General features: G+C 38.8%; 6 protein-coding genes and 1 long non-coding RNA gene across 20 annotated transcripts in view; 2 read left to right on the forward strand and 5 right to left on the reverse strand.

The window, feature by feature from the left end:
• npdc1b (neural proliferation, differentiation and control, 1b) overlaps nucleotides 1-24,123 on the forward strand; it is a 28,235-nt gene extending 4,112 nt beyond the window's left edge. Inside the window, exons 2-9 of one of the 2 annotated variants that reach the window (XM_027162716.2) lie at nucleotides 9,495-9,641; nucleotides 17,393-17,482; nucleotides 18,636-18,866; nucleotides 20,046-20,112; nucleotides 20,284-20,368; nucleotides 20,450-20,526; nucleotides 21,415-21,514; nucleotides 21,837-24,123. In XM_027162716.2, coding sequence (XP_027018517.1) covers nucleotides 9,495-9,641; nucleotides 17,393-17,482; nucleotides 18,636-18,866; nucleotides 20,046-20,112; nucleotides 20,284-20,368; nucleotides 20,450-20,526; nucleotides 21,415-21,514; nucleotides 21,837-21,920 — 881 coding nt within the window. In that variant the 3' untranslated portion in view covers nucleotides 21,921-24,123. Of the gene's footprint in view, nucleotides 1-9,494; nucleotides 9,642-17,389; nucleotides 17,483-18,635; nucleotides 18,867-20,045; nucleotides 20,113-20,283; nucleotides 20,369-20,449; nucleotides 20,527-21,414; nucleotides 21,515-21,836 lie in introns of both variants that reach the window. The other variant, XM_027162714.2, reaches the window with a different exon arrangement.
• LOC125145585 lies at nucleotides 7,185-9,118 on the reverse strand. The gene is made up of 3 exons (XR_007143981.1): nucleotides 8,687-9,118; nucleotides 8,555-8,599; nucleotides 7,185-8,445 (listed from the first exon to the last, which is right to left on the reverse strand). It is a non-coding gene; the product is annotated as an uncharacterized LOC125145585 (long non-coding RNA).
• Nucleotides 24,124-26,328: 2,205 nt separating the features above from the next.
• On the reverse strand, nucleotides 26,329-29,555 carry LOC113653339 (plasma serine protease inhibitor-like). 2 transcript variants are annotated; one of them, XM_027162889.2, is made up of 5 exons: nucleotides 29,401-29,555; nucleotides 27,862-28,491; nucleotides 27,511-27,778; nucleotides 26,883-27,027; nucleotides 26,329-26,740 (listed from the first exon to the last, which is right to left on the reverse strand). In XM_027162889.2, the coding sequence occupies exons 2-5, from the start codon at nucleotides 28,478-28,480 to the stop codon at nucleotides 26,531-26,533; spliced, it is 1,242 nt and encodes a 413-aa protein (XP_027018690.2). In that variant the 5' UTR covers nucleotides 28,481-28,491; nucleotides 29,401-29,555; the 3' UTR covers nucleotides 26,329-26,530. The 2 variants fall into 2 exon arrangements, with proteins under 2 accessions (XP_027018690.2, XP_027018691.2); XM_027162890.2 differs by lacking the exon at nucleotides 29,401-29,555 and adding an exon at nucleotides 28,658-28,799.
• A 2,641-nt stretch (nucleotides 29,556-32,196) lies between these two features.
• On the reverse strand, nucleotides 32,197-37,003 carry LOC113653342 (serine protease inhibitor A3L-like). Of its 2 annotated transcripts, XM_027162895.2 has the most exons (6): nucleotides 36,010-37,003; nucleotides 34,715-34,755; nucleotides 33,991-34,620; nucleotides 33,649-33,907; nucleotides 32,706-32,850; nucleotides 32,197-32,552 (listed from the first exon to the last, which is right to left on the reverse strand). In XM_027162895.2, exons 3-6 carry the CDS (start codon nucleotides 34,607-34,609, stop codon nucleotides 32,340-32,342), a joined length of 1,236 nt encoding a protein of 411 aa, XP_027018696.1. In that variant the 5' UTR covers nucleotides 34,610-34,620; nucleotides 34,715-34,755; nucleotides 36,010-37,003; the 3' UTR covers nucleotides 32,197-32,339. The 2 variants fall into 2 exon arrangements, with proteins under 2 accessions (XP_027018696.1, XP_027018694.1); XM_027162893.2 differs by lacking the exon at nucleotides 34,715-34,755.
• Nucleotides 37,004-37,150: 147 nt separating this feature from the next.
• LOC113653341 (serine protease inhibitor 2.1-like) lies at nucleotides 37,151-41,430 on the reverse strand. The gene is made up of 5 exons (XM_027162892.2): nucleotides 41,276-41,430; nucleotides 40,387-41,022; nucleotides 40,025-40,289; nucleotides 37,872-38,016; nucleotides 37,151-37,772 (listed from the first exon to the last, which is right to left on the reverse strand). Exons 2-5 carry the CDS (start codon nucleotides 41,009-41,011, stop codon nucleotides 37,566-37,568), a joined length of 1,242 nt encoding a protein of 413 aa, XP_027018693.2. The 5' UTR covers nucleotides 41,012-41,022; nucleotides 41,276-41,430; the 3' UTR covers nucleotides 37,151-37,565.
• Nucleotides 41,431-43,819: 2,389 nt separating this feature from the next.
• trafd1 (TRAF-type zinc finger domain containing 1) lies at nucleotides 43,820-52,317 on the reverse strand. 8 transcript variants are annotated; one of them, XM_047818836.1, is made up of 13 exons: nucleotides 52,213-52,233; nucleotides 51,451-51,530; nucleotides 50,939-50,980; nucleotides 50,378-50,423; nucleotides 50,135-50,270; nucleotides 49,511-49,564; nucleotides 48,901-49,318; nucleotides 47,769-48,106; nucleotides 46,200-46,442; nucleotides 45,918-46,053; nucleotides 45,262-45,496; nucleotides 44,746-44,806; nucleotides 43,820-44,422 (listed from the first exon to the last, which is right to left on the reverse strand). In XM_047818836.1, the coding sequence occupies exons 4-13, from the start codon at nucleotides 50,410-50,412 to the stop codon at nucleotides 44,378-44,380; spliced, it is 1,701 nt and encodes a 566-aa protein (XP_047674792.1). In that variant the 5' UTR covers nucleotides 50,413-50,423; nucleotides 50,939-50,980; nucleotides 51,451-51,530; nucleotides 52,213-52,233; the 3' UTR covers nucleotides 43,820-44,377. The 8 variants fall into 8 exon arrangements, with proteins under 8 accessions (XP_047674792.1, XP_047674795.1, XP_047674794.1 ...); XM_047818839.1 differs by lacking the exon at nucleotides 51,451-51,530 and having other exon boundaries at nucleotides 52,213-52,317; XM_047818838.1 differs by lacking the exon at nucleotides 52,213-52,233 and having other exon boundaries at nucleotides 51,462-51,871.
• A 389-nt stretch (nucleotides 52,318-52,706) lies between these two features.
• Nucleotides 52,707-97,025, forward strand: traf2a (Tnf receptor-associated factor 2a). Of its 4 annotated transcripts, XR_007143950.1 has the most exons (11): nucleotides 52,709-53,084; nucleotides 53,482-53,560; nucleotides 55,496-55,594; nucleotides 58,118-58,279; nucleotides 58,406-58,480; nucleotides 58,576-58,650; nucleotides 59,047-59,568; nucleotides 60,880-61,057; nucleotides 61,140-61,288; nucleotides 61,635-62,555; nucleotides 62,635-62,776. XR_007143950.1 is itself a non-coding variant. In XM_047818831.1 (10 exons), exons 1-10 carry the CDS (start codon nucleotides 52,804-52,806, stop codon nucleotides 97,008-97,010), a joined length of 1,860 nt encoding a protein of 619 aa, XP_047674787.1. In that variant the 5' UTR covers nucleotides 52,707-52,803; the 3' UTR covers nucleotides 97,011-97,025. The 4 variants fall into 4 exon arrangements, 3 of the variants coding, with proteins under 3 accessions (XP_047674787.1, XP_047674788.1, XP_027018520.1); XM_047818831.1 differs by lacking the exons at nucleotides 61,635-62,555; nucleotides 62,635-62,776 and adding an exon at nucleotides 96,771-97,025 and having other exon boundaries at nucleotides 52,707-53,084; XM_047818832.1 differs by having other exon boundaries at nucleotides 61,635-66,110.
• The last annotated feature ends 5,475 nt before the right edge of the window (nucleotides 97,026-102,500 follow it).

Raw genomic sequence — 102,500 nt, forward strand, 5'->3', positions numbered from 1 at the left:
TTGCATGATTTCATTCTACTTTGCCAGTTAACCTGAGATACTCTCTGTGACCCTGTGAAGGACAAGCGTTACAGAAAATGTATGGATAAAGGGGTATTCCAAGATGTTTGGAACAGTAAGAATAATTCATTCATTCATTTACTACCGCTTATCCGAACTTCTCGTGTCACGGGGAACCTGTGCCTATCTCAGGTGTCATCGGGCATCAAGGCAGGATACACCCTGGACAGAGTGCCAACCCATCACAGGGCACACACACACTATGGACAATTTTCCAGAGATGCCAGTCAACCTACCATGCATGTCTTTGGACCGGGGGAGGAAACCGGAGTACCCAGAGGAAACCCCCGAGGCACGGGGAGAACATGCAAACTTCACACACACAAGGCGGAGGCGGGAATCGAACCCCCGACCCTGGAGGTGTGAGGCAAACGTGGAGGTGTGAGGTAAACTTTACCTGATAAAAAAAAAAAACTATAACATTAACAATAATAAAACATATCGGTCACAATTGCTATATGAATATTCGATTCTTTTTTCTGTATATGAGGATATGTATATAAAGGAGTCATAATTATTCACCATAACAGCTACGATACAATCAATCCGTACGGTCTGCACTCTGTCACGAGCAGCTCAAATTTCAAAATACACGACTGAATAAGAGTGATGAAGGCAAGCGTATAAGGTCTCATTCAGGAAGCACTTAGGCTTAAGGATTAATTAAACCCTGAAGGAAAGCCTGACAAAAAAATCTGAAGGCATGTCATTCACAACCAGCCAAGCTCACACGCCATGTGGAATGAGGCTATTTTTTGCAACAGCACCCAAAGAAGATCCAAAAAAAAAAAACCAAACAATATCCGTCACGCTGCACTTATGTGGTGAACCTTGTATACGTCTCCTCTGTACTCGGGTGCTGTGTACTGTGTGCGATAATACATCTATAAGCTTCTTTAAAAAGAGATGCTGGCATTTAGTCTGTGCCAAGCCGAGGTGTCAAGGTTAGACGGTAAGCAGCTTTTTTCTCTCTTTCTTTTTTCTTTCTGTTTTCTTCGGGAAACTCCGAATCTGTTTCTAGAGTTTCGGCTAATCCGTAGGCACTCGTATGCTGCTGCGAGTAATCAGACGGGTTGTTATTTATGAAAGGAGAAGGAAACGTTTATTTACCATTTATGGAAGAAGTCCTCAATGTCAGCATTTTGAAATAGTCAATAAGTTACCAGTACAACCACAGGAAAGTCTTTTTGTGTTATTACTTTGAGGCAGGGAATAAAGAGACGCTGGTGACTGAATGTTTATAGCTGCTCTATAAATGTGACTAGAAACAGATAACTATCTGATCTGCCGTTGTGTCGGTCAGCTCTGTGGTCAGATCTTCATCAGTGAGCAGTTGAAATCTTCGTCAGGAAGGAATTAGCGTTACATCTGTAAAGAACTCAGATATCGTGCTACTTAATTCTACTCAAATATAAACTCTTGTAGAAAGGACATTATTTACATTTACATTATTTCCCGCCCAGTGTCACCCAAATGAGGATGAGGTTCGGGTTTCTTCTGAGGAAGTTCTTCCTCACCACCGTCACCTCAGGCTTGCTCATTAGGGATAGACGATAGAGATACATAGTAACTTAATTATAAACTGTACAATTTGTATTCTGTTTGTTGTCTTCTGTAAAGCTGCTTTGATACAACGTCAGTGGTTAAAATCGCTAAACAAATAAACTGGACTTAAATTGAACGACAAGCAGGATGTTCATTAATAAAGTAAAAATCATGGGATAGCACTTGTGGTACAAGACGAAGAGGAAGAACTCTGTAGGACCTTGAAAATAAGGATGCTGCATATCGCGCTATTGGTTATGTTTTTTAAATAACAGTCAATCCCTTTGCGTTTTAATTCCTTACACGGTGTACCTAAGCCGTGCAGATCATTTCACCTATACTGTATATAAAGAGAACTGTTTACTCAGAGAGAAAATGTTGGTCGGTTGATTTCCACTCTAGTCACAATGCTGTTAGTTCTCTATTAAAACAAGACAAAAGTGCGACGCTGACGCTGAGATGCAGTATTTCTGTGAAAAGGTTACAGCTGCCACTCGTATGATGCTTGATGCAAATGAATCATCTCAAACACTCTCAAGTTCTCTCTCTCTCACTCTCTCTCTCTCTCTCTCTCTCTCTCTCTATCTCTCTCTGTTTTCCACCCGTCCTTCTTCTACACGTTATGCAAGTCATTATGATGCTGGCTACAATTTAGCACCATTATTTTTCTGTCACGTCTTTTTTCAAGTAAGTTCAAGTAAAATACTTATGTTGTTTCTTTTTTTTTTGCTGTTGTTTTTTATTTTATTTTTTTATTTTTAGAAGTGAGACTTATTTGTGCAGTAGTTCACCAGCTATTGCATCGCAAATAAACGAGACGCAGAAAGAGACGCAGAACAATAAGAAAATCTACTTAGAAATTTTATATTTTGGTGCCAATACTTCTGCACTGTATATCACAACATATTTAAAAAAAAAAAAAAAAAGATAAAAAAAAAATCTATTTACATTAACACTGAAAAGTGATTACATTGCACAGTATTTTCTGTCTCTGTTGCTTTTTATATGAACATATTATTATTTTACTATGAAATTATGCAGAACAAAACCTCTGTTGTTTATTGGGTGAGGTTTTTGGTGACGTTACTGCATCTATGTTTATATGTAGAGGGATTAAGTAATAGGACTGTGCCTTCAGAATTCAATGATTCATTCATGTAATTTCTCCCTACGAGTTTTAGGAGGATTAAAGTTTCTGCCCAGTTATAATGGGTTGTCATGACTCATCTTTCCATCTTAAGTCCTCAGAATTCTTCATTAGGAGGCGACTCCTTTCTATAAACAATATTATACGATAGTGTGTTATTTCACTGTATTGTGCACATGGCAGCTGGATGAACACACTATGTGTTGTGATTACATTGATTGATTGTTACAAAAGATTCTATCTCATATCGTCTCCGGGAGATTTTCCTTGCCACCGTTGCATCCAGCTTGCTCGTTAGGGATAAATTTTAAAGACAAATAGTAACTTTATTTAAAACTTTCACATTTTATTCTGGTCCTATGCTTCTGTAAAAGCTGCTTCAAGACAATGCTAATGGTAAAAGGTGCTATACAGATCATTTATTCATTCATTCATTCATTTTCTACCGCTTATCTGAACTTCTCGGGTCACGGGGAGCCTGTGCCTATCCCAGGCATCATCGGGCATCAAGGCAGGATACACCCTGGACGGAGTGCCAACCCATCACAGGGCACACACACACGCTCTCATTCACTCACACACTCACACACTACGGACAATTTTCCAGAGATGCCAATCAACCTACCATGCATGTCTTTGGACTGGGGGAGGAAACCGGAGTACCCGGAGGAAACCCCCGAGGCACGGGGAGAACATGCAAACTCCACACACACAAGGCGGAGGCGGGAATCAAACCCCCAACCCTGGAGGTGTGAGACAAACATGCTAACCACTTGAATTGAAAAAAATTAATTGATTCCAAAAAGTTGGTTTTATCTTTTCCCAGTCCTTGTAGATTTGTAGTCTTCTATGCATTACGTATCCTAGAATAATCCAACAATTTGCAGCTCTGCAGTTTAGTCGATCACACAAGCTCTCCCAAACAAATATGTGATTAAAAACAAGACTTCAGTTTATTTTCTGAACATTATACTGAACATTACTGTGTATATATATATATATATGTATATATGCCAATACTTTGCACTCTAATATATATATTATGCTATTACAATATTTACTCTCATATAGGATTTAAATAAGGAACAGTGCCTTTCTGGATGTATTTTGTGTACATGTACATGTACTACTCAGTGCTAGACCAATACACCTTCTGAGATATTAACGTTAGGTGGCAAACGTTATGTCAAATCAGAAGCCCTGATTCCCTTATTTTAAGATCCGTTTCTTTATAAGAAAGCACTTGACGAAGTCAGCTCCTGGCTAAATTGGAACCTGACAGACTATTCACTCCTATAGTGATTAACAAGATAAATGGGTTCGTGCATCGCAAAATACCGAGCAGATCAGGAAGCAGACGCAAATACGAGCGGATGACGAGACTGAAATAGTTAGCCTCACTTCAATTTTTCACGTTGATCGATATTCCTGGTGACAGCCCCTGCTCTGGGCTCGCTATTTTAGGCTCGTGAATTTTTATTAGACGTTCTTTTTATCTTCTCTGGGAGGAATATAGTGGATGGATGTGTACACTCATCCTAAATGAATTTGTAGACTCTGTTTGTAACACAAATACTGACTCGACCGACTCGATGATTACTGGCTTTATTAGAGCAGACTAAAGATAATTAGGTAGCTGACAGGTATTTTACACCAGGGGGATGAGCTTTTATACACTGACCCACATTATGATTCATAGCTCCTTTCCCATTACTGAAAAAGCGGTGATTTATATTGAGCTATGACGTGATGCACTCATTTATTTTTCAGACATAATTTCTTTTAGCATAATTAAGATATTGATTGCAACATCAAAGCACATGGATTCTATTTTATATTAAAAAAAAAGCATTTTAACAACCAATGAATCAGGTTTAAAAAAAAAAATCACTTCTTTTACCACATTTTCCTTTTTTTTTTTTTTTTTTTTAACTTTTTCTCTGTTTATTAAGCACATAAACCATTTGCGTTCAGTCCTATGCAGGAAGACCGAACAGAAAACCATACATTCATCTCTATTACATACCCTTTATTTTGATCAAATTACACATCTTTAGAAAGTGACTCAAAAGATGATGATAAATGTTACTGTTCTTCATGCTTTATTCATGCTTTATTTATTCCACCTCTTTTGCTATGTAGGCATGCTGATCTTCCACTCCTTCACAAAACCTAATGCAGAAAATAAGCTACAAAAATATAAGGCTTTGGATGGAGTCAGCTGTAAAGGAGATCATTCCTTTTCCTTTGATCACAGATAATCCAAGGTTTTATGAGGTCACTTGTCTCTTGTGGAAAATAAGTGCAGGCCTTACAGTATGTGAGTAGATCAGAGTGAATGGGTGGACAAAGTGAAGTAATAATGACTCATGGGAACAAAAAGTCCATTGTTTCTCCTCCTTCTGCTCCTTTAAAGAGAGGTTTATACTTGCTTTGAACTACACAAGATGGTAGCCATGTTTATTCTGTGTTTGTTAGCTATGCTGTTTGTGTAAGTGGTACAAAAGAGCGCACAGTAAAATGTAGCTTTCGAACCCACCAGAAAGCCTGTTTTGTCTATGAATCTTCTGACCAGTTTCTTTTGATTTTGTGATAACAATCACAGTGACACCAGAAGATTTGAAATGGAAACTAACAGACCTCATTGATGTGTTTACAGTATCATCGCCATTTTGCGAAATAACTATGGCATGAAATTGCTACCCTGTCAGACAGAGATGTTTTGGCTCCAGTGTGCCATTTAGAGTACATCACTTTTAACTCAGATGTACATAAGGTACACATCATGGCTAAATGTTTGTGGATGACTGACTATCACACCCATGTGGGTCTTCCTTAAACTGTTGTCACAAATAATTGTATCGGTTGTGTTCAAGTACAACAATGATCCTGTTCATGTGGAAGAACCCGACTCTGACTCAACCCAACTGAACACCTTTGGAATGAACTGGAACAATGACTGAAAACATGTTCTTCCTTAACATCAGTGTCTGATCTCACTAATGCTCTTGTGGCTGAATGAATTCAAACCCCCATAGCCATGCTCCAACATCTAGTGGAAAGCCTTCTCATAAGAGGAGAGTTTATTATTATTATTATTATTATTATTATTATTATTATTATTATTATTATTATTATTATTATTATTATATATGTATAACAGCAAAGAGGAACTAAATCTGGAATGGGTAAGTACATGAGTGTTATGTATGTAAGCAATTGTATGAATAATAGAGCTAGTGTTCCTACACATGGACAGGATATAACAGAATTCAATAATCGAGTGGTCAGATCGGTACAGATGGTAATTGCTAGCCAAGCAGCTTAGCCAAGATGTTTGACCCAATGTAGGGGTTTAATTATGTGACTTTATTCACTTACAGAAAATAAAAAATATGTTTGGACACATACACATACTGAACCTGCCTGTATTTTCCAGCCTTGTTTTCAGGCACATCACTTGTCAGTGGTGTTTTATTAGCACTCAATCTACCGACACTGACTGTGAAACAGGCTAAAAATATCTACCAAATTAACCAACTCAGCCTGAGATCTGGTATCTGATCAGACCAAGTACAGTAGAAAGTTCATACATTCTATTTGTGTGGTTCAGTGAATATCCGAGAAAATCTCACAAATGGTCCTTGGCTCTGACTCAGATGATGTGCATGCTGTGACCACCATTGTTAGGTCACCTTGAGTTTCGACTGAACTTTGGCCAGGCAGAGACCGTTTCTGGCTCATCTGTCCTTTTCTGGAGCTAATGTGTGTGTAGGTGGCTAGCTGCATATGTGGAACAGAGCGTTAGGCTTAGGAACCGTCACCTTCAATCATCTGACCTGTTCTGTCAACAGAAAGTTACATTAGAACCATTATTTAGCATTACAGGTGGTTTGGCATGGATCTTTGGAGTTGTATAAACATCTATAACCTTCCTTTTATTCACTGAAAGAATTTCTGCATTCTTGTGTAAAATGAAAACACTCATCATTCTCAATATGTGCGTTAAGTTTGAAGTATTATTTATACTGCAGATTTTACCTCAGCTTATCTAATGTCAGTTAAATGATGCTAATTATGGATGGCCATATTTATGAACTCATTGCACAGTTACCCATAGCTACTAACTTAATTATTTAGAGTTGTGAAGGAATTCTATGAGGAATTTATATCCCTTAATTAGCTTGAATTCTCATTTTGCTAAGTCTCTGTCAACAGCATTGGTCATTTACTTCAGTTTCACTTAGCAATGATTAAATAAAAATTCTTTTGCTCACAAGCTGAAGTGATGATGTTCGGGTTCTTTGAGGAAAATTACTGACCTTTGGGTATTGTGGAAACTATTTTAATTCATAAAATAGGAAACTACAGCTAGGTGTCAGCAGACCATTAAATAAGCTAGCTAGCATTGAAGCATATTAGCTATGCATAATTATAGGATTTGTAACTGGAGAAGTGAAATAAACAGCTAAATAGCTAGATTGTTAGCTTGTAACACGCTAGCTTATAGCTAATTATCTTGTAACTCTGTAATGCTAATAAACAAGCTAACTAGCTATTTAGCTAGTTATCTTGTAACTCTCTAATTTAGCGTTAACGAAAATAAATTATTAATTACGATGACATTATTTTCAGATAATAAGGAAGTAATTCATTGGTTTTCTTTTCTCCACAGCTCATTTTACAGTATGAATTTATTTATTTATTTTTGGCCAGCCTAAATTTGGTAAAGCACGTAGTTTTTGTGAAAAGAGAACTTTTGTAATTTTGTCTTTTTTTTTTTTTTTATGTTAAGACGTCAGTGCCTGTACATCTGTTTAGCTTGTACATCCTGAATATTTTATTGTGTGCACGGTCACATAATTCATTTTGCTCAGCATGGGCCTTTGTATTAATTCACATATTGAATATAGTATTTAATATAAACATGATTTGTACATGATTTGTATATTATCATCCATAATAATTTGTACATGATTTGTATATTATCATCCATAATAATTATAACCGATTGACTAAACTGTCATATGTAATAAATGCTAAAATAATAATAATAAATTAAAACAGTTTTTCTTCTCCATTACAAACTAAAAAAAAGGGAAGATTTTGTCTTTCGTCCTTGTTTAATGCCAATCTGTCCCAAAAAACATCTGCACCCATAGCACCCTGGTGACTCACACCTGATGATGTCACATGCTCTCAGTTGCCATGGCAGTTGTTATGGCAACTGCAGCCAAGGCACTGGAGGTGAAAGCCATTCACAGGTGCAAGTCAAGGGTTAATATCGACAGATCGGGGTAATGCTAATTATGTGCTTCTCTCTGCATGCAAGCAGCAGTGTTTACTGCATGTTCAACTTTCACACACTCCTCCACACTGCGTGCACCGTCTTGGTTAGATGTTTTGCTCGGTGAAAAAGTGTAAGAAAAACACTCAGCTCGTGGCTCGGAGATCGCACGCCAGCTGGTTGTTGGCAGATCTCTCCCTCCCACTTGCCCAGCGTGGAGACTCTAGCCCTGTTTCTGTCCCTGAGACATGGTATTTCATCAGAGGGTGTTTATTCGCACTGGCCTGCTGTGTTATCTGCACTCCCACCTGTTCACACACGGTGCACGGTGGCGAAGTGACATCACCGTGACCGCTGTTACAGATCGCTGCTTTGATGCTAAGATGACTCAGGGCTTTGGTGTGTCCTTCAGAAAGATGTTAGGATTTGCCGGAAAAATTAGCCATGACTGAAGGACGACCTTGACTTTATAGTAAAAAAATGTGAAAATTAAAAAATATATGTTTTTATCTTACCTTTGGGGTTGGGTCTTCCTCTGATGTGATCAGTCATGAAGTCACCTAGAATTGAATCAGTGATACTGGATAAAAGAAAGTTTTTGAAACCTTTAGTAGATGTGAGCCAATAAAAGAATAATGTTAGCTTACTGTAGCTGGATACATGCTGGGTTGAAACCCTGCATTTGGACCTCAACCTCCTAAATTGGGATATGTGAAGAAATAATTTGCACTATTTTTCTTTTTACCATTTTATGCACCATAAGGACTGTCACTTAATTTTGTTGTACCCTGTGCAATGTCAATAAATAATTGTCGATCTAAATTGGAGCCACTGTAGCTTTAAATGATCTTAAAAGCCGGTCTAAATGAAACCTTTACACAATTCATAGAACATGTTCTAGACAGTTAGTGCAAACAAATTTAATTATTGATGCACTGCACAGCAGTGAAGCACAGCTGGCTTGTTTTCGTGTTTCCATCTGTTCCTGAATTGTGCTGAATTGAAAATAAGCCCCAGCAAAACAGCTGCTCTGCATTGTACCAGCTCAGTCTGATCTAAATGTACTTGTAATATTTTTTATTTTCCTACACTACTAGTGAGCTATCTCACTGCATCATGCATTTGTTCCCTTGGGACTTTTGTATTTCTTCATCTTAATGACGTAAAATGTTCGGTCGTTTACAGTCCATGTTTATTTTATTCAGACTTACGGGAACGATGTTGTGGAAGCTTTAAAAATGTTTTACATCACAGAACAGATGTTGTAAGCTTACATCTACTCAATAAAGTCGATTGATTTTTTTGTCTCTTTTTATTGCGTAATAAATAGGCTGTGTAATCTTATGTGCTTAAGGATACTATGCAGTTTGTCTTGTTGTTTTGCTACATTGATTGACAGCTACAAACTTTACTTATATGGATCTGTGTGTCCGTGTGTGTTTGTGTCTGTATTAGCAATGGGTCAGTGCCCCCGCAGCCTGGACTGTGCCCGTGAAAGACGTCATTTTTGCCAGCCTGGCTCGTCCCACTGCGGCCCCTGTCTGTCTCCGTTCATGGAGAACAAGAGAGGGAGGTGTGTGGTCAGGAGACGGAACCACATCAGTAAGTATCCGTGAAAGTCCACATCAGTGAATTTTCATTCTTCCGGGTCATTTTAAGGCCTTGTGGTTTAATCATGAAGACGTTTCCCATCTTGGGAACTGATGAAGCCACTGGGAGAAGTTTATTTATTTGTATTAACGTGCTACTGTACAACTGTTATCACAAGTAGACATGTCTGAGAGATCGGTGACCAGGAGATTATCTTACAGGAGCAGCTTGTCCAGACTGGATATAACCATAACCTGCTTAGAGTTTAAATGCCTTCAGAACGCAGGCGTAAAAAGAAATACGCTTCTCAAAGTGTTTTAGTCCTCTATAGTGCATCTTATTATATACATAACCATTCACAGTACGACGTGTACCCAAATGCTTTCTGACTGTCTGTGACACAAAAAAATAGAAGAAAAAAAATGTAATAGAATAAAAACAGAACAAAACGGATCGCAATCGAATAAAACTAAAGAAAATACAATAAAGGTAAAATAAAAATTATTTCAATAATAAAAAAAATTTTTTGGAAATGGAAAATAAATAGAATTATCTGTACAAGATTTTAGTGCACTATGTGACATATGCAATATTAATATATTACATTGTAATGTGACATTTCTATTGTATAGAAGGTTCTTCATAGTGGAAAAAGGTTCTTTAGGCTATAAAAATGTTCTTTATATCACTACGGAGACGGGTTCTTTTATTTTTATATTCCTTAAATATACCCATTTATGGAAAAGTTCTTCAAAACTGTTCCTCTATGACATCACTGTCGAAGCCCCTTTTTAGTTCCTTCTGACACCTTTATTTGTAGCGTCAAAGACACAAAATGGATCAAGCCTTCTAACCAATCAGAATCGAGAATTTAAAGCGTCATGGTGTTAAAAGGATGATGAAGACTAATATGCTTTTAGAGTTAATTAATTTTTAGAAAAAAATCAAAACTTTTACAGAAATTTCCTGTAACACGAGTGAGTTTGTCATTACCAGCATCATCATCATCATCTTTATTACCGTCATCCTCCTGATGATCCGTGTTTCAGTCATGTCCAATAGTCACTGTCATTATTGTAACCGCATGCTTTTAGATCTGACTCATTTTTCTGTGGCTTAAACGGCGTATCGAGCTGAGCAGCTGCGCAGACATCCGAGCCTCCACTTTAGGTAAAATTGGGATGTCTCACTAACACCGATTTCATTTCTCGTCCAGTCCGCCTGATTGCGTGTCTGAAGTACACTCTGGTATTAGGGGCAATCTAGCTGCGATTTTGGAGAGGATGCAATGACGAACATTCGACTGAGAGTAGAGATGAGGATTGGGGGGTGGGGGCAATAGTTCTGGGGTCAGTAATTTGCTCTCTATATTTCGAGTGGAGCATCAGCATTGCATCCCACTCTAGTCATGATCCTCGTCATCAACGTTCAAACATAGCAGCGTATTCTCCATATTTCTCATTCCTTCCCTATTCCCCCCTTTTTTTAAGTCTTCCTCGCTCTTGCCTCGTGTCGCATCTTTACCTCCCTCTCGCCTTCTTCCTCCTCCTCCTCCTCCTCCTCCTCCTTCTCCTCTCTCACCCACGCAGCGTTCACGATGCAACAGGAGATGTGAGAGAGGAGGAATAAATCAAACACAGCTCTCTGTGCTCGGCGCTGCAGTGCCGAGCGATTCAGAAGGAAAACGCTTTCATCAAACACGCCTGGTAGTAAAACCCTTGCTCTCTTTCATCATCATAAAAACAAAATAAAATAAATAATAATAATACAATTTACTGATGTGTGGTGTAAATAAATAAAAAAACAGATCTTTGCTCTAATCGAGCTCAGGTAGCGGAGAAGTTCAGGCTGTCCGTAACCGCATGAGTTACAGCACGAGAGATCGTGACGATCAATACGAAGCAGCAGGTGGAGCTAATAAACACTGCAGTAGTAAAGATCCGGTGATCCGTCCGTCTCCACTTCTCAGTCCGTCTCACACGTTCAGTTAAGACGCTCACACGTCGAGGATTGACGGCCAGATCCTCTGACACGTTCTCTGATTGTTCTGCCATGTAAACAGCTGGAGTTCAAGGCTTTCAGTTACGAGCTTGATATAAAATTGTTGATGGTGCAGTTTGGTGTGAAAGAGCACGTGCTCAGGAGGATGCTGAAGAAGAATTTTTTTAATTCTTTGAATGGTGCAATTTAATGTTAAATTCACGCTTCTAACAGCTGAAAAAGATGATCAAATTCTGAGAATCAGTGAGGATCAGCCAGTTGTCAGTTCCGTATGCTTCACTGTGAGAGCTTTCTCTGAATCTTTCTGAAAAATGTCATTTGGAAATAAGAAAAGTCATTTGGGGGAAAAACAGCATTCAGGAACTCATCTTTAAAATAAAGAGTAAATTAAACCTGAAAATAGAAAAATCTTATTTTGGAAGTTTAATTTTTAAATTGACGATTTTTAAAACATTTTCTGTTCTAAACCCATTATATTTTTACTCTTTTATTGTTTGTTCATTGTACAAAGTTATCAAGACACTAATCTCTGTTTCTATGATGTTTGAGCAAAAATACGCTTTACACATAGCAATAGCTGGAACTATAAACCCATTAGCTAGCACACAGTGTAAGTAATAGCACTAATGTGTTGCCCAGTCTTGTTTTGGTTGCCCAGAAACCTAATTGACTTGAGTAAGAAGTCATGGCTAGCGTAATGTAATAAATACATGAGATTCTTGTGGGTGATACCAGTGAGAAACCATTAAGATCGCTTTGGACGCCGATCAGTTTAGCGCTAAAAAAACAAAACAGACTTCATGTTGAAACTAGAATAAATCTCCTGATTGCACAAAAAAATGCACTTTTTGACTACAAAGTACACAGTTATATAAGGGAAATGACTTCTAATCACTATCCAGTGTCTGACGGTCTGCTTTTGAGTCTGGTTCCTCTCAAGGTTTCTTCTACTGTACATTTCTCCTTAGTGAGAATTTTCTTGCGTTACTCGTTAGGGATAAATTTATACATGTAAATTTTATATCTACATTTATTTTTTAATTTTGTAAAGCTGCTTTGTGACAACGTCCATTGTTATTAAAATGGAATTGAATTTAGCTAAGGTATTACAAACACAAACAATCATATAATTGCATACAGGATCAATAGGCCAGTCAGTATCTTGCTTGAGAAACTCAAGCATGTAGAATTTCTTGTCAGATTGTTGAGCAAGACAAGATGAAGTCCACTGGGGTGTCGTCTGATATCTTGTCATTTTTTTCTATGTCATGCGTCATCGCTGGTAGTCCCGGTCCTTCTTCTTCTGCATAAGCAGAGCTGTATAAGTGCACATCTTCTTGCTGGAACATTGAGTGTGAACACACATCACTCACACTGTGTAAACTACACAGCCGTGTAGAATAGAGTGTATAGGTATGTGATTTGGGACGCACCTCAAGACCTTGGGTTTCTCATAGCCTGCATTGATTTACATCTTTCAGTCTGCCTGCTGCGTCACCGGTGTGTATTTATTCCCCTGTCCGTCAGTTGCCATGGCGATGGTTTTCATTCATGACTTTGATGAGGCTCCTCCCACAGTACCAAACTCTCACGTAGACAGACTAGCACTGCGGGGCTGGCATGCTGCCTTATCCACACACACACCCACACACACACACACACACACACACACACAGTGCATACATCAGCACATGACAACACATACACACAGTGCATACATCAGGTCACAACAACACACAAAGACACACAGTGCATACATCAGGTCACAACAACACACAAAGACACACAGTGCATACATCAGGTCACAACAACACACAAAGACACACAGTGCATACATCGGGTTAGGACAACACACACAGACACGCACAAACACACAGTGCATACATCGGGTTAGGACAACACACACAGACACACACACATACACACAGTGCAATCATCACGTCACAACAACACACACAGACACGCACAAACACACAGTGCATACAACGGGTCAGGACAACACACACAGACACACACAGTGCATACATCAGCACACGACAACACACAGACACATACAGTGCATACATCAGCACACGACACACACAGTGCATACATCAGGTCACAACAACACACACAGTGCATACATCAGCACACGACACACACAGTGCATACATCAGCACACGACACACACAGTGCATACATCAGGTCACAACAACACACACAGTGCATACATCAGCACACGACACACACAGTGCATACATCAGCACACGACACACACAGTGCATACATCAGGTCACAACAACACACACAGTGCATACATCAGCACACGACACACACAGTGCATACATCAGCACACGACACACACAGTGCATACATCAGGTCACAACAACACACACAGTGCATACATCAGCACACGACACACACAGTGCATACATCAGCACACGACACACACAGTGCATACATCAGGTCACAACAACACACACAGTGCATACATCAGCACACGACACACACAGTGCATACATCAGGTCACAACAACACACACAGTGCATACATCAGCACACGACACACACAGTGCATACATCAGCACACGACACACACAGTGCATACATCAGCACACGACACACACAGTGCATACATCAGCACACGACACACACAGTGCATACATCAGGTCACAACAACACACACAGTGCATACATCAGCACACGACACACACAGTGCATACATCAGCACATGACAACACATACACACAGTGCATACATCAGCACACGACACACACAGTGCATACATCAGCACACGACACACACAGTGCATACATCAGCACACGACACACACAGTGCATACATCAGCACATGACAACACATACACACAGTGCATACATCAGGTCACAACAACACACACAGACACACAGTGCATACATCAACACACGACAACACACAGACACACACACAGTGCATACATCAGCATACGACACACACACAGTGCATACATCAGCTCACAACAACACACGACAACACATACACACAGTGCATACATCAGCTCACAACAACACACACAGACACACACACAGTGCATACATCAGCTCACAACAACACACACAGACACACACACAGTGCATACATCAGCATACGACACACACACAGTGCATACATCAGCTCACAACAACACACACAGACACATATACACACAGACACACAGTGCATACATCAGCTCACAACAACACACACAGACACACACACAGTGCATACATCAGCATACGACACACACACAGTGCATACATCAGCTCACAACAACACACACAGACACACACACAGTGCATACATCAGCATACGACACACACACAGTGCATACATCAGCTCACAACAACACACACAGACACACACACAGTGCATACATCAGCATACGACACACACACAGTGCATACATCAGCTCACAACAACACACACAGACACACACACAGTGCATACATCAGCATACGACACACACACAGTGCATACATCAGCTCACAACAACACACACAGACACATATACACACAGACACACAGTGCATACATCAGCTCACGACAACACACACAGACACACACAGTGCATACATCAGCACACAACAACACACACAGACACATACACACACACACAGTGCATACATCAGTACACAACACACACAGACACATATACACACACACACAGTGCATACATCAGTACACGACACAGACACATATACACACACACACACAGTGCATACATCAGTACACAACACACACAGACACATATACACACACACACAGTGCATACATCAGCACACGACACACACACAGACACACAGTGCATACATCAGCACACGACACACACACAGACACACACACAGTGCATACATCAGCACACGACACACACACAGACACACAGTGCATACATCAGCACACGACACACACACAGACACACAGTGCATACATCAGCACACGACACACACACAGACACACACACAGTGCATACATCAGCACACGACACACACACAGACACACACACAGTGCATACATCAGCACACGACACACACACAGACACATATACACACAGACACACAGTGCATACATCAGTACACGACACACACACAGACACAGACACACAGTGCATACATCAGTACACAACACACACACACAGACACATATACACACACACACACAGTGCATACATCAGTACACAACACACACACAGACACATATACACACACACACAGTGCATACATCAGTACACAACACACACAGACACATACACACAGACACACAGTGCATACATCAGCACACGACACAGACACATATACACACACACACAGTGCATACATCAGCACACGACACAGACACATACACACAGACACACAGTGCATACATCAGTACACAACACACACAGACACATATACACACAGACACACAGTGCATACATCAGCACACGACACAGACACATACACACACACACAGTGCATACATCAGCACACGACACAGACACATATACACACAGACACACAGTGCATACATCAGCACACGACACAGACACATATACACACACACAGTGCATACATCAGTACACAACACACACACAGACACAGACACACAGTGCATACATCAGCACACGACACAGACACATATACACACACACAGTGCATACATCAGTACACGACACACACACAGACACAGACACACAGTGCATACATCAGCACACGACACAGATACATATACACACACACACAGTGCATACATCAGCACACGACACACACACAGACACAGACACACAGACACACAGTGCATACATCAGCACACGACACAGACACATATACACACACACACACAGTGCATACATCAGCACACGACACACACACAGACACATATACACACAGACACACAGTGCATACATCAGTACACGACACACACACAGACACAGACACACAGACACACAGTGCATACATCAGTACACAACACACACACACACCATTTGATTTATTCCCTCTCTTAAGCTCTAAGCTCTCCACACATTACATTCTGTGTAGCTGGGTTTATTCCATGGCAGTGAAACACTTCATCTAATCATTATTCCTTATAGTGGTGTCTGTAGAGGTGTAACTTAATCCGAGGGCACGTCACGTCCTCACCACATAAAGATATACCCAGATTTGTCCCAGTACATTGTGAAAGTTTGCTCAGTTACACATTTACACTGTATATAAAACGGTTTACACACAACTCTTAAATTGGCCGGCTTTTGTGACGTGTATATATATAAACAAGGATAATTCCTATCAGAACTAAAATCAACAACTTTTTACAATTATTTTCTATGTTTCTGTGTTAAAAATATTTCAGATTGTTTTTGACTTGACGTTTCACTCACTGTATGCATTAAGCTTGCAGAATTTTGTATCCATAATCTGTGATTCCAAAATGCTTGAGAGAAAAATAACAAGAAATAAGAAGACAACAAAAGAGTTTTGGACCCTCGTTAACTCCATGTGGATGCAGCTAACTTTATACAGAACTAAAATAAGCAATATTGTGTTGTTTAGAAATCCTCTGATATATTGAGTAGCATTCAAATAACCTATTTCGAACATATTAGCCTATTTATATATTATATATTATAGAAATAATCCCAGTCTGCATAGAATCCTGGCACTCGTCATGAATAAAATGGCAGCGAGTAGAGAAGGTTGTGAAAGCACTACAACATTTTATACACAAGGCATTCTCTTTTTATTCAACAAAAAGAAAAACAAAACAACTTTTCTCTCATATGTACAGAAGACGTGGAGGTGCGTCCCGAGCTAGACGAAGAGATCGACTTCCTCTCTTCAATCATAACCAAAAACAGAGAGACTGAGCTGAAGCACACAGGTAACACATTCATCATTTCTATTTATTTAAAAAAAAAAAAAGAAGAAAAAAAAAAAAGAAGCACCTGTTCTAATAAATCCCCGATCCTACATAAGCCTGTTCCCAAACGAGAATAAATGTATATAAGTTTTAATGTCTTGAAGGTGGGGGAGTACGATGGCTTAGTGGTTAGCACGTTTGCCTCACACCTCCAGGGTTTGGGGGTTTGATTCCCGCCTCCGCCTTGTGTGTGTGGAGTTTGCATGTTCTCCCCGTGCCTCGGGGGTTTCCTCCGGGTACTCCGGTTTCCTCCCCCGGTCCAAAGACATGCATGGTAGGTTGATTGGCATCTCTGGAAAATTGTCCTTAGTGTGTGAGTGTGTGAGTGACTGAGAGTGTGTGCCCTGTGATGGGTTGGCACTCCGTCCAGGGTGTATCCTGCCTCGATGCCCAATGACGCCTGAGATAGACACAGGCTCCCCGTGACCCGAGGTAGTTCGGATAAGTGGTAGAAAATGAATGAATGAATGTCTCGAAGGTTGACATCAACACGTCCAGGCACCTTTTTAATGGGAGAACAGATTCAAACTCTGTGAAATAATAAATGTACTTTAATATAAAATAGTAAAATAATGTACTTTATAATAAAGTTGCTGTACCCCATGTCTTAAAACGTCATGAACGAGGTTTGCTTGATGCAGTGAATGAATGAATGAATGAATGACAGTCTGACGTTTTCATGTTTGTTAGTCAGTAATAAGATTGCGTCTTTCTGCCAAATGACATGATTCTTGACTACATTTAGTCCATAGACTATTTCAGTAGAGACACCACTTTTTAAATCAGGAACTGTTTTAATACAGATCAGAGTGGCGTAAAGAGAAATCACACACAATTACGCTTGCTTAAGTGATATATGTTAGCTATAATAACTACTTTATATCATTTAAGACAGTGAATGTAACTGAATTCATTCTACAAATCCCTTTAGAACAGGTTTATGTATGGATTATTATTATTTTATAACCCAATCGGTTTAATGCTTCATTCTTAAAATTTGAAATGCTAAGAAGTAAATATAATAACTTTAAAACGATGACGTAACAAAATGACACAATCATGGACTTACTAGACTTTTAATGAGTTGCCTTAACACCTTTGCTTTGCTCTTCAGCGCCCTCTCAGGCTGCCCCACACCTTAAAGATGACTCAGCAAGGCCAAGGAGTCACAACAGAGTGGAAATCTCACCGAGCTATGATGCGGCGCTACAGCCTGTAACACACACACTCACCACATCGTCCACTACCACCAGCTCCAGTCCCAACACCATCAATCCTCTGATATCAGCCATGCAGAGCGCCCCGATTATTGTACCCTTCCCATCTGAGGACCACTCTTATATCGGTATGAATCTGTACACACTTTATTGTACGTTGGTGTGAGGGTAGCCGAACGTTTACAGATTTAGCTTACTGTATATAACACACTTCGGTTGAACTGTTATCTCTATTATTTGATGTTAGTAGTATTTATTAATGCCCTGATAATGCAAATCATGTGACGGCTAAACACCTTCCTCAAGTAAAAGCTGTTCTGTTTTGGTAACAGAAGTGAATTGCAAAAGACAAATATCTTGTCTGTCTTTTCCTCAGCTGAAACTTCATCTGATTTTATTTGTGAGCCTTCTGAAAAGAATCATTTTATACATACTCATGTGCTTGTCTTGGTTAAGTGTAGCCTGCTAAATGCTTTCTTGTCCTTATCACAGCATAACAGTATAAATTAGGGCGTGTTGCAAGTAAATTAGATGTTTATAAGGCTAAAGTTCGGTAGCATAATGTGTATTAGGTGGCAAGATCTAGACCCCGTTCATACTGCAAGTCTTAATGCTCGATTCGAATATTTTGCTCAGATCTGATATTTTTTGTTTGGCTGTTCACATTACCTTTTAAAATGTGGCCTATATCAGATACCAGTGTGAACTGACCCACATGTGCAAACGAACAATAACAATGACGTCACACGCTGCACGCCGTTGCGCTAAAAAGTTGGCGAGGTTATGGAAGAAGTAAGCATTTTCGCTTTTCTTTCTAAATGTTTGTGTAATGGCAGCCGTAACGTTAATGAGCAGGTGCTGAGGACGAGATGAATGAAGAGAAAGAGAGCAAAATTAGCAATTTTGGTCTTTTGTGAGGTTATGGCTGAAAATTCATTACAGAGGTCTGTGGGGATTTGGAGACGAAGCCAGGAGTGGTGGGAATGTGATGTGAATAGCTTCACAGAGACGTTTTGTAGGCGTATTCATGTTTGTGTGCGCACTCGCCGGTGCATAATTGTGACGAATGTCGATGTAGATTGACGTAAAAGTTTGATATGCGGCGGTGTAACGAGTTAGACATGGATTTGTTCCTACTTACATTGTGACGTGCGCTCGGTTCTGTCCTCATTTCTACGCATGTTGAACTAAAATTAGTGCTTACTCTGTCACTAATCATGCATTAAGTTTTTTATTATAAGGATGTTTTTGCATGTAATTAACCAGTGGATGATTTCTGCCTCTCTTGTGCTCTTTCTTTCCCACAGTTACAGCAGGAGTTTGTCTTATGTTGGCTTCGGTGGCACTGGTTTTGGTTGGAGTGTGCTGGGTGAGGTAAGACCTTAATCCTCATGATAATCTCATGTGCAGTGATCACAAACAAACTGAACATCACAAACGGCGTCGCTTGTTTGTCGGAGCCAAGCGTGACTGATTAGATCAGTCGGAACTGTAATTGAACACATCCGACTGAACGGGCGGCTAATGTTGTGTTTCCTGTGACAGGATGCAGAGAGGAACTCGTTTGGCACAGAAAGTGGACTACCCGGCCTTCGGGGTGATGAACCCCCACTCTTACGACAGCGCAGCTGTGAGTGAAACACACACACAAACATATACATGACACATCTGAACATATTTATTGTTTTCTTATTGTCATTTATTGTTTTAGTCTGGAGATAAAAACCTGGCCCAGAGTGCTCAGATGTACCATTATCAGCACCAGAAACAGCAGATGTTGTCACTTAAGTGAGTAGCTCTACATCACCAGACCAGCTGCACTGCCTCATATAGACATTTTCACATCTAATCATAACCTTAATAGTATTTATGGCTGCTACCGTTTATAAATCCTCCATTGTAGATAAACACTCTATAGGTCATGCTGTTATACGGTAATAATACATGTAGAGGTGGTTTGATGCAAAGTGTCTGTCCTTTCCATCTCAGTGTGTGTGTGTTATTTTTGTATTACAGCACGGTCAAAAGTGTGACATGCTACTTATACCACAGTAACGTTCCAAAGATTACATTTTTTTTTTCTTCATGAATAACACGCTGTTCTGTTTAATGATTTATAGTTAATGAATTATGGAATTGTGAGGCAAGTTAGTTCCTGTCCTCACTCAGATACTGAAGAAATAATATGTTATTGCGGGAACTAATGTCCGGTAACGCACAACTTATATATATATATATATATAATAATATAGTATAATAATATAATAAATTTTAAATAATAGAATATAAATATATAATAAATAATACATTTTTATTCTGTCAATTCTTATACTTTTATTATCTGTTAATTCCTTTATCATTAATTATGTTTACCTTCTGCTCTATGTTTATGTTCTGTAAAGCTGCTTTGAGACAATGTCTATTGTAAAACGCGCTATACAAATAAACTTGAATTGAATTGAATTGAATTGAATTGAATTGAACTTCTGTCCAGTCGGATTTGTGAATCCAAACGCTCTGTGGTATAAACAGAAAATTGTTGATTCATCATAGAAGGCACACATTAAACAAAACGCTTTGTGTGAAAGGGTTTTATATTACCTTAATACACAAATTGTAACACACTACTACTACTACTACTACTAATAATAATAACCTGTTGTTCCTTGTATTTAGACAAAGAGATGAACCCAAGATCCCTGAATCAGCAGCTACCTCGGATGAGGAGAATGAAGATGGAGACTTCACTGTGTACGAATGCCCTGGACTCGCCCCAGTAAGCAGCAGTGCTGTCTGTGTGTGTGTGTGTGTGTGTGTGTGTGTGTGTGTGTGTGTGTGTGTGTGTGTGTGTGTGTGTGTGTGTGTGTGTGTGTGTGTGATCTCTCAGAGAGATCTCTCAGGGTGGTCTAAGATAGGGCAATTCCCTGTAGGTCAGAATCAAGGGTATTATCTGCCACATACAGAGTTATATCCAGTGTGTATTAGTGTTGTTTTGTCATGTCTGGTGTTTGAATCTCTCTCTCTCTCTCTCTCTCTCTCTCTCTCTCTCTCTCTCTCTCTCTCTCTCTCTCTCTCTCTCTCTCTCTCTCTCTCTCTAGACTGGTGAGATGGAGGTGAAGAACCCTTTGTTTGACGACTCCACCCTTCATCTTCATCTTGACCTGCAAAAAAGCTACAACTGAACCCGGACTGTAAATGCGCAATCACGTTCAATACACATCCACAGTCTTACACCGAGGTCGAATCCCATCTGTGATCCATCACGAAGACGGCATAAAATAGAGGAAGGCAGCTGGGAAATTGAAAGAGGTGAAGAGGATACGGACTGCATGGAATCGAATTCACAAGGGTCAACAAGGGCAGCTCTGGTGTTCCTAGTCATTTTCCGTTTCCCACATTCCGCTCCCTCCGTTCATCAGTTATTGACTGTTACATTGTGTGTAGAAACTGGAAAGTTAACATATCTGCCTAAACAAATGATTTGCCTTTAAACTTACATGTGTGTACACTCTCCTGCATGGATTGAGCATTTCCTCTAATACTCACAACCCTTCCTTTGGAGGAACAATACATTGGCAACCATGAGCAAAAAGTGTTTTTATTTATTTATTTATTTTTATATTTATTTATCTATTTATTTATTTATTCGATCATTATAATGTATCTCATGTTTAAATCTTTTGCACATGAGTTCCTGCTCTCCCTAGCCTTGCTGAAATTCTCCACTTTCAGAAATAGGCAGTGTACCATGGCCTTTACAGTATATGCACGCATCAGTATAAAACATGTCCGCGGCATGTCAGTTCCTTTCTTTCACGGCAAAACGAAGCTTCTAGTATCCGATCTGACCCGGGATTTTTGAAAAGGAAGCCTAACTTTAGCAGGAAGGCTTTATATTTTGCATGTTCATGATTTGTTAGTGCCCTCCAGGCGCTAGATGGGGTTTATTGGCACCAGCTCTGGGCTCATAAGTTTCTTATATTCAGTTATGCAACAGAAAAGAAAAGAAAAGAAAAGCATAAGCACAGCACAATCAAGCTGATAGTGTTGCTGCTTGATGGTCCTTGGTTCAACCCTGAGCTTTTTTTACCGTGTAGAGTTTCAAATATTCTTCTTGTACATTTCCGACAGTTTCCTCCTACCTCTCAAAAACATCCCATTGGGTGGATTGGATACACTAAATTATCCTTAGGTGTGAATGTATATCATTCTCTGGAAATATTTCCAGTTTGCACCTAGTGTTCCTGGGAAAGGCTCCGGATCCATCACTACCCTAGCCAAGCTGAGTGCATTAATTGGTTAAACTATGGTGGCTCAATGGTCAGGGCTCTGGACTGCTGGGGTTAGAAGGCATATTCTCTCTCTCTCCTGTCACTCAGATCAACACTAGGAAATCGATGGGTATCTTTGTATGATGGGGGGGGGGGGGGTGTATATCAGGACTGGTGGTTCTTCATGCATATGATCCCAGAGCTCAGGTCCAATATCGGGTCACTACTCGGATCACTGCTCAGCCATCGGATCTAACTTTTCATTTGTACAATATTGTGACTACTGTGCACTGGGAAATGAGCTCGAGCATAAAATTACTTGACGCTTAAACATATCAAACCCGTCATTGGATTTCAACGGCTAGATTGTAAAATACAACCTACTGTCTGCTCACACCACATGTGAATTTACTGTACGTACCGACAAGCCACACTATATGATTTATAGACGTCATGATGTTCCTTTCTACCAAAGTAGAGTCAGTGATGGTATTTTCTAAAACTAGTTGTGGTTTTAATATTTTCATAATTGTGCACATATGAATAAGCCTAAATGATATAATGTAGCCTTTGTATAGTCTGTATTGGTCTTACTATGCATGAGCCGAAGCTATGGAATGATAAAAGGGAGTCTGTATGCATTTTCAACACTGCTTCATGGCCCGTACTTACGTGCCCTGCTGAAATGTCCCGTTTTATGTTTTGGTCCAAACAAATCTGAGAAAACTGACACAGCAACTGTGAAAACTGGAAAATACGTATCGAATGTGAGCTGACCGCTGCTCGTCCTGACGATCTGTGATGTGCCCTGTTCAATATAACTGCAACTCTGTATAGAAAAAAGACTTGAGGCCTGCTTGCTCAGTTTGCTGTATTTGTACAAACCCCTGTCATCTCTGCAGTAGACCTCTTATTGCCCCTGACGATTTGATGGCATGCTCGGTTGAAGTATTTTTATTTATTTATTTATTTATTTATTTATTTTTTGCTGCTGGTTCTCAGGAAAACTGCCAACAGTAGCAAGACCTTCATTAACCCTCATCTCCTTTCAACTCGTAAATAATCCCCAGGACGGTCTTGGAGCGGCTGTCTATTAAAATGGCTTCATCCTGCAGTACGTTGTCTTATTTTTATCCTTGCAGATAAAGAAAACAAAAACTCGATCCGGTCCTTCTTTTAAAGAAGCTTTTTAAACATGTCACCTGGAAATCACAATAGAAGCTATTACACAGCGTTCAGTAAACGATATACGACGATAAACAGCTCTGAATATAAAAATAAATAAATAAATAAAATAAAACAAAACAAAAAAAAAAACCCACTCTACTACTGCCTACTCTCTGGAAACGAATGAGTAGGCTGATATTCGTTAAGAAAAGCTGCGTAAAATAATGTCCTTCCCGTACACGTCTCGCTGTGTATGTTGGTCTTGAATATACTGAACACTTTTTCACCTAATGAAATTGTTTATCATGCATGTAAAGATAGGAAATTATATAAAGAGGAATAAAATAAATATTTCTATTATATCAAACTCTTGTGATGTGTATTTCTAAGCTAAATCTTGGTGCCTGAAACACTCACCTATGTATTGTAGGTGTATTAATAATGAGATTTGTAATGGTTGCACCTCTGAGAGATTGTGACCTGCAATTCAAGGCATCCTCGCCTCGTGTCCCGAGTCTTCTGGGAAAGCTTTCAGGTTCCTTGTGTAGGTGTAGGATGAGCAGAACAGAAAACAGATGGATGGAGAGATTTACATTTTTATACATTTATGAAATATATGTAAAGACCTTCACTAATGAAGCTTAATAAAGAGCAAGGAAGTACTGCAGCTTTACATAATACACATCTAACAGCTAATATACAGTGCCTTGCAAATGTATTCATACTCATTGAACTTTTCCACATTTTGACATGTTACAACCACAAACAAAAATTTATTTGATAAGGATTTTGAGAAATAGACTGAAAGAAAATGGCATATAATTGTGAAGTGGAATGAAAATTATAAATGATTCAGCCCAGTTTACTCTGATACCCCAACTTTGGTTGTAACATGTCAAAATGTGGAAATGTTCAGTGGGTATGAATACTTTTGCAAGGCACTGTAATTATTATTATTATTATTATTATTATTATTATTATTATTATTATTATTATTATTTGTTTGTTTGTTTGTTTGTTTGTTTGTTTGTTTGTTTGTTTGCTTAATTTTTATGTAAACTCACTGCCATCTGCTGGCAAAAAAAAGGAACAAACCACAAACATAACTAGCTTAGGACCAAAAATTTGAAACCAGTTTCTGTTCTGATTTACTGAACCAACAAAAACCTTTAAAACCTATAAAACCTTTTGGTTTAATAAACAGAATATGGGTGGATTTACTACAAGCTAGGGATTTATTTTTAAATGCTTAATTTTCTAAAATAACTTTAATCCCCTTTGAAATTTCCTGAACAGACAGCACAATCTTCCTCAACAATACAATAATGTGTGGAGATATTTCATTTTCTTTTTAAAAAGCTTTTTGTAAAAGGTTTCTGTCCCTCCTTTGAGCTGGACAAGCACAATATACACAACTAAAGCTACAGTAGGGACCTATATTCCATGCCAGTTAAGTAACCATGCAGAAAACTGTGTAAATAAGCAATATTTATAAATTGGTGGCATTTGACATGATGCCTAACCAAAATATGTTAGCTACTGCATGCTAGCCTAACCATGCATTAGCAAACAAACATAGCTGACTAAGTATGTTTTAAAGCTAGTGCTTGATAGCAGATTAGCTAAACTTTCCACAAGTTCTGTATTTTTTCAGTTCAAAAAAACAGTTCAAACATGGGCATCTGGTTTTATACTTTTCTTTGCTTACTAAAGCATTTCAGTGAGGTAAAGCCACTGTGTTCTTCCTCTAATTATAAAAAGGTTATAGCGCTAACTACACTATGTAGCATGAGAAGGTCACAGCACATGATGAATTGACATGAATTTAGTTTTTTCTACACAGATGATTTCAGTTGGATAAATTGCACTTTAAAAGCAACCAGTACTTTGAAGGTTGAAATAAATGTGTTAAAAGAGTGTTAAAAGAGACAATTTATTAAATCACAATAAAATTCAGTTACGGTTTCCGTTATTTTCTCTAACGCCACCTCATCCTCCAATCGTCATGATTATCTACAACACCTTTTTATTCCTTTGCGGTCATGTTGATTGACTAGCTATAAATACCTTAATATTACTAATAGATTGTGCTGTGTGCTAAAAAATTTGCCAACTAATTATGTAAATACGGAAATGACACGATATTAATGTATGTTGTAATGAAATATTTTATTAATCTAATGGAAAAATAGATTTGTTTCAGTTTATGTGGGGTTTATTTCTTTATTTCTTTCTTTAGTTTTGCAGTCAGACTCCCATCCCAACACACACCAGCCCATCTCATCACATATCTACCCTCTATCACTTCAGTCCTGTATGCAACATAGGACAAGACACATTTATCTTTTTGTTTATTACTGATGGACATCAGAATTTGCAGGATTTACAATTTTCCCCATAAAGAGGATGTTATTTGTTTTTTGGTCAACTATGAAGGTCATAAATGGCCGATTAAATTTAATTGTTTTAAAGAAGCGCCCAGAATAAGGTATGAAGCCAATTCCAGTCACTGCTGTTGCTGTGGCTCCAGCTTCATCCACATCTAGTGTGGCTTTATGTACAGCCTGTGGACAAAAAAGGACAAATCACTAATTAATTGCACATATGTATAATTCAGTCATCTTTTTTCCATGCAGGGTAGTGGGCATAATCTTCATATTAACTGGCTGTAGTTCCAAAATAATTTTGTACACAAACTTTTCTTACCTCAGAAACTAACAAGTTTTCATCAGAAATCCCAGAGAAGTTAGCTTTAGCTGTAAACATATCCATAAATCCCATTTCAGACAGAATGCTGTTCAGAGAATATGAGGTTTTTAGGGACAGTTTAGGGACGAAGATGTTATACGCACTGGAGAAAGAGAAATGCAGGTGTAGTTAATAATCCTGTAGGTTTATAAGATTAGCATAAATGATCTGAGCCAGTTGTATTAGTTTAGAATTAGATAATGGTCAGATGCAAATTTTTCTCTCCTCGCACTGCACCACACTCCTCTACAAGCCCTGCTCGACTGATCTAACCATCTCTTAGGGTTAGAGGAAGGTATACATCAAGACTCTTCTCTGCACTGGAATAAAGTTCCCCTAGATGTTCAGCTGCGTCACTGTTTATCTTCAAACGACGGGTGAAGACCTACTTCTTCCTGAAGCACTAAAACTAGCACTTAATTTTCCCAAGTCCGGATTCATATTATCATAATCATAAAATAAGAAAATATCATAAATAAAAACCCCTTAGGGTTTGCTTCAAGATACATAGAAAAGGAAGTTACAAATAATTCATCTGTATTTGGTGAAGTGCTATAAATTCATTCAATATTCATTCAATAATTACCGTTTTGACATCCATTTTTGCCACCTGGTTATGTGGTGTGGACGTAAACCATCTTCCAAAATTGTAATATTGTTGACAGGCAGAGCCAGTATCATGGAGAAGGAATCTTTGTAGTTCAAGCGAAGGACTGTGACAGACAGTTGTTGATCATAGTAGCTGTAAAAGTCATCGCTCACATACATCATTTGAACTGGAACGGTTATTCTTTCATCCACATGGAATTGATCCGCTCGAGTGTTTTTGAGGTCAAATGGGATTGACCATTTACCTTGAGGAAAAAAAGTTTTGTAGTTATGGAAAACGTAAGCTGTGCCAATGGATAAACCATGACTCATCACTAAATGAGGTTACCTTTAAAATATATATAGCTGAGGAGATACATGATGGTACGTGTATCCAAGTTTTCAATAAACTTCTTGATTTTGCCATGTGTCTTTTCACTCACATAGTTGTTGATTTGATCTGAGGTCTCTGAAGTCTTCCTAAAATCGACGGAGAAACCTTCGGAAAGATAGAAACGCTTAAGATTCTCCAGAAATTCCGGACGTGGTTTAAAGGTGTTGTTAAAATAGACAGCACTGCCCACATTCAGATCTACCCCTGTTCTCTGATTGAGGTTTTGGAGGAGATCGAGGAAGGCTTGGTGCATTTCTTCAGTGGTGAAGAGAGAACTGTTGAATCCGAGGCCACTGAGAAGCTGTTGATGAGTCTCACCACCTGCTCCTAAAGACAGTCCAGCCAGAGCCATGGACACGCTCAGTGGAGAGAAGAACACGTTCTGCGACTGAGCACCAGACACAATGCTTTTGTACAGACGGAAAGCAAAATCGTCGTTCATCTCGCTCAGTGCTTTCACATGGTTTTCACGATCGTCAGAGTATGAATCTTGTTGTGGATCTCCGTGTACGCTTGTGTACATCAATACAAAGGAAAAGCAACACCACAACACACACAGGACACTTTGCGCCATGACACTTCTTCCTAGTAGAGCAAATAAATAAATATATAAATGTTATTACATCTCAAAACAAATCTTTTTTCAAAGCAGGGACCCAAAAAAAGCTGAGGAATTTAAAATTGAACAGTAAATTTCATAAGATGTAATGTTTTTGTTGCTTTGCTTCAAGTCTTTAACACATTTACTCACTTCTCACTTCCCTAGATCTCTTCAGCTATCAGCACTATAAAGCAAACACAATATACCAAAATCTAGCAGTTTTCCCCAAACTGTTGTATCGTCCTGCTTCGTTTATCGTGTATAGCTGCAATCCTCAACCCTATTTGTTTTTTAGCCCTAATTTATATTAAGGGTATAATCATTAACAGACATGTAACAGACCTGAAAGTAAATATATTGATTATGAAAATGTTTAGTGGTTCTGGGCCTGGAGTTCTGAATGACACTTCTAAGAAGATGATAAGTAACAGATCATATGGCATTAGCAAACTTATGGACAATGTAATTAAGGATTGATGAGCAAGCATTACAAAGCAGTTAAGATTCTTACTATTTAACTACAGAATTATAAACTACAGCTCTTTCAGTTGGGGTTTCTATGGCAGGAATCTGCACAAACTTCATTCATGCTGTTAGTTACTATTTATCATCAACAAATTCTCCCAACTAGTCAAAGAAGACAGATTGTCTTCAGAATTTCAGAGTTTTGAGTGACGTGTCCTCAACCTGGATGGATGGTATGCAAGTAGTTTCTGGTTAATAGTCAATTATTTAATTATTCAAGTATATTAGAATTATTTCAGAAATGTTGTACACACATGAACACACAAGAAATTGCTCACTTTTGCATTTGAATCTGATAAAGTCTCATACCCTCGTTCTCATTTTGCAAAGACATTAAGTGCAGGCAAAAATAAATAAAAAACACTCACCCAATGATAACCACCTTCAGCAAAGTCTCTGTTGAAGATGTGCAAGTGTTGTTCTTTGTTAAATGTGCATAGACTCCAACCTTTACCCTGTTTATTTTTCGATTAGCCTAAATATTTTAATCATTAACTACTTACAAACAGACACTCAGGGGTGGACATTGCGAGCATATTGATTATTTGAATGATCTGCGTTTTGCAATTCAAAAGCTAGTTTCCCAACAGACTTCTCAAGCTTTATAAGAGCATGATGATGTTACCTTAGTCACTGTTGTCCTATTATTAAGAGAAAGAAACGGTTAAATGTGTATTTTATCTTCATGATTTAAAGAATGCACCTTCTGACCAGGACTTCAGATTAAGTGTCACCAAATCAACTCTATGGATGAATCCACCCAGTTGGTGCAAGACCTCATATCCTGTACTGTACAAAGGATGAAAGTTAAGGCTGTTGCTAATGGCTTCCTAAGCCCCAGTCTCCCTGTCAACTAGTCATGTTTTAGTAATGTAATGTAGGTAATGAATTCTGAACTTTTCAGGCGTTTCTTGGACATATATGCTGCATGCCAAATAATTAAAATGGATTTAGGATTAAAGTAGTTCATGGCATGGGTTTGTACTGCCTTTGCTGCTGGCCTTTTACAGGGTATATGATCAGACCCTGCAACAGATGAGAACCCAAATTTTCTACTCTTGTGAGTTGTTCTTCAGAAGCCTCACATGACAATAATGTGAAGAAAACATTTAAACAATTAAGACTGCCGGTGTAGCTTTAATGTGGAGCTGCTGATTGGTCAGCTGTGAAGTGCATTGTGACATCATAGGAAGCCGGCGGATTTCAAACTTACAGATTCCATCAATGTATTTCAATTAAAAATCTAAGATTTAAAACTAAAATCTTCTAAACCAAGTTTCAGGCTTGATGAAGTCTCAAAAAGTGGAGTATGAGCAGTATTGTGCTAGTTACTATGAAATAGTAACTAGTTGCAGTTACTAGTTGAATTCATTTTAGAAGAATACTTACACCAAAAAGTAATGCATTACTGTTAAAAGTAAAATTTTAGTTACTTTTTTAAAGAAATAAGGAGCATATATCCACTTTGAGAAACTGGTCTTGCTCTCACTTTGACTCGCCATTACTTGAATAAATGGAAACATGTCCACAGTGCGGCGTCTTCGTGTTTACAGGTTGGCATCCACCAATCCTACAATGCGTCGCTGCTGTAAACAGGTTAGTCTGTATGCTACACTTCAGCCAAAATGAATTAATTAAAAAAGTAACAGACAAACGCATCATATGGTAACGGTAACAGAGTTACTTTATTTAAAAAGTAATGTGTTACAGTTACTGTCAAAAGTAACTGCATTACGGTAATGCGTTACTATTAATGAGTTACTTCCCAACAATGAGTATGAGTATGGAGATATGTGTTGAATAACAAGCATTATAAAAACTCTACAGAAGTTAAAAAAAAAAAAAAAAAAAGAATCCTTCTAAGTCTCTTTTTATAGATTTAAAAACATTTATTCCTTTGCAGCCATTTTGATTTTGATTATTTATAACTTAATATTAATAGATTGTGCTGTGTGCTAATGAATTATACAGGGCTGTCAAGTGTCATGCATTGAGAGTGACAGTCACTCATTTGGGTCTTTTGTCACACTCTCCCACCACACATCGTATTTCTTACGCAGAAAAACGTACTATTTATCATATAGTTAATACGCCGCAGCGCCCAAAATGTAACAGTCCGCACCGCTGTCTCTATGGAACCGGGCAGGAATCATGCGCGTCTCCCCTGGAGTTCTCAGTCGAGTCTGACACTTATCAGCCAATCAAAAAAAAGAGGCTACGCAATAACCAATCAGAAAATAGCGCTATTGTATCTGGGTAAAAATAGCATATCCTGGAATTGTTTTATTTAAAATATGTCACTAATGTCTGTCTTCAAAACTTGAGAGCACTGATTACGTATTATTATGTAAATATGTGGATATGACATACAGTATTATTGTGTGTTGTAATGAAATATTTTATTAATCTAATGAAAAAATAGATTTGTTTCGGTTTATGTGGGGTTTATTTTGTGACGGTCGTCGATGATTTGTGCTTTTCCTGTTCCGTACTAGCGGTGGCGCTGTTGAGCGTATATAGGGGAACCAGGTAGGAAGTTATGTAAAGAAGTGTGATTGCGTTTCTCTCTCTCTCTCTCTCTCTCTCTCTCTCTCTCTCTCTCTCTCTCTCTCTCTCTCTCAGACGGTAATTCAGGACATTATGTGTAACATTATTATGTTTTGAGGAGGGTTTTCTCTGTAGGGAGGTTTTTCTCGTGGTGTTTATTTTGGCTACAATAAGATTTATTTCATTGCATTTAATTATCTGTGTTATTTAATTATTTGTTGAGTTACTTGTCACTCATTTTTTGTTGTGAGGTAACTAAAATACCCAGTAAATGTTTCTGGGCTTGAAATTAATAGTTGTTATTTATTTATTTATTTGTTTGTTTGTTTGTTTGTTTGTTTGTTTGTTTGTTTGTTTGTTTATTTATTTATTTATTCGCTCTGTTTTTCTTTTTCTTTAATTTTTTTGAGTTGAATATGATGTACTGAATGATATAACGTAATATGATTGGAATTGAACTTTTGAATCAACTTTCTTGTGGTTTCTTGTTCTATTTGATTCATATAATAGAATTGATAAGGTCATTCCTTTGTGTAGTGTCTCTGATGATGAATCTAATTTAATAATTGTGGTGGTTTTTTACCCCTGGTGCCCAAACCCAAACTTTTAAGGCCAAATACAGTAAAAATTTCTTTATTTCCTTTGTTTTGCAGTCAGATTCCCATCCCAACACACTCCAGCCCATCTCATCACATATCTACCCTCTATCACTTCAGTCCTGTATGCAACATAGGACAAGACACATTTATCTTTTTGTTTATTACTGATGGACATCAGAATTTGCAGGATTTACAATTTTCCCCATAAAGAAGATGTTATTTGTTTTTTTGTCAACTATGAAGATCATAAATGGCCGATTAAATTTAGTCACTGAATAATGGCGCCTAGGATAGCGCCTGAAGCCCATTCCAGTCACTGCTGTTCTTGCTCTGATTTCATTCACATCTATATCTAGTGCGGCTTTATGTACAGCCTGCGGACAAAAAAAGGACAAATCACCAATTAATTGCATATATGTATAATTCAGTCATCTTTTTCCATGCAGGGTAGTGGGCCTAATCTTCATATTAACTGGCTGTAGTTCCAAAACAATCTAAATCACCATTTGGTACACAACTTTTCTTACCTCAGAAACTAATAAATTTTCATCAGAAATCCCAGAGAAGTTAGCTTTAGCTGTAAACATATCCATAAATCCCATTTCAGACAGAATGCTCTTCAGAGAATATGAGGTTTTTAGGGACAGTTTAGGGACGAAGACGTTAATATAACTGGAGAAAGAGAAATGCAGGTGTAGTTAATAATCCTGTAGGTTTATAAGATTAGCATAAATGATCTGAGCCAGTTGTATTAGTTTAGAATTAGATAATGGTCAGATGCAAATTTTTCACTCCTCGCACTGCACCACACTCCTCTACAAGCCCTGCTCGACTGATCTAACCATCTCTCAGGGTTAGAGGAAGGTATACATCAAGACTCTTCTCTGCACTGGAATAAAGTTCCCCTAGATGTTCAGCTGCGTCACTGTTTATCTTCAAACGACGGGTGAAGACGTACTTCTTCCTGAAACTAGCACTTCATTTTCCCTGTTTGCTTTATGTATTTTTTTTTTTTAAAGTGTGCAGTAATTCCTTCAATCAGAGTTTTTAGGCTAATGGTATGCTAAGTCTGTAACTGAGGGTATCAGTGTTGATTTATTCATTGATACAGACTTCGATCTGGATAAAGGCCGCCTGCCAAATGCAGTAAATATACATTTTTTGTGTGGATTTCTAAATTAATTAATTCATTTGTTTCTCTACATTTTCAATAAAAATAGTAGCACACAGTATTTTTCCATAATGTGTAATTAACTACTTAGTATAGATATTACATGAACAGTTTGTCTTCAATACAAAATCTCAAAGAATATTAGTTCCCAACACATTCCCAAAGAAGAAATATAGCTCTCTGCCTAATATGATGAATGTCAAATCCGGATTCCTTTTATCATAATCATAAAATAAGAAAATATCATTAATAAAATCCTCTTAGGGTTTGCTTCAAGATAAATAGAAAAGAATAATTACTCTTCTGATATCCGGTCTTGACACCTGGTTATGTGGTGTGGACGTAAACCCTCTTCCAAAATTGTAATATTTTTGAAAGGCAGAGCCAGTATCATGGAGAAGGAATAATAGTAGTTCAAATGAAAGAGTATGACAGACAGTTGTTGATCATAGGAAAAGCATCCATCGTTCATATACATCATTTGAACTGGAACGGTTGTTTTTTCATCCACATGGAATTGATCTACTCGAGTGTCGGGGAAAAATGATGTCCCTTTACCTTGAGGAAAAAAAGCTCAGTGGTTATGAAAAACATAAGCTGTGCCAATGGAGAAACCATGATTTATTACTAAATGAGGTTACCTTTAAAATATATATAGCTGAGGAGATACATGATGGTACGTGTATCCAAGTTTTCAATAAACTTCTTGATTTTGCCATGTGTCTTTTCACTCACATAGTTGTTGATTTGATCTGAGGTCTCTGAAGTATTCTTAAAATCGACAGAGAAACCTTCGGAAAGATAGAAACGGTTAAGATTCTCCAGAAATTCCGGACGTGGATTAAATGTGTTGTTAACGTAGACGGCACTGCCCATGTTCAGATCTAACTCTGTCCTCTGATTGAGGTTTTGGAGGAGATCGAGGAAGGCTTGGTGCATTTCTTCAGTGGTGAAGAGAGAACTGTTGAATCCGAGGCCACTGAGAAGCTGTTGATGAGTCTCACCACCTGCTCCTAAAGACAGGGCAGCCAGAGTCATGGACACGCTCAGTGGAGAGAAGAACACGTTCTGGGACTGAGCACCAGACGCGATGCGTTTGTACAGACGGAAAGCAAAAACGTTGTTCATCTCGCTCAGTGCTTTCATGCGGTTTTCAAGATAATCAGAGTACGGATGTTTTCGTGGAGCTCCGTGTACGCTGGTGTAAATCAATACAAAGGAAAAGCAACACCACAACACACACAGGACACTTTGCGCCATGACGCTTCTTCCTAGTAGAGCAAATAAATAAATATATAAATATTATGACATCTTATATTATGTTATATTAAATTACATTTAAATTACATAAATTACAATTATTACCTTTCAAAACATTTTTTTTATAGCAGGGACCCAAATAACAGCTGAGGGATTTAAAATTGAACAGTAAATTTCATAAGATGTAATGTTTTTGTTTCTTTGTTGCAGTCTTTTACACATTTACTCACTTCTCACTTCCCTAGATCTCTTCAGCTATCAGCGCCTATAAAGTTTAAGTTCAAGTTCACTTTATTTATATAGCACATTTAAAACTGCCATAGGACTGACCAAATGCTGTACAATAAGAGTGTTAGTAAAAATACACAGAGAAAATGATACTAAACAAGAGATAATGAAGCAAAATAGAATTAAACAATATAATAATACACACAAAAACATGAATAATAACAATTAAAGAACAATAAGAAGAATTAATCGAAAGGGAAAACTATAGATATGCCGAAGAAAACAGATACGTTTTTAAAAGGGACTTAAAGATGGACAGAGAGGGTTCTAATCTTAATTCTATTGGCAAATCATTCCAAAACTGTGGCCCAATCACTGAAAAAGCTCGATCCCCTCTACGCTTGAGTCTTGAAAAGAGAACAGTGAGGAGGTTCTGGTTGCCTGATCTTAGGCTTCTGGAAGGAGAGTAAGGATGTAATAATTCAGATAAATAAATAGGAGCTTGATTATGCAAGGACTTAAAAACAAATAAAAGTATTTTAAAACGAATTCTGTAATCAATAGGCAACCAGTGAAGAGTCCTCAGAAGAGCGGTAATGTGATCGCTTTTACGCTTTTTTTTTAAAGAAATCTGGCAGCAGCATTTTGAACTAATTGTAAACGGTTAATTTGAGTTTTGACAACACCACAGTATAGAGAGTTACGATAGTCTAGACGAGATGTGATTAGAGCATGTACTGCCATCGCTAAGGTTTTATCAGTTAAAAAGTGCTTAATTTTTGATAAAATGCGTAGCTGATAAAAAACTCGATCCAATGACAGCAGAAACTTGTTTATCAAGTTTTAAGGACTCGTCTAAGAGAACACCCAGATTCCGTACCTGCGGAGACGTAAAGACAGATACTGTAGACATCCTAAGTCAAGTTTGGTGGCCTTTGTACTTTCCGTGGGGCCGAACACAATCATCTCAGTTTTATCTTTATTTAAAAACAGAAAGTTTAGGACTAGCCAAGCTTTAACTTCATCTAAACACAATAAAAGAGATGAAATCGATGGAGTCATTTTTCTTAAAAGGTAAATAAATTTGGGTATCATCCGCACAAAAGTGAAACGACACCCCGTATTTCCTCAGAATGGAGCCCAGTGGTAAAGCTTTTGCAAACACAACTTACCCAAATCTAGCAGTTTTTCACCAAACTGTTTTATTGTCCTGCTTCGTTAATCGTGTATAACTGCAACCCTATTTGTTTCTTAGCCCTAGTTTATATTAAGGGTATAATCATTAACAGACATGTAACAGACCTGAAAGTAAATATATTGATTATGAGAATGCTTAGCAGTTCTGGGCCTGGGGTTCTTGACACACTCAATGGAAAAAAGAACACGTTCTGGGACTGAGCACCAGACCCAATGCTTTTATACAGACGGAAAGCAAAATCATAGTTCATCTTGCTCAGGGCTTGTATTTCATTTTCGGAGTTTCCGCTGGTGAAAAGGCAACACCACAAACTCTGGACACTCCACGCCATGGCACTTCTTAGAAGCAAAGTCTCTGTTGAAGATGTGCAACTGTTCTTCTTCATTAAATGTGCATAGACACCGACCTTTACCCTGTTTATTTTTAGGTTTATTAGCCAAAATACTTCCTAATCATTAACTACTTACAAACAGACACTCAGGAGCGGACATTGCGAGCATATCGATTATTTGAATGGTCTGCGTTTTGCAATTCAAAAACTAGTTTCCTAACAGACTTCGCAAGAACATGACGATGTTATCTTATTAAGAGAAAGAAACGGATAAATGTGTATTTTATCTTCATGATTTAAAGAATGCACCTTCTGACCAGGACTTCAGATTAAGTGTCACCAAATCAACTCTATGGCTGAATCCACCCAGTTGGTGCAAGACCTCATATCCTGTACTGTACAAAGGATGAAAGTTAAGGCTGTTGCTAATGGCTTCCTAAGCCCCAGTCTCCGTCAACTAGTCATGTTTTAGTAATGTAATGTAGGTAATGAATTCTGAACTTTTCAGGCGTTTCTTGGACATATATGCTGCATGCCAAATAATTCAAATGGATTTAGGATTAAAGTAGTTCATGGCAATTAACGCATGCAGTGCAGGGTTTGTACTGCCTTTGCTGCTGGTCTTCTACAGGGTATATGATCAGACCCTGCAACAGATGAGAACCCACCTTTTCTACTCTTGTGAGCTGTTCTTCAGAAGCCTCACATGACAATAATGAGAAGAAAACATTTAAACAGGTTGCATTCATTGACGGGAGAGATGTGAAAGCCGAGACAGCTTAAATAATGGCATGTCCTTCTTTTTTAATTCATTTACAATTCTACCGACAGTTGCCAGAAGCGTGTGTAGCATGAAAAGTCATCGCACACGACCCATCTCAGCTAAATGCGGAGCTGCTGATTGGTCAACTGTGAAGTGCACTGTGACATCACAGGAAGCAGGCGGATTTCAAACTGACAGATAACATTGATGTATTACAATTAAAAATCTAAGATTTAAAACTAAAACATTAAAAATTAGATCTTCTAAACCCAGTTTCAGGATTACTCAAGTCTCAATAAGTGTTTGGAGTATGAGTATGAAAATGTGTGTTGAATAACATGCACTATAAAATTCTACAAAAGCTACAAAAGAAAAAAAAAAAAAAAAAAAAAGAATATTCTTCTAAATCTCATTTTATAGATTTAAAAACATTATATTATTCATCAGTTATCTCAGAATTTGCTGGATTGACAATTTTTCCCATAAACAAAATGTTCTTTGTTTTCTGGTCAATGATAAAGATCATAAACGGTTCATTAAATTGCAGATATGATGGTCGTGAACGTGCTCCAAAATGTATTCTAGTCACAGCTGTTGCAGTGGTTCCGGTTTCGTCCACATCTAACGTAGCTTTATGCACAACCTGGGAACAAAAGAACATGACTTTAAAAATTGGAATTTCCATTCATCTTTAATAAAAGTGACATAGTGGCACGACATAGATGGCAGTTAGCTTCCTTACCTCAGAAATGTATACTTGTTCGTCAGTAATCCCAGTGAAGTTAGCCTTCTCTGTGAATAAATCCTTCATGCCAATTCGAGCCAGAATGTTATTCAGGAAATATGAAGTTTTCAGGGACAGTTTAGGAAGGAAGAGCGCATATTTTCTGCAAAAAGAGAACTAGTCAGTGGCGGTTCTAGGCCTTTTTTAGGGTGGCTTCAGCCCCCCTGTCTTGTGATCTCAGCCTATAAAACTATTATAATTTTTACTTTCATAAATAAACAATAAAAATTACGTTAAAATGCAGGAAATGTTGATGGGAAAGAAAATTATTTATCAGTTTGACCCAAGAGCGATTTTTTTACTTTGCTTTTACGTGCATGCGTTGTAGTCTTTCAAAAGTGCATCATTAGCTGTCTGCTTTATCTGAACCGAGAAGCACAGAGTCAGGCAGAGCTGGAGGCGTTTATCTATAACGTTAATCGGTGGAAAACCGCAAAGACGGCAACCAAAAGCAGTGAAATGTCACCATTCTTATCACCAGAGTCGATAGCATAAACAAAATATTAATGCAAACAATCCATTCAATACTAAATAAAAATAACATTTATTGATTTGGTCTTTGTCTTGTGAGTATTTGTTTATTAATGACTGCATTCATTGGACACGCTGTTCGTAGATAATGCACACATACATGAACTGATTTGATTCAAGAATAAAATTTTGGTGTCCACTTTTGCCATTTTAAATAAAACCATAACTTTTGGCTTACTGTGTAGTCATATAATATATAATATAAAACTCTTCTTGTTTTAAATTCTCACTGGGGGCTAAAACCCCCTAATGATGAAATCCTAGAACCTCCCCTGGAACTAGTGATAAAGTTTTATGAATAATTAAATGTATTAACTTTTCCTCTAAAGCACTCCATCAATCAGACCTTTATGGTAAAATTGTATTCAGATTTCAAGACAGAACTCACTCTTCAGTAAATATGCATAGGACAGGTCAAAAAAAGTAATCTAAATGACTGCATCTGAAGGCAGCAGTTCTAACACAGACCGATTCCTAAAGTGAAGCATGGTGGTGGTTGCGTCATGCTGTGAGGAAGTTTTTCAGAAGCAGGGACTGTCAGAATACTGCTCAAGCACACTCAGGACTTTGGGTTAATAGTTTGTTGGGGTTCCCCATGTTCTTCAGAGTAAAACAGGAGAAGATCCCTGAGAAAACTGGGCTCGACAGAATCGTAGCCTCTTAGAAATTGTGCGATTACTTGTAACAGGCTGCCTCAGCGAGGTGGCGTTATGGGTCATTTGACAAAATTATAAAATGAAACAAATAAATGGCTATTTTTACATACACTAATTATTCGTTAAACAAAGACAGGTTCTGAACTAACTAGGGCTGGGCAAGTTAACGCGTTTTTATCGCGTTAACGCATTAATTAATTAACGCCGACAATTAGTTTATCGCGCGTTAATGTACTTTTTATTTTGAAAGTCCGTTGCTCACTGCGTTTGAATACACATAGAATGTCTGGGTCACAGGAGGGGTGGGATGTTTATCAGTAGGCTACTGACTGCTTGGGATGAGCTTCATCACGCGTCTCAACCAATGAAAGTATTTGTTGTGTGCCTAAGAGAGCTACAGCGTGAAACAGAAAATATCTGGTGCGGACAGAAAAATGGAGAAAGGTACCGAAATCTTAAATAGACATTTTTATTTTAGACCTCTTCCACACAGTGGAGTTGATAGAACTAAAGCTATTTGTAACCACTGCAAAGCTAAATTATCGTATCATCGGAGTACTTCGAGTCTGAAGTATCACTTAAATTGCTCGGAAGGGGCCAGTTATAATGTTATGATCGAGGTTCTGGACATTTTTTCTTTAATGTTTTAATGTTTTATATAAACATTAATGTTATATTTAATTTGATTACATTAATGTTTAAGTTAAGATTTACAAGAAGTGTTAACTGCTACAAACTTTTAACTACTGTAAAAAAGCACCTTATTTGTTTAAAGTTTTGACAAACCAAATGTTATTGCACTTTTGTTCATACAGCAGTACTTTGAAAGAATAAAATTACACAATAGCCTACTTTTGATTTCATTATTGAATTTTGTGCATGCTGCTTAAAAATATTTAATCGTTACCCAGCACTAGGACTAACCTTTTTCTCATTTGTCTGTTCCAGTGAGCTATATGGTGTGGATGTAAAGCCTCTTGCAGAACATTGAGATCATCAGGTAGAGCCAGTATCATGGAGAATGAGTCATTATAATCCAGACGAACAGCAACGGTGGAGAGTTCAGGATCAAAGTAGGCGTTAAAATGATTCCTCTCGTACATCATTTCAACTTGAACAGTCGTTTCCTTATCCACATAAAATTCTTCCTTTCTAGTATTTTGGGGACGAAATGGGATGGACCATTTGCCTTGAGGAAAAAGTGAAGGTGTTGTTATAGAAAACAAAATTATGCCTTAAGGAGAGACCATGAAACAAATAAAATCAACCATATTTTATGAGATTACCCTTAAAATATATATAGCTGATCAGACACATGATGGTACGTGTATCCAAGACTTTGATGAACTTCCTAATTTTTCCGTGGGTCTTTTCAATGACATATTTGTTTATCTGTTTAGCGGTTTCTTTTTGCTTGGAGAAATCGACGGAGAAACCTTCAGAAAGATAGAAACGGTTAAGATTCTCCAGAAATTCCGGACGTGGTTTAAAGGTGCTGTTAACGTAGACGGCACTGCCCACGTTCAGATCTAACTCTGTTCTCTGATTGAGGTTTTGGAGGAGATCGAGGAAGGCTTGGTGCATTTCTTCACTGGTGAAGAGAGAACTGTTGAATCCGAGGCCACTGAAAAGCTGTTGATGAGTCTCACCACCTGCTCCTAAAGACAGGGCAGCCAGAGCCATGGACACGCTCAGCGGAGAGAAGAACACGTTCTGGGACTGAGCACCAGCACCAGACACGATGCTTTTGTACAGACGGAAAGCAAAATCATTGTTCATCTCGCTCAGTGCTTTCACATGGTTTTCACGATCGTCAGAATCGGAATGTTGTTGCGGATCTCCGTGTACGCTTGTGTACATCAATACGTAGGAAAAGCAACACCACAACACACACAGGACACTTTGCGCCATGACACTTCTTCCTGGTAGAGCAGATAAATAAATATAGAAATGTTACGACATCTTAGCACATCTATCCTGTAAAAAGTAACAGGTTTCAATACAATTCTTTTCTCATAGCAGGGACCCAAACAACAGCTGAGGGATTTAAAATTGTTCAGCAAATTTCACAAGATGTAATGTTTTTGTTTCTTTGCTTCCAGTCTTTATTCACTTCTCACTTCCCTCGATCTATTCAGCTATCAGCACTATAAAGCTTTAGCAAACACAACTTACCTAAATCTAGCAGTCTTCCCCAAGCTGTTGTATACAGTAGTCCTGCTTCGTTAATCGTGTATAGCTGCAATCCTCGACCCTATTTGTTTTTTAGCCCTAGTCTGAATCAAGGGTATAATCATTAACAGACCTGTAACAGTGCAAGCAGATGACACGGGACTAAATATATTGATTATGTGAATGTTAATAGTTCACAGTGTTTAGCAGTTCTGGGCCTGGAGTTCTGGACCCATTGAACCACTCGGGCTACTTTTTGGCTTACACACGCTTGACGCATAAACAAGCTGAATGACGTGTTCGTCTCTCCAGCTAACACTGATTCACAGTCCGGTCCACCGATTTTATGAATCACTTAAAACAGTAGTGTAATGCTATAGTTGTGTAAGGACATATGTGGTGACCTTTTACACCATGTTGATCAATGTGCACTAGCATACTTTTTTGGTGGCTGGAATGTAAAGTGGGAAGTATTTGTGTTAAATATAAGTATTAAAATATAATTACCTGCTTAGATTTAGCAAAGCGTTACATGCTAAAAAGGCAAAAAAAAAAAAAAATTATTTTCTTTCTTATAAAATAACTTTAAAATCTGTTTTATTTTAGTTATATAGTACTTTTAACACCGGACATGATCACAAGCAGTTTTACCAGAAATTGAACTTTTTTTATTCTATTCTATTCTATTCTATTCTATTTTAGCCAGACAGGAACAACAGTGCTGAGGAAAAACTCCCTGTGACAACATAAGTAGGCCCATGATCATCATTTGGACACCATATACTATATAGTTAAATGTACACACTACAGATAAACACGCCAAGACAGTAGATATCCTAGATTAGCATGCTAACTAAAGGAATTAAAGCGTATGATGTACAATCAATGCAAACTGATCAAATGTGTTTTTTTATATACATAGAATACACGAAACCGACCGAAACCAACGCCACGAATTAAGAGTTTTAACAGCATGAAGTACAGCTGTTAGCCCACCTATATTAGCATGCAAGCAAAAATGATTCAGATAATATGCACGTTGTACAGAGATGGCAATATTACACCTACAGAACGCAAACAGAAAACTTACCTACCAGGAAACTTACTCTTGTCTGAAGAAATGAAGAAATGTTTCTCTACTTTTTTTGGTTGTTGTCTTTTTTTTTTTTTTTTTATCTCAATTTACACAATATCGCACAACTGGGACTTTAGTTTCTATTAACCACATGTTAATATGTCACAATTACCACTTCTAATTATTCAATTACTGAATACAGTGTCTATGCGCAACACTTTTAATATCAATACATACACATGCATCCGTGTCTAAACAGGGACTATAAACAACCTGAAGTATACGTTATAAACTCTGCTCAATAGTTTCTCACATGAAGAGAAAACCAGCTTGCATGTCAACCTTAACAACAAAGTAATCAGAAAGACAAAAACTCATCCCACACACAATGTTCATATGCTGCCACGAGCGAAAACAATGCAAATTATTTCAAATTATCCAAAACAGTCCTGAATACCTCATTCTCCATAGTCTTGTTTGGCTGCAGCTCCTGCCTGGGCAGGATTAGGTGTAAATTTGACCCACATTAGGGGCCCATTTCAGGCAACTTATGGGCTCATTTCGGGCATATTAGGGACACATATTAGGGGGGAAGTCGTGGCCTAATGGTTAGAGAGTTTGACTCTTAAGTCTAAGGTTGTGGGTTCGAGTCTTGGGCCGGCCACGACTGAGGTGCAACTGCTCCCTGGGCGCCGCAGCATAAATGGCTGCCCACTGCTCCGGGTGTGTGTTCACGATGTGTGTGTGTGTGTGTGTGCACTTTGGATGGGTTAAATGCAGAGAACGAATTCTGAGTATGGGCCACCATACATAGCTGTATGTCACGTCACTTCACTTCACATTAAGGGCATATTAGGGGCCCATTTGCAGCAAATTATGGGGCATATTAGGAGCACATTAAGGGCAGTATTGGCTTAAGCAGTTAATGCTCTGGGTTGTTGATCAGTGTTCAAACCCCAGCACTGCCAAGCTGCCACTAACTCTTAACCCTCACAGCTCCAGGGTCGCTGTATCATAACTGACCCTGCGCTATGACCACAACCTCCAAAGCTGGGATATGTAAAGAAATAATTTCACTGTGCTGTAATGTAACAAAGTCTTCTTTCTATTCTGCTTTATCTGATCTTGTTTTAGGTGGATTGTGACACTGTTGGATTAAACCGGGTTTAATTTCTAGACAAATCTGACCACATTTCTTTGAGACTAGACTAAGAATGATTGTTACAGGTTTTGTAGTTCAGATCACCTCAAGAAAATGAATTGCCAATTCTTAACTCTTACACGGTCACTGTACTGGACAGTAACGTGCAACGCCGAACTAATAGCATAGACGGTGCATATATCACACAGCTTGTAACCTTCTGCATCACTTGGAAACAACAACAACAAAAAAGTATCAGTGTCAGTGAATAAAAAAAAAAGAAAGGCTCGGTCTATTCAAACTCGTACAGTTACACAAGAACATGACAAACTAAGATGGAGGCTTTTTTTTATTATATGTCTATACAGCATTTTTCAAAAGAATATGAAAACTTTACATAAGTCGATTGCCTCAGCTTGGATTGATCCTGGACGTTATGTATAATGGAACGTATTGTTATACATAAAATGCAAAATAAGGAACAGAATATAGCATAATGTGAATGTATTGTCACACATATTTTAAGAAAATATAAAAAGCTATAACCTCCTTCAAGTCCTGATGGACTTTAAAATATTAAAGGAGCTAAAAGATATAGAAAAATACTGAAAGAACATACATACAGGGACACGGAAGAGAAAAACAAATCCCAAAGGACACTTTAAATGTAGTGCAACAAAAGCAAGTTGTTTAGAAGAAGATACTAGAAAACATTTTTGGACACAGACGACAAAAAAAATACAGTACACACACACACACACACACACACACACACACACATACACACATAGGTATACACACACACACACACACACACACGTATACACACACACACACACACGTACACAGCATCTCAACAAAATTTAATCGAAGCCATCTCTCTCTCCTTTTACTCTTCCTCCTTTTCTTTTTCTGTGTTCTGCTTCTTAGACACCTGGATGTGGAATCAGGCATTTTATTCATTATAGAGTATCAACAATATGGAGTAAAAGATCAAATAATTCATTTTTAAAGGTAAAAGCCACCTTGAATTAACTTGTGCATTGGCACTTAAAATCAATACACAACAATTTACAGGAATTTTTATATAAAGGAATTTTCTAATCAAAAAAAATCTTCATTTCTCTAAAAAGGTTTCTTTAAAAAAAATTGCACATTTTCTCCCCAAACAATAATGATTTAAAACGAGCACATGACAAATTACTATAAACATTTCTGTTAATAATTTCTTTATTCTGGCTTAGTTTAAAACAGTACCTTTGACATCGCTGTGTTCTTCTGGCAGCGGCGACCCTCTGCTCGGTCTCGGGATTGAGTCCTGTCAAGGGAAAATATTGGTAAATATTTTGATAGAAGCAATCATTGGAAAAATGTGAAGACTTTAAATATGTAGAGGTGTTTTTGTACATCTGGGCTGTTCCCATTGAACTAGACCAATTAAAACAGATGCCCCAATAAACACTAGCAATAAACAAACTGCTTTAAAAGACCACAGACTGTTTTAGATGGAACAGATTGTTTAGGTTTTGTTTCTACACCTTTCTAATTCTACAAGACATCAATCCTGCCTCATGGCCTTCATTTGCATAAAGTAACTGCTCCAGGATTTATGATGCAATAAGACTTGTGATTTGAACAAAATGTGTCAATACAGCTGCTGTGACATTTTTCCTGCTTTCCCCACTCTGTAGTTTTCCTCTGAAATGACTAAACATAAAAACAATGAAAATCTAAAACCCAACATTTGTCCTCATCTCGATTATGTGTACTTACCCAGAAGACCCTGCAATGCTGGAACTGTAGCTTCTGCTGAAAGGGTCTAAGTGAGACGAGTGGGTCTCTGTGTCTTTTCCGCTCGGACCCCTGCTCTTTCCTTGCAGCTCTGCATTGGTGTTCTTGCCGGAGTTGGAAAGACTTCTGAAGGCGGACGGCTTCCGTGAGTCTGTAGGAAACTTGCAGCTCTGCCAGCTATGAAGATCTGGCATGACGAAGTCGGCGACAGGATCTGCTGCATGGAACAAAACAAATAGATAAAATAGGTACAAACTAGTCAGCCTGTGTCTGTGATAGCTTTCCCAATAGACCATGTGTTTCCATACAGGAGCATTAGATTAATTATACGATTCTATACACAACTTCTCCAATGTATACGGTTTTTCTATTACAGTTGATTGAAGTTGAAGCACTTTTAGTTAAAGCGATTTCGAGCTTGTAAAATGGATTCCTTTTATGTCTCGAAGGAGTCACAAAAGATAAACAAAGATAAACACAACAAGGCATGTAAGGTGACGGGAACGTTTAAACAAACACATCGGTTAAAGCTTATATCATGTGTACTGTAAACGCGAGTCATGGCTGTTCTGTAAACGTGACTAAACATGCTGAACACACTGAGCAAATGTCCTCAGGGGCAAAAAGTAGTGCCTCACCCTGGTGTTTCACTCTCCTGTGTCTCTCCAGAGAACTCCTCTCACACCTCTCATTGGTTGATTGGATGGGTTTCCAAGGAGATGGCGACGCTCCGTCAGGTTGATAAGCCGTGGCAGGACGAAGGTCACACTTATCCTAAACGTCGTTATACACACATCATGAACACAGAATGACACTGAAAAGCCATCCAGCGATCTGTACATGCTTGTTATAGTGACAAATATAGTTATATACAAAATAAACATGATCTAGATTATGCACAAGGAACACTATTTAAATACCTGGTGGTGAAATACGACATTTTCCTCCAGAGTAACTCCACAGAACTCACAGGGAATGAGCACATCACCAGCTATTGGGCTTGACGGAGGGCTGTAGGAAAGAGGGGAGACTGAATGGGGGAGGTTGGGTGGACTCGGGGTGCGAGGAGGGATGATGTCGTTGTCAGGAAAAGGCTCTTCGGGGTACAGAGACGAAGGCTGCTTGCTAAACGAGGCGATGGCAGAGGCAGGGCTGCAACCGGTCTAGTGAACAATAACGAACAAGAAACTGAAAGTCACTGAATGGGTTTTAGAAAATGTACCACAAACACATACTGGATTATTTACCAAGCTGAACAACTCCAAATGCTGTATTATTGTCAGACTAACAATAATAGTTTAATAACAGAGTGAGTGAGAAACATGAAGAAAATGTGCGTGATAGTATTTTTTTTACCGCTAATATTTAATATTTTACTTTATATTTATAAACCAGGGCAACAACAGAGTTCCCAGAATCTGATGGCAAAAAATCTAGAAAATCTAAATATTTCTAAGCAGTGTCAATAATTCTGGCATATCTGGAATATCATTTTAAAATGTAGCTCATGAGAATGATTTTTATTAGAATGACGATAAACAGCTTCTGTTGCTTGTGCTGATTATTTGAGCTATTGTGTGTTTATATAAATAAGTGGGTTTTTTTTTTTAAAAAAAAAGAACAGATACGCTGACTTTGGTTTATATTTATCATACGGACTGAAAATTAAAAGAAACAACTCCTGCCCACTCCTGCAGATTTTTTCTTGAGAGCTTGTGAAAATTGATTGTATACAAATGATCAGACTAATTATTAGTTCAGGCTAATGTCCAGAGTAACAGAATTAAACATGATTGCATTTAAATCAGATAAATTAATACTAAACCAAAGCAACACACCTGACAAAAACATTTGTTTTTTATGTCCGTTGTAAATTAACACTTTTGCAGATTTATTGCAACTTAGCTTATTGCAACGAAGTTTAACTCTTTCCCATTTTTTTCAGTGACAATTGAGAATTGTGTCCAGATGTCTGACTCGCCTTGCTTTGCTTTTGTCAAGTAAACAGCCGCTTTAATCTTCTTCTCAACGCCATGCGAAGAAGAACACGCCAAATCCCACTGGGTCCCGCAGATCTCCCGCTAAATTTTCTGACCGCCCACTCCCGCCCGGGGCAAAGGTGAAACCGCCCACTCCCGCCCGGGGCAAAGGTGAAACCGCCCACTCCCGCCCGGGGCAAAGGTGAAACCGCCCGCTCCCGCCCGGGGCAAAGGTGAAACCGCCCGCTCCCGCGAGATTTGCGTTGGGTCCCGCGGGAGCCCAATCCCAATGCAGCCCTCTACTCTAACGTCTTAAGGCATGATTCGATAAAATAAACAAATTCTTTGCAAAACATTCGAGAACCTTGTTTATGTCTTGTATCTGCTGTTTAAGACCACAGATGGAAATGTGTCCTTTTTTTTTTTTTTTTTTTACTAATTTCCCCTGTGGATTAATCCTGCAGCTATCTGCCACAGCGTATCGTTAAAGGTTAAAGGCTCGAATCTGACCTGGTGTAAAATGAGGTCTTCTTCTGGAAAGAGTTCTTCGCAGAACTCACAAGGGAGCATGATCTCAGAGGACGTGTTAGTGCTAGCTGGAGTGTTGTTGTTATTGCCAGAAGAGATCTGGGAGCTGAAGGTGCCTGGAGCAGGCGCTCTGCCATAACGTCGATCCCAGACGTCGGTCCACAAACCCTGCTGAACGTCAGGCTCCTCTGTATCTCCGTCGCTCTGCAGACTCAGGGCGAGCAGGTAGTCCAGGCCGGAGGAGTCCGAATCTGGCAGCTGGTTCAGAGGCCACAGCAGGCTGTTGTTGTTGTTCTCCAGTTCTGTGTCCTGATCTAACACTAAGGAAACAATCACATTTAAAAAAAAATATTAGAACAGAATACATGAAGACATTTCTGTGATACACGGTACAGAGGGTCTTAAAAAAAATTAGCTAACCCTTAAAATAAATAAATAAATAAATAAAACTAAGTCTGAATAATGGTGATAAAAACAAATTCTCTGAACTTTTTGTGACCAGGTCTCTATTGAATTTATCTGATTATAAAAAAAAAATATATATATATATATAGAAGTTCGGCTTGTAACATAAAGATTAGGTTAACATTAATGCTCTCGTTCCAATACATGATCATCTCTGTCTCTATAGTAACGGCTCATACTCAAGGGCTTAAAGAGCAAATACTCCACATACTCTAGGGCTTATATTGACAAGCAAACAATGTGTTACTTAACAAAAACTCAATGAAAGGTAACGATTTCCATAAAGCACGTATTTATTTAACATTTATGAAAGGTGTCTCCAGTACCAGTTTCATATTTCTCTCTGAGTCTGTTGATAGAATGTTTTTAACTTGTTCCCTAGATGTTGCATGACATTAAATTTAATGGCACATGAAAATGTATGAAGCTGAAAAGTGTGACATGCTGATTAATAGATTCTGAGATAGAAACACTTCATTATTGGAGAGTAACTGACATCAGGCAACATCTGTTGAGAGGAAATTCAGGGCTATCCAAACAGATCCAAGGCTACAGTACATAGAAAATTAGAAAACTTTGAATATCTTCGCTGTATTTGAACAATTTTGTGTGCTTTAAATGAACACAATCTAACTTTTCTTGTGCTTACAGTGAGAAAAGTCGTTGTTTCTCTGTGCCACGTTCCTTCCTGCCCCACTTCCAACTGCTCCTCTGGTGCTGTTGTGCAGCCTGCTCTCTAGTGGCCGTGGCAGGCCTCTGCGCTCTGTTAACCCGGCACTGCTGTTATAATTGTTGCTCCTTTCTTGTCCTCTCAACAGGTTGTGGATGGACTGTGTCTCGAACCATGCTCCAGGAGACTGGGAGGTCATCCTCCTGTCCTGGGGCGGTGTGAGGCTCCCACACAGGGCCGGATGGATGGCTTTCTCCCTCAGCATGATGTTGCACTTGCACACGGGGCAGGGCTCGGTGCGCGTCCCGCAGTACTCCTCATGCTCTACGGCTTGGCTAAAGACCAGCTCCAGCTCACAGTACTGACAAGGGACCAGACGCTGACTGCACTCCAAACTCTGCAAACACAACACTATGTGAACGTCAACGCCAACGACACGAGTGACAACGCAGTCAACGGGAAGCCAGTCTACATGAGACTGTAGACGTCACTGTCTAAATTTGGGAATTTCAAGATACTACTACTACTACTGGAGATTCCAAGATGACTAGTATAATCTCTATGCACAGATGAGTCAGTAGTGCAATACCTGATGAGTCTCCAAAAGCCTCTTTTCAATCTTCAGGCCACATTTGCAAAGTTCCTAAAAGAAAAGAAAATAATAATAAAAAAACTAATTACCACATTCTTTTATAAATGAGCTTGTTGTAATGTTTAGCTCTGCCAGTACAAAATCGGCACCACAACAAAAACAATGTGCCTCAAAAATTTGGGTATAGCAAATTTCTGAGCTGGAAAAATTTCTGAACCTAACCAGATCCAGTACATTGCCAAATTGTGAGACTTCATAGGGTTAAAAAAAAATGAAAAAATGATTATTCCAGGTGTAGATATAGGTTTAAACATGAATAAATACGCCTTTATAACCTTCTTTGCAGCCTTATTTGTGAGGATTGTGGAATATTGTGACAACATATGAAGCCATACTACGTTAACCTATTAACTGTTTTTATAAACTTTCTGGTGCTTTAACTTCCCCTACCCAAAGCATGCTTTGAAACCTATATTAAATTGCATAAAAAAGGACAAACCTTACAGTCCTGTTTTGTAATTTCTATAGCAGATGTGATATGTTACGCTTATGCTGACATCACGCATATAATATGATTCTAAATCTCCTGCTTTCACGGCCACAGTGGTGTATTAATCATACCTGCGAATGCTCCTGCTCTTTATGTTGCAGCAGCTGAGCTCGGGGAACGGGCTCCTGGCACACGTCACATAGGGCGATATTACGGCGACAGTGGATCTCGTGTGTGGTGAAGTTGGCTTCAGGAATGTCATGTTTGCTGCAAAGGAAAACAGAAGAAAACCATAAACCAAGGACGAGAGAACTTTAGAGAACGTACAGTACACAGGACTGTACGGGAAGAACAGGGATACGGAAAATCTATACCAGTTAGAGCAAAGGTGAGTGTTTTCATCAGCCATAACCGTCTTCCCTAATGAAAAAAGAGACAAGATAAGCTGTTAGTAAGCACAGTCGAAACCATGACAACACAATTTTATACATGTGCTTAGCCTTATAATTGGGAAACCCCATGAAAATAAAATATAAAACCCACACACCAAGTAACAAGCTTAAGCATATGTGCAACAAGATTTTGTTTTCCACCCAAAAACACCGGTTTCAAAAGTAATGGCACCCCGTTCTCAGACTGCTTGATGGGACTCCTATATATAAAGGTTTGTTAAAGAGAAAATGCAACAATCTGAAAGGAAAGAAAAGTTTTTGTTTGTTTGTGTGTAGGTAGGAGTAGGGGGGGCTTTATTTGTTGGGGGGTGATTTTGTCCAAGGAAACGAAAGTAGTTTGCAGTTTGGACATTTTAAAAGTATATTTCATTCCTGTGGCCCGTTCTTTTAAGGGCTGCCATAATCAGATCCTACACAATGTCTACTGTTCTGAGAAAGGATCAGATACGACTTGTAGCCCATTTCCACTCATAATAAACTCACCTTGTTTTTATAGCAGCTCACTGGAGAAACTGTTTCCTTAACCTTTCCGAAGAAACGAAACAAACACGATTAATAGCTTTCACACAATCCGTCGTTTCCCGTGAAGTGGCTAGCTCGCTAATCAGACTCGGCTGACATCGGCCGCGTCCCAAATGGCTGCTCAAGGGACAACGAGTGCACTAGATAGTGTGTACAATCCACTATTAAATTATACCACATGAAGTGCGCTGTTAAAGTGAGTGAGACGCTACATAGAATAAGGCCTTAGGTAACTAGCTAAGATACACAAATACCGATTCAGATGTCAAGTCTTTGTTTAATTAAATGTTGTACTGTGCGAGTGGAATATCGATAAAGATAAATACGTAAACAAAATAATATTTAATAAAATAAATAATAAAATAAAATTTAAACAGGTGTCAGATTGACCAAAAATAATATAAGCAATACTACTACTACTACTACTACTGATAATTATAATAATAATTATAATAAAATACAAAATATACAACCTTTTACATACGAGTTGTGGTTGTTTTCCTCTCGGAAAAGGAACCATTCATAGCTGGGTCCAGAAAAACGGCTAATTTGGCTAAGAAACATTCATTAACAAGCTACTTTATTAGTCTGTATGTTTGCGTCAGTGCAAAAATAAATGAATTTATAAAAATGTTTGGTTATCTTTTAGTTTTATTCGCAGATCTGAACAACTAAGTGAACGCATTAAGTTTTTGGAACGGCGATAGAATTATTAGCCCGAATGCAGTATCGACTTCCGGTCTGATGGGACTATATTACAAAATAAAAGAAAAGAAGATACGACGAGGATGAAATGATTTAGAAGTATGATATACGACATATGGAAAATTGTATTTAATAATTTAGTAAATATACTCGTAAAAAGTATTCAACAACATAAAGGATCAATATTATTTATAAATATGTACTCATTCATAGGCTTTTATATTATTAATAAGTTAAACAGTTAAACAACTCCGAGCGCTCGTGTTCTGTAATTCCAGGTATTGGGAATCGATATGAATGAAGAGTCGATTATAAAACTAAACGCACAAAAAAAACAAACAAAAGAAAGCAATATTAATTAAGTAAATTATACCCTTTTGTGAGTTAATGATGATGATAAGGGTTTTTTAAACATGTATTAACGACTATGGTACCATATGAATAATTTTTATGCTCTAATTCACTCTTTTAGGCATTTTTTTTGCCATATTCTAGTCAATCCTAGAATAAAATGTCTCCGTTATCAATACCCTGTATCTCCGTGATGTCTCCGTTATCAATACCCTGTGTCTCGAAAGATTCACATTGCACTCGATTCCTGTAGCTTTGCGTTCGACTCTGAATTCTTAATTCTTTGGAATAGGAGAACCGATTCTTTTTTTTCGGAACCGACTCCTAGCTCAAGCGACAGCACAACGCGTACTTTTTATTTACGAAGCTGCCCGTTGCCGTTAAAAATAAATAAATAATTAATACTAATAATAATAATAATAAAAAAACAAAAAAAAAACCATCACTTTGAGAAAAAGTGATGTAGCGATGGTGGTTTTGGGATGCTCAGGCTTAATCGATAAATTATCCGAACGTATTATGGTAGGTTTTTGTTTTTCCTTCAAAACGTTTCTAAAATGACAACATGATCAGGAATACAAAATCTTAGCGAGAATATCTATGTAAAATAATGCTTGGGTTTGTATTTTGCACATTCGGCAATCTGGGAATGGAATGATCTGTAAGTAACCTTGGTAACAAAAAAGCCAAGCACGTGAGCAGGATGCAATGCGATCCGTAATAGGTTATAATGCAATAATGACTAAGCATTAGGGCTGTTTAAATAACGGATGTTTCATTATAGCTCATGCTTTCTTTCATCCCAATGCACTGAGCTCGGTTTCATTTCCCGGCTCAGGTCACATGCTCGCTCGGGAATAATAATGGCTGCACAGGAACCGTCCCCTCCGTCTTCACTGGAAGGCAACAAGCCGGGCTTCCCGAGGAAAATCCTTGCCAACAAGCTGGAAGAAAAGCATCTGTGTAACATCTGTCAGAAAATCCTACGGAGGCCTTTTCAGGCGCAGTGCGGACACCGATTCTGTTCCTACTGCTTTAACAAAACAGTGAGGTAAGCGCTCAGTGCCATGGAGCAACATGCTAATGCTAATGCTAAGCTACAATAAGCTCACACCTACCAAAAGTCTGCTAATATCTCACTATTATCACATGACACGCCTAATAAAACATTCATGGTCACTGCTGGGACGTTTAGCTCACGGTTTTTCTTCATGACGATGTGAGTAAAAGGTGAGTTTTTGAGGCAAACCGAACAAAAGAAAGGGCTTGAGGTTAGTTAGTTAGCTCCTGTTCCGTTACATTCATTGTGTCCTGTTGTTGCCAGGCACATTATGACTCGATGGTTTATTCTGGCAGAAATGTGAAATAACACCACATTGTACGACATTTTTTTCCTCTCCAACACGTTTCTCTCTCTCTTTCTCTCTCTCTTTTTTTTTTGTTTTCAGTTCTGGTCCCCAAAAATGCAGTGCTTGTATAAAAGAAGATATATTTGAGGAGCCAACATCGATTCTGAAACAGGGCTGTGTAAGTGAAGCCTTACACACACACACACACACACACACACACACACACACACACACACACACACACACACACACACACACACACACAGGGAAAGATTTATAATATTTGGCATTTTTTATATTGATGATGATACGCACTTACAGTCAATGTCTGATATGCTGAAATATAGTTTTTAAGAGAAAATAGGGTTGCTGGATGTGAATGGATTTATCCCCCAAATTAAATAAATAAATGAGTAAATAAATAAATACCTGACTATCAGACGATGGAGGTAGTTAAAAGAAATGCATGCTTGTTTACTTTTTACTTGTTTATTATTATTATTATTATTATTATTATTAGTAGTAGTAGTAGTAGTACAATAATAATAATAATAATAATTACAAATAGTTATAAATAAAATTACAAATTAGTAATAAAAATTACATTATTATAAATTAAAAAGGTACATTGGCATCCCAAGAAAAAAATGTCTTTAAGCTTAAATGTATGTTGAATGTCAGAAATAAGCGCTTTAGAAAGTGAAACTATTTACAAAACAAAACAAAAATATAAAAGAAAAAAAGAAAAGGAAAAAACGAAACTGAAAGTTTTCTTCAAAATCAAGTCATCATTTTATATTGTTTGTAGCTATTCACATAATAGATCTCTTTCTTCTTTTTCTTCTTTCGAACAAGAAGAAGAACAATAATAACATTCTTCATAATTTACAACCTATTAAAAAAGATCTTTTTTAACAGTTAGTTCCTATTTTTTTGTTTTTAAGTAATTAATAGTGAATTTTATGTTTTAATGACTTCATTTAGGTTTAGTTTTATTTACAAAACAAAAAAAAAATAAATATTTAAGATAAATGATTGCATATGTAATATTTTTTGCTTTTTAAGTAATTCTTAAAATATTATTGTTGGTGTTGTAATATTCAGAAATCAGGAACATCGTCCAACGAATTCTCAGCATGTGGGGGAAGAGCATCTTGAAAAATCCTTGCAGGCAGCTCCCTCATCATGCTGCTCGATATAATGCCAAGACTGAAAAACACGACTTCTTTCAAGAGTCGAAACTATGAGAGTATTGGATTGATTAAAAGGAGTGCTCTCGTTTCTTCTTCTTCTTCTTCTTCTTCTTCTTCTTCTTCTTCTTCTTCTTCTTCTTCAAAACCCCTTCTCTCTTATCTGCCATGTTAGTAGTATATGTGTGATTAGCACACACAGGAAATCTGATACTTGTTAGTGTACTGAGGAGAGAGCAGAAAATCCTGTTAACCCCACACTCATTTCTGTGGAAGTCTAACAGCTGCTGGTGAGGCAGTTAATACAAGTTTTTCCAGTAAAGAGAAAGAAACCCACACACACACACATATGCAGATATTCAAGAGATCCTGGATTGGACCTATAAAAGATATCCATTTAAAAATATCGTCATAGAACAAACAGAGCAAACCTTTGAATTTTCCGTCATGAAATATCACCGATACACCGGTTTAAGATCGTTTATATCCGGTGTTTGTGTCAGAACAATGGTTTGGAGGTCCAGTCTGCTCCTGATGCAGAAATTCAGACAGGGTTGATCACACATACCAATATCTCAGTGACTCAATATCAGCTTGGTCCATCTGTAATTTGTAGAACACATTAATGAATTAATCACTCACCGCTTATTGGAAATGAAAGTCTTAATCTGTATAATTAATTCCTATTCAGACTGAGAAAGTAAAAGCAATGCGTATGAAAGTTGAATAAAACACAACTTTAGAGTTTTGGGAAGATTTTCTCTTATCTCTCTGATCCTAAGAGTGTTTTTTTTTCTTTTCTTTTCGGGGTGTAGTTTATTAATTCATTTGAACACTTGTATTTAAATAGTTAACGTGTTCCTCCACTAAGCTTGGACCTTGTTAGATGTTTCAATGACACGTCGTCTGTAAACTTCCCACAGGCTTTTCCTGACAACGCTGCTAAGAGAGAAGTCGAAGCCCTCGAAGCAGTTTGTATCAACGAAGGCTGCAGCTGGACAGGAACCATCAAGGAATATGAGGTGCGGTGGTGAGATTTTCATGCATCTCTTACACAAATTTGAACCAGACAAATTGGAAGTATTATATATTTGAAAACAGCAAAAGATTATTTGCGATCATCACAAACAAGCAGTGACGGCTGAGTCACTATTGGTCTCCTTTTGTCCCATTCGCCAGAGTCAACACTTGTCTCACAAGTGAAAGTGAAAGTGATGTGACATACAGCTAAGTACGGTGACCCATACTCAGAATTTGTTCTCTGCGTTTAACCCATCCAAAGTGCACACACACAGCAGTGAACACACACACAGAGCAGTGGGCAGCCATTTATGCTGCAGTGCCCGGGGAGCAGTTGGGGGGTTCGGTGCCTTGCTCAAGGGCACCTAAGTCGTGGCCGGCCCGAGACTCGAACCCACAACCTTAGGGTTAGTTGTCAGACTCTCTAACCATTAGGTCACGACTTCCCCGTAGTCAACTATGTTTAAACCCCGTAGGTTTTACCACGGTGTTTGTTAAATCTGCACCAAAAAAAATCCTGTTTTGTTTGTTTCATGTCTCACCCCAGTGGTGGTGATCATGAAGCTCATATTAAAGTAGACCCTCAGAGCTTTAAGATTTTGTAGCTTTTCATACATAAATGATGACATCAGACTGATTTATTTTTTCCTCTCTCTCAGATGCCTCAAGCGCTTGTTCATAAATACCTGAGATTTTTGACGGTGTTATCTTCAACCTGTAATATTCTGTGTAAAACATCTCACACCGAAATCCCACAATTCAGTTTTCAAGTCAGTTTATTTCTATAGCGTTTTTTTTTTTTTTTTACAAGTGACTTTGTCTCAAAGCAGCTTTACAGAAGCTTAGAAGCATAATAATTACAGAAAATTGTCAAATTTAAAATTAATTTACTCTTTATCTCAAACGTCTCTCTCCAATGAACAAGTTTGAGGCGACGGTGGCAAGGAAAGTCGATAGGGGTGATAAAGGTGATATGAGGAAGAAACCTTAAGAGGAACCAAACTCAGAAGAGAACCTCATAATCATGTCCTTTCTACAACTGTTTATAGTCAAGTGGAACTGTGGAACCGAGAGCTCCTGAAGTCACCAGGTGTAAAAAGCCCCTAACACTTAACACTAATTTATTCCTGCGTAAGTCTTCAAATGTTCACTGAGAGAATCCTGATTCGTTTACCTTTATGGCATTTGGCAGATGCCCTTATTCAGAGACTCATTTTGTACAACTGAGCAATTGAGGGTTAAGGGCCTTGCTCAAGGGCCCAGCAGTGGCAGCTCGGTGGACCTGGGATTCAAAATAATGAGTGTCCAATCAGTAGTCCAACGCCTTAGGGTGCTTTCACACCTGCCTTGTTTAGTTCGGTTGAATCGTACCAGAGTTCGATTGCTCATTTGGTGCGGTTCGTTTGGGCAGGTGAGAACACAGCAATCTAACTCTGGTGCGCACCAAAAGCGGACCAAACGAGCGTACCGAGACGTCCTTGGTCCGAGGTGGTCTCGTTACGCTTTCAACCGAACTCTGGTACGGTTTGTTTGTGGTGAGAACACGGTCCGAGATCGAACAGACCTAACTGCAAAAAGTATTGCGCATTTTGGACTAAACCAGCTGCCATAGTGGGTCGTTGGCAATATTTTCGGAAGATGAGCATGTCACAGTTTCGCAAAAGTAATGCTCACCGCCTCCTGAAGTGTCTTGCGATGCATCTTCGCCGTTTGCAGTGCATTAAAATGATATTTTCAAGCCGCATCCAAGCCTTCATTCTGAAAATGAAGACTTTGCATAGAATGCTGTATACAAGCGATGTAGTTACAACCACGAACATAATTAAAGCATGCAGTCGTCTCTCCATGATGTACTGTATGCTGTATTTTCCTCTTTTTGTTCACTTCCGTAGTTTTGTTGAAATTTCCCGCACGTTTATTCTGACCAATCGAGAAGCAGTTTAGGAAATACGCTCGAAGACATGTGGCCAATGAGTGATGCGGATGTTATCACATGACTGCATTTTGGTTCGTTTCAACTGGTGCGGAACAGAACGATCGGTGTGGTGTGAAAAGGAACCAAAACTGCTAAAAGGCTAAAATGTATCATTTATTTGCTTTTGGTCCGGACCAAATGAACCGAACTATAGGTGTGAAAGCACCCTAAATCACTAGGCTACCACTCGCTTGTTTCTAATGATTAAAAAGGACCGATAAGATGATTTTCCATTCTGCTGGCTGAACAGAATGCTAGTGTGCTGGTAAACAGGGTTAAACTTGGGTCAGAGAATGTTGTAACCAGGATACGCTTCCAGTTTTCAAACTAGAACATTTATTGTGAATTATACTGCCGAACAATTATCAGTGATCAATGCTGTGTTGTTCTGTCGCCCTTTTGCCCATTCTTTCTTCACGCTATTTCCAAAATGATGCAACACGTCACACGCTGTCTCCTACTGACATTGTGGAGATTTGCACAACATTCGGGTGAAAGGTTCAGATCATCGTCACATGTTTTTGTACACTTCTGTTTATTACCCCACCAGGCTACCCACGAGGGACAGTGCGATTTTATGATCATCCCATGTCCGTCCTGCAAAGAGCTCCTGAGAGCCAACGAACTTGAACGTCACAACGAGCGCGAATGCCCAGAGAGGACTCTGAACTGCAAATACTGCAAAGAACCTTTTCATTTTAAAAACATTAAGGTGAACACTCTAGTTTTTTTTTTCTTACGGGATGTGTGTTCAGTGTGAGCACGATTGTGGAACAAAGCCAAAAGTTTGACACATGATAGGAAAAGAAACAAAATGCTGTGCCTTGATTTTTTTTAGGCCCACGATGAGATTTGTCCAAAATACCCAATGATTTGTGAAGGCTGTGCGAAGAAGAAAATTCCCAGAGAAAAGGTGAATACACATTATTATTATTATTATTTATGATTACCTGCTGAACTGATTTGTTGTTCATGCTTGATGCTTTTTCTCTTTTATGTTTATGTAAGTACGTGGATCACATTAAGCTGTGTACCAAATTCCGCACCCCATGCAGATTCCACGTTGTCGGCTGCGACATGTCTGTGAGTACCCCATACTAGCATTGCTTTATTTTATTTTATTTTATTTTAATTTATTTATTTATTTATTTATTTATTTATTTATTTATTTATTTATTTATTTATTAAGAGCAAATCTGCCAGTGCATTCTGGTTCACACTATTTGGCTATAGTTGGTGGAGAAGCAAATTTGTGGGGAGAGGTGTGTGTGTGTGTGTGTGTGTGTGTGTGTGTGTGTGTGTGTGTGTGTGTGTGTGTGTGTGTGTGTGTGTGTGTGTGTGTGTGTGTGTGTGTGTGTGTGTGTGTGTGTGTGTGTGTGTGTGTGCAAGAATAGAAGGTCTGGGTTCTGGAATTAAAAACCCCAAAGGAACGTTTTCTGTGTGTTATTCCAAAAGAATCTTTAAGAATCTCACTTGCAGGTGGAGAAGGAGAAGATCCATGAGCACGAGCGGGCATGCTCGTACGAGCATCTGAATCTGCTGCTGCACTTTATCATGGGCATCAAGGTGAGCGTAGAGAGCCTGCAGCCGCAGGGCCTGGAACTGGCCAGCCACAAGCTCAAGGAGCTGCAGCAGTCTCTGTGCGAGCTGGAAGTCAAGCTGGGTCAGCTGAGCGCTGGGGCTCCCGTGCAGGGGCCCTGTGTGCCGTGCGCGCCTGCGCCTAATCCTCCACCCCCTGCGCCACCCGCACCCACCCTGACCACCTCGTTCACCCCATTGCCCAGCGCTGTCGGCGCCGCCCTCGAGCTGCAACTGCACAGCGAGAAGACCAAGGTGGCCGAGCTGAGCCGTCGCTGCCAGGAGCTCGAGCTGAAGGCCAGCACCTTCGAGAACATTGTGTGCGTGCTGAATCGCGAGATGGAGCGCTCAGCCACCACCATGGAGGCTTACAACCGCCAGCACCGGCTCGACCAGGACAAGATCGAGATCCTCAACAACAAGGTGATGAAGTGCTTCGAGAAAAAAAGAACTTAAAATCGAAGAAACTACTGAAAAGTTGAGTGCTTAATAAATATGGGTCAAAGACAAGTAAGGTGCATTTGCCCAAAGGCTTTTTAATGTATGTAAAATGATTGATGTATAAATGAATATATAATGTAATATTTAAATATCCTTTGCTTTGTTGGCTGCCTGTCTTCATCAGCATAATGATGACCAAACAGCACTCAAAAATATTTGGCCAAAATTTGAGGATATGAACTGACCCATTTGCCATTTAAACTACCGTCCTGTGTCCCAATTTAATTCTCCTGAATGCTTTATACTATACCAGCTTAGGAAAGCATTAAGTTATACAGTCAAATAGGGCTGGGCGATATGGCTGAAATATGTATCACGATATCAGTGCTTCATATCGGTCAATATAGATAATTGTTGATATTTTTTCTGACCCATTTAAAATAAGGACCAGGAGAAAAGTATATTACATTTAAACATTTTAATTTTAAACTTAACCTTCCTCTGATCAGAATCCCCTCAGTTATTAAGCCCGAAATGTCAACAACCAGGAAAACGCAAATAATTACAATGTAAACATAAGTCTAAAGGCACAATGAACACTTAACTATTATCTCTTAACATTTAAGGTGCAAAATGAAAGAAAATGTAAGAAATGCTTAATAAAGTGTAATAAATTAGTGCAAAGTGTTAAATATAAACAGAGAAACCTGAGAATTTAGCACGAGTTTAGTGCTAGGGAGTTCACTAGCTGTTCAGCTTCTGGCGAATAAAGTGTGTAAAAGATGTGCAGCGTTCTGTAAACATAAATAAAACTGAGGTAGACTGAGATACATCTGTAATATGAAAAACAAACCTGATACGGTACAGTAACATTGATTGAAATATAAAATCTCTAGAAATATGAAAAAGTAGCTGATTGATTTACAATTTCTTCGCTCACTGCAGCTCATTTTCTGTTCATCAGTCGCCGGTTACTGAAGAGGAATCCAGCAGACCGGCACGAGACAACAAACATGATACTGTTACATGATTGGCTGTTAGCGTGTCACTCCCTATGTTGCTAGGTTACCAGAGAGTGAGTGCCTTTGTTAACATCCTCTGACGAAAAATTAAATATATCGAACGTTTTATCGTCTATCGCGATACATATCGTTATCATTTTATCGCCCAGCCCTAAAATCAAATCATTCGGCTTGATAAGTTTAAAAGGCAACACACTTTTACTGTAGTGTGTGAGCGTCTGTAGTACTTGACTGTACACCACTTACCTCTGCTTCTACGATCCACCTTCAGGTACGTCAGCTGGAGAGGACGGTGGGGCTGAGGGATCTTTCCATCGTGGAGATGGAGAGCAAGATGAGAGAAATGTCAGCCGCCACCTACGATGGCGTGTTTGTGTGGAAGATCACGGACTTTGCCAAGAAGAGGCAAGACGCTGTAGCTGGAAGGGCCCCAGCCATGTTCTCACCTGGTACAGATGGGAGACTTCAGTTAAATCTTACTAGTATTGTTGTTAGTCTAAATGCTATAATACATTCCTCTATGTTTTGCAGCATTTTATACAAGCAAGTATGGCTACAAGATGTGTTTGCGCATCTACCTGAATGGGGATGGAACAGGGCGCGGCACTCACTTGTCTCTGTTCTTCGTGGTGATGAGGGGACACAGTGATGCCTTGCTCAAGTGGCCTTTTAACCAGAAGGTATTTCTCATCACACATTCATTTTACTGAAGATGTCTTTCTGCTTTGCTCATGTAAAAACAGTATTTATTAGATAACGCTGCATCATGACCCGCTGTCCCTGGTTAATGTCCTGCAACAGCATACTTGTGAGGAGTAAACCATGATAAGGTGTGCTGTTTCAGGACCTTAACCAGGAACAACTAATTAACTTTTTTAACACACTTTTTTTTATTACTTTTTATTCACTTATAGTATGTTTTATTACTTGTAATAGCAATAGCAAGATAATAGTTGTACCTTGGTGGAAGACTTTTTCTCAGTAGAATAGATCGAGAATTATCAGCTTCGTGTGGCCAATTTAAAGATTGAAGTAAGCCTCATTGAGGCCAGTGACCCTGGTTGTGATCCGTTGACGACGCCTGGTTGACGACTCCTGGTTGCAATCCATTGACTACGCCTGGTTGCAATCCATTGACGACGCCTGGTTGCAATCCATTGACGACGCCTGGTTGACGACGCCTGGTTGCAATCCATTGATGACGCCTGGTTGACGACGCCTGGTTGACGACGCATGGTTGCAATCCATTGACGACGCCTGGTTGACGACGCCTGGTTGACGACGCGTGGTTGCAATCCGTTGACGACGCCTGGTTGACGACGCCTGGTTGACGACGCGTGGTTGCAATCCGTTGACGACGCCTGGTTGCAATCCGTTGACGACGCCTGGTTGCAATCCGTTGACGACGCCTGGTTGCAATCCGTTGACGACGCCTGGTTGCGATCCATTGACGACGCCTGGTTGATAATGCCTGGTTGCGATCCATTGACGATGCCTGGTTGACAATGCCTGGTTGGCGATGCCTCGTTGCGATCCATTGACGACGCCTGGTTGCGATCCGATGGCGGCGCCTGGTTGATGACGCCTGGTTGCGATCCGATGACGACGCCTGGTGGTTGACGCCTGGTTGCGATCCGCTGACGACGCCCGGTTGACGACGCCTGGTTGTGATCCGTTGACGACGCCTGGTTGATGATGCCTGGTTGCGATCCGATGACGACGCCTGGTTGACGACGCCTGGTTGAAGAATTCTATTTGCAGAAGATGGGTTGCAGAATCCTGGCTGACGAATCCTGGTTGAAGTTGCTTGGTTGAAGAATCCAATTTGAAGAAGCCTGGTTAAACAAGATCAACTGAAGAATTGTGGCTGACAAAGCCTGGTTGAAGAACCCTGGTTGAAGAAGCCCTCATCAGAAGACATATATAGTGGTTTCGACTTAAATCATTGTCAGTGTAATAAAGCACATTACTGCATTATGGGCATAAAACTATAAGAAGTAAAACTTGTCCAATTCCACACTTGCAGGTCACCCTGATGCTGCTCGACCAGAATAACAGAGAGCACATCATTGACGCCTTCCGGCCCGACATCTCGTCCTCGTCGTTCCAGAGACCCGTCAGCGACATGAACATCGCCAGCGGATGCCCTCTCTTCTGCCCCCTCCCTAAGCTCGACTCCAAGAACTCATACATCCGTGATGACACCATCTTCATCAAGGCCATTGTTGACCTCACTGGCCTTTAAGGCTGTTAGGCAGCTCTTTGCACTCCTCCAGCCTGCTGCGCTCGGTTTTCAGTGCCGTTCTTTCGGAGGCCTGAGACCTGTAGCAGATCTCTGATAGGGGCCCTACGCACCCCTGAATGACTCCCATTCCCAGGGCCGTGTTACTTTACATCGCTCTACATTAATGTTGCCAACCCAAAATGTGCCTGGAGTTTGTGCAGTTTTGCTGTAATATAGTTGGAAAGTTCTCTCCTTATTCCCCTTAGCGGGAATAGCGGTCAGCAGTGATTGTAATGTAACTATCGGTGCCCGTTTTGGCACTTCTGCCTTTTCTAGAGATCGAGAGAGGACTTTTCCTCACAGGATAGGAGTCATTTCACCTTCAGGAGCTTTGCTTGTGCTGTGGCCAATGTTTGAGGCTTGGCGTTTACTTTTCGGTGTTTGAACTACTTCCGTGTTTCTTTTGCATAGACAGACGTGGAGTTTCAATAACAATGAATGATGCTAACGAATTCTTTTGCTCCTATATAGTTCCTTAATCTTGCTTAATCTAATATCTAACCGCTCTGAGTGTATTACATCTTCTCGCCTCTCCTCTATGTACGTGGTGGTGAACATTGCTCGAATTCCATGAAGTTCCGAAAGCGCAAAATTCGTTTTTTTTTTTGTTTTTTTTTTCCCCGACCCTGCTTGTGTTTGAGGTATGTGTACGTGCAGGTCTCTGTTTCCTTCCTTACCATTTTTTTGGTGTTCTTTGCTGTATTAGTTTGCATGTTGGATCTGTGGAAGATACATTCAAGTTAGCAAAAGTGCAGGTTTGCACCTTGAACCTGAGAAGCGAAGGCAGTTTCATCGTAACTCCCTGTCAGCGAAAAATAACGACACACCGCTGTTAGTTTTAAACGCTCCGATTTTTTGACTCTCATGCCTAAGTGTAGCCCATCATTTCACTAGGAGCAGATAGGATCATCCTGAGCACAAGGCAGCAAGGCATCTGGGATTTACGCGAAACACACTAACTGGCAGCTTTTAGTCTAATCTGAGTGGAGACGTAGACTAGGACAGAAACTCGTGCTTTTTTGTGGCGTGAAAGGGCTGGTGTTGAATTGTACTTTGGTGTTTTCTCGTTCTGAGTGTTATCTTGATGTTGTGCTGCTTTGGGCAAAAGTGATTATTGGCCCTCCAACTATAACTTACTCTTTTAAACTAGAATTAGCCGAAAGGGACTATTCTTTAGTCACTCCTGTTTTGTCGCTATACTATAAAGGTTCTCTATGGGTTTAACACTTTGTGAACATACTAGAAACATGTGGTTGTTAACGGAGCTATGTGTCGTGTCCGTGGTAATCATAAACCGTTTAAAAGATTACAAGCATTAAACAGAAGTCACGGATTTACATCCGTTACCACAGCTCCTGTTGTCCCAGGCGACTTTGTGGGGGGGAATAAAAAGCAAAAAGGAAAAAAAAATTGCTCTCAGCATCGATGTTTGTCATTTAAACGCCACGGCGCACGATCAGGCAGAAGACGTCGGCTGAAATATTCGCACATCTGTACGGCGGACAACGGGGCTAACTCTGGAAGCAAAGGACTACTAATTATTAATTAGTAATTACACAACTGCTAATCCTACCTGTAGCACCTGTAAGCCATCATAAGATCAGATAGGTTCCATAAAATACACGCGATCACCTCAAGAGAAGCGGTAGTGTGGTGGGATTTAGTTTAGTTTTGTTTCGTTTTGTTTTTCTTTCTTTCTTTCTTTCTTTTTTTTTTTTTAGGAACCACAGTGAGCATCGCTACACCTATTACAGTGTATGACTCTTCCATCCTAAGGGCTTACAGCATACAGTACGTCTTCCATACGAGGTTTCCACTCTGACCCTTTTTCCTAGATGGAGTCTGAGATGCTTTTTATTTATCTATTTATTTGTTTGTTTGTTTTTTTATTGTTTTTTTATTTTGTAAAACAAAAAGCAGACAAAAAAAAAGATGCCTTCATGCTACCGACGCACCGAGACCCAGCCTATTTTCAAACCAGTTCCGACAGACATTGAAACCTCTCTGTGCACGAGATGTTTCAATAAAGCAAAAAAACAAAAAAAACCCCACAAAAAACAAAAAAAAAAACCAACAAAACAACCAAACACACATATTGTAAAGTATTGGTTTACTTCATAGACCAACATTTTATTTGTATTGCTTTTACTTTATTATCTGTTGAAATGCGGTATACGACGGTTATAAATGTGAATGTGTTATATTGCTTATTTAAGTATAAATAGATATACTATTATACAGTACACACAGTTGTCTGACTGTACGCTGTGCATATAATGAATATTTAATTATATATCTAATATAGATTCTATTAAGTAATAATATATGTACTATTTCCTGTTGGGATGGTTTAAAAATGTGTTCGGGCGCTTTTTTTTTTTTTTGGGCTTTACAAGTTCTCCACTCATCACTAGTCATCATACGAGGAAAGTCTTTTTGAAAAGATCTGCTGCTTTTTTTTTTTCCCACCATGATGTTTATTTGGCACTCGAGGTTTTCTCCAGCTTGCTCCTTTCGCCCCAGTGACATTTCAGCGCATTTTCTGTTTCTTTTTTTGTAAATAGGTGACGTGCCTCTGTAGTGTAGCTCATATAATGCATCCTATCTCTTTCTACACGCCAGCTTAAGCAACCACCGCATGCTGCAGGTGTGCCGTGTCCGTGAGTCATCTGTACGAGGTTCTGGCATATATTCCATTATACACTTTGCCTTTTTTTCAATTGACCTTGCATTATTTGTTGTAATGCGTACATTACAGTTCAGCTTGTGCAATTATACAAGTGACCTTCCTATAGTTTGAGTGGAATCTAGCGCGTTCGTCCGCACAGCGGGTCGGATTTTTGTTTCTTTTCAATCCGAAAGCTAGGCTTTTGCTAGACACACTACATTTGCTACATTTGCAGGAGTTTAAATGTATATTAACTCTCATGTGCTATACTGAATTGACCGTATTTTCTTATGTTTTTACATTTGAAGCAAAAGCTCTAAAAGTCCTTTCTTAGATTACCAGTCTACTACTTGTACTTGTTATTTGTGTACATTTAATAAATTGTGTTGCCGGTTTATATCCTTGTAAGACCTCCGTCTTGCAGCGCCATAACATTTCCAGTGCAGTTTACTTTGGAAAACTTGTGATGACCTGCGACTATCGTGATTCTTTTCTCCCTTTACTACGATTTAACCCTCTGACATCTTCAATAAATGCTTTTCTGACCTCACCGTGATGAAAGTGTGCTGAATTATTTTTGCAGTCACCACATGATGGCACTAGTGTGACTCGGGAGTTCACGTTGTATCCATTTTCCTCTCTAGCACTGATGCTACACACACACACACACACTCTCTCTCTCTCTCTCTCTCTCTCTCTCTCTCTCTAAAAGAAAAGGCAAAGGAAGTTCAGTAAAATGGCCTCCTCTGTGCTGATGGCTTTCACAGAGTCCACTGAAGCACGCTCGATGTACTTCATCCAGCTCAGCACTTTTTTTTTCCTGTTCTTCTCGTTCTGCTTCTCCGAGGTTCTGCTTCCGTTCAAACCATTCCATATTTTAAGCTAAAATCAAAACTTTTTAAAATTTCTCGACGAAATTTCTGCAAAAAAATAAAAATGGTGTGATTTTTATTTTATTTTTTTTAATATAAATTCCCATTTTGTAGTGAGACTTGTATCATAATAAAACAAATATTTTATTCAAACTTTATTTCAGAAAATGCGCTTTGTCTTTGTCTTCTGGAAATTTCAACTCCAATCTCCATTCACATCTTTTAAGAGCTCGGTCTGTTATATGTCCATGATTTCCCTCACCGAATCTTTTATACGGTACAGTGATAATGTTTTCTAAATGATTCCCTGGACTGAGAAAAGTAGAGAATGTTGTGAGGCAGATGCTGATTGGTCCAAATGTCCTTACACTTTCTGATAAACATCATTATAACGTTGAGGGCAGTTTGGCCGAATCTCTTCATTATTAAAAGCTATAGACCTACACAATAGAGCCTTGCTATTAATGCTAGTATGTGACATTCATTTCGTACAAAGGAACAAATCAGTCAATCTGTGAGATCTTTATTCAGATTTTCATCTTGTTAAAAAAAAAAAAGACCAGCGGGAAGATAAACAGCAGGCTTTAAAATAGGAAATTTCACATCAATTACTGCCTACTTTAGTTCCAAAGAAATCAGTAGCCTGTGTCTGACATTACCTAAGAGAAAACCGAGACAAAATGTCAGCCAAAGTGTAACAATGAGGTCATTTCCCTAAGTACACTCAAAAACATTTGAGCACTCATTAATTATACTGTCTAGTTAATTGAAAACCAAATGCCACACACGGTTATAATAAAGCAGGTCTTTTTTGTCTCTCTTTTGGAAACGTAGTGTTTATCCCATGGGAATATTGCTGAAAGTTTTCAGGAAGTGTCAGTAGACAAGTTTTGACAAGCTTAGGTAGCAGTTTTAAAAGGTGAGAGGTGATTATTACCTCATGGTTTTAGGAAGACAGACTGGGGCTCTTTAATCGCCACTCTTTATTTGAACGTTTACTTCATTAGTCAGCTGTAAAAAAAAAAAAAAAAAAAAAGTCCTTTGTAATGTCATTCAGCTTGAATGAGGTTGATTTTAGTTACATATAATCGGTTTCTGGTGAGAAAGATTCCAGATTCCATCGGATTTCACCACAGGCGCTAATATAATAAGTGTTGTTTGGAAAGATGCTATTTATTCCCAAATTTGGCTTCAGACACAAGCTGTGAGACTGAGTCATATGGTAGATAACCTCCACAGCAGGAGGGTTTTAGTATTCATATTAAGCTGGCTTATGGTGCCTGGCTTTTTTTTTTTTCTTTCTTCCTGAGGGCAAATCTGCAGCGCTGTATCCGAGTGCACAGACAGTGTCTAATCTATGGATTAACATCGTGACAATGCTTCTATCACGGTTTCTCTATGTGTACCCGATAGTGTGTCTTTACATACAGTAGGAGGAGCCTTTTGAAGAGACACACTAGTGGTGGTTGGCTTTTTAAGTGAGTAGTATATGTGGGATGTGTTTAACCTTCTGTACTGAAGAAGTGATTACTTCAAGGCTTAGAGTAAAGGTTAGTTTCCATTTTTAAAATATTTACAAGCCTACAGCAGATACGTTTATCCACAGTGACTTACAGATGTGCTTCGGTTTTGATCTCCGTCAAAAACACATCCGTATGTTAGTCAGGGTCTGAGAATACCATTAAGGTACAAATGGTTAGTACAACTAGGAATTAGTACAGCAATGGAAAAAGTGAATATCATGTGAAAAGGTGGACCTTTAGTCTTAGAGGAAGTTTAATTCACCACCTGGGTGCCGGTACAGAGAAGAGTCTTGATCCCTATATTTCTTGCAGATGGTACAGAGAATGGCATTCTTAAGTGCCTTCAGGTTGTAAGGTCTGTTTTTTTTTTTTTTTGGCTTTGTACATAAGCATTGGTGTTTGACGTGGGTATCTCCAGTGGAGAGATTAAGGCAATGGGCAAAATGGGATAACTTTGGATGAAAGAAAACAAGTCATGCAGCTGCATTCTTTATCAGTCTTTATCATGGGTGGAATGTCATGCAGGGGAAGACCTGCCAGGAAAGACTCGCATTAGCACAGTGATGAGTTGATAAGGGACTCGAGTGGGCTACATTTAGAGAAATGGCCAGATCCTTATAAAGGAGAAAGTCATCTAGAAATATTAGCAGTGAAGTATAGTGGGTTCTCCAGATCTAAACCAAAGTTGCATGCATCGGTAGATGATTCTCATGGGGGATCACAAGAGCTTGAAACAGGGATACATGAGAAGCTAAACTCTGAATGTCTGAGGGAGGAAGAGCTTGCTTATAGATTGAGAATGGAAGAATACCAAGTGCTGAGCCTTGTGGGATATTAGTGGAGTCAGCATGGAGCAGATATGGATCTCTTCCATGTCACTTGATATAACCGTCACCCCAGTAAAAGGCAAAACAATGCTGGGTTACTAATTCTTGGATTTGTGAGGATAGACAGTCGTGTCTTTTGATTGACCATGTTGTAGGCTGCTGAGAGGTCAAGATGGATCAAAATCAGTGATAGATTGGCTGCTATAGGGGTATGAACTTCTCTATAACAGTGACAAAGACTGTGGAGGCGTGAGCGGCTTTAAATCCAGACTGGCTAGGTTCATGGCGAGGGGGTAGGATTTTTAGCCAAGAATCTTATGAGCTGTGTAGAAATGTGATGAAGAGATAGAAAGGGGAGAGGAATATTGATGCATAGGCACTCAGGAAGTGGTAGCCTAATGGTTAAGACTTTGGACTAATGGAAGGTCGTGTGTTCAAATCCCACCTCTGCCAAGCTGTTAGGTCACTGTTAGGTCACTCTTGGGTCACTGAGCTTGGCCTTTAACCCACAACTGTTTATGCCAAATGCCATGAATGAAAGGAGATTGTTAGAACCTTGCATAGTTCAGATGTCAAATTTCCCTTACAGAGTGATATCATGGCCTCAGAGAAGAACTTCTCTATAAGAAAGCCTTATGAGCTGAGATCACCATCAAGTTTGCATTTTCTCCACTTTTACTCTGCTGCCCTTACTCCTTGGAATATCTTGGACAGGCAGGGGGTGGGGGTGAGGACACTTTCTTGGTCTGGAGGATAGAGGGCAGAGTAGGTCAGTAGATGAAGAAAGTAAGGAAGGATGGAGTGTAGGGTGGTTGTAAAGAGAAAAAAACTGTCAGGCTAAAGTAGAGTTATAGGGATGCTGGAAGTTAGGGGGGAAGGAGAGATGGAGAGGAGGTTACGGCAAGTGGGAGAGGGTTATAAATTGTTGAAAAGATCAGAATGTTTCCTCTCGTCTCTGTCACAGGAGGGTAATTGTTGCAGGTCAGGACAAAAGATTGCAAGAGCAGGAGGTGGCAGGAAGAGTGGAGCATGAAGTCTCCAAGGAGAAGGAATCAGGTGTAGTCAAAAGGCCAGAAACTTGACAGGATGCCTTGCACATTTATGCATTTTATTATGGGTCAGGTAGGTGATAAATAACAAAAACATGAAGATTAATGGGATACATAAGAGCAACATCACAACAGAGAGGAAATGACATTTTAAATAACGGTTACCCTCCAGCCATACCTGATGGATGCCAAAATCGAGTTCTGCTGAACCAGGTACTCACACAATAGATCAATTATTGTCTCATAGTCATATACACACACATCTGATGACACTGCATTACAAACTGCACTATGAAAAGTCTGCTTTGTCTGTTCCAACTTGTCAAAACTTGTTATTGTGTATTATGATGGCTAATAGAAAAGGCATAGAAATTGGCCGTTTACATGGAACAGACGAAATGAAACGTAGTGTGATGACTTTCAGAGAGCAACGAGAACATTAAATCATAACACTCAAAGAAATATAAGTTTATGCTGTATATAAACATAAAAATCAATGTAATTGATTGATCGATGTAAATGTGTATTGAGGTGTATATATTGCACATAGTGTAAAATTTTAGCTTTCCCCTATTCTCAAATTGAGCCTTAAATGAAAAGCATTTTTTTTTTTGCAGTAGCTTTATAAAAGCAATTCTCAATATACTTAATATAAAAAGTGATACTAAAACAACACATCTACTACAAATAGACACCCTTTCTTCATCTGTACCTCGACTCTCTTGAGAGAAACAGTCATAAAACTCATTTCTCCCCTAATTCTCCTGCAGTCTGATCTCATTTTAGGCCAACTGTTTCCTGGAGGCTTTCATTCTTCCCTCGTGTTCCCATTTCCCATAAGTTCCTCAGCCCTGAGGATGGCTGCTGTGCCTCCGCTCTGGTTCTCTGTAAGTAAACAGTTTCAGATCCCTTGGTAACACAACAGTGTTGATTTATGATAGCGTTTTCCACAGGTGAAGATCTGCTTTCATACTGTATCTGAATGGCATTTTAACATCTTTGTCTAATATAAAACTTAATATATATTTACAAACCCTAACCCTAAGTCTAATAATTTAATTAAAGTCGGCGTTCGATTGTGTTGTGTGTTTGTTTGTCTGAATGTGTATATGTTTATACTTAAAACCTTTCTCTATCTTGCATCACAAAGGGTGGCCCAAAATCTCTGGTCCAAAATCTCCTTCTGTCTTGACACAGTCTGCTTTATCTACCTCACTGTTGAGCTGCATGTAGAAATATTTCGCTCCCTTGCGTCATCGTGGCAGGATCCTGCTGGTACGTGTGCTTAGTTTATGGATCCTGGTGAGAGATGTTTGAGCACTGTGTTAGAGGAAGGTGGTTTTAGGCCAAATGGATCTACCTGCTGAGAGCTGGTACTCAAAGCGAAAGGTGCCATGCTGAGAGAGACTAAACTCTTTATCCCTTGTCTGTTTCCATTCCTTTGATCATAGTTTTTAATGTGTTTGTAACTAGGAGCTCACATATGCCATGTGGAAAATTTTTCTTTTCATGAACTATTGGCTAATGTTATGGCAAAAAAAAAGTTGCTTCTTAGCCATTTAGAACCATTTAGCTATTACAGTTTGATAAAGTTCATGTGTAGTGGATTTTATAGATCTAATAATCTAGAATCTGGGTTGAGTATAATAATGTTGAGTACATTATACATTATGAAAAAGCATTTGATAGGGACATCATTAAAAAATGTCGATTTTGAAAAAAGTCGACAATTAATGAAAAGAACCTTCAGGCAGTTCTGGTAGAACAAATCAAGCTCAAGTTACGCTCTACAGCTTTACACTTGGGATGTGGTAGCTCAGTGGTTAAGGTATTGGGCTACTGGTCGGAAGGTCATGGGTTCGAACCACAGGTCCACCAAGCTGCCACTGCTGGGCCCCTCAGCAAGGCCCTTAACCCTCAGTTGCTCAGTTGTAAGTCACTCTGGATAAGGGTGTCTGTTAAATGCCGTAAATGTTACACATTCATTCATTTTCTACCGCTTATCCAAACCTCTCCGGTCACGGGGAGCCTGTGCCTATCTCAGGCGTCATTGGGCATCAAGGCAGGATACACCCTGTACGGAGTGCCAACCCATCACAGGGCACACTCTACACTTGTCACTCTTTATTTGTTTTAGTTGTCTTCTACAATATATCGGTGTTGAAATGAATGAACCGAATTAATGGATATGAGCTCAAAGTGCACACTTTAATTTTCAGCTTTAATTTAATTTGGGGTTATTTAAATAGCCCTAAATTAAATTTAGATTTTTAGATATTTGGTTGCAAATCCTTTTCACTCAATGACTCACTGGAGCCTGGAACCTGACAGAAGTTGCTAGAAGCTGGGTTTCTTCCCAGGTGACTTTTACTACAGCGGTCTGCAGTTCCTGCTTAATGGTTCCTGCTAAGGTATTTTGTCTTCTGGTTTCAGCAAGAGAAATTCATGCACTTTATTTAATTTAAAACTCCAGTATTCCTTGATAAACAGCTGAAATAGCAATAAATTCGTCCAGATCCAAATACCTGGTTATATGTATATATAAGTCCTGTCTTTAATGTCTCCATAATTTCTTTTCTTTTTCAGACCCAAATAATCATGGCAAAATGATCTCTTCTTGCTTTTTTCCTCTAAAATCTGTTTTTCTGTTGGTTCTGTTCTTCCTCTTCTTCTTGGAATTTAATTTTATTGATGGATTAACTTTATATTTTGGTAGAAGTTTAAATTCCTGCTTTTTTAACCAAGAAACCTTTGCACTTATCTGTATACTGTATGTTGAGCTAAAATAAATAAATACAACCGAGTAAATGCTGTATGTTAAGCCTGGATTTGTTCCTCGAAGACACGTAGGTCATAAGTCATGGTTTCTTAGTTTCCATCTAAAATAGTGTAATTAGTGTAGGAGGCTGACTCTAAAGGAAAGAACTAAAAATCTTTCATGTGGTGTTCCTCAAAATCCATCACATTCCACTGGACTGATTTCATTTCTATGGTCACCCTCAGGTCCCATGGGCTATCTTGTGGTTTATGTGGAGACGTTCTGAGACACAAACACATTGGTACTGTTGAAGTGTGTTATACTGCAGCCTCCACTGAATCAGTTACATCATGGTGGTCTGGGTTGCTGGTAAATCGTCCGCAATTAACTTTGCAATCTGGCCACATTATTCACCATAAGCAAACAAAGCAGTGAGATCAGACACAGTCACCGTTCTCAACATCAATGACCGTAAAGTTTCGTTTTAACAAACCAAAAAGATTAAATCAGACTTTTACTAAGAAGAGATACGGTAAATTCTTGCATGTTTCTTTTACCATATCTTATAGTACTCATAGTACTCATCACTCATAGTACTGACACGAGAGATTTAGCTTTTATGGGCTTATATTACATCCGTTCCTGTAAGAATGATTAAGAAGCAATGCGTCTTGGATCCTCTGAAAGTAACTTTGGCTGCATTTTCTGCTGTCTCATGTGGGTCCACTTTTATGGATCCACATGTTCCATTAAACCAGGCTCCCACAGAATGAGCCTAACTGGAAAGGATGGAAAAAATGTTAAACATAGGAACCAAAAGTATGGTTTGAACCTTTCAGTGAGTCACACAGTCCTAGCGAGTAGAAAGACCCTACTTCTAACTGCAGTTTGTCTGAGGAGTAAGCGCCAATATCAACTAGAAAAAGCTGTTAGTGTGGGGAAATGATATATCTCAAATATATGATTGCGCAATTTGTCACTAATAGATATCTGACAAGTCACTGTAGCGACCGTAGCAAAACTTGGGAAGCCTAACTGTATTATTTTCCCACCTGCATTTTGCATTTTGTTTTTTAATATTAAGCTTTTTCCCTTTAGATTTGGTTTCTGGCTTCAGAACTGTTCCGTCTTCAGACTAGCTATGAATAAACTATCCAAATACTAGTCAATCTCAGCCAATCCTAGTGTTCCAGAGATCCGCCTGTGGTTACTGTGAGGTTTTATTTAGGTTTGGACTAAACCCATTCAATTCATGGGACCAGGCAAAGATTCTAATAACTGTAAGAACTCAATATTACATATAATAACTTGGATAATGGTAGGTTGCATTTTCCACCACTCTAGCTAAACAAACACAGTGCTTCGTGCCGTACCCCCAACCCCACCCCCTCGCTTGTGCATTAAAGATCCCTGGGGTAGACTTAGCTGCAGTTCCCCGGCAAAGTCAAATAAGTCACAGAGAAATGACCCAACATATTTAAACAAACCAAATAAGGCAGAGGATTTCCAACTGGTAGTGGCTCATTAAAAAAAGCCTGGTGGATGGGGTAATTGCTCACAGAGAGAGCGAGGTCTGATGGGATTTCTCAGTAAGGCTTGAGGTGAATTAATTGCTCAGGGTGATTTTAAGGCACTCAGAGTTGTAGCACTTATAGGGTACTATAGATATATCATTTTACCCTGGGCACTGTGTAGCTTCATTAAAAACCGTGGTCATGAATTGGAATTTGAAACACCTTGGGTTTGATGGTAGCCCAATGCAGGTAACTGGAAAACCTGGAGGAATCAGGAAACCCACAAGCACACTGGCAGAATGTGCAAAACCCCTCACAGACAGTAAGCTCCAGGATCTCAGGGGTCAAACCTCAGACCCTGGAGCTGCCACAGTGCTGCTCATGAATAAAACATCAGTCTTCATCTACTGCATGACCAGACCTCATTGACACCATTGACAGAACCTTGCTTCCCTTCTTTATATCTCCATGATTCAGTCTTGAGTCAGAAAGAATTTTATGACTCATTTTGTTTAAAAAAAAAAGACACCTTTCTTCTTCCATGAAGGAACATTTATTAAAATGACTGGACACGAATACAAATAAGTATCGAATCCGCATGTGTTTATAGTAATTCTTCCATCGAAACGGGAGGAAAAAGCTCAGTTTTGACATTTGCTCCTGTCTGGCGTCACCTACAGTAGGATGTGCCAAAAGCTACAGCAAATCTCAGACGATTTGCTCAGGGATAGGCACATTTTGGAAAGAAAAAATCATAGTATGCTTACATGGTGAAAGTCAAATAGGACTGTGGTGTATTTGAAGTCATCATTGAGGATGTGTGGCTTGGATATTTGTAGGAAAAATAATAATGCTTTGAGTCTGGATGAATCTTAGACACTACATCTGTAAGCTCGATGTAACTTCCCTCGCCACACTTATATACTTCTTTATATTACTTGTTTGACCTGCTCATGTCATGTGCCTTCTATGGTGTTGGTCTTGAAGTGCACCTCTGTTAAATCCTGTCAATGTATGCGTATTCAGTTCCATCCTAACATACAGTACCATGCATCCACAGCATCTCTGTACTTCTTATACTGCCAACATAGACGATAAGAGTAGAAACCAATTCCAGGTGACTCGGGGTAAAACAGTCCATCATAAGGGACTGCTGCATGTATATTCACACAACCATTTAAACCAATACCATTTAGGTATTTGGAGTGGGGGAGTAAACTGGAGGCAGACCTTAGCCTTAGGGGTGTGAGGCAAACCTGCTAACCACTACGACCCCAAACTGTCTTTTGAATCCTACTGTATGCAAAACAACTTCTAATGTTCTTCTCCAGGTAGAACCTTTTTTTTTATACTTTATTTTGGACCAGAGGTCGTTTGTTTTGGTTGTGTTCTTGTTTAACATCGTTGTCAAGTCACATTCCAGATTGGTGCTAAATGGCTCATATGAATGTACACACTCAGAGATTTATGACTTTGCAGTTTTTATAAGTATGTTTGTTTTTACCTAAGCTTACTAGGGGGAAAATTTTCATAGAAAAGTTCCAAAAAAAATAAACTGTGATGTCAACCCAATTTCTGCTCTCTGAGATGCTCCAAGGTGTTTATCTTCAACCGCTAAAATTTCTGTGTAAGGTTATCAACAGGGGGAAAAAAACACACGTCTCACTGTGAAGGCTGACAGAGTCCTGAATAAAATAATTCAGTTGTTTGTACTGATTGAAAATGTCCCATAAGTCGATGTCTGTTCCACAAATGTATTGGTAAAAAGGTTAAACAAATAAGTACGAATTTAACAATTTTTTTAAAGAGCATCAGATAACCCAACACTTTTCTAAAAGCACTTAACATGATGTATGGTGCTTCATAAACGATTTACAACCAACCAAAAAAAGTTCCCCTGCAGAAGAAGGGGGTTTTAATGTACTACAGCCCCTACACAAAAGTGACACGTACCTGTAGTTCACTGCTAAATTTTACACAAGTGGTTTATGGGCATGTTTCACACATTTCTCACCTTGTGCCTGTGTTTTAACTTTCACGTTTAACCTTTACACGTGATTTATGGATTATCTTTTCACATGAAGAATTCATTGTAACGTGCTTACATGAAGATGTTGTGTGTTTACGAGAGTTTAACTTCGCCACATTACTGAGCACATATTCTGTTAAATGTATAGAATATTTCCATCTCAGTATATTTTCAACAAATCTGGCTAAGGTAATGGTTCATTATAGACTATAAAAGAGGGAAAAATATACTTGTAGGACCTTTAATGTTCCTTGAGAAAGATCTTTGTGGCAGGATTTCACGGAAGGTTCCAGATTCCAGGAATAATTACATGCACATAGAAACAAATATGTAACCAAACACATTTCACAAGAAGGACCTTGTTATTGATGTGTCTTGCTGTTCCATGTGTGAGATTTGTTTATTCGAGTGATGTTAAAAAAACCACATTAAATATAATTTCGATGTTCGCTTTCTTAGCATAAAAATAATTAAAAAGTACATTCTGCCTTTCTGACCACAAATCATTCCTCAGACATTCTCCAGAACAGTGAAAAGTTCAACCAGGCCACTGAGATCTTTATGGATCTGCCCATTACAGCGTTTCATCTATAAAATTTTTTTTTTCTTTCGATAAGTAAAGGTCTGAAGAAAACCTTCCGACGTCCCGACGGTTGCTCAACCAACCTCTGATTTCAGTCATTGAGTTTCGAAGTAATTCTTCAACCTCATAAAAACTTGACTGTGCATCAGTTCCTGCTTGGAAGATGTTCTTGTGTTCCTCTGCGTCTATAATAAACCCTTTATTCTGTGGTTATAACGTGGTTTTGTAACCTCAGGAACATTAGTCTCTTTTTGAAATGTTTGCTCCCTTCAGATGTGGAGGACTGTATGTATTTCAGATGCCTCGACACACAGGCGTTATTTTCCTTTCTCGAGGCGGCAGTTCCTCGGGGTTTTGAGGTAGTAACCGGTTGTGTTTTTCTTGTCAGCGGCTACTGTTTTTGTTCGAGGTTCTACATTCTTGCTGATCAAGCATTTGGACACACATGGTGCTAAGCTTCTGTCTTCCACATTTGCAGACGATTTCACACGTGCGCCCTGGAAGACGTGAGGAAACCATCAGCCGAGGAAGAGGTCAAGTTTGCCTTTCATTAGGAAATGTCTTAAAGTCTGGGTTTATGGCGGGCCTGCTTGAGAAGGCTGCAACACAGATGTTCGTGCTTTGTCGCAAATCACAGCTGGTTGCCTGAGACACGGTGTGGCATTTGTGATCTTTTATGGCTGAAATCGAGTAGCATGTACCGTCTCGATGGCTGTCCTTCGTCAGGGAAAAAAAAGCTTGCATTTAAAGCCTGACACATGTCTTGGCTTCAGAGGCATTTGACAAGATAATGAAAAACATGACAAAGTAGCAAAGTGGGTCAGCTCAGAAATAGCAGACGCACCTTAAAGAAAGAGAAAGTATAGGTTCTGTCATGGATCTGAAGATATAATAAAGAAAAGAACAGAAAGGTTCTTGTCCCAGGAGACAGCTAAGGACAAAAATGGAGAACGATGACCCACAGAATGAATGAAAAGCATAGCATTGTTTTAGTGTCTGGCTTTTATCTGTGTGATTACAGAAGTCTGTTAACCTTATTATGTGTCACACTGTATGACACGATCCCAATAAAAGCGGATTCTGTAATAAACTCTGGGATAATACGTTCTCTGTGTCACATTATACGACGAATCACCTCTACAGTAACAATAGACATACATTTAAAGAAAATTATTATGTCCTGCTCAGATCATCAATAAGAGAGATCTGGACTTGTACTGGAGATGGCTTCGCATAAACAGAAACATTCTCCAAAGTCATCTGGAGGTAATAAGGATGTGTTCGTTTCATCCGTTAGCATGTCTTATGAACATTTTGCCATTACTGTGCGCATTGCTCTCCACTGGGTTTTGTGTAGACGTCTTAGAGTCGTGTTAAAGTCATCATAGTCATCTTAGACTCCTCTTTTTTAAGACGATTCTACGAAGGCTCTAAGACAATTCCAAGATGAAACAACTCTATTGCCCCTTTTCCACTGAGGCAGTTTGAGTGCTGGTTCGGAGCCAGATCCTAATTTAGGACCAGTTCTTTCTGTTTCGACAGCCAAAGCACCGGCTCCGAACCAGGAAAAGTGGTTCTTAAGTAGCACCAAAACGTTGCTGGTCTAGACTTAAGACCCGCTTGTGTCCGGGGCTGTGGGTGGGGCTACTGTTAGATAATGTACCTTAAGTTTAATACACTTTTACTTTACCGCGATATGATACATTATCAGCACACATGATAGTAGGTAGCTACATGCTAAGGCTAACGTTTTTTCTGTGTTAACGATAAAATAACGTTATGTACTTTATCGATTACAACCTCCGTTTATACAGATTACACGAAGCCGCACGTACACGTTTTATTCGCCGCGTTTGGATGTTAATGTAGGTTCGCGAAGCCATGAGCATTAACAGTAAAGCAACATCCGCCATTGTTGTTGTGTTTGTGTTTGCCGCTGCTGCACTAATGTTGCTGGGACACGTGACACGTATACAGTGACGTCACACTCGGCGGTTCTTAGAACCGGCACCAGCGCTAGCTCTGAACCAGCACCCGCATGAGGCATAAGATCACTTAAAGAAAATCTCAAAAAACTCTAAGATGATACTGACATGACTCTCAGATTATAAGATGACTCTAAGAAGACTCAGAGGTGACTCTAGGACTCTAAGATGAGAGGTGACTCTAGGTTCTAAGATGACTAAAATAACGCTAAGATGATTCCATGATGATTCGAGGATGACTTTAAGACGATTCTAAGAAGACGTTCTCCGTTCTCTTTGGCCACTGGCGGTAAATCAGCACATCACAATATATCCCACATTCATAATGCCGGATTTTTGAGAATGACAACAACCTGGGGCCAGAAATCATATAGTGTGAAACATGAAAATTTAATCAGTAACATTCACCTTCAGGTAAGTGATGAATTATTACTAGGAACCTGCAGCAAAAAACTGAACGCCATTAACTATCTACTAAGCATTTACATTTACCAGACACTTTTATCCAGAGCGAATTTAATACAACTGGCCTTGCTCAGGGGCCCAGTGGTGCTTGGTGCTCTTGGGATTCAAGCTTACAACCTTCTGATTGGTAGTCCAACACCTTAGACACAAGGCTACCACATCCCCCACATGTTACTAAGCAACTTCTTGGTGTAACATGGTGAACTCCATGGTGATATGACTCCTCAAACATGCATACAAGACAAATATTGATTATAAACATGGTAATTGATGGCAAATGGACATCGGTTTTACAAGAGGGATAAATAAGTACCCCAAATCGAGTCGTGCAGTTGTCGGCGTTGTTGTATCGGTGAGATAATTACACGTCTTTACACACCAGCAGACAGATTTATAGCTTTAAAAAAAAAAAACTAGATGTCTTTTGTACTTTTGCATGGGTGAGCATTCAGTGCAGAGATAATGACAGTTATTGGTAGGATGCACTTCTGCTTAGCAGTAGGTGTGGACATATTTGGGCAGTCACACTATTTTAAAACAGATGGATCCAGAGAAGGAAAAAATGCTACTGTCTCATGATGGTCCTGCAGAGAAATAGAGAAAGAGAAGGAGAGAAAGGCAGAGAAGTGGACATTTCTGACATGTGGTGAACTCAACATGCCTTTCTGGAGCATGCTGTAATAAACTGGGGAATTCTCAAGCACAAGACAACTCTGTTTCTTTTAGTATTTGGCCATGTTATGACTCGTGCAATGCTACTATTTGCCTTTTCTGACATATCTGCCCAAAGAGTGAAAAGCATAACATTAAAGCAAATTGCTGCTTGTTTCCAAGACATAAATTGAGAAGTATTGACTGTTCAGTCACTGATCTGTGCAGCGCTGATGTATTTACAGGCCCTGGGATACACAAAGCTAGGTGAGTGGCGAAGAATGTAGCATGCCTAAAGGTGTCGTTAAGACTTAACGGCATGGCGCGTTGCTTTGTACAAATACACATTAATGAACGTGGGTCAGCGACATGACAGCTGAGCAGGGTAATGGGAAATCCTAAACACTAGAGAATTTCTACTGTAACTACTGATACCATTATTAAACTATAAGCCAGCTCATTTAAGAATTTGCGATCATGGAAATGAACACAAAAACAAGCAGATTATAATTTTTTAGAACTATATTACAAATGTGTTTTTTTTTAGCAGATTTGGGCCAAGACACATTGTGCAACATCATCACAACACAAAGCCATTTGGCAGACACCCTCATCCATACAACCTACATTTATCTCTATCATACAGCTGAGCAATTAAGAGTTAAGGACCTTGCACAGGGGCCCGGGAGAGGCAGCTCGGTGATCCTGTGGTTCGAGCTCACGACGTTCCAAACAGTCAAACACCTTAACCAACGTGCTACCACATCCTGTCCCTGAGCGCAGCTATCACAGAAAATAATTACACTTATGTCTTCACTGAATTTTGTGATTGCAGAAAAAACCCAAAAAGCTACAGCAAAATCAAGAAAATCTCCTGGAGGGACTGATTAGGGAGCCTTATTGCATATAATATGGATTAAACTATTACACACACACACACACACACACACACACACACACACACACACACACACACACACACACACACACACAATATCTCCTAAGACATCAGATTCACAGTAGTATTCATGTTTGTGTAATAAATTGTGTAATAAAACAGAAAAGCAGCAAAATAGGTTAACTAGCTTTTTTCATTCCAAACACAAAACTAACAATTCCTGAGTTGTAAATTTCTTTTTATTTAGTTTTACCTTTTCCTCAAAAGACATTCTATGTCAAAAGACATAGAAATTGTCAATGAAGTGTTATGTCTGTGTCAATAAAGTTAGCTTAAATAAATTGCCCTCACTAGGCATTTCACTCTGTGTAATCACTTGACTTGACATTTACTAATAGACTGTGAATCTACACGCAGGGCTAGAAAGAAATCAGCCCCAGCCTCCACTTTATATGCATTTTTTCTTTTCATATAATTAATGGTGGTGCTGTAGTTCATGGTTCCACATATGTAAAAACAAACAAACAAACAAACAAACAAACAAATAAATAAATAAATAAATACATAAATAGATAAAATTCAACGACAACTAAAATTATGTGGAAGACAAAAATATTTACTGTATTTTTATTTATTTATTTATTTATTTATTTATTTATTTATTTATTTATTTGACTTTTTGGTGTCAGATTTATAGACTACCAGCTGTCCCTGTATTCAAATGTCTGGCCCATGGCTTAAGACAAAAAAGTATGAGCTTTTTCTTTGTATTTCATTTTAAATCTTTGTAAAATCAGAGTTTCATCACTGTGATGTACTTAGATGAGTATAATTATGCTAATTATACTTCTGAACAAAGTATACTCATCAACGGAAATCTTTATTCATTAATACAAAGGAATGAAACAAGTACAAAACTTTTAGAATTAATGAATGTACTTACTTATAATGAATGGACATATTCACTCGTTAAACATAAGATGCTAGGGTGCTGTAGTAGTCGATGTAAATACAAGAAATGTGAAGAAAAAAAAACATTAAAAATTAACCTGGTGTGTTTAGTCATCCTGCTGACCTCATAACTGCTGGCAGGCTCACTGACCCATGCTGTATGCTTGGTTTTTTTTAAAGCTGGAATGACTCTCCACAGAAAGACAAACAGAGAGCGAAGTGATGGATTTCCCTCTCTGACTCAGTGTTTCAACCTCCACATTTCTTCCAGTAGCCGGAGAACTCTAAAGGGAACGAATGTATCTGCTCCACTGAGAGTGACGAAAGAAATGACCTCACTCTGGTCTGTAGCCCTCGCTGCTAATGGTGTACTTCCCGGAGTCGTATACAAATGAAAAGCACATTGCAACTGAATGATTAACCACACACTCCTGGAGAATTACTTCGCCTATTTTGGACATTCACAAAATGAGGTGTTTATGTCACGCAATTCCTTCTGAATACTTGCACGATGGAGCTGATACGGCTTTATAAATACACATAAGTCATTGATGTCATCTTTCAAATGTTCTCAAGGATGAGATTTGGGAATAATGGTTCTTAAGAAGTCATTTCTTCTGAAGATCTTTTCAGAATTTCTGAGTCCATTAGGGGTCCAAGCACATAGCGGAGCAGTTCCAGATTAAGGGATTCGCTTACTAGCGCCTGTCTGGCAGTCATATGATTTGGATATTCAGACACCACTAAAGAATTATTCTCTCTAAATAACAAGAAAAGCAAATAATAAAATTCAAACATCTGGGGGGGGGGCATGGTGGTTTAGTGGTTAGCACGTTCGCCTCACACCTCCAGGGTTGGGGGTTCGATTCCCGCCTCCGCCTTGTGTGTGTGGAGTTTGCATGTTCTCCCCGTGCCTCGGGGGTTTCCTCCGGGTACTCCGGTTTCCTCTCCCGGTCCAAAGACATGCATGGTAGGTTGATTGGCATCTCTGGAAAAATTGTCCGTAGTGTTGAGTGTGTGAGTGCCCTGTGATGGGTTGGCACTCCGTCCAGGGTGTATCCTGCCGTGATGCCCGATGACGCCTGAGATAGGCACAGGCTCCCCGTGACCCGAGAAGTTCGGATAAGCGGTAGAAAATGAATGAATGAATGAAACATCTGGGCTCATATTCATAAAATTTCTTAGCAATGAATTCTCCTATTGATGATATTCTAACAGTGATATTCTAAGAACATTCTTAGAAATTTGGTGTTTCCCCTTAAAATGAAAGAGAAGATCCCAGTAAAGATAAAAGTTTTTCATAAAGCATCTTTTAAAGGAGCTCATAAGGCCAAAAAGTGTTAGGAGAAGTGAGGAAGACTTTTAAGAGGATTAAGAGTTTCTTTATTAGAGGAGAAAATGGCGGAAAGGTGAAGATGGAGAAGAAATGTGTTGTATATGATATTTAATAATGATAGTGAGTTAATAAAATGATACGGATTAGATCGTGTAGGGATTATTTTAGTGACCAATCATATTAGAGGAAACATCTCAGACACAGAGCAGAAATGTCATAGCGCCAAATTATATAATTTCTGCCGCTGTGGAATTTAGAGATACACTAAAATCTCAGAAAAAGAGCTGAAATGCCGTAGTGACAGTAATGATATAATTTGTCTCTATGACATTTCTGTGCTGTGTCTGAGATGTTTACATTTACATTACATTAGTAACATACAGATCTATTTTAAGTCGTGAACGCAATCCCTATACAATATAGTCTCAAATATCTTAACATAGAGACAAACTGAAGGCTTATAATTGACAAGAATTTAAAAGAGCTCCGTTTTAAATTGGACAACCAGCACAGTCTTCAGAAAAATGTTTCATACCAAGTAACAGGTTAAGCCCCGCCTCCTCTCAAAAATTAAGTTGTTATATTTTCCTTGCGCTGAGCTGCTCTTTGGTTCTGAATCACTCTTAAGATAAAATTCCTACTTAGAAGCTAAATTAGGAGCTCTCTGAGATCATTCTTGGTGTCTTTATAAAGAAGATCCCTGGTCTATAAAAGTTTAAAATTAAACCACATCAGTGATAAAGGCTCAATTCTGATTGGTCAGAAGATGCTGGTTAATGATCTAACATCTTATTTATCTGTCTCCAGTGTCAACACTTCTAAATAGTCAGAGGCAAAGTTGTTAATCTTCCGACATGGAAAAGTCCTCAGGATGGATCGAGCTACAGTATGCAAACCACACATTATAGTTTCTATAGCAACGGCACATTCAAACTTCAAACTCACTTAATACTATAAAAACACAGAAACGTACAATTCTTTAATACGTAAAAATGTAGGTGTTGGAAAAACTCTGCTTCAGGCAAGCAGCATCACACCACCTTGTTGTAGAATATTTTCACAGCAGACCCCCGAGTGTTTTATTCCTTACTTTGGTAAGGAGAATTTTGTTTAAAACAGTTAGGGGTAAGTGAATGTGGTGTAATATCAACAACTCTAGTAAACGTGGTAGAACAGCAACACTCTCATGCTGTGAAAGTTGACTTGAACTTCTTTAAGTTGCTAGCCACTAGTGAAATTTAACATCTTGCAAGATTAACAGCAACTTAGTGCCACCGGAGACCACGGCGGTGGCTTTGTACTGCTGCTGCCACGGTTGTTTTTGCTCTCCGGTGTCTCCATCATTGAACATTTGATGAGATCAGCCAGAGGAAATTTATGTTAAAACTATTAAAATTACACTGATGCTCATACTCATACAGTAAGTTGCCCAAAGGCTCCTGGTTACACAGTCGACTATATACAGTATATCCTTTTAAAGAAGTAAATGATTTAGAATCACACCCTCCGGTGTCACCCAGGAAAGAATAGGTTCCCTTTTGAGTAAGGTTTCTCTTAGGATATTCATATCGTCTCAGTGAGTTTTTCCTCACCTCCGTTACCTCTGGCTTGCTCATTAGGGACAAATATAAATTAGAATTTTAAATGTCATAATTGTTCATTTGAATCTGTATATTTATGTCAAGCTGCTACTTGTATTGCTACTGTAAAAGTGCAATACAAATAAAATTGAATTGAATTTAAGTACTAAATTTCAACTGTCAAAACATTTCTAAACTACATTTTCATATCCTGAACTGTTACTGACCCTAAGCACAATTACTCATGGCCTTTTCTCTTAACCGACTTTCATAGAATTTGGAAATATTGTTGATGTTGCAACCCAAAATTTTGTGCAGTGGTTAGGAAACACTTTCCAAATGGAATCAGATGCAAGATGCAATTTTTTTTAAATCTGGGATGAAGCCAGAAGGTTTCCAAATCTATGTGAAAACAGAGGTGCAGGACTAGATATCCATATCCATCAGATTCCGGTATCATTGCATGTAAAACTGATAATGAAATGAACCATAAATGTAAAGCATGAAAACAGGTTCAGGCTCCACTACAGGCAGCAGACTAAACGTCTTGATTACCACTCAGACCATTAATGCATAGGCGCCAGTATATTTCCGCAAATGGATCTTCAGGTAAATTTGTTTTATTTTATCTAATGTCGATTAGGACATGTTTTACAGAACTGTGTTATGTTCTGACCGTCTGCGATGCACACCTGAATCCCATTACCTTACATGAGGTCCCATTACTTAAGTCAGTGGAAATAGTTTCCATTTTTACCCAGACATCCAGAGTCTGAAATGCTTTTTGATTACTCCCAGATGCTGTATGGCCACCAACAGACTGTGATCGAAATCGGGTACAATGTTTTGTTGTTTTTATTAACTTTCATGTTTTTATTTGAAATTTGAACTATCTGTGATTTTTGGTAGCTGCTAACAAACTTTTTTTTGTTTTTTGTCAATTAATATCCTTCTACTGTACCTCATGTTTAAAGCCTGTTCATCAAACAATGTTTTCTTTCATTTCTTTGGGTTTCAAAACGTTCAAAACGTTCGCTGGTCTGGGATATAATGTGGATCAGTGTAGAGTTATTGTGATTCTGCAGGAGACCTCATTAGAGCGTGTTTGCCATCTGTATTTGCTCCCTGAATGCTGAGTCCTAAGTCCTAAGCAGAAAACACAATTGATTAACCTTCACACAGTTACAGTACTTTACTGCATCCCATCATGTAACTGCATCACTTCTTCACTTCTTTCGTTAGTCGTCCCAGAGTGCCGTGCTTTTATACAGTTTCAGACCTGAAGCGAGACTACTCCAGATGAAATCGCTTTACTGTCGCCATATTTTTTTTTTTTTGCGAAATACCAGCACAGGAGGCTTCAGTGACGGGAATCGTAAAACATTTTTAACACTTACTAAGTTTGAAGACTGGTTTGCTTGAAGCCTTAAGGAAGCAGCCATATTGTAGCGATTATTCAAAACCTAATCACCGTTTATTGCAGTCTCCTCCAAACCTCCTGGAGAGCTGACCTGCAATAATTAAATTGAAACTGATTTTAGAGGCTTAATCCTGGGCCCAGAAACCTACATTTTTATTTATTTATATATGTATGTATTTGTAACCCTGGAGCTGTAGGGCAACAGCATTACCTGCTGTACCACACCATGCTGCTGTCTCATACTAAATAAAAAGTACTCTAGCTCATTTGGGAGACTTTTATGAAGTTTGAGATACTGCCAGAAGCTGTCTGGAGTAACAGGATCAATATCTGATCTTTATAACAAATTTTCTCCACAGATCCTGGGTAAATAGTGAGCTGCAAACCTGTCATGCCAAGCAAGTGGGTGCCAATTTATTTACTCACTTACAGTATTAACGGTCTCTCTATGGATATATTTTCGTTCCAAATTCGGCCTTCTGTGCTAGAATTATCCTCAGCACCTGTGCTAGGATCGGGACTGTGATTTACACAGCCGTTGAGGTCAGAAGGTGGTTATTGTTTCATAAACCATGACCACATATAAATATATTGATTTAATATTTCAAGTAGTAATCTCATGAATAATTATTTCATGGCCTCGAGATATCGAAGCAAATTCGGGTTTGTGGTTAGAGCACAGTTCTCACACCTAGATGACACAAAAACAATCCATTCCCAGGAACAAGTGGAACACCAGTCTCTGGGGCGAATACTTTTCTGTTCGAGCTTACTCATAAGCAGCCTGCTGATTGGACAGAACTGACCAAAGCTAGGAACGTCCAGTGCCCATGAAAAGCGATTTGAACAGAATTTGTTTGTAAGGAGGAGAGAAATGAATGCATCTTATTCTCTCAAGTTCGATTGTTCAGCAACGTATCGTACACAGACAATCATATTGTAGAATTTCATTTGATAGTATGAATGTTTCTCGGGTGTGAAAACAACATCCTCTGTCTGTCGATATGGAATTTTATTTCCGCCGACTGTGATTGAACACATGCTTTTAAAATGGTTGATTGTTGCTGTTCATTAGATAAATCATCTGCGATTCTAATCTAATTTTGGTAAAGTCTTGTCTAATTAAGTATGACTGTAGTACCTGGAATGGAATATAGTGTCTCGAAAATAGAGGTAGCAAAGAAAATGCCAGAAGTGGGAGTAAGTCACACATGTGCAAGTCACAAGTAAGTCTCGAGTCATGAAAATCAAGTCAAAGTCAAGTCGAGTCTTTTTTTTTTTTTAATATTTGTCAAGGAAGTCTCAATTCTCAAATTTGCGACTTAAGTCTGACTTGAGTCAAGTCGAGTCCCGCAACAGTGGAAAATGGCAGTACATTTAAAAAATTTCAAGTACATTTCTATTTTTTAGCAGTACATTTTCTTTGTCTAATCCATTTAAGTTATGTTTAATCTCTGAAATGGTCTCTGCCTCGGACAGCACACGCTGACTCTCCTAAAAAAACACAGTGAGTGACATGGTGGAGGGGAATCCTTTGTTCCTGATACAGAATAATGGAAACTGGACCATCAGCTGACCAGTGATGTCATTGGGGAAGCCCTGACCTCAGCCATGCTGAACAAAGCCAAGCTGGAATAAGTGTAGCAGTTGCAAACAGAGTTCAGTGGTGTCCCAGGCGTTGATCCCTAACACACACACACAAGTGCATGCACACACTTTATTATTAAGGAGAGAAGGACCATAATATCTTTTGAAGACTGAATGAATGATTTCTGTAGTGAGTCAGCGGTAAGGATTTTTCACTTCAATTAATTCACTTTGTTATGTAGTCGATCTTCACAAAATTAAACACTCCTGGGACTTTAGTGTATTGTCAAGCAACAGTCATTCTACTGCAAGTGTAAATGTTTGCATTTATCCCTATCTGTATCCGTATTCAGAACCGTAACCTAAACTAGAAGACATTTTTTAATTTTATTCATTATTTTTTATTTCTTTATTTTATTTTATTTTCAATACACTATTAAAACCAACCACTACCCCTGGAATCACTGGATAAAACCCCAGCATGCTGTAGTGCAATAATGTCTATGCGTGTAGCAAGAAATACGAATCGGTTAAATCAGTCATTTTAAAACTCAATGAAAACATTACTTTTATTTACTGGCATGAGATTTTATTTGGCTGATAATTTGTCAATTAACTGTTGATGTTAAATTTACCTGAGCTCCTGTGCAAAGACTTAATGGAAATGTAAACCATTTGTAATATTTAAATAAATAATTAAAAAACAACAAATGCAATGCCTATTAATTTGTTGTTTAGTAATTAATTTTGTTGTTTATTAATTATTTAACGATTCCCCGACCTCTAAGTAACCTAACCTCTTGCTATTCTTTTATTATATCGAGTTGTTCCGAGGCACCAGCTAGATCTAGTCAGTCTTCTTACAGTAGGTCTGTTTAATATGAATGTATTTGCATTAAATGTCATAGATACAAACAGGCTGTTACTAAATGCACACGACTAGCAACCTAGCTGGACAATTAACTAGCTATATACTTGATAATCAGATTCTCATTTAAATAAAAATAACATCTGAGTGATATATTTACGGCCAATCATCTATTAGCTGGCAATTTCCTTATGGAGAAAGTAAGCTAGCTTTACTGCAATGGAGTTATCTGGTATTAGGTTCGTTTTAATGACGTAAATTTCATCTAAATTTCAATGATGTCACTCTAAACTCTTCAGAACCATATGAATTAAACAATATAGTAGTATAGTTTCAAGACAATACTGTAGTTTCTACAGTATTTAACCCCCGTTTAAGGGCTATTGTGTCTGACAGCTCCATTTCTCTCTAAGATCTAAGGAATCAAATGATTGCAAATTGATTTTCCAATCACAGGCAGAATGACAGAGACAGAGCTACGGAAAGCCTTGAAATATACCGCTGAGTGTCTTCCTACCTTCAGTAGGGACTGGATCGTCTCCCTCGTGAGTTCTGCTACTGTAATCAGTGCCGGATGTATGAAGCAGGATGTCCAGCTCCTTATAAATCATCCTCCCTGCTGCTGAATCTCAGAACCACACTGTCAACACTACACTCCTGCTTACGTGCATCCGGACCACAGCATAAACTCCACTTTATGTGTAAAACAATTTGGTTTCTTTAAAATGATTCCCAAGAAATCAAAAATTATTTAAAAAAAATGCAATTTTTGCATTTTGCTTTTAAAATAAAGAAAAAAGAACTAAAGATCATTTCTAACTATGATTTTTAGGAAATTTGAGTGATGCAACTTCCTCTTGTGACTTATTATAAAAATTTTTCCTGAAAGTGGATCAAGTGAATATAGCAAGACACTAAATTGTACAGTTTTAGCCTGTAATGGATGGCTGTCTCATAATAAAGGATATTTCAGATGTAAGATTTTAAAAAGGATTCACACAGTAATGCAAAAACCATATGATTTGTGAAGTGAAAGTGTATTTATAGCAGAATTGGCAAAGTATTATGTTCTAAGTACTGTAGATCGATTTGCATTGATTTTTAAACATTTGCATTTATGTTGTGTCCAAAGATTGAGATGAACCTGTAGTTGTGGTTAATAAATACAGCAATTCTTTCTTTTATTTTATAAAACCAATTTCTCCTAATCATTTCAAATGGATCCTCATTCAAAGTCATAAACAGGACTAGAGGAGAGCATTAAATGGCATTTCTGTATACGTGAGCTCACAGATAGTGTCACTCTGGTCCACAGGGAAGAGAGAGTAATGCCAATAATAAGAACCAATTATGCTCTCTCACACTGCCAGACATGGACAGCTTTGGCACTGTGATGATTCAAAGGTCTTAAGGTCTGAGCAAATGCTTTACAAGTGCACCAAAAATAAATCATTCCCGTAAAAAGGAGAAATACCTGGAGATAATGTTTGTGAAGAGGTGGCATGTTGGTATACCATTACTAATATATTGCATGGTTCAATCCTCAGCTTGGGTTATTGTCTGTGTGATGTTTTGGATTTGGGGGTGGGGGTGGGGTGTTGGCGGCAGGGGTGGTGAGCATGGTTGCCTTTAAACTCCAGAGATTGGGTTCAATTTCCACCTTTTCCACCATTTGCATGTTTCCCTGTGCCTTAGGTAGACTTCCCTGGGTACTCTGGTTTTCTCCCCAGTTTAATGATGTTGTAGGTTGATTGGCATCTCTAAATGTTCTGTAGTGTAATAGACTGGCATCCTATCCATTTTGTCCTACTATCCTAGCCTGCCTTGTGCCATGAGTCCAAATGAATAGGCTTCAGGTTCCCCTCAACTCGAGTAACATAAGTGGTGTAGAGAATAAATAGATGGATCAATGAGATGTTTTGGGTTGTCCTGTAAGTTTCTTCCAGCTTGTCTGGTTTCCTCTTGCCTTCCAAAACATAAAAGATAAATTGCTCCAATGCATGAGTGTGTAAGTGTATGTGGTACCATGTGATGGACTAACATCCCACCCAGGAGGTATTCCGACCTCACGCCATCTTTCCAAGGATAAGTGCAGGATAGCCTGAGAAGGATATTGATGTATTGACGAATGAATTATATTTCTGAAATCTGGTGACAACAAAGGAACCTTTGGCATCGTTTAGCCCTTAACACATGATACAGATTTTTAAGACAACACTGAACCAAATATAGCAAGTTATTTTATATGAGCTAAAGCTGTGACATATTTACTTAGGTTGGGGGGTTTTGACCGGAGAGTGGATAATGTCACAGCCAGTGCAGCAGAGGGCAGTAAGATCTGCAGAACAATGACAAGGACAGACACAAAGCCCCATCAGGCGTGGGAGGGAAAAAACATGACCCCTCTAATTATCAGTCTATCGACCCGTGTCTAATAGGATTTGAACTATCCAAGTCTCCCATTTATAATCGCACTTTCAGTGTGTAATGAATGTCTTTTCTGCTTTGTCCATTAAATATCCCCCTCATTCCTACTACACAAACTGTAGCAGTTTTCCTGGCATTCGCTGGTGGAAAACTGGCCGTGGATTGATGTGTTGAAATGAAGAAGCAAGAGACTTGTCTAATCAAACAAGAGGCTCAATGTGCTGTTTTATTGGATAACAATGATGAATTGCCTTATTAAATGATGAAGTATGCTTGTGTGTAATGCTCTCGCTGCTAAAGTGAGCTGCTGTGATGAATCTAAACATGGTTGATGCCTGCTGTGAAAAGACAGCAAACTGCTACACCAACCCCCTCATCGCCTCACATCCAGATCCCACGCACTCAATTCTCTCCCACACACTAATCCATTCATATGATGGATTAATTTTGACGAAAGCCTGGAGTCTGAAGCTTTCCATATGCCCTGCACAGCATGTGGCCTGTGATTGCCATCTTCACTCACTGATATCATTGCCCTTGCTAACAAGCCATGGTGTGCCCACGCCATTCACTTCTCTTCCTGTTTTTTCTTTTTTTTTCTTTTGTAAATTTAGACACTTTTTTATTATGATGTGATGACTACAAATTTCTTTTAATAAGGAGAAGGGCATTACATTAGCAGCACTGCATCTTAATGGTTTGGGAGATTATTGGGTTTCATTTGAAATAATAACTCTGCTTTAAAGGGTAAAGAGCTATAAAATATCTTTATATTACAGTCAACCAAATTGGATTTTTATTTTTCGCTTCAGTGGAAGACAGATCTAAATTGATCTTTTAGCTGTGTGAACACAAAAATGAAGATCTTTCCAAATCAGATATAAACCTTCATATGCGACCATTGGTTATTGGTAATAAGGATTCTGGTCAACTCACATGAACTGACATATTTTGGACTTATTTACATTACCAAAGACAAAGCAGATTTTCTACCTTTATGTGTGGACACTGTGTGGACACAGAAATCTGATCTGGATCCATAACCAATAAATGACCAAGCACATGCATGAGAGCGCTCAGACAAAAACTCACGTTTCTTTTTCCTGACAGAAGTCAATAAAGACAGCGAGAAAAATAAATGATTTGTATAATATTTGGGGAATTGTCCAGTTCATACTCAACTGGAAGGAACCTACTGAAAGAAAAACCTGCTAAAGAAAAAAATTGGGCAAGAAATTGTGTGCATGTGTTACCTTTCCAAAAATGAAGGCATTCACATTAAAGACAGAAGGTTATGATTGTGAATTTTCATGATCCACAGATCTATTCTGAATAAAGAAACCGAACCGGGCGGAGAAGCTTGTAAAAGGAATGTAGCATCGTATATCACATCTGATAACAATGAGTGCTCAGCCAAACTTCAGAGCTTTTCTGTGAAGACTTTTCCTCTTGTTAAAGTTCACTTTTCCACTACTGTGATCAATTATCTCACAAATTAACTTTTTTTTTTGTTTATACTGCATGTCAAACTACACATGTAACACATGACGTTAGAGAATGTTAAAATCAACAATCCAGGGTTTTTCTAAACGAACAACAGATACTTAACTTACATAAGTATAGCAAGTGACGGCGTGACAGATGATTATTCACTTACTATGTATATGTGTGTGTGTGCGACAGACTTAGAATTACATCAATAAAGAGACAGAAGGACAAGCAAGATTTAAGCAGATTTATTTCCTTACTTCTTTGCAAACTAGTGACTAGTGACAACTAGTGACAGAGTGAAATGCCTGCCATGTAAAATAACTATATAAACCCAAAACTAAAGTGAGGGGTGTAAATCGCATAGTGGGCTGTAGGGTATACTTGCTTTTATTTTCTATAAACTCTTGAGTGCACACCAATAAGTGACACAAACACACAGGAACAGCAAAGTCTGTAAACTCAATACACTAGGTGTGTAAACAGTGAATCAGGACAAGATAAGTGAAGTGACGTGAAAGTGACATGACATACAGCTAAGTATGGTGACCCTTATTCAGAATTTGTTCTCTGCGTTTAACCCATCCAAAGTGCACACACACAGCAGTGAACACACACACATCAGTGAACGAGACTCGAACCCACAACCTTAGGGTTGTCTAACCATTAGGCCACGACTTCCCCCATTAGACTTAAAATGCACCGCATACTTAGGCACTGTGCTATGCTACATAACACATAGTACATAACACATAGTGTAAGTGCACGGTACATCATTTGGGACACATAGAGGTTCACAGAGTTTGAGTTGAGTTATTCTCTGAAACAGGTGGCCATGGTCTTTATATCCAGTCTGAGACTCAATCAGTGAAAGAACTCCACCTGTGTTCCATTCACACTGCCGGAATGAGGAGCTGGTCTAATTAGGTGGAAGTCTCTCGTCTGGCTCTTCAGCACTAATAAATGCCTCTTGAGCAATCTTTATGGCTTTTGAAGTGTTCTCAATGATTAATTTATTAGCAAAAGTGCATAGAATGCACACTGACACACAGTGTTGACTATAAACTAGATTCTCTTGGAAACATCGGATTAAAAATGCCTCTTTGTGTCTCTTTTTCTAAGCAGGTTATGCTTAACAGCTCCAGTATTTCATACAACTCAGGCTGTACTCCTGATTTATGGCCGTCACTAGTAGTTACTGCGGCTTGTGCCGTTAAACACAGACCTGAAGGTGATTAAGGAACAGGTCAGGCTCTGAGATAGGGGGCTTTATACAGAAACTGGGTTATTCCTTGGAGATTGTCCAATACATAATTATGCAGAAATGGCTATGTCTGGTTAGTGTCCTCTCTGTGTGTACTGCACATCCTGTAATGGACACTTAGCACAAAGTCTAGTCCGTGAGTTCGGATCATTCCCTCGGCTAACTGGAGAGTGGTTGTGGACGTGCCAAAGTTTGGAGAATTCATGGGTAGACAGATCGGGGAAAAGAAACAGATTGGGAGTTGTATCGCAGTGCTTTTACTCAACGTTCCCCAATTACAACATTAGTTCCTAGCTGCAGTTAGCTCCGATTTCCTGTCTGACGTGCAAATCTTGTTAATATGATCCTGTCATATGCGATGTCTATAAAAATATAGCGATATTACAAGGAAAAATCTAGTTTGGAAGTAAGTGATTATGCAACATCATTGATGAGCTAGGTTAGTATATGTTTCAGGTACAGTTAGCATGATTTGCTAATCTAGCAATAAAGTGATTTAGGCATTTAACATAACTATGCAAACCAAAAAGAGAATAAAGATTTTAAATCAAAGACATAAATAGAAGACATCACTAATAGAGAAGGAGACAGATGGGAATTTATATGAAGTTATACTTTTCTATACCAGCAGCTCTGACAGTGACAGTGCCAGATATAAAGTATGCAGCTCAACTAGCTCATGTTTTATATTAATATGCTCTTTCTAATATGTTATAGTTTCATTCATTCATTTTCTACCGCTTATTCGAACTACCCCAGGTCACGGGGAGCCTGTGTCTTTCTCAGGCATCATCAGGCATTGAGGCAGGATACACCCTGGACGGAGTGCCAACCAATCGCATTGCACACACACACTCTCATTCACTCAGGACAATTTTCCAGAGATGCCAATCAACCTACCATGCATGTCTTTGAACTGGGGGAGGAAACCGGAGTACCCAGAGGAAACCCCCGAGGCACGGGGAGAACATGCAAACTCCACACACACAAGGCGGAGGCGGGAATCGAACCCCCAACCCTGGAGGTGTGAGGCGAACGCGCTAACCACTAAGCCACCGTGCCTCCTGTTATAGTTTCAATAGTAATAATTCATTTACATTGACTCCATGTAATCTAAAAATAAATAATAAATCCGGTAAAGTATTTTCCTTAATTAACAACAACAAAAACAGTATGATCATTAATTTTTGTAAGTTTTATGGAAGGAGCCTCTAATGTCAAAGTCACCGGGATGTAAAAATGTTCTGCTTTCTTTCAACCTGTAGCTGATTATTTTCCGAATGCTGCATTTCCTCTATCAAGTTTTATTCCTTATTTAACAAGGAATGAAGGTAGAGCTTTCGTTATAACAACTCTATTTTTAAATATTTTCTTGATTAGGAGCCATAAACTCCAATTCTGTTAATGTTAGTGCACTTCTAGAAGATCAAAGTGGTCATGTTTCACAGTTCTCGCCAAAATAGTCCCATTTCCTTTAACACACAGCAGGCAGGAGAGGTTTTTTTTTGTAATTGCCAAGCTACCTACTGCTTAAAAAGATCTTGACGTCATGTTCCTTAGTAAAATATACTCAGAACTTCTTCTTGTCGCTGGAAATGAACACGTTTGCAGTAGCAGCTCGTCCTTGGCAACGTAACACAGACAGACCTCCTGATAATATTTTCCACCTGGAAAGTGTGAGACATGTCGGTCCATCTGGTTTGAGGGTTTCTTTGTGCTTTGAGCTTTACTGCAATCTGGAGGCTGGCATTACGAAGCACTTAAACCCTCTTCCACTTCAATTTACTATTAAAAAAAACAAATAGTAAAAAGCTTAAAAAAGCTTTATGTTAGCATACATGTTACACTTTATGTCGAGTAACCAAAATTCCCTATTCTCTTGTCTGTCTTTTTTTTTTTTTTGCAAACGAGGCTGCAAACGTTTATCTGATGCACGCGTGCCTCTGGGGATGCTTATCTTAATACTCAATAATACAAAGTGTACTCCTGTAGCGCGAGAGGCTTCTGAATGTGATGTTTTATCGCTTGGGCATGTGTGAATGAAAATGTCCAACAAAACACTTTTTTTGCCTAGCTTGATAAACGGAAGACTTCATCCTGTGCCTATAGATGTCTAGATGAACATTTCTGTGTTGATGAAAAACAATATACTGAGTAGAATACCAAGTCTAGGCATGAAGCAAAGCATTCAGATTCTTGATGAATGACTATCTGTATTGATCTCTTAGAAAAAAAGACACTTTATCTCCCAGGCTTGTGCTTGTTTCAACAAATTATCACACAGAAACTGTAGTTTTTGACCTAAGAACTGCTGCCGTACTCATAAAGACTGTTTTGTGTTAATTCCAGGACTTGTTCCAGCACTCAGTACTATTTACCTTGTTACATAATACAGTTTTTTGATGATTTATAATCTGGTGCCACCCAGAAGAGGATAGGGTTCTCTTTTGTGCCTGGTTGCTCTCAAAGTTTTTCTTTTTGTCATCTCAGAGAGATTTTCCTTTCTACCATTAATTCTACCTCCGGATTTCTGTAAAGCTGCTCTGTCCCTGTGTACGTGTATGTAAATAAAACTGGATTGAATTAAAATGTTGCTGGCAAGAATGTTCATTGATGAAAAGACACAAGACTTTAATGTAGTTTAAATGTAAAATAGTTTAAATTGCTCATGGCTCTGCTTCTTGTTTTTTGCAGTCAGGACATTTGATTTTTTTAATGATAATATATTTTTACATTTATGGCATTTGGCACATGACCTTATCCACATAAAGAAGAGCTTTTGAAGTTTCTATAAATGAATACATCAATACTGGTTCACTGGGTCACACACTAATAATACCATCATTCAAAAACTCTTGTTTGAAGACAGCCAGCGAGTCAGCTGATTGGACATCTAGGGGAAGTTCATTTCACCACCTAGGTGCCAGGACAGAGAATAATAAATCTTGTTAGAAAACCTTTGGCCAGGTTTGACACACTAATTCACATCCATGAGAAATAGCTTCATAACTATTTTGGCTTTTTTTTTGGTTCTCTGAACACACAGTTCTTTTTGTTTCAGTGTATCCAAAAATGAAGGAAGTGCTAGCTTTCTTCTTCTTCTTATCCATTTTCTGTAGTGCTTATCATCCACAGGTTTGCAGCCAACCAGGAGTCTATCCCAGTGGACTCGGAGCACAAGCTGATATGAACACCCTGGACATCACAGGCCACAGTCACACACTACAGACAATATGGAGATACCGATCAGCCTACAACACATGTCTTGGACTGGAGAGAAAACTGGAGTGCCATGAGGAAACCCCCAAAGCACTCAAACCCCTGACCCTGGAGGTGCCAGGCAGATGTGTTACCAACTACACCACTATTCCATAAAAAAGATGTGACATGGTGTGCTGTCTGTCAGCTTTTTTTCACTGGCTATGATCAATGCGTTAGCAAGCAGCCACAGAATATTTTCCTCATTCTTACTCAATACAGCTAAAGTGCTAATTTAAATGTCATTTTTTTTTCAAAAGCTTATTTCCAAATCCCATCTTGGTCAAGACATAATTCCACAAGGAGACGAGGATAATTCCAAAAGTAGTAAAACTTCTTAAATCAAGTATTTAAGTGCACGTATTTAAAGAAATAATTAAACTACAGTTTAAAAGTATAGATCTAAATTCTTTAAAGTTAAAGAGGAAAAGTATAAAGTCTTACATTCAGTGTAAGCTAGCTCGCTCGCTCTAGATTCCGGGAGATTGTAACTAATTAGCGGGCATCAGGGAGCCGCTATCAATATGTGGGAGACTCCTTGAACATCCGGGATACTTGGGATGTCTGGTTTTGTGTTTGTATAGACTATAACGCATAAAAGCGCATTAATGGGAACATTAAAGAACATTCTTTAAAAAAGTAAATAAAAAGTTACTTTTAAGAGTAACGCGTTACTTTTTGGTGTAAGTAATCAATAACGTAATTGACTTTCTTTTTGAATGAAGTAATTAGTAACCGTAACTAGTTACTATTTTTTGGTAACTAGCACAACACTGCTTAAATGTATTATAAACCTAAAGTTGCCTTGGCCAGCCCATGTATAAAACTCTAGTTCCGCAACTGCTTACATTCCCGTCTTGATTTGGTAAAAGATTCAAGTTTATATTTAATTAAAATAAAAGTACAAGAAAGATTCCAAGAAGAAAAAGAATTTAGAGAGTTTAGTTTTACTAAAGAACCAAGGAATTTATGTAAACATTAGCCAAGGCTAACTAACAACAGCTTTAATTCCTCTCGAATGTTAGCTAGCATGATGACTCAGAATAACGTAATAGCTAGATGACACGGAACAAACTGCTTTGGTAAAAACAAAGTGTACATAGCAACAGAGAGGTTGCAGTGAAAGGTATTCGGTCTCATTCTCCCTGTTAGGTGTTAAGGTTTAGATTAAACCTGAAGCTCAGGGTGAGTGGCGGTAGAGTTTGTATTTTTATTCCTTTTGCAATGAGTTAAAGATACTTAAAGATAAAGAAAATTGCTGTAACAAATTCTTTGAAATTTGAAGAGTGAAAGCATGGAAGCATGAACTAATAGAAAAGAAGAGGAGGGGCTTTAATAACCTTATTCCTTAAAACAAACGTCTGGCTAGCTAGCTAAAGTTCACAACATTCCATACAAAATCCTATTCATCCAAATTAAATTCAGTGAAATGAACATCGCAGTGCTGAGCTTTAGCTATTTACATTACATTAAAATCCTTCTATAATGTGTCACAGACTTGATAAGATCTTTGCAGAGTGTGAGGTGCGAAGTCTGGAAGTGAGCGCAGAGTGGTGGTCCACTGGGAGCTTCAGTTTCCACATGTGTGTGTGCTGCTGATTAAGACTACAGTGGCTCCATTGAGCCCTAACATCTCCACTTACCTCAAGCCTACAGCTCCTGACAGCACGCTGCAGTTCTAGAGGCACGCTGATTAGGACAAAAGACGGATCAAGATGCTACGCGGTCTAAATGACTTTATGCTCAGTCAAAGTCGAACAGAAATTTGATGAGAATTAATATATTGTAAACTGTACTTGAAAGAGACTGGATAATCTGGAAAGGGATTTTTTTTCAGGGGCAGTTTGTTATTTAAATTTAAGTCTTTAAGGTATCAGGTTCAATCCTGAGCTCAGGTTACTGTGTGTAACACCTGAGTTTCACATGTTCTTCTCACATCTGCCCGGGTTTAGTCGAAGTTCTTTGGGTTTTCTCATATCTACTAAAAACATGCTGGTAGGTGGATTGAAACCTTCCCTAGCGTGGAAACTGGAATTGGAGATGATTTCTAGGTTAAATGTTTGTGGGTGGGGGGGCACGGTGACAGAACGTTTGCCTCACACCTCCAAGGTTGGGGGTTCGATTCCTGTCTCCGCCTTGTGTGTGTCTAGTTTGCATGTTCTCCCCGTGCCTCGGGGGTTTCCTCCGGGTACTCCGGTTTCCTCCCCCGGTCCAAAGACATGCATGGTAGGTTGATTGGCATCTCTGGAAAATTGTCTGTAGTGTGTGATTGCGTGAGTGAATGTGAGTGTGTGTGTGCCCTGTGATGGGTTGGCACTCCGTTCATTGTGTATCCTGCCTTGATGCCCAATGACGCCTGTGATAGGCACAGGCTCCCCATGACCCGAGAATGAATGAATGAATGTCTGTACATTCCTGACCAGCTACTTCAGAGGAATGAATGAATAAATAAATAAACAATAATGAATTTAACTTTTTTCTCCAGAGGCCAAAAATTTCATTTCTGTTTCTGACTGTTTCATTGTGTTCATGTTCAGCATTGAATGCCCCAATCCACAGTGGTGCTTAATATGAAGCTTATATGAAATTAGATCCTCAGTGGTTTAACAATTTGTAGTTTTTCCTAAGTGTTTCTGTTCTTACCTAATTTACTAGAGGCAATGTTGGATGAGGTAGCTTAGTGGTTAAGGTGTTAGACTGTCGATCAGAAGTTTGTGAGTTCAACTCACATGTCCACCAAGCTGCTATTTCTGGGCGCCTGAGCAAGGCCCTTAACTCGCAGTTGTTTAAAATGAGATTAAATGTAAGTCTCTCTGGATATGAGTGGCTGGAAATGCAATGCAATATATTTATAGAAAAGTTCCAAAAGTGTTTTTTTTCACACAGACGTTTTTATCGTCAAAGTAAATGGTGACATCAAACCCATTTCTGCTCTCTGAGATGCTCCAAGTGCTTGTTCTCAAACATCTCAAGTTTTATCTTCATCCACTAATATTCTGTGTAAGATTATCCAACAGAGGGAAAAACACATATCTCACACTGAAAGCCAACAGACTCCTGACTCATTTTATATCAGACTTAAAACAATAAAATGACAAAAAAATCCTTATACTGATTGAAATAACTGTCAATTTCACGCCAGTGTGCTGGAGGAAAGGGATAATCCTAGTAGCAATATAATAAATATTAGTTGTGGATAAAGTTGTGTGAAAATGTTTGCCCCTATTGGTTCGTGGTGAAATAACCCCAACAGAACAGGCACATAAATAAAAGAACTGTTGCTGTAGGAATGAAGGAAAATGTATTATTTATATTAGATTTTTTTTTAAAGTGAATGCAATCATTTAGGGGGTTTTTACACCTGGTCACTTCATGCGTTTTCGGTGATCAGACAGCTATCCGATGGTAAAAGACCAGGTGTAAATGCCCTCCGAAACGTTTTCGAGACGCATATAAATCCGATCGCTCAAACCCCTTCAGGAGGTGGTCTGGGACGCATTTCAGATGAAACTGGACAGGTGTAAATGCATGTGGTAGTTCAAGCCACATACGTCAGAGCTATACTCCTCCCAAACGGAAGTACGTCACTCGCAGGTGACTCGCGAGTCGTGCATCGCGCCAGAAACAAACATGTTTTCCCACCAGCGCTGGCTCCGATCTTTCACCCAGGTGTCTCGTTGGGTCTTAAAATGCACTGCTGCCGTCAGCGAAAACGTAGCAAACAGTAAATGTTGTTTTTTGTAGCAACCGCATACACCAAAGTGTGTTCCATTTCAATTACCCCAGAAATGAGGTAAAATATATTTGCATTTTGGGCGGGAGTAGAAATATCGGATCGATATCCGATTCGCCGAGACGCATTTATGTGGCCTGATGTAAATGGAACAGTTTTAACAAATCAGATAGCTATCGGATCAGAGACAACACATGAAGTGACCAGGTGTAAAAAGGCCCTTATTCATGTCTTTAAAAAGCAATGAGGATTGCAGCTTATGTCATAATGCATATGGGAAACATTTTAGAATACTTCTTTAGATGTCCACTTTAGCACCTGTTGCATTTCTCCGAAAAGGATCAAGTGATAGAGTGATTTGTATCCGAAGAAAATGTGGTATCCTCTTCTTCAGGATTGTGGTATATTTCTATTTATCTTGTGCACTGTAGAAATCCCAGATAAAGGATCTTCCTCTCTCCCTTGGGAAATCTGCTCTGAGTTTGGTGGCTAAAATCTCTTTGTTTGTTCTCTCTCTGCTTGTCTGCTGATGAGAAAACCGCCTGACATCTAAGCGCTGGTGAAGGAAGTTTAACAGATGTTAGACAAGCTTCCATGTCATTGATGAACGATTATTTATCGGGGCATTTCAAATGTGTAGCTCTTCAGTCATATTATGATGAATTGTTATACTGGAAGTGACTGGGGTTTCCTGAGCTTTATTATTTTCAGAAAACAGGACAAATTCACATGGAATAAAGTAAGTGTTCCATGACTGTACGTGCAGAGACGTTCAGACATCCGGACCCCTTACATAAGGGTCATTTCCTGCCATGATAAATGTCTACTGAATAATAGTGGATTCTGTCTACATGCTTCCTGTGCAATCCCAAACACATGCCACAGGCTGTCGAGACCATTTCAGCATGGCTGCTTTCCATATGGAACAAGTTACCTGATATGTAACATAGGTGTTACAACTGAGAATTACCTTTCTATCCCTCACACCCTAGTCCCTTCTCTCTCTGTCTCTCTCCCTCTCTCTCTCTCTCTCTCTCTCTCTCTCTCTCTGACTACTGTGAATATGTACAGTACATTAGTTGTTGCTAGATGAAAGACAGATGAAATCACCATGGAGCGCCATCAAGACTGCGAAATAGCCGTTCCTGTTAAGATCTGCTCTGCTCTGTTCAATGTCATCGACATTGCAATGGCAAAATACGTTCTGTACAAAATTAAAGTGGAATCGTACACAAACTTTTGACCACCGTGAAATTTTTACCAAGCTGCCAGAAAAAAATAATAACAGAAGGACGTTAAAGCGGTTCTGAAACATCTTTTAAGTAAGGAACAATAGAAAAATAATCAACAACGTGTTGGTGTGACGTGAAGCCAGATTTAGTTACAGATTCAATTTATTAAAGAACAACAAATGTAATGCTGTGGAACATCTGAAGTCCGTCACTGTTATCCCTTATTTTGTAACTGCTATAAAAATACCTCTCTTTTCTCCCTTTTTTCAAATAGAACAAAAAAAGCTGGTTTGAAATAACTAAAGGAACTGCTTTTATTTTCTGCTCACTACGGTTGTAAAGAGTGATTATTCGAGTTACCATAGCAACCTGCCTTTCAGCTCATCAACAGGATCAACATTCGACATCAACATCAACGCTTGCTGGATATTTTTGGCCAGCATTCTGTGTAATCTCTAGAGACTGCTGTGTATTTGTGAAATACTAAACCCCCAGCCAATCTGCCACTAAGAACTAAACAGATCATAGTTTTTATCGATCCTGATGTTTGATTTGAACATTAACTAAAGCTCTGGACCTGTACCTTTATGATTTTTTATTTTTTTTTTTGCTGCTGCTGCTGCATGATTAGATAATTACATG

The sequence above is a fragment of the Tachysurus fulvidraco genome, chromosome 9 (assembly GCF_022655615.1).
Source record: "Tachysurus fulvidraco isolate hzauxx_2018 chromosome 9, HZAU_PFXX_2.0, whole genome shotgun sequence".
Taxonomy (NCBI): Eukaryota; Metazoa; Chordata; class Actinopteri; order Siluriformes; family Bagridae; genus Tachysurus; species Tachysurus fulvidraco.

Coding starts and splice junctions, on each gene's coding strand:
- LOC113653339 (XM_027162889.2), bottom strand. CDS start 28,480: ATGGCGCAAAGTGTCCTGTGTGTGTTGTGGTGTTGCTTTTCCTTTGTA. Junction 27,779..27,861: donor CAGCTATATATATTTTAAAG/GTAACCTCATTT, acceptor TTTTTCCTCAAG/GTAAATGGTCAATCCCATTT. Junction 26,741..26,882: donor AAAACTTGTTAGTTTCTGAG/GTAAGAAAAGTT, acceptor TTTTGTCCACAG/GCTGTACATAAAGCCACACT.
- LOC113653342 (XM_027162893.2), bottom strand. CDS start 34,609: ATGGCGCAAAGTGTCCTGTGTGTGTTGTGGTGTTGCTTTTCCTTTGTA. Junction 33,908..33,990: donor CAGCTATATATATTTTAAAG/GTAACCTCATTT, acceptor TTTTTCCTCAAG/GTAAAGGGACATCATTTTTC. Junction 32,851..33,648: donor CAAGACCGGATATCAGAAGA/GTAATTATTCTT, acceptor CTCTTTCTCCAG/TTATATTAACGTCTTCGTCC.
- LOC113653341 (XM_027162892.2), bottom strand. CDS start 41,011: ATGGCGCAAAGTGTCCTGTGTGTGTTGTGGTGTTGCTTTTCCTACGTA. Junction 40,290..40,386: donor CAGCTATATATATTTTAAGG/GTAATCTCATAA, acceptor TTTTTCCTCAAG/GCAAATGGTCCATCCCATTT. Junction 37,773..37,871: donor AACAAGTATACATTTCTGAG/GTAAGGAAGCTA, acceptor TTTTGTTCCCAG/GTTGTGCATAAAGCTACGTT.
- trafd1 (XM_047818833.1), bottom strand. CDS start 51,541: ATGTTTCTTAGCCAAATTAGCCGTTTTTCTGGACCCAGCTATGAATGG. Junction 49,319..49,510: donor GGCTTTTGGAGACTCATCAG/GTATTGCACTAC, acceptor TTGTGTTTGCAG/AGTTTGGAGTGCAGTCAGCG. Junction 46,443..47,768: donor AAGACCTCATTTTACACCAG/GTCAGATTCGAG, acceptor ATTGTTCACTAG/ACCGGTTGCAGCCCTGCCTC.
- traf2a (XM_047818831.1), top strand. CDS start 52,804: ATGTTTCATTATAGCTCATGCTTTCTTTCATCCCAATGCACTGAGCTC. Junction 59,569..60,879: donor TCGAGATCCTCAACAACAAG/GTGATGAAGTGC, acceptor ATCCACCTTCAG/GTACGTCAGCTGGAGAGGAC. Junction 61,058..61,139: donor CCCAGCCATGTTCTCACCTG/GTACAGATGGGA, acceptor TATGTTTTGCAG/CATTTTATACAAGCAAGTAT.